Below are 108,123 nucleotides of genomic sequence, written 5' to 3' on the forward strand. Positions count from 1 at the left end.
TGACTCACCCTTGTATGTCATGGTTTGCCTTCTCTTTCTGCTTTTCAGAACCTTATAACTGCCTGGGGCTAGCCTACTTGATGAGGGACAACAAGGCCCTGTTATCCCTGTCCCCCTGGCCTGAGCTTGCTGACTACCAGACACGTCCATGCAGCTCCCCAAGATTCTCCAGTTGCACCCTGCACCACCAGCCTTCCACACAGGCGTGAGTGAGTCTGGCTGAGATAAGGCGAGTTGGTCCAGACCCAAAGCTGACCAACTGACCCACAAAATCAAGAGCCAACTAAATGGTTGATGTTTCAGGCTCCTACATGGTGGGGTGGTTTGCTAAACCAGCAAAAACTCAAGTGATAGAACCTATTTCTATGGATAAGGGAGGAGAAGGAGGGTTATGTGAGAAACTGAGTGATCAGTCTGTTGGCTTTGCTGGTTATAGCGAGGTCACCAGCAGCAGGGAAGTTAGGGACCTGAGTGAGGAATGGATGATGCCTGTGCTCCTCCTTCCCAGTCCTCTCTCCGGCTGAAGAGAGGGGCAGAGAAACAACCAGGGAGGCGAGCCCTGATGTTCTGGTGTGTCTACACGGTAGGAAGTAGCACATAAGAAACCTCATCAAGCCCAGGGTCAATCAGGATATTCTAACTCTCTTCCTCTTAGCTGCTAAGCTACGTCACAAGGAGAAGGTGCAGAGGGCCGAGAGAAATGAGAGAGCAGAGTAAATGAAGGCAAAATAAGAAATGTGGTAGAAAACATTTTGCTTTTGTGTAGATGGGGACTGACTGACAGGACAGGAGAGACCCAGCCTTCCTTCCCCAAGCCTGCCCTGCCCAGCCCTGAGCATCCTCTCACCGTGGCTAGTCATTGGTTCACTGGGGCATTGGGCTGCCATTGTAGTTTGAATTCCTGGAAAAAAAAGAAACATAACTATGTCATTATAGGGAATTGGAGAGTAACTGGAAACATCAGCCTCACGAAACCAGTAGTTTCTCTTTTTCTTAAACTTGCTACTCGATTTCACCTCCTCTATTTCCTAATAGTTCTCAATTCTCTGTTTTAGTCTCATTTTCAGATTGTTTTTCTTTACACAAATATAAGTGCCTTAAGTGCTTCCTTGGCACTGGTTCTGGGTGCCTTTCCTACTCTATTCAGTGAATTATTGCTTTGAGTGCCATTTATACATAGTCTGCAGCCCAGACCCTTCTCAGAGTTCCACGCTTTTATATCCATTCAACTTCTCCATCTGGCAATTTTATGGGCATGTTAAATAGAACTCACCCAAGTGGAACCCTTGACCTCCATCCCCAGTCTGGTCCCCATCTCTGTACATGGCATCACCAAATGGCTCATGCAGAATCTTGGGGTCATCCACAGCATTTCTTTCCTCACTTGCCTATCAGTCCATCACCAAACCCAATTGATTTTACTTCCAAAAAATGCAAAATTATCCATTTCTCCCCATCTCCATGTTAATCCAGCCCACCATCATTTGATTGTGATGTAGTAGGCTCCCAACTGATACTGCATCTTCAATCCCTCCTCTACTCAATAATCAGATGCCTTTTTAAAACTGGAATTTGATTTTTTTCTTGTTTAAATTCCCGAATAGATACCTTTTGCTTTTTATTTTTCAAATAGTTGAAAACCCTTGTAATGACCCAGAATGCCCTGTATGATCAATTACTATCTCTCTCTCTCAAAAGGCTTTAACCATACTGGCCTCCTCAATGTCCGCTGAATCCTCTAAGCTCCCTCCAGCTCCTAGACCCTTGAGTACCATTTCCCCCTCCCTGGAGCACTCTCACCCCCATCCAATGCCCAGCTCATTTCTGCTTTAGTCCAGAGGCCTCAGCGTTATATTATTTCTCCAGAGAGGGCTTCTCCACCCCCATCACCAACCAACAAGATAGCTTTGGTGTGTTTATTCTAACCATACCCGAAGGATTTCTATAGAATACATACCACTATAGGAATTTGTCTGATTTTTTTTTACTGTCTCCTCAGAGATTGTAACCTTTATGATGGTGAACTGTCTGTATACAAAACACATGTCCCTTTATTCCCTAGGGACAAGCACAAAATTGGACAAAGCATGGATCTCACTAACTATTTGTTAAATAAATGAATTGATAAAAAAAAAATACCCCTGATTCTTTCCTCCTCTCTGATTGAGCTTTATGTCCAGCCCACATCTGGCTTGTGAAAAAGATTATCCTTCCTTATTAACAACACCTAGTGTTCTTGAAACACAGTGTTATTTTTTAATTTTTTCTTTCATTGCTACCTACTAATGTTGGGCAATGGGGAAAGCCACCTGAAGAACTCTCAGTAGAGCAGATCTTAACTAGGACAGGCTGAAAATGCTAGTTGTTAAAGACAGCCTCATCCAAAAGGAAGCCGTCAAATACACATTAAAAACACTGTTAAAAAGAGGGATGCTTCTTTTGAAAGTAGATTAGGAATAAGAAGTAGGAAACAGCTTCTTGTAAACTGGGAAGACACATCACAGATTTTTAGAAAATTGGTTTTGGTCACAAAGTCCATGTTGGTGACTGATTTAGGAAAAGGAGTAAGATACCAGAAGTAGGAAAACACAGGTTTGGGGTGTGTCTTAAGGTCTTCCATCCAGTCTGTGGACTCTCTCTTCAGCATTCTTTAATGTTGCTCTGTTTATCTTAATTCAGATGTAAAACCAGAGGACTGAACTTCTCTACGTACTGACATTGGATGGCTGAATTCTCCTCCTATTGCCTAAGGAAGAAGCATCCATCGGTTCCCAGCTTCTCCTGAACTGTAGACAGTAGCATGGGTGGCACCTTTCTCCTATCTCCTAAAAGTTCCCCTTCTCCGACTCTGGGTGAAGCCCACAGAGGGCCTGTCCCTGAGGACGCAGGTCCAAAGGGCGCAGCTCTGAGCAGATAGTTAACTGGGTGACAGAGTCTCTGATCCTGACCTGTGTGCCATCTTCGGAACATGGGGCATGCTGAGCTGTGCCTCTTACATCTCCGAGTGCTCTTTTCACCCCCAGCTCCTCTCAGAGCTAATTCTGTCTGCTCAGCCAACGATAACCCTGAAAACTTCAACTTTACTTATAAATTGTATAAATGTGAAAGGAATCATTTATTTATACAAGTATCCTCTGAGCAGTGACTGCTGAAAGAGGCATCAATTTGTAGGGCTCAGCTTTCAAAACAGATTATAGTCTAAAATCAGCAAAGACAGGAAACAGAAACCAATGAGAAATGTATTCTGAGAACAAGTTTGCAGGGAGGTTTAAGATATAGATCCAGGGGGAAGTCCCTCCTCCACCAAATCACACATTTCCCTCCCTCCCATGTGCCCCCCCCCCCCCACAAACACCCCTATTCCCTTACCTAAAAAATCTGGGTCCTTCTCCCTTCTCTAACTTTGAAAGTAATGCTAAACCAGGAGGCGATACTAAGCTTTTAAGAGAGAGGAGGAAAGAGGAAGTGAGGGGAGGAGCTGTTCAAACTTACTCATGCAAGAGACCAGCCCACCTTATCACATAGCAGCCCTAGGCCTTTCTGCAGTGATGCGATTGCTTTGTGTGGTTCAATATGGTAGCCCTTAGCACATGGGCTATTGAGCTCATGAAATGTGATAACTGCAATTGAAGAACTGAGTTTTTAATTTTATTCCATTTTGACTAATGCTTAGCATCTGCCTAGCTGCTACCATATTAGATCATGCAAAGACTCTATAGGGAGGGAAGAAATATGGGTCATGTTATGAAATTCGAGAAAAAGCTATTGGGTCAAAACTAGAGATTTGTCACTCAGAGTGTGCCCAAGATAGGAGAGTAGGAAAACCCTGAGCTCACCTCTTCCTATGGGCACACTAAACTTACAACTATTTAGAAAGCAACTCTGACCTGAAAACTAGTAGAAAAGATTTTCCACAACTAAAGATGTAAAGAAGGAACCAGAACAAGACAGATGGAGGGGGTATCGTTAAGATCCACACCCCTAGGTAGGTGACACACAAATGGGAAGATAATCACACTTACCAAAATTACAGAGGTTCTCCCCAAGGAGCAAGGGGTTTGGGCCCCACTTCAGGCTCTCCAGCCTGAGGGGTCCTGCCCCAGATAGACAAGCCCCCAAAACATCTGATTCTGAAGGCCAGAGGGGCTTGCACATGGGAGAGTAGGAAGGCTGTAGGAAACAGAGACCCCATGCTTAAAGGGCACAAACAAAATCTCACAAGCTCTGAGACCAGTGTAGAAGCAGTCATTTGAAAGGAGCCTGTGGCAGACCCACTTGCTGATTCTGGAGAGCCTCCCAGAGAGGCAGGAGGCAAATAGCACCCCCTCCCCTCCATTGATATAGACTCTGGCAGCAGCCATTTGGGGGACTTCATTCTACTAGAAGGACACCTTTCCTGTCAAACATCATTTTGGAGTCTTCCCTCTAGCCTATTACTGCCAGGGGCTTACCTGCCCACCAACTGATTGGCACCAGTCCCAGAGCCTCCCAAGCCAAACAGGCAGCCACGAGAGGACTCAGCTCCACTCACTAGGAAACTGGTTCCAGGCCTGTACCCCCTGGACCCTGCAGACAGTCACTCCAGACCTGGAGGCACTCACAAGTGGGCCAGCACCAGCCCTGGAACACCATAGGCCCCACAGCCAGCTGCACTGAATCCCAGCCCCAACAACCAGTAGCCATTAGCCTCTGCATGAGGCAGAGCCTGGCAGCCAACTGGGCCAGAGGACAACCTCTACTATAAGTGGGCCTATAGTAGTCACCCAGTCACAAGAGAAGAGCCCATGAACCCATATAGGGGCACCCCTAGAGCATATAGCTCAGATGACAGAGGGAGTGTGCTGCTGAGTCCCATAGGAGGTCTCCCACAAAAGTCCACTTCTCCAAAAATGACCTACCTAATACATAGAAATAAAAACAGTAAACTAAAATAATATAATACCTAGGAATAAACCTACCTAAGGAGGCAAAAGATCTGTACTCAGAAAACTATAAGATACTGATGAAAGAAATCAAAGATGACACAAACAGATATAGTATGTTCTTGGATTGGAATAGTGTGAAAGTGACTATACTACCAAAAGCCATCTAGAGATTCAATGCAATCCCTATCAAATTACCAAGGGCATTTTTCCCAGAATTAGAACAAAAAATTTTACAATTTGTATGGAAACACAAAAGACCTGGAATAGCCAAAGCAATCTGGAGAAAGAAAAACAGAGCTGGAGGAATCAGGTTTCCTGACTTCAGACTATACTACAAAGCTACAATAATCAAGACAGTAGGTACTGGCACAGAAACAGAAATATAGATCAATGGAACAGGATAGAAACCCCAGAGATAAACTCATGCACTTACGGTCACCTAATCTATGACAAAGCAGGCAAGAATATACAGTGGAAAAGAGACAGTCTCTTCAATAAGCGGTGCTGGGAAAACTGGACAGTTACATGTAAAAGAATGAAATTAGAACACTCCCTAACACCACACACAAAAATAAACTCAAAATGGATTAAAGGCCTAAACTCCATACTGTTTTCCACAGTGGCTGCACCAATTTACATTCCCACCAACAGTGTAGGAGGATTCCTTTTTCTCCACATTCTCATCAACATCTGTTATTTGTGTTCTTTTTAATGATAGCCATTCTGACAGATGTGAGGTGATATCTCATTGTGGTTTTGATTGGCATTTTCCTAATAATTAAAGATGTTGAGCATCTTTTTGTGTGCCTGTTGGCTATCTGTTTCTCCACTTTAGAAACCTGTCTATTCAGGTCTTCCATTTTTAAATCAAGTTGTATGCTTTTTTGATGTTGAGTTGCATGAGCTGTTTATATATTTTGATTATTAACCCCTTAACTGTCATATCATTTGCAAATATTTTCTCCCATTCTGAGTGCTGTCTTTTCATTTTGTTGATGGTATCCTTTGCTGTGCAAAAGATTTTAAGTTTCATTAGGTCTCATTAGTTTTTTTGTTTGTTTGTTTTTATTTTCATTACTCTAGGAGGTGAATCAAAAAAGACCTTGCTGTGATTTATGTCGAAGAATATTCTGCCTGTGTTTTTCTCTAAGAGTTTTATGGTGTCCGGCCTTATATTTAGGTCTTTAACCCATGTATATATAATATATATATATACATGGGTTCCCATGATATATCACATAATATATCACATAATGGAATACTACTCCACCATAAAAAGAATGAAATTTGCCACTTGCAAGAACATGTATGGACTTGGAGGGTATTATCCACAGGAAATAAGTTGGAGAGAGAAAGACAAATACTGTGTAATATCACTTATATGTGGACTCTAAAAATACAACAAACTAGTGAATATAACAAAAAAGAAGTAGACTCACAGATGCAGAGAAAAACTAGTAGTTCCAGTGGGGAGATGGAAGGGGAGGAACAAGATAAGGGTAGGGAATTAAAGGTACAAAATAGTAGGTATAAAATAAGCTACAAGGATGTATTATACAACACAGGAAATATAGCAATTATGTTATAATAAGTATAAATGAAGTATAACTGTAAAAATTGTGAATCATTGCATTGTACACCTTTAACTTATATAATAGTATCCATCAACTATACTTTAATTAAAGAAAAGCACAATGAGATATGAACTTACACTTGTAGGGATGACCACATCAAAAAGGCAAGAAATAACAAGTGTTGTGAGGATGTGGAGGAAAGGGAACCTCATGCACAGTTGGGAGGAATATGTCAGTGCAGCCACTGCACAGAAGAGTATGGAGGTTCCTCAAAAAATTAAAAATAGAACTCCACATGATCCAGCAATCTCACATCTTGGTATGTATACAAAGGAAGTGAAAACACTAACTGGTAAAGATATTTGCACCCCCATGTTCATTGCAGCATTATTTACAACAGTCAAGATATGGAGACAACCTGGGTGTCCATTGATGGATGGATGGATAAGAAATTTTGATACACACACACACACACACACACACACACACACACACGAATAGTATTCAGTCATAAGAAAGAAGGACATGACAACATGGATGGACCTGGAGGGCATTATGCTAAGAGAAATAAATCACACAGAAAGACAGATACTGTACAAACTCATTTATATGTGGAATCTACACAAAACAAAATAAAGCCAAGCTCAATACACAGAGAACAGATTGGTGGTTGCCAATTAGGTGGGGGCTGAGGGAGGAAGTGAGACAAAAGGATGAAAGAGATCAAAAGGTAAAAATAATAAAATAAAATAAATAAAATAAGATAAAATGAGTACACGTTGCAACGTGTATACACATATATAAGCTAAAGGGAAATACCAAGATTTGGAAATATTTTAAATTGAGTATTGAATCCATGGAAAAAATGCATGCATTTTATTTTATTGAATTTTATTTTAATTAAAATTAAATTAAAATTCAATAAAGCTGAAAACTGCAGCCAGTTAGGTACAACCGGATGTGAGTAGGAGAGTCGATTGTAGTAGAGTGATTGTAAAACTGGCCCCAAGCTGTCACAAGACCTTGTTTCCAGGCGCTTTTATGATGTGAATTTGGATCTCTTCCCATGCAGAGTTGGAGTCTACCTTGCACCTCCTGAAGCTCAAAGCCTCAAAGGCTTTGCAGTTTTATTTTCAACTGTTTCTGGCCTTTTATGCATTTCTTGTTTTTGCTTCACAATTTGACACTCTTTTCTCAACCCAAATACTAACTTCTTATGAGTGGGTTGAATATCTCACCACTCTAGTAGAAATTCTATGGTAAAGAGATAAGTGGTTTTCACACACATCACAGCACAGTCCCCTGGAAATCTGTGGTTCACCCATTTCTCAGAATCTTCTCACAATAACAGGAGTGGCTGTTATGCATTCACCTGTGCGCAGCACCTCCTGCCTGCTTCAGCCACAACTGCTTCCTGCCTCATCTCCTGACCTTTGTCTTACCTGTCACACACAGCTGTGGTCACTTCAAAGGACAGAAAGGTTAAGACGCAAGGCTCACTTCGCCTCCTCTACGTGGGGTGGTTCTCACAGTGACCTCAGACCTGGGCAGGAGGCCTGATTGAGCACAGTCATGCTCTGTCTTGAGCTGAGTAATGGGACCAGTGCCATCAGTGGACACAGGTTGCTCTGCTTTCCTGTGCCTTCAAGAATCCTGATGTTAGAGCTTTAAAAGCCTTACCTTTGTGTAGAAGGCTTAACAAGTCAATTTTTTATCATTGCCTATTTTGAAGGAATAGCAACTTGACATTTGTATTAGAATTTCTCTATTTCCAAGTTGTAAATGGCCACCAATAATTCTGTGTAAATACAAATATGTAAAAGTAGTTTGCGCATTCTCTCTTATTATACTTTATTCCTACTTAACAGGAGATGAGGGATTTCAGTGTCAAGAGAGCAAACTGGCCCAATGACGACCATTCTGGAAAATGGATTGAGATACATTATAGACCACAGACATTCTTTCTGCAAACCCTAATAAAACCAGGATGTCAGAGAATTTAGGAGTTTAAGTATCAGAGACAAGAGGTTTCAGCACATTTCTGGAAGGATGCATTGGGGCAGCACATCCACAGCCAACGTGGCCCCAGAGAGGCTGTCGCTGAGGTGGCTGTGGATGGTGACAGAACCACATTGGTGAGATGGGCTTCAGAAATTTCAGCTCCAGCGGGATGGGGCTGTGGGGCTGAAAGTTGGGGATTTGTTGAAGATATGAATATGAGACCACAGGCCCAATGATCTCCTCACTTCCCCTTAATTCAGAACCTCACATGTCAAGGTCTCTCTTCCCGAGAGGGTAATTGAAGGATTCGAACATCTCCGGAGAAAAACCTTGGCACTCTGGCACTTTGGGTTCCCTTTATGTCAGGGGTCCCCAAGCCCCACGGGTACAGGCCCCAGTTCTGGTCCTCGGCCTGTTAGGAACGGGGCCGCACAGCAGGAGGGGAGGGGCAGGGGAGCCAGCAAAGCTTCATCGGCTTCTCCCCATCCCTCCCCATCGCTCACGTGACCTCCTGGACTATCCCCACCCCCAACACGCCTTCCATGGAAAAACTGTCTTCCACAAAACCCGGCCCTTGTGCCACATGGTTGGGGACCACTGCTCTATATAAGAGCCTGTCCTGCTCTCACCTCATGTGAAGCCTGCGGTCAGAACCCTCATTTACACGGGGGCCTTCCAGCTTTTCTAATGATTTATCCCAAACTACAATAAGGCAGTCAGGGAGAACTGCCCTTTGAAGATAAGCTGCAATATGAAAGAGAGATGAAAGAGACAAACAGAAAAGATAACCCTAAAGTGAGCCTTTAATGCAGAAACAAAAGCAGGAAAAAAACTAACCAAACAAATAAAAATAAACTTTTCTTTCAGATGTCTAGATTATTAATCCTCCCACTGAATCAACTAAAAGTGCTGAAAAATATTACATGTGTTTTCTTAAAAGCGTGGGTGAGCAGGCAGGAAAAGAAGCTTTCTCAGACACAGAGCTAAGTGAAGGTGGGCAAGTGGAGTACAGCGGCTAGCTGTCCCCTGAGGATGTTTTACCTCCCATGGAGAATTTAAACTTTGCTTCTCGAGGCCACATGGACATGAAAATGAGAGTCAAAGGCAATGGTGGATTCAAGGTGGGGGGGGTTATTTAATAGAGGACTTTTCCCACTAACTCCAAAGGGCCACTTGCTCAGTGAAGGGTGATATAGAGGCCAATGACTTCTAGTTAGCAAACTGAATGATAGATTTGAAAAAGAAAAGACCAGAATGCAATTTAAAGAGGCAAAAGATGCTTATAGAAGAAAAGAGAAAGAGAGAGAGAATAGGGTAGAGGAATTCTTTAAAGCGATAATGGTTGGATGTTTTTCTGAGCTGATGAAATTCACCAGTCAACACACTGAAGAAATCTAATACCAAAGAAGATCATTAAGAAACTTCATAACCTGAACAAGTAATAGTGAACCTGTGGGACATCAAAGTGAAGAGCATGTCTTAAAAAGTAATTAGAAAGATGACCTTTGAAGAAGAGATGGTTGAAACTATCAGAAAACAGTGGAAAACAGTGGGAGTAGGTTTTCAAAGTGCTGAAAGAAAGTGAGCCTATAATTCTACGCTCAAGGAAAATAGGTGTCAAAAATAAGAGCAAAAGAAACACATTTCAGGCAACATAGACTGAGAGTTCTTGCCACCAGCAAAACCTCACTAAAAGAATTTATAAGGAGTGTACTTGAGGCAAGAGGAAAGTAGTCCCAGATAGTAAACCAGAGGTTAAAAAGAAAAGAAAAGAAAAGAAAGAAAGAAGGAAGGAAGGAAGGAAGGAAGGAAGGAAGGAAGGAAGGAAGGAAGGAAGGAAGAAAGAAGAAAGAAAGAAAGAAAGAAAGAAAGAAAGAAAGAAAGAAAGAAAGAGAAAGAAAAGAAAGACAGACAGACAAGGAGAGGGAGAAAGTGAGAGAAGATAATGGTAATAACTTGTAGGGCTTAAAAAGGAAGAAAATAAGCAAATTAAAATACACAACAATACTGCATAGATAGAGGAGGACGGTGGGGAAGGAGTTTAAATGTTCTATAGTAATTTATTGTATAAGAGGAAGATTAAAGCATAGATTCCCTTTAGACTTTGTTAAGAATATGTGTTGTGTGGGCAATAAAGCCAATATTTTGTATTAACTGTAAATGGCATGTAACCTTTACAAATTGTATAAAATATTTAAAAATTTTGCAAAAAAGAATTGGCCACTAAGCAAATTAGAAAGAGTGTATATGATTTCCAACTGAGTAGAAAAAAAAATAGAATGTGAAAAAAATAACCAAGTAATCCCAATTAAGGCACAACGAAGAAAGAAAAAAGCAAATTATGAAACATGTTGGATAAGTAGAAAGCAAAAAATAAAGTGTTATATAGGTATCCAAATAGATCATACATTATAATTATAATACAGCAAAGATTTCATTTTAAAACATAAATATTTTTTGGAGTGGATTGCAAAAGAAATCCACATCTAAGACATGAAACTAGAGATAGGTTGGAAGCAGAAGTATAGGCAAATACAGCAATCCAATTCTAAATAAACAAGAGCAAAATCTCAAAGGAAATAGAATTTTCATTCAGTGTTTATTGCAAGCCTATTCTGTGCCAAGCACTCTTCTAGGCAATTGGATATATTAGCAAATAAGAGCAGGTATGTAAGGAAAAAAATCAGGGAGAATGGTAACAAGGACCAAGCGTGAGAAGGCAGGATAAACTTCAACAGCGTGGAAAGGGAATCCCTACACAGTCTATTCTGCAACATGTCAACGTGTTGATTGCAAATCCCAGAGAATGCAATCCAATCGAGAAAGAGTTTTAGATCATCAAGATGCTTTTGTAGCAAGAAGGAAGAACTTGGAAAACGATTGCCTTGCATATTCCATGTTTGTATTTGTTTATAAATATAGATGAGACTGATGTTTGAAAACATAAGCTGGTTTGCAACCTCCTCAGGATCCCCCCAGGTGTAATCTGAAACCCGATCAGTGGTGAGGCAGACCACTCCAGGTTGGTAGCTGGCAGGTTTAATAAGCAAGGGAACTTACTCACAAGGCTTGTCTTAGGTGGCCACAAGGAGAATGGTTTTCCGCACCTGTCTGCCAGAATCTTAAACATGTATACCCAGGCCTTAAGTGGGTTTGGTCTCTTATACCATGCAGATAGCATCAATGTCTACTCAAGGCTGTATCCTTGGGGCAGCTTCTGGGAGCGGGGAAGGCAAGCAGAATGCACATTCCAAGGACAGGGGAGTGGGTGGGGAGCCCTCAAGCGCATGGGTCCTGTTGGCTGGTCCAACTCTCAACCCCCGTGACCAGCTCTCATGATAACACAGGCTCCCCTCTCCCCCAGTGCACCCTGGCAGTCAGCAAGGGCTTTCATTAGCATGGAGGTGGCTCTGTTGGTGCTCCCTGGCTGCATGGGAAGCAGATGTCACAGCAACAATACAGCCACATGCAAGAGAAAACACAGGCTAAGACAATGATTCCCAAAATCAATGACAAATTTTTCTGCCAAGAACCCTATGATCCAAACCACTGATTTAGTAGGTTCCCCGGGTAGGGGGTCAGACCACTCAGGGTGTCCACTTGTGCCCTCGTGTCACTTAGTAAAGAGAATACATGAAGAGTCTCATCAGGGGGAACACACCACATTCAGTGTGGATGATAGCACGGGTGCCTCCGTGCGAGGCAGTGATCATGTCCAAGCCCATTCTATTTGGGGAGCCAGCTTTTCTCATTAGAGACATGTAGGGTTCAGTAAGGACAGGCTTTGGTGGCCACATTCAAGACTTGCTGGGTGAATTGATCAAGGGCTTCTATGTGTGTATGCCTTCCAGAAAGTATGCAATGTTGCATCTATATTCAACAAACTGCAATTCTAATGAACTTTTGGTTGTTCATGGATTAGGTGCAAAGCACTTTACAAATGACTCTGTGTCTCAAACGTGCCTGCTTTGACCTTGGGGCTCATTACTCTGGAACACCTCTGGGGAGTCATCTTTGCACTTCAAAGCCTCAGGGGAAAACAAGTCTCTGATTTGTAGCTTCTTTTGATTTTCAACCAGATGCATGCTTTCAAGTTTGGTCATTAACCCTTTTCACCAGATTGAGACTCTGTCCAAAAGTAAATCCATTCTCAATAGGTCAAGCTGTGGTCTCTAAGAGCGGTCAGGACTTTTGCCACCGTCATACCATAAACCTGCCGGGACGGTTCCCCATTCACAGCAGTGAGCTTTACTGCCTGGCCTCTCCTTGGCCATAAGGACGTGGAGACTCCATGACACACGCTTTTAGGCGGTCAAGGTTTGGCGCTGATTGACCTTGAGCGAGTAAGGCTCAGGGCTCCTAGGGACACTTCCCTCAATTCAGATATCGCAGGCCCTACTCCACCTCTTTGAATCTCTCGACTCTGCGGGATTTACACGTAGATACCCTTCTGTGGTAGGAATGTGATCATGTCAAATTTCTTTCCATGATCTGCACAAGCAGAGTGCTTCCCTCGACTCCTGCCACACCACTCACTGGAAGCACACCGCACCGCTGTTACAGGAACAGGATTGGCAGGATCTTGGGGTTCTTCTCTAGAGTGATCTCCTCCACAGCAAAGAAGGTGATCTATGTACGTCTAAGCCTGTGATTCAGTAAGACGGACTTCACAGGGAAGGAAGACATTTATTCTTGTCTCCTACTGGCCTGTCAAACTGGCTCCATTAATGCCTCACGAAGGAAATCTTGGACAGGTTCTACCCTAAGCGCAAACCCTCTCCAATCACTGTTAGTCCCATTTGTGTAATTACAACATCCAACCCAATAATCAAACTCTGAATTTCTTTGCAGGGTAAAGCCTCCTTCCCATGGCTTGTGCCTGCTTCCACTGGAGGACCAGCAGTGTGGACAGGGCTTCTTCCATCTCCCCCCACCCTGCCTTTCACCTCCAGTCACTCGCCTTGGTTCTGACTCCTCATGGGTTGGAGGAGAAGAGGAACAAACCATTGAAGACAGGTGTCATCTGGCCTTTGGGGGCAGACTTAGAGGCTCTTTTCCTCATGGGGCCGCATTAATGACTCCTCAGAGAGGCTCCCCTGGAAATCTGCAATGACAAGTCCAACGGATGGCCACTGTCTCCCCTCCAGCTGCTCACTACAACTCCAGTTCCTGGGATCCCTGGTGGACTTCGGGGCAAGTCCCCTTCAAGTTGGCTTTGGCTGGCTCCCTCCTGCGGGGCCTGCATTTGATTTATGGGGAGCACATACTTTGCCCCACAGCCAGTGAAAGTTATGGTTGCTTCCAATCAGCCTCCTCAAACTTTCCCCACTGGCACATAGCAACGTCCTTTCCTATTACATTTCCCACGGGAGTACCAGGCTCCGAAGCTAAACTCTAGAGGACACAGGTCACGTGCTCCCAGGAATCTCTTACCATACACCACTCATGCCCTCTGGCAGCATCCGAGCCCAAGGGACCACCTTACTTGCTGTGAGGTCGGAGGGAACCGTCATCCTGTTGGGTAAGGCACACAAAGTGGAGTCCTTGGGGACCCTCCCTTATGAAATCACAGAGTTACATATAGATCACCCTCTTGACTAGGGAGGCACTTATTCTAGAGATGAACCCCAAGAATTTGCCAATCCTAAAGGTTGTTGTCCTTGTAATCAAAATGTCCTCTTTTAAAAAGTCCTTTCCTCTTGTCCTCTTCAAACACCTATCAAATTAATTGAAGAACTAAACCTCACATAACTGGTTTCCAGCTCCTTCCTTTGCAAGTCCCACAGACCTTCTAGTATATAAGAATGGAATGTGGTGGTGTTGGCACGATTGAGGACTCAGCTGAAATTAATATTGATGTTAATATCCTGCCACATTCACCCCAGGTCCCTCCCACAACCTTCAGTCCCAAATTTCAATGTAGGAAATTGGACCTCCCTTTGACATCTGCTTCTCTGCTTCTCACAGACCTGAGTGCTGTCTCTCCTGAGTCTACCCTGATGATCTTCCCTGCAGAGCCAGCTTTCCTGTTTCTGAGAAGGGCATGATTCCCCTTCCCATCACCCACACGGACACATCCTACACATCCTTCGTAGGAGAGCTCGAGCCCTGAGTGCTTCCTCAAGTCTTCTCCTATGAATCCTACTTTAGTTCCCCAATTATGAGTCACGGCTGTCACATATTTCAACAACAGGAATAGCGCACACAAGAAATGCTGGAGTTGCCAGACACCTCAGAACTCAGAACCACCGTCAGAGAAAACTGGGATGTGAGGAATGTGAAGGTAATCGAGTGGGCAAGGATGCATTCCACGAGGGAGAAGATAATGCCGACATGATTTTCGTTCGATGTATTCATTTCTCCTCTGGGCGTGTCTTCCCTTCCAAAGTAGAATATAAGTTCCATCTTCCACAGGCCCTAACATACGCCTGGATATACACAAGTTAACTGAATTAACATTGTTTCTGCAAGTCTCTGAGAGAAAAATATCATGTAAATGGTACTTAAAGGAGAGATGTCAGGACAGTGCATGAATAGTTTGCTCTCTAGAGGTTTGACGAGTCACAAGGAACTACCTCTAAATATAAGGGTTGTGTTACAGTGAACAGCCATTGGGGCTAGCAGTGTTATTTCACATATATCATGAACGTCTTCTTACAATGTGCTTTTCTCCCATGTTGTCTTTAGGCCATTCATAATATTTGTGATGAACCTTAGAAGGAGCAGGTATTTGGGATCATATTTTCTGCAGATTTAATTGCTAATCCCTGTCTCACTAAATTTCACCGATGCAGTAAATACTCTCAGTCACACTCATGGACAAAACAAAGGGCAGGTGTAAACATTCCAATAATTTGAGTTTGGCTTATCTGCCATCAATATAAATGATGTAAAGTCCTTCCTCTAACTTTGAAGTTTTGCAATTATTTTAGCAAGACATAACCTTCTATCTGCTCACTACCAATGTCATAGTCCATGTGGGTAAACTTGTCCCAGCATTTCAACAGTCAGAAGAGATTTTCCTGCTGGCAGAAAACATTACAGGGAATTGAAAAAATAGTAACAAAAGTCAGGGAATGTTCTGAAAGAGAAAAGGTAGTAGGTATCATAATATGTATCAGTCAGGATTCCGGCAGTAAGAGGGGGCCTACCGTAAAGATGGCCTACTATAAAGAAGTACTTGGAGGAGAGTGCAGTGAAGGGGCTTCCTAGAAGCTGTGGATACAGGGTTTGGAAATGACAAGGGAGAGGGCTAGTAACAGTGAGGAAATGACATCCTTACCCTATGGGGTGAACGAAAGCTGGAACCCAGAAGGAGAGTTGGGTAGAGAGGCCTCCAGGGTAGAAGCTATGAGCTTCAGCTGAGGGTTGCAGCTCGTAGAGATGCCCCTGCAGGGAGAGAGGCAGGAGAACAGATACCCTGACCTTGCTTTTCTACCCACAAGAGATCTCCTGCTCAGATTTCCCATTGGCAGAAACCAAGCAGAAGGCAGAGAGCAAGAGATCCCACTCATGTTGTCCATATAGATCAGCCTCCCAGGTAAAAAGCTAGGGGGAAGAAGGGGGAAGTGTGGATCTGCAGAGGCAAATGAAAAATATTTGGCACAGAAGAGATTTTTAAGTTACATGAGTTAGGGACATTTTAAGTTAGGATGGTGCCTAAAAATAGAGAGAAAAACACTAAGAGAATTGATCAGCTTCCACATCTCCATGAACCACAGAATAATGGTGCCAGAAATGCCTGCTGCTTCACTAACGAAGTGCTCATAGATGTGGATTGAAATAACACACCAGTTATTACACCAGTGGTGCTAACACTTAATGGATGCAGGGTTTCTTATTTGAATTTTCTTCAACTGAGTCTTTGAACTCTCTGAAATAGATCATTGCCTGGTTATGTCAATTTCTTAAACTCTTACATTCACTAGTGTTGTGTGGAAGGACAGCTGGGAGCCAGGAATCTTGGGGAATGAGCTGGGGAGACAGTTAATTCTGGTTAGCTCTCACTGCATAACAAACCACCCCCAAACATAGTGGTTTGAAACAGCAACAATCATTTATTTTTCTCATGAATCTGGAATTTGGGCAGGCCCCTGTGGCGATGGCTCCTCTTTGCGCTTTGTGGCTTTGTCAGCAGGCAGCTGGAGAGTCCACATTGGTGTTGCCTCACTTGCATGGCTGGCAAGCTGGTTCTGGCCAGGAGATGAACCATCAGCCAAAGGAGAGGGCCAGTGACTTCAAGTCCTCTCCATGCGGCCGACTTGGGCTTCCTCACAACATGGTGGCCAAATTCCAAGGACAATCACCCAGGAGAGCTAGGAGGCCTTTTCCCTATCTAACCTCAGAAGTCATCTGGTATTGCTCCAACCACCTCCTATTCATCCCAGCAGTCACAGAGTCCAACCAATTTCAAGGTAAGGGACATAGACCTATAACACAATGGAGAGCGTAACAAGATCAGACTGTAAGTAGAATTAGTCAGAAAGAAGATATGGTTTTAGGCATCTTTGGAAACTACAAACTACAATATAAACAAGTTACAGTAAGTTGAGAAGTAAACATAAAATTTACACTACTTCCAAAACATTTGCCATATTTTTGAAAGCATATTTTTAATCTCCTTGAAAACAACTTGAAATATACTCTCCTCAGCTACTTCCCTTATATTTTTCATTTGTTCTTCATGTTTCTTCCTTAACCATTTTATTTCTTCCTCCATTTCTTCTGCAGTAAGGGCATTATGCTTTTCTACTCTTTTAATGTCTTTTTTTAACTGATCATCGTAGCTTTTCTTTAAGACTTCCTCCTGCTCTCTCAGCTTTTCTTCAGTGTCCTTGTATATTTTGTCAGCAAAGTAAGCCCCTTTGTTGTTCTGCACCATCTTGTCTACCAGCTCCACCAGCTCCTGCACCTGAACTTCATTTTCTGCCTGGTCTGTACTCCTGTTATTAAAGGCACAGCATCGGTCTCCACACTCCTTGATGAGGCTTTGCAGGTTTACACCCGCATCCTTCAGAAAGTCGCTTAGCCTCTGGTCGTCCAGCAAGTCTTTTCGAGTGAACAAGATGATCATGTGTTTCATGGCTGTTTCCCCAAACAGATTCTTGATCAATTCCACAGTTTTCTGCTCTTCCTCCGTGTAGCGGCCCAGCTGTATGACCAAGACGATGGCGTGGGGCCCCGGGCAGGAGAGGAGGACACATCGGCTGATTTCCTGGCACGTGGTGTCCAGGCTGTCCTCGGTGTCGAAGAGCCCTGGGGTGTCAACAACGAGAAGGTCTCTGCCCTTCCATTTCCGGGATGCTTTCTGGCAATGTTTGGTAACAGCCTCCGGGGCAATCTTAGATTCGAATACTTTTTGCCCAAAGATGGTGTTTGCCGTCCCACTTTTCCCACTTCCGGTTTTCCCGACCAGCACGATCCTCAGAGCGTCTTCCTGGGTGTCAGCCATGTTTGTATCAGAGACTGTGGAGCTTAGGTTCCCACAAGATCTTAAGGAAGGGAAGGGGAGAAAAAAGGGTCAGTTTGGGTAAGTGGGAACCATTCTCAACTCTCTCCTTTTTCTTTCTTTTCCACCCTGAAAATGTGTAATATTCTATTATCCATATTGATCCCAGTAGAGAGAGAAAATTCAAGCAGTTTAATTGCTATGGAAGAAATAACAAGGCAGTCAAAGAGTGTCCCCACAGAAGAGTCCCAGGTCCACATGGTTTCACAGGGAACTCATTGAAACCTTTAAGATCTGAGAATCTTAGTGCTACTTGAAATACTCCTGATCACATAAAAAGGAAGGCAAACATTCAGTTCTTTCTATGAAGCAAGTATAATGTTGATTCCAAAAACTAACAAAAGATTTCACCAGTAAATAAAGCTATAGCCATGTTTCATATGTAGTCATTGATACAAAAAATTGACACTAAAAAGCAATACACCATGATTAAGTATGATTGTTTCAAAAATACTAGGGTGGTCCAACATGAGGAAATTTATTGTTACAACACATCCAATTAATAGATTAAGAAGAAAAGTAACTAGATGCAGAAAAGACATTTGGCCAAATTCAACACTGATTCATATTTAAAGCAGTTCATAAAATTTAAATGAATAGATACTTTTTAAACATGATTTTACATAAATATAAATTTAAAGTTTTTAGTCATCACTTTTTTTAATGCTACTGAAATAGTTGATTATAAACTTCATTTGGATGAAGAAAAAAGAAAATTAGCCTAGGTAATCAGGAACAAACAAACAAACAAACAATAACAACCAAATGAGGGAAGAGTAGCTCTGCCAGATAGTAGAACATTATAGTTTCTATAATTAAAGCAGTATGATGTTCGTACATGAATAGAGAGAACAGTGAAACAAAAACAGAAAATACAGAAATAGACCAAATTGATCATACTATATTTATATTCAATTCAGTTGTATTATGTTACATTTATCTTCAAGGCAGCATCTCACATCAATGGGAAAAATGATGGACTAATAAGCAACACTGAGATAACCACATAGAAAAAGACAAAACTGCATCCATTTCCTGATACTATTCAAATTCCTAATAGATTAGAAATTTAAATGTAAAAACTTTTAATTCATATAAATAATAGACAAAACATGGATAATTTTTTGTAACCCAGTGGTGGGAAAATATTTCTGAGGTTTTAAATAGAGTAAGGAAAAAGAGTCCTAAATTTTATTACATAAAAATCAAAAAGATAATGTGAGGTATTAAAAAACAAACAAACCACCATACACAAATTAAAATACAATGTCAAACTAGCGGAACAATTTTTTTCCCAACTTACATAAAAGAGGGACGAGGGGCAATTTTCCTTTTATACAAAGAGTATCTATACAGATGGCCAACAAGCATGTGAAAAGATGTTCAACATCACTAATTATTCAAGAAATGCAAATCAAAACTACAATGATATATCACCTCACAGCGGTCAGAATGGCCATCATCAAAAAGTCTACACTGCTCATCTTATTTTACAAAATGTCACACTTCAATCTGTAAATGTTTTTCTATTTCAGCAGTTTCTTTGGGATTTAACTAGAAGGTGTACCTGGGCAGGAATCTGGTAGGAACAGAACCTTTATCTGGCCAGAAATAAACCTCAGAACTGGACAGCCAAGGACTTGAAGGGGGGCATTTCTTGTACATGAATTTGTCAGGCAAAGAGAAAGATCTGGGTGTGGACCCAGTCAGTCCAAACATTCCAAATAACGATTGGTCTTCTTCATCAAATTGAGTTGTTCTTAGACTCTCTTTGCTTGTCTGGTACAGCTGACACAACCCTTTCATTGTGGAGTTTCCCTTGGTTACCTGAGGGACATTCACACATTAGGTGTTTAGTATTAATTAATTATATTCCAGCCTGTGCTTCGGGACTGCATTTCAGCTCTGTCTCCTCCAGGTTCACCAGCTTTCCTATTTGGGAGCTTCTTTCAAGGATTCTTAAATTTGCCGTGACAACTTTCAGCACTCTTAACTCAGTGCTGCCAGCAGACAATTGATGTTAGAATTTCCTGGGAGTGCTTAGTAAAAATAAGATTCTTGGGATCTATCTACCCTATATCTCTCTAGTAAAGGATCATTGCAAGAGGGGTTCTGGAATCTGCATTTGTAGTAAGCCTCCTGGGGGACACTTTTGGCTGCAAAGACTGGATTTGCCATTGTAACAATTGCTGGCTTTTCTGGAAGCTCTTGGAGTTCTGGTGCATTGTCTTCCGGTCTGTAGTGCATATTTAGCTCAGCATGTTTCTTTTGGGGACATATTAGGCTGTCAGCTAAAGCATTTTGTCATTGAAATCAATTCACAAGTTAAAAAAAAAGTCTACAAATAATAAATGCTGGAGAGATTGTGGAGAAAAAGAACCCCCCTAGCCTGTTGGTGGGAGTGTAATTAGTGCAGCCACTATGGAGAATAATATGGGGGAGCCACAAAAAACTAAACATAGTGTTGCCATATGACCCAGCAATCCCACTCCTGAGCATATATCCAGACAAAACTCTAATTCAAAAAGATATGTGCATCCCTATGTTCTTTTTTTTTTTTTGAAGAACTTTTATTGAGATATGTGACATATAATAAACGGCATATATTTAAAGTGTACAATTTGATATTTTTTGTTCTTATTAGTACTGTATATATGACAATCTCAATGTTCTTATCAGTACTATTTACAACAGACAAGACGTAGAAACAACCTAAATGTCCATCGACAGGTGAATGGATAAAGAAGATGTGGTGCATATATACAATGGAATATTACTCAGCCATAAAAAAGGAATGAAATAACGCTCACTTGCAGCTACCTAGAGATTATCATATTGTGTGAAGTAAGTCAGAGAAAGACAAATATTATATATCACTTATATGTGGAATCTAAAAAAAATACAAATGAACTTATTTGCAAAGCAGAAACAGACTCACAGACATAGGAAACAAACTTCTGATTATCAAAGGGGAAAGTGGGGGAAGAGGGATAAATTAGGAGTATGGGTTTATGGATACATACCACTATATATCAAATACATAAGCAACAAGGATTTATATATATATATATAAAACAATCACTTTGCTGTACACCTGAAACTAACACAGTATTGTTAATCAATTATATCTCAATTAAAAAAAATTTTTTTAAATCTAAAAGTAGAGAAACAAAAGACCAACAACTAGATAAAAAATGGAATAAAAGATAAGAATAAACAGTTCAAAAAAAAAGATGTAAATATCCCTTGAATAATTTTTCACAGAACTAGAACAAGAAATCTTACAATTTGTATGGAAATGCAAAAGACCCCGAACAGCCAAAGCAATCTTGAAAAGGAAAGACGGAGTTGGTAGAATTAGGCTTCCTGACTTCAAACTATACTACAAGGCTACAAACAGTGCTCAAGACAGTATGGTACTGGCACAAAAACACAAATATAAATCAACGGAACAGGATAGAGAGCCCAGAGGTAAACCCATGCACATATGGGCACCTTATCTTTGACAAAGGAGGCAAGAATACACAATGGAGAAAAGACAGCCTCTTCAATAGGTGGTGCTGGGAAAATTGGATAGCTACATGTAAAAGAATGAAATTAGAACACTTCCTAACACCATACACAAAAATAAACGCAAAATGGATTAAGGACCTAAATGTAAGGCCAGACACTATAAAGTTCTTAGGGGAAAACATAGGCAGAACACGCTATGACATGAATCAAAGCAAGATTCTTTTTGACCCACCTCCTAGAATAATGGAAATAAAATCAAAAATAAACAAATGGGACCTAATGAAACTTAAAAGCTTTTGCACAGCAAAAGAAACCATAAACAAGACAAGAAGACAGCCCTCAGAATGGGAGAAAATATTTGCCAATGAAGCAACAGACAAAGGATTAATCTCCAAAATATACAAGCAGCACACGAAGCTTAATACTAAAAAAGTAAATAACCCAATCCACAAATGGGTGGAAGACCTAAATAGACATTTCTCCAAAGAAGACATGCAGATGGCTAACAAACACATGAAAAGATGTTCAACCTCACTAATCATTAGAGAAATGCAAGTCAAAGCCACAATGAGGTATCATGTCACACTGGTTAGAACAGCCATAATCAAAAATCTAGAAACAATAAATGCTGGAGAGGGTGTGGAAAAAAGGGAACTTTCCTGCACTGTTGGTGGGAATGTAAGTTGGTACAGCCACTATGGAAAACAGCATGGAGATTCCTTAAAAAACTAAAAATGGAACTACTGTATGATCCAGCAATCCCACTACTGGGCATATACCCAGAGAAAACCGCAATCCCAAAAGAAACATGTACCATAATGTTCATTGCAGCAGTATTTAAAATAACCAGGACATGGAAGCAACCTAAATGCCCATCAACAGATGAATGGATAGAGAAGATGTGGGACATATATACAAAGGAATATTACTCAACCATAAAAAGGAATGAAACTGAATTATTTGTAATGAGGTGGATAGACCTAGAGACTATCATACAGAGTGAAGTAAGCCAGAAAGAGAAAAACAAATACCGTATGCTAGCTCATATATATGGATTCTAAAAAAATGGTACTGATGAACCCAGTGACAGGGCAAGAATAAAGATGCAGATGTAGAGAATGGACTTGAGGACACGGGGTTGGGCAGGGGCAAAAGGGAGGCTGGGATGAAGTGAGAGAGTAGCATTGACATATATACACTACCAACTGTAAAATAGATAGCTAGTGGGAAGTTGCTGTGTAACAAAGGGAGATCAACTCGATGATGGGTGATGCCTTAGATGGCCAGGACAGGGAGGGTGGGAGGGAGTAGCAGGAGGGAGGGGATATGGGGATATATGTATAAATACAGCTGATTCACTTTGGTGTACCTCAAAAACTGGCACAACAGTGTAAAGCAATTACATTCCAATAAAGAGCTTAAGAAAAATCCCTTGAATATATAAAGAGATATTAACATTCACTCACAATAGAGAAAAATACATCAAAACATAGGAAAACTAAAATTAATTACTTAATATTACACTAAAATACTATTTCTCATCTATAGGTTTGGCAAAAATCTAAAAGTTTGCTGGCATAATCTTTGGTAAAAAGCATAGGGGAACCAGGTGCTGTCCTGCATGGCTAGTGGGAATGGAAAACCATCTAAAACATCTAGAGGAGAAGTTAGCAATATCTTGCAAAAGTACATATGCATTTACCATTTGATTATCAACCTCAGTTTTAGGATTTATCTCAAAGGAACGCTGAAAAAAGACAAAAAAATTATGCAGAAGGCTGTTCACTGCATCACTCTTTGAAATAGCAAAAGCCCTATCAAATGCCCATCAGAAGGGGCCTGGTTGAATAAACTAAGGTATATTCACACAGTGAAGTACTAGCCACCTGTAAAAAGGAATGAGATCTAGCCCTATATCCCAGTATGGAGACATCTCCAGGATATATCATTAAGCATAAAAACCAAAGTGAAGAAAATAATGTACAGTTTACTACCATTTCTCTAACAAGGAGGAATATGACCCACATATATAAAATGTAATATATGAAGTTTTCATTCACCTGTAAAAGTGATGTCAGGATAATCTGAAAACTAAACAGACAAAAAAGTTACTTATATGGGGATGGGAGAAACAGAGTGGAGGGAACAGGGATAGGAGCTGGGAACTAGACTTCTTTGCATATACTTAGATTTCATAGATTTGATCTTGAAACCGTATAAATAGTTTACATAATTAAACAGCAAAAAGTATATTCCAAAATACCAGTAAAAATCAAAAGCAAATGAAACAAACCATCCTAATTGTATTTTGTGTGGTGGATGAACCACACAAAATATTGGCCTTAGAGACCTGACAATGCAGTAATTTCTTTATCCATCCCCAGTGAGATATATTTAAGCCTGCCCCATCCTCCCCCCAAAAACAACTGCAAAAAATTGTTCTCAGTAATCCTATTCTTAATTGTGTGTGTATGTGTGTTTGAAATCTATTGAAAGGGCATAAAAACAATGATAAGCCCTGCAGCAATGAGCACCCTTAGTGCCAGACTCTAGTCTTCAAATGCGATTTCTCACCAAAAATTAGGGCTCTTAGGAGAAAGTATGGACTTCAGGTCTGGGTCAGGCAATGTACAAGTTGCCCCTAGACCATCTTGTCATGCTAGGCAGCATGGATGTTATAAAAAACTACCAGGGTCTCATCAAAAGAACTCAAGAGCCAACTTGAAGAGCCACCCCACCCCCCCAACAGGACAAAGATGAGATGGTTGAACCATCAGTAGGAATAATGATTCCGGGACTTCCCCGGTGGCGCAGTAGTTAAGAATCCACCTGCCGATGCAGGGGACACGGGTTCCATCCCGGGTCTGGGAAGATCCCACATGCCTCGGAGCAACTAAGCCTCAGAGCAGCTAAGCCTTGTGGTCCAAGGTGCGCCACAACTAGTGAGCCAGCGCTCTAGGGCCTGCGAGCCACAACTACTGAGCCCCCATGCCAAAACTACTGAAGACCTTGAGCCTTGCTCCGCAGCAAGAGAAGCCACCGCAATGACAAACCCGTGCAACACAATGAAGAGTAGCGCTCGCTCGCCGAGGCTAGAGAAAGCCCACTCGCAGCAACGAAGACCCAACACAGCCAAAAATAAATAAATTAATAAATACATTTTAAAAAAGTATAATGGTTCCAATGATTGAAATATAGCAAAGAAGTTAAAATCCATGTGTTCATAACAATGCCATCTTCCAACAAGAGTCACTTGTTCCCTTTGGCGTGTGCTGGGAGCATGTCTTTCTGAACATTGACAAATAAAGGGAAACAACCAAGCATTTATCTTGTCTTTCTTATATAACTGTGCCTCACGGAAATGAAACAATTGTTGAGGGGAAGTTTCTTTTTGTAGGAGTATTCCACCTGATAAATGAAGAAAGAATGATAGAAAGAATGTCATTATTTGTGAGCCTTAAGGAAACATACACTCTAGGAAATCATTAATATCTGAGCCAAGCAAACAGTACGTGCTCCCAACTGATGTTAACCACTGCACCTGTGACGCGCTCCCACCACAAACACAGCCAGACTTTAATCTAATCAAGCCTCTCCTAAACCTAATTGCACAGAAAACACTGGAACTAGACGAGCATGTGAAGTGATCTTTTGGGGATGTCATCAACAAAATGTACACTGTCCAATTCTGTTGGACAAAAGACTTCCCCTTTCTTAAAGAAATTGCACAGCAAGAAACAGGGAAGGTAGAAAGCTATGCGTTAAGTTAGATTTCAGAGGTATCAAACAATGGCAATTTGTGGACCTCACTTGGGAGCAACTTCAAACAATTTTTAAAATTCTGAGACAAGCGGGGCAATGTGACTATAACTGGTACCTTTTTAGAAATTCTAGCTGCTGTTTGAAGTCTGATTATGGTGATATTTTTTAAATGGTCTTGAGCTTTCAGCCCTACATACTCAAATATTTACTGATAAAGTGACACAAGGTCTGACATTTGGTTCAAAGTAATCTGAGGTGGCTGGGCAGTGGTGAGCATATAAATGAAACAAGACTAGCATAAATTGATAATTGTTGAAGCTTGGTATAGGTACATGGAAGTTCCTTGTATTACTCTCTTTAGCTTTGAATAAGTTAAAAAAATCCACAATAAAAAAAATTAACCTGTGTAGCCACTACTGAATATATACTGTATACCAACGGCCTAATAAACATGTGTCATGTGTTACAGTCATCCCTCCATGTCCATGGGGAGGTTGATTCCAATACCCCTGCATGTTCCAAATCTGCAGGTGCTCAAATCCCTCATATAAAATGGCTGTACAGTTGGCCTTCTATATCGGGGTTTTTGCGTTGGCAGCTTCAACCTACCTTGGATGGAAGTTTCCATCCTGGTTGGTTGAATCCACCAATGCAAAACCAGGGATATAGAGAAGTGAATGTGTATTTATTAAAAAAAAATCCATATGTAAGTGGACCGACAGAATTCAAATCCATGTTGTTCACGGGTCAGTTGTGTCTCTCTTACTCCCAAAAACAACCTGCAAAGAAGCTAGTTCTATTATCTGAGTTTTTTAAATGAGGAGACTGATGTGGCTCAAGAATTCTTTTTTTTTCTAATACATTTTTATCAGAGTGTAATTGTTTTACCATGTTGTGCTAGTTTGTGCTGTACAACAAAGTGGATCAGCTCTATGTATACATATACCCCGATATCTCCTCCCTCTTGGTGGCTCAAGAACTCTGAGACACTCGCCCAAGGTCACAGCGTTAATAGGTGTCGAGCAGAGGGGGATCCAATTCACAGTCAGTCTGACTACCACGCCCACTCTCAACCACTGCACACGACGCCCTTGCCTTGCTCCTTGCAGGCCCGTCATTCTGTAGTTTACATCAGGTCAGAGGTAGATCAGGGGAAAATAGTCCACACTCTTTCCTGAATGGTGAACCAGTAGCAAGCCTGTCATTAGGGAAGGCAAGGAGGAGGGTCTCACATACATTGTTTCCTTAGAAGAGCTAATCCTCTCCCCAAAGCACCCACTCCTCAGGTCACATGTCACCCTGTTAGGAGCACAGCATCCCTCTGTGGAATGTCGGAAAGAATTCAAAGTGAATTCTAGACTTCCTCTGTCATTCGTGACCTGGGTAATCCCTGGAGGGTCACCACGCTCTCAGGGGTTCCCATTCTTTTTCAGTAAAATCAGCAAGGACCTACTGCATAGCACAGGGGACTCTACTCAGTATTCTGTAACACCCTATATGGGGAAAGAATCTGAAGAAGAATGGGTACATGTATATGCATAACTGAATCACTTAGCTGTATACCTGAAAGTAACACAACATTGTAAATCAACTGAAATGCAATATAAAATAAAAATTAAAATAAAAAAAGAGGGATTTAGACTGGGTGGCCTCTGAATTGCCTTCCAGTCTAAAGACCTGTCGTGGGGACACTAATTTCCTATTAAGGGAAAACTCTGGGTTAGCAAGTGGCACTCAGTGTCTGTTAGAGCAGCAGCTAGATGGAAGGCGCAGTACCCGGCAAGCTGGTCATGTTACACATGAGCTGTGTGGACATGGTGCGAATGATCATCTCGACTCCCTCTCCCCCCGCCCCCCCACCACCACTCTGGTGGCACCCTCCTTGCTGTGTTGCTGGCAGACCACCTGGTCCCTTCTCAGGCCAGAATCCACCCCCCCGCAGACTCCCTCTACCCTACTACCCCTCACAGCTCTTTGGTTCCGGGGCCTCTTCTCAGCCCGGCTCACCTGCTTTTGAAGGTGTTGATGAGTTGTCAGGTTTTCTCCCAAGAAGCTGCTTGAGCCGGTGCTTTTGCTTTAACTGTGAGGGAGAAATGTATGCACCCTCTGAAACCTCTCTGCCAGGAAGCAGATTGGGTGGAGCCAGTGAAGGAACTCTTTGCCTTTAAAGAGACAGAAAGTTTACCCCAGCATCTGCTGGGTGCATCAGTTTTGCCCAGTTGAAAGCTTTTTCTCCATGTGCCTGGCATCACACCAAAATTTCCAAAGTTAAACTTGTTGTTTGGGGTTATAGGGATGGATTCAAAAGGCCCTCATTAAATGACCTAAATCTTACCCAGAAAGCCAGACATAGTGCCTGATCATCTTTCCTGGGTACAGTGGGAGACTGCAGGGTGCTTCAGGGAAGAAAGAAGTCACACACATGGTCTGATGTATCCTGGGGATACGCCAGGGTCTTCCTCGTGGAAAGTAGAACCTGTAAGTGATGAGCCTGAATATTTAGCTGAAGAGATTTCCAAGCAAAGTGTGGCAGGTGTAGCTGGTTTTCTCCTTGCTGCTTATAGTGAAATGCAAGAGGAAAGAGCTTGGAGTGATGTGTCTACAAGCCAAGGAATGCAGAGGATTGCTGGCAACCACCAGCAGCTAGGAAGATGCAAGGAAGGTTCCTCACCTAGAGCCTTCAGAGAGAGCATGACTCCACCAACATTTTGAGTTTGAACTCCCAGAACTATGAGGCCATAAATGTCTCTGCTCTATGTTTGAATGTCTATCACCTTTCCCCTTTCTTCCCTTTTCCTTTTCTCCTGCCTGCTTTCTGTTTCTCTTAATAACCTAAAGATTCCCCTCCTGCATCACATGGTCTGAGTGGTGCAAACTTACTGGAATGTGTTCTTCCACATTCCCTACTCACACGTCAGGTCAAGATGGGCCATGGAAGTCTCGGTGATGAGAGAATTTGTGGCTTTCTCAGGAGAGTTTAGCTTTTATTCTCTGGAGAATCTAGCTTTTGTCAACAGTTTATAAAAAACTGTTGACTGAAAAAAATGCACCACCTAATAGTTGAGAATTTTATTTTATTTAGCAGACTTCCTGAGGATACCTAAGCCTGGGAGGCAGCCTCTTACATAACTGTGAGGGACCGCTCCCAAGATGCAAGGCAGGAGCCATAATATATAGGAATTTTGCAATAAAAAACAGGTAGACTGGAACATCAAAATTCCTGTTAATTGAAGAAAACCAGACATCTCACGTTAATGAATTTAGTGCTTTTCTATGTAGGGGAAGATGCAAGAGTCTGGGCTCATTGAAATGATTCCTTTTATATGCACCTTAGCTGTGTAGGGCCAGCATCCTGCTCCTTCCCATCCAGAGCCCCCTCAGGGGGCACCGTTGGGAAGGGGGCGCTGCAGTGGCTGAGGGCTTGGCAGCAGGCAGCCTGCTTGTCTCCATCCTGAGTTCCCTCAGGCTCAGCACTGGGGGCGGTGATAGTGGCTGATGGCTCCCTGGCTTCAGCATCCTTTGCTTGCTGATATGGCTGGCAACCTTTTTCATCCACTACACCAAACCCAAAACCCCAAAAGTATTTCTTTTAAAGAGAGACAGAAGGAATTAAGGCCTGGAAGTGCATTTAGGGCCTCCTGAACTCTTAAGGGGAACAGGCTGAGGGCCAGGATAGTATGGGCTGTGTAGGTGATAAGACCACCTGCCTAAAAGCATGCCCCAGTTCCACCAGCAAGTACCCATCCCCGATGCTTACGGAATACCAAATCCACACAAAAGAATTATTATCTAAAGAAATAAGAAAAGGAGGACCTTATCCCTTAAAATAAGACAAAACAAGCTTTAATGCATTTAAATGTTTGGGAGACTGCTCCCTACGCTACAGTGGCCACACAGGATTACCAACTCTGTCTGAGTAGTTAACAGCACTTAGCCTCCTTCTGTAGCCCAATGACACTTGTCTTGTTCCAGGAGACTCAGTGCTAGACTCTCATATTAGCAGATCAGCACTGGGTCTCTCCACCAACATCTGAAATGCAGACAGTGGAAACGTGGGTGGGTCTTGATTCTGACACTAGCGAGACCCATGGCTTGGGGGAGGAAAACATAATCCTTCTGAGCCTCATTATCTTTACAGATAAAAGGTTAAGGAAGTATTAGATTATTGAAGCTTGATGCCTACTATGGAATTGTGTTGTACAATTGTATGTGAGCCTTGCCCAATGAGAAAAAAATCCCCTGACTCTCCCACTGGCAGGAATCATGAACCCTGGCCTGCTCACCCACACTGCTTCTCAGATGTTGGTTGCCTATAGTTATAAACCTCCAGCAGTGGTGCAGAGAACAGAGGTCCTAAAAGGGAGACCACCATGTGGGGGGACCATTCCTGGGCTCTCGACTTGAGGGGTCTGGGATGAGGGACCACTACTACTACAGGTCCTCCCCTCCCAGGGTTCTTGTGTCCCGAGGGTCATCAGAGCAATGGATGGTTACAGACCGTCACAGATATCAGCTTTATTTTCCGCTTGGCTCCAGTAGCCAAAAAAAGCAAGAAGCAAGGAAACGGGTTTTTCTCCCACAGTTTTCTATTACTCTCAGGAAACCCACAGTTCCCTTCCTATTTGCCTCCCTAGATTTCTTAGTCCCACACCCCCAAACCGCACAGTGTTTGCTTAGGGATGCCCTGGGTTCTTAGCCATCCCATGAGCCTAAGGGTGGAAGAAGAGGCCGATTAGGAGAACAGGAACTGGGGAGAGAAGTTAGAGGCTGCCATAGTCATCCGACAGCATTCAGTAACTTACACTCTTTCTGTGGTTTGCTATTTGTTTGCACAATTTCTGCTATTTTTTTCATTTCTTCCTTTTGGTTTCCATTTGACAATTTTTGTTGCTTCACTTCAATCCTTCCATGAAGGGAATGTGCTTCGGTGCTTTCTTATTAATGATGGATGCTAAAAATAAAACTTTAACAAGGGATAAAGGAACAACTGCAGTGTACACCTCAGCATATCACAGCACAAACTTCTTTTTGTTCCTGTAAACCCCTATATTTTCAAGAAATGGGCAACAGAGCGATTTTTGTAAATTCACTTGTGTGGAGAAAAATGTGCCTCCTACTTCAGCTGCGGCCATTTCCTGCTTGCACCTGCTCCCTGCTCTCTCTTGTCCATCGCTCGAGGTTGTGGTCATAGCACAGGCTCGAAAGGCTAGGTTACAGGCCCCAGGTCCCCTTGTTTGTACCTGCTGATGTCTTTAGAAGGGATGAGAGGAGAAAGGCTGGGCCCAGGAGAAATCTCACCATGGATATCGCACTGAACTGCCCTTAGGATCCCTTTCAGACCCCTCGTCGGGCTGACCTGGCTTGAGGATGAAGTGAAAGGGTTTTCCTGTGAGTCTCCAAACCCACTCACTCAGAGCAGGCACAGCAGTCAGCACTTTTGGCTTCAACAGGAATGAAACAAAATAAACTCTGCTGTAAACTGGAACAGGTGTGTATGGGCGTCACTATCTTTCAAAATCCTGACAATGCACTTCTCAAAGCCTAAGTAGCTAACAGACAGCGGGACAGCCTCATTGCTTTGGACTTGTTTATCGTGACAAAATATAATTTGAAAATGGTCCTTAAATGACTCATTTCTAAGCTTTGAAAGGCCACACATGACTATTTGGAAATATAAGGAGACACTAGCATTTCTCTTATCCTCTGCAGGTATAACATATTCACATTTAGTGGAAAGCCGAGGATTCCAGATAAAATAGCGATCCGGAAGACAATGGCAGCTGCCACCTAGGTCCCCGTCAGCTATATTTCTCTCAACTACAGTAAAGACCAACAAGAATGGGAAACTAAACTACATGAAACCCATGCACTCATCAGGAAGGAAAAAGAGGGGAGCTGCAATATGGCCAAAGTTTATTTAAAACTACTGACAGACTTTCCAGCTGCAGAAAGCATGTAGAGGAGCCTGCAAACTTGTCACTGGTGAACAACCATAGTGGTGAAAATTATTTTAAAACATTAAGTTCTCTAAACGTTGTCCTATGATCATGTAGCCAATTAAGAAACATTTATTTTTAAAAAAGCTACTGAACCTGAGTGAGAATAGTGAGAATTTGCATCGTACTTGAGCCATGACCTACTTCCTCCCCCTCCAACCCATCCTCAGCTCAGCTTGAAGGGAACTCTATTCTAGGCATGGGTGGCCAAGAAATTGAGGCTCCCTCTCCCCACAGCTACTCAGCAAGATTATAGTAGAATATAGTACCAACAGGGCCAGGCTGGCATCATTTCCCATCTCCTCCAACTCTGAGCTGCAGAGACTAAACTCCTGGTGAGTGCAGGCAGCAGTACCCTACCTACCTCTGTTCTTAGGACAGAGGCTCTACGCCAGGCATGACAGGACCCAACTGCCCACACTCTAGCTCCCTCTTATGACAGAGGTTCTGTGCTAGGAGAGGCAAGTTGAGAAGATCAGATGCTACCATCTCCTGCTCTGGATCTGGTACTGTGGCTCAAAGATTTTGTTCAGGAAGAAAAGAAGTTCATAATATCAGAAAGCTCCAAAGCCCTCCCCACAGGAACAATTATTTGAACAGCATGTGGGAAGTTCAAGTCAAAGGGTGCTTTTGAAAACAATAAAGATTTTAGATGTAAGCAATTTAAAGGAGACTGGTAACCCTCTGAGAGCCATAAGAGAAACCACAGGCCCACAAGTTTACCAGCAGGAAGCAGAAAAATAGACAGGTAAGGAGAATCCTTCTAGGGTCAAAGAAAACCTGAAAACCTGGCCATGAACACTACCCTTGCAAAGGAAACCAAATTTAATTAGATCAGACTCTGGAACAATGCATGCCCATGGGTCACTTTGGTGTACCTCAAAAGCTGGTACAAGAGTGTAAAGCAACTATATTCCAATAAAGAGCTAAAAAAACAGAAAACAGAACTAAAGTGCCATCAAATGGCAATTAGTCAGCCTAACAGCTGGGTGTAATGCCAACAGAGACACACACATTAGCAGAGAGATTAGGGGAAAAGACACTCCAAGAGAGCACTGCTGAAACTATTGTCATCCCAGGTGACTGTGTGAATGCCAAAGGCTGCACCCTCTCAGGGCCAGTGTCAGAGATTCCACTCTGCTGGGGAAATAGACTGCACTAGAAGAGCCTAGCCAGGTCACTAAACAAATAGGGAACAACAGCAAGTCAAGCCCTGGGAAAGCAGGAGGTGAATCAGTATCCAGAGTTGCTACACTGTTACCTAATATCCCTAGTTTTTAACAAAAACTTCGAGACATACAGAGAAAAATGAAAAAGTATGACCCATATACTGGAAAAGATCAGGCAAGAGAAACTGCCTGTGAGAGGGCTCAGATATTGGATTTGAAGATAGGGTTTCAAATTAGCAATTATGTTTAAAGAGCTGAAGGAATTACACTTAAAGAAGTAAAGGAAGCTATAATGACAGTATCTCCTCAAAAAGAGAATGTCAATAAAGAGATAGAATTTTTTTTTTAAATGGAATCTCTGAAGTTCAAAAGTTGAACTGAAATTTTAAAATTTACTATAGAGGCTTAATGACAAATTTGAACTGGCAGAAGAAAGAATCAATGAATTTGAAAATATGACAATTATAAACATGTGAACCTAACAATGTGTGTGTCACCCTGAAACACATGAAGTAGAAAATGACAGAAATATAGGAGAAATGGACTATTAAACAGTAATAGTTGTAGACTCTAATACCCCAGTAAGAATAATGCATAGATCAACTACTCAGAAGGTCAACAAAGAAATGGAAGATGTGCCCAACAGTATAAATCAACTAGGTTTAATACAAGAGACTCCATTCAGCCACAGCAGAAGACACATTCTTTCCAAGAACACAAGGAATATTCTCCTAAACAGACCATTTTTAAGGCCATAAAACAAGCCTCAGTGAATTTAAGAGGCTTGAAATCATACATGGTGTGTTCTCCAACTAAAATGGAGTAAAATTAGAAATCAATAACAAAAAATTGGGAAATTCAGTAATATGTGGATATTAAACAACACGATCTTAACCAATGAGTCAAAGAAGAAATCAAATGGGAAATTATAAATACTTTGAGATGAATGAAAATGAAGAAACAACATAGCAAAATTTATAGAGTGCAGCTAAAACAATGCTTAGAGGAAATTTTATAGTTGGAAATACTTATATTAAACAAAGAAAATCTTGAAACAATAACCTAATTTTTCATAATAAAGCAGAAAGAAATTAAGAGCAATCTAAATGTAAAACAATCAGAAGAGGGATATAATAAAGATTAGAGTGGAAATTAATGAACAAGAGAATAGACAATATAGAATAATAAAAATCAGCAAAGCGAAAACTTGGTTCTTCAAAAGGATCAGTAAATTGACAAATCTCTATGCAGTTTGGCCAAAAAAATATGGAGGAAAATTAAATTACTAAAGTCATGAATAAAAGAGGAAACATTATTACTGAGCCTACAGAAATGAAACAATTACAAGGAAATATTATAAACAATTTTATGCCCCCTAAATTAGATAACTTAGATAAGATGGACAAATTCATAAACTATACAAATTGAATCAAAAAGAAATAGAAAGTCTGAACTGACCTATAACATGTAAAGAGATTCAATTACTAATAAAAAAATATTACTATGAAAAACAAAACACCAAGGTTCAAATGGCTTCGCCGATTAATTCTACCAAACATCTAAGAAGAATTAATACCAATTCTTCACAATCTCTTCCAAAAAATGGAAGAAGATGAACACTTCTTAACTCATTCAATGATGCCAGTATTATACTGATACTAAACCATAAAAAGACACCACAATAAAAGAAATTATATACTAATATGTCTTATGAATATAGATGCAAAAATCCCAACAAAATGCAAGCAAAGAAAATCCAACAATATATCAAAAGGTGTATACAACATGAACAAGTGGAATTTTCCCAGAAATTCAATATTGGTTTAAGATCAATTAATGTAGTAAGCCATATCGATAGTATAAAGGAAAAAATGATCATTTCAGTAGATTTAGCAAAAGCATTTGAGAAAACTGAACACCAATTCATAGTAAAAACACTCAACAAACTATGAAGAGAAAGAAATTTGACAACCTGGTAAAAGATATCTGCGAAAATTCTGCAACTAGTACCATATTTAATAATGAGGGACTGAAAGCTTTCCTGCTAAGATTGGATATACGACAAGGATCTCTGCTCTTGTCACTTCATTTAAACTTTGTACCAAAGGTTCTAACTGGAGCAATTAGGTAAGAAAAGACAGTGTTCAAAAACAAGGTGAAGAGGGATGCAAAGATGGTTCAACATCCACAAATCAATCAATGTGATACACCACATTAACAAAATGAAGAATAAAAACCATATGATCATCTCAATAGATACAGAAAAAACATTTGAAAAAATTCAACACACTTTCATGATTAAAAACTCTCAACACACTGGGTTCTAAGGGAAAAAAACCTCTCATAATAAAGGTCATATACGACAAGCCCACAGCTATCATACTCAACAGTGAAAAGCTAAAAGCTTTTCCTATAAGATCATGAAAAATACAAGGATGCCCACTGTCACCACTTTCATTCAATATAGTACTGGAAGTCCCAGGCAGAGCAATTAGGCAAGAGAAAGAAATAAAAGACATCTAAATCAGAAAGGAAGAAGTAAAATTGTCTCTATTTTCAGAAGACTTGATCTTATACATAGAAAATTTTAAAGACTCCACCCTAAAAATGTGATAAGTAATAGGCAAATTCAATGAAGTTGTGGGATACAAAATCATATACAAAAATCAGTTGCATTTCTATACACTAATTATGATTTATCAGAAAGAGAAATTAAGAAAATAATTCCATTTACAATAGCATCAGAAAGAATAAAACACCTAGGAATAAATTTAAGCAAGGAAGTCAAAAATCTGTACATGAAAAGTGTAAGACATTGGCAAAAGAAAATGAAAGACACAAATGAAAATGTATCCCATGCTTATGGATTGAAAGAATTAATATCATTAAAATGTCCATACTGCCCAAAGATATCTCCAGATTGAATGCAATTACTATCAAAATTCCAGTGGTGTTTTTCAGAAACGGAAAGAAAAATCCTAAAATTTGTATGAAAACACAAAATATTTCAAATAGCCAAAGCAGGTTTAAGAAAGAAGAACAAAGCTGGAGGCATCACGCTTTCCAATTTCAAAGCATATTACAAAGCTACACTAATCAAAACAGTATAGTATTGGCACAAAAACAGGCACATGGAACAGAACACATACCTCATAAATAAACCCATGTATATATAATAATATATTATTCCACCACAAGAAAGAAGGGCTTCTTGCTGTTTGCAACAACATGGATGGAACTTGTGGGTATTAACTAAGTGAAATAAGTCAGACAGAGAATGACAAATATTGTATATGATATCAATTTTTAATGTGGAATTTAAAGCCCAATTCATAGAAATGGGGAGTAGAATGGTGGTAACCAGGGGCTGAGGAATGGGAGAAATGGGGAGATGTTAGTCAAAAAGCACAAACCTCCAGTTAGAAGATGAGTAGGTCTGGGGATTTAATGCACAGCACAGTGATTATAGTGTGATTCCGTATCATCTACTTGAAAGTTGCTAACAGAGTAGATCTTAAATGTTCTCACCACCCGAAAGAAATGGTAATTATGTGATGTGAGGCAGGTGTTAGCTAATGCTATGGTGGTATTCATTTTGCAATAAATAAGTGTCAAATCAATACATCGTGCACTTTAAACATATAAAATGTTATATGTATTGCAAATATATCTCAATAAAGCTGGAGCTTGGTGGGGAGGGGCAGAACCAGGTGCAGTTCAGTGGGAGCTGGGGTCCTCACTATAGATAATGAGTTGGCACGAATGGGTGAACATCAGACTCCAGCCCATCAGCTTCAGTTTAAGTTAATCCCCTCATTACATACATGGGAAGTCAACTCCAGAAAGTTGAAGTGAGTTTGGCAAGATCACATGTGTTGTTAATGATCTAACCATGTCCAGGGCCTGTGTCACCAAAATCCTTCTCTGCACACAATGATTGGCTATTTTACTCACCTTTCTCACGACCTTCCTGAGGGGAGAAACAGTAACTTGAGTTGGAGTTGTCCACGGAGGTTGCTAGACTAAGCCATGTATAAAAATTTCCCTCTTCTACTTGCTGTCCTATTTTTAATAGCTTGAAAGCCTTTCTGTTTTTTTTCAGAATGATGAGACTTTGCACATGATGTTCCTGGCAGATAGGACCGCTTTGGTGGCATTGTCCACACTGATTTCACTCAAAAATTCCTCTCAAATTAGCGTCCTGGGGATGGAGACCCTCAAGAGGCCATTTTATTTTTTTAAAAAATGCCTAAAAAGCAAAAGACAACCAGAGATAAGATTATTGGTCAAAGGTCAGAAATAAAAAGAGGCCTCAGAAACCTAAAATGCCCTTCCCTGTTGAGGTTATAGCCCCTGCTGGGAACAAGATGCTGCTGTCACAGGAACCTTTGGAAAACATGACTATAGCCCAAAGCATGGGGTGGGGTACGCAGTTACAACAGTGCATACCCACCAGCTCATTAGCCAATGTTTCTGTCTCTTTAAGTCATCACCACTGGGCCCTCCCTCCCTGAGCTTCCTGAGTTCTGAGGTCTGAGAGGCACAGAGACTTCCTCCATGTGTGGGGAGCAAACAGCCCACCGCACCCACCGTCCAAGGGCACGCAGTAGGTCAGGAGCTTCTCGGAGTCCACGTTAGAGCCTGTCACCAATTCTGCAGGAACGGTGAGCACAAGGGAAAGGGAGCCAGCCTGGGAGTAGGACCTGTGGGGAACAGGAAGAGCTCTGCTTGTGTGAAGCTCGCTGAGTGAGCAGCTGCTTTCTAGTAAGTATGAAAAAGGGGAGCAGGATCTAGAAACAGTAACTTCACACACCCAGGTTTGCAAGGATGTTCTGAGTGTCAAATAGAGTAAGTTGAGAAGAAGTGGTAAGCATCTTCTCCAGCTCTGGAGTGCATCTTCTCTTATGTGGGACTAAATTCTCTCTCCTTCCCTAGTCCCCTAACAAATAAGAAAGGTGATTGCTAGGACTACTGCAGGGAACAAAGCCCACTTTAGAAGGCAAGAAACACTCCCCAAGTGCATATTTAGCAAAGGCAAAAGGTATTCCTGGGGACATACAAAAGAAACTAACCTCAGAACCAGTTACAAAGTGAAAATTCTGTGCATATCTGAGTTGAACCCTCCTAACACCTCCACTCTCCTTAGTATTGCCCACGGTAGCGCAGGAGACAACTAAGGTTACGAACTTGGTCCTCACCCATTGCCCTACAGGATCCCTTGAACATCTGCTCCCCAAGCCAAGCTGGGCTCTGTGGGCTGCTGCACCATCTTAATTTCCTCATCTCATCTGTGTAAGGAAGGGGTGGAACTAGGGTAATTCGTTCAAAAACTCAGGTCATGGACTGAATGATTTAGAATCACTCGGCCTAGAGGGGAACTTAATATATTTAAGTAGAGATATAGGAATATAAACCTCTAAGAAATATGCATTTTTAATAATGTCCTAAATAATTCCAAAAGATGCCAGATTCAGAGGTTACTGGACTAGCTAAATAAACCTTGACCCCTTGGAATTTTAAGATAAAGGGTTTCACAAGTTTTACATTTTCCAATAACTATACACTTTTGTAACCCCAGATTTCAGCAGTTAAGAACTTCAGAAGAACTTTTCAAAGTCCGTTCCAAACTTTGTGAGAAGTTCCACAGGGCATACCCGAGAGTTCTGTGGATTCCCTATTGCACACCTCCTCATTTCCCCCTTTGACGAGGACATCTTGTTTTAGCTAAATTCTTCTTCTTGGCTCTGAATCTTGTGGCTGTTTCTTCATGTCTGCTCTGTTGCCAATTAAGAGAGTTTGTTGATTTCTACACACAAAATAACTCATCACATTGTGTGATTTGCCCACGGGGTAAACTTTACTGAAGCCTTTGGGTGGGAGGTCAGCAGGAGTGTTACTGCAGAAACGTGAGCAGCTTTGTATTGAGTTCCAGGCAAACCTGCCATCTGAGTCCTTTGGCAAGAGACAGGTTATTCAGCCAACATCTCCCTTTGCTGTTCCTTCATTGTTGGTGTCAATGGGGGAGAACACAGTTACCTGTAGGAACCAGGTGAACAACATAAAGAGGTAGAATTTGAAATGGATGTTGATGCAGGCAGAAATGTGGGGTGGGATGAATGGTCCTAGGAGTGAAAGCACAGGGTGAGTTGGAAAAGGCCCTGACATCTGCTGTTTGTAGAGGAGATGACTGGGGAGGGGATTAGTTGGAAATGAGGCTGGAGAAGTAGGCTGAGGAAAGACTGTGCTCTTGTGTTCAGGTGCTCATGTGATAGGGAAAACTTGACCACAGAATGCTTAGTTGTATTAAATGATGTTTGAGTCGGTATAATCACTTTACTTTGAGAAGCCTCAGGTTTGAGGCCAGAACATAAAGAGCTGGAAGGGAGCACCCCAGTCTCTCCAGCACACTTCTTTGTTTATTTACTTATTTACTCAAATATATGTCAATTAAAAATAAGTTTACTTATTTTTAATTGACATATATTTGACTTACAATATTATAATACTTTGGGGTGTACAACATTTTTTTATAGATTATGCTTCATATAAAGTCAACAAAAATATTAACTATATTTTCTGGGGTGTGTATTACAACATTCTATCTTTTTTTATTTTCCTGGCTGTGCCCTTCGGCTTGTGGGAACTAAGTTCCCTGACCAGAGATTGAACCGCGCACTTGGCAGTGAAAGGGCCAAGTCCCAACCACTGGACCCAGGGAATTCCTGTCTTATTTATTTTATACTTACTACTTTGTACCTCTTAATCCCCTTCTCCTATCTTGCCCCTCCCCGCAACCCTCTCCTCAGTGGTAACCACTAATTTATTCTCTGTATAGATGAGTTTGTTTCTATTTTGCTATTTTTGTCTTTTTTTTTTTTAGATTGTACACATAAGTGAAAACATACAACATTTGTCTTTCTCTGTACGACTTATTTCACTAAGCATAATACCCTCCAGGTCCATCCATGTTGTTACAAATGGAAAGATTTTATTCTTTTTTATGGCTGAGGAATATTCTGCTACATACACACACACACACACACACACACACCATCTTCTTTATCCATTCATCTGTTGTTAGACACTTAGGTTGCTTTTATATCTTGGTTATTACCAATAATGCTGCTATGGACATTGGGGTGCATACATCTTTTTGAATTAGTGTTTTCATTTTCTTTGGATATATACCCAGAAGTGAAATTGCTGGATCAAATGGAAGTTCTATTTTTAATTTTTTGAGGAACCTCCATATTGTTTTCCACTGTGGTTATACCAATTGACATTCCCACTATCAGTGCACTAGGGTTCCATTTTCTCTACATCCTGGCCAACACCTGTTATTTCTTGTTTTCTGATGACAGTCATTCTGACAGGGGTGCTCTGTGTTACCTGTACCTAGATATCTGTTTCCTTCTTCAGGTTAGGGAAGTTTTCAATTATAATTTCACCAAATACATTTTCTACCCCTTTCTCTCTCTTTGCTTTCTGGGACCCCTATAATGTGATTGTTAGTACACTTCACATTGTCCCAGAGGTTCCACAATCTATCCTCATTTTTTACAATGTCTTTTTCTTTTTGCTGTTCTGATTAGGTGGTTTCCACTATTACGTTTTATGTTTTCTTCTGTATCACTTAACCTGCTCTTAATTCCTTCTAGTGTATTTTTCATTTCAGTTATCATAATCTTAAGCTTTTACTGGTTTTTATGTTTTCTAGTTCTTCTCTGATGAAGTTCCCACTGTGTTTATCTATTGTTTTCCCAAGTTCAGTTAGCATTTGTATTACGATTGCTCTGGACTCTTTATCAGGTAAATTATTTATTTCTGTTTCATTAGGCATTTTCTATCTTGTTCTTTCGTTTAAAACATATCCCTCTGTTTTCTCATTTTGTTTGACTTTCTGTGTTTGTCTCTATGAAATCAGGTGAAACGGTTACCTGGTCTTAAACGCATGTCCTTGTGTAGGAGTGTCTCTTTGCAGTGTGCGTGTGCCCAATGGCTTTGGTAGCAGAGCTGGACTGGAAGTAAGCAGGAACTGCTTCTTCTCTCACGGTGTACTGGTGGCCACTGCCTTGGTGCGAGGCAGGGCTGGAGTTGAATGGGCTAGAGCTAGAGCCAGGTGCCAGCCAGGGCTTCTCCTAGGCTCCATGCCAGTTGCCACTCTACTGGGGAGGGGTCCAGGGCCAAGGGGCTAGAGCAGGAGTCCTAAGGGAGTTAGGCTTTCCTCAGATGTGATGACAGTCTGCACTTTGGTTGGGGCCATGGCCAGGGCCTGAGAGCTCGGGGCTGCATTTTTGAGCTGGTTCCACTTTTTCCTTTGTGCATACCCCTTGGTTAGGGGCAGGATGGGGAACCAGAGTGGTTGGAGTCACTACTGAGCTCTCTCTGCTCCTTCCCTGGTGCCCATGTAACCATTGGGAATGGCAGCCTCTGACTTTCTGGGGAGCAGGAGGGGCTTGAGCAGGAGGGGCTGAGGCAGGAGGGGCTGGAGCAGGAGCCCAGGGAGGGTTAGGGTTAGGAAGGTGCTCTGGGGCAGTCCTGGCAGGCAGTAGTTTTCAATCTGCTGCCTCTGCACTAGGACTGGGAGCCAGCAAGTTGTATGTGCTCTTCAAGACCAGAGTCTCAGTATCTTACAGCCCTCTAGTGAGCCCTGCTGATTTTCAAACCAGCTAAAGGGGCTCATCTTGACATGGTGTCACCAGCTCCTTGGACTTGGCCTGACACATTGTAGGTAGTTACACCTATTTAATGAATGAATGAATGAATGAACACATGGTGTTTGGACTCTTTCAGTTAATCATGAGAGGACGGAAGATGCCAAGAGACGAAGAAAATGCCTATGGTAAGAACATGTCTCACAGCGCATGTTTGCCCCCAGGTGTGAGCTCTGGGTAGTGAGGGGCATGGGCTAACTCAACACTGAGCAGAGAGGTGCCCCAGAGGTTTCTCGATGCTGGGATGAAACAGCAAGAGCCCTGGGACTGGCATGTGACCTTGATCTCTGCCCCTGCCCTGCTCTGAGATCTTGAGTTCTTTGACTAACCTGCACCTCCATTTCCAAAGTAAAATGAATAAACTTCCTCTGACCTCCACAGAAGGGGATGTAGAGGGCATCAAATCGTGTACTAGAGGGGACATGATTCACCAGGTAGAAGGTGTTAGGGAACAAGGAGGAGGGTTAACCAGGTATCTTATTAGGCAGCAGGTTTAAGAGAGCGGAGAAGAGGAAGAGGAGGGAAACAGGGAGGGAAGAAGAGATGGTCTCATCTTATCCTCCCAGCAGCCCCATGAGGGCAGCGCTGCATTATTGATCCCATTTGTGCAGGAGAGGCTTAATATTTAGATTAAGCAGCTTCCCAGGGTTACAGGGCTGGCAGGGGTTGGGGCTGTGATTCATACCTAGGGTGTGGGACTCCAGATGGCCCTCACGGCCAGGCCCACCTCCATCCTGCCTTTCTTGGATGGAGGATATTTGGAAAGGTATGGCTGAAGCCACTGAAGTTGTCAAATAGGGACCAGCCCTGCACAGCGTGGATGACAGATCATGTCAGAGGAAGTAATGGCCTGTGTTACAAAGGGGCGTCCTCTAGAGAAACATTCACCAGGTGCTGGAGCACCTACAAGTACATGTGTGACACCAAAGAGGGGAGAAGTAGACAGGTAAAGATCCCCCTGAGTTCGCAAACCTCGGACCAGGTCACTCAGTAAAGGTTTGGTCTGAAAAGCAAAAGTCCAAGCAGTCTGTTCTCCTTTGTTCAAAAGGCGTCCAGGAGACCCAGGGACCAGCATATATGACTTTCCGGTTCAGAAGCTTACAAATCATTGGTGCTCACAGGTTTAGAAGATGACAAGTCGGCCCTGCCGGAGCCCAGGCTGCGGATCCTCCTGGCCGGGAGGTCAGGGACAGGGAAGAGTGCCACGGGAAACAGCATCCTGGGCCAGAAGCGCTTCCTCTCCAGGCTCGGGGCTACATCGGTGACCAGGACCTGCGCCGTGGGGAGCTGCAGGTGGGCCAAGTGGGACGTGGAAATCACGGACACCCCGGACCTTTTCAGCTCCGAGGTCTCGCAGACAGACCCGGGCTGCGTGGAGAGAGCCCGCTGCTACCTGCTCTCGGCCCCGGGGCTCCACGCCCTGCTCCTGGTGTCCCAGCTGGGCCGCTTCACGGCCCAGGACCAGCAGGCCTGGAGGGGGGTGAAGGTGCTGTTCGGGGACGCCATCGTGGCGCGCACCATCGTGGTCTTCACCCGCAAGGAGGACTTGGACGGGGGCTCGTTGCAGCATTATGTGCGTGACACCGAGAACCGCGCGCTCGGGGAGCTGGTGGCCGAGTGTGGGGGCCGGGTCTGCGCCTTCGACAACCGAGCCACCGGTGCAGAGCGGGAGGCGCAGGTGATGGAGCTGATGGGGCTGGTGGAGGACCTGGTGAGGGACCACGGCGGCTCCCCCTACACCAACGACGTGTACAGCCTGGCGCAGGCCCCGGGCAGCGCGGACCCCGAGGAGAGGCTGCGCAGGGTGGCAGAGCTGGTGGCCGCGCGCGTGCAGAGGCGGCGGGAGCGCTGGCTGCTGGCCAGGCTGTGGTTGTGGTGCAAGGTGCCCGAGACCTGGCATAAGCTGGGCGTGTTCGCCCTGCTGGGCGCCGTGGTCCTGCTGTACGTGCAGATCTTCAGGCAGCAGCCTGACGCCTTTGGTGAGGTCGGTCCTGACAGATTGTAAATAACATGAAAATCACATTCATCCCTGGTGCTCTGCGCCTTCAGGGCCCACATTCTCTCCTTTCCTCCTTTCACCTGGCCTAATCTACCAGCTTCAAAGTTCTGCCAGGTCCCATCTCCCACCCGAAAGCTTCCGACGTGACCAGGGTCCCTGAGCTCCCCCTTCCCAAAGTCAAAAATCCTCTGGTAATTTTGCCTATTTTCCACTGACCTCAGACTGCCTTTGACTTTCTCCTGTCATTGAACTGTCTTCAGCCCTGAAAGCAGATGAGGAGAATTTGCCCTCTCACCCCGTGGACTCCCAGCAGAACCAAGGGCAGAACCACCATCGAGCAGAGCCTGAGTACATACTGGTTTGTTTGAATTGAACTGAATTGAAGAAATGTGTACTGGACAATCACATCATGTTAAAAGAAATCAACATTTGTAAATATTTGTTCACCTGCCTTACATGCCTATTGAACAAAGATGCTACTCTCTCATTCCTGACCCCACCTACAAAAACCATGCACCCAAACAGACACTCAGGTGTGTGATCGAAAGGAGAGAAGACACTGGTGCAGACCTGCCCCTTGGTACCGGCAGGCGAATATCTCCTGAGCATCCCCACCCATACCCCTCAGCAGCTTGAATGCAGATGCTTCTGCAGGTCCAAGGAGACTATCACTGGAGGGGCCATGGGAGTCCTGCAGAAAGCCTCCTTCCAAGGAGGAGTTTTCTCACAGGGTAAGCAAGGATATGGGTTTTCAATGCAGGGAAAAATTTAAAAATTTAAGTGGTTTGGAGATTTTTCTTTTATGTGAATCTCAAAATAAAAGGCAAACAGGTCTTCACGGGCTGAGAACTGGTGATGTGATGGTGGGGTAGAGAGTCATCTCTGTCCCATGCGTACCTGGGAGGATCAGCTCTCTGGTGCTGGTAAGGGAGCCAGGTTAGCCCTTGTGGTCAGTTCTAAATGTGCCTCCCTCTCTCTTCACCCACACTTGCTTTGTCCCCAGCACGACAGGTCTTACATAGGTGTGGGTAAGCAGAGCAGTAAAGGGGAATGCAGGCTGCCCCCACATCAGTCTCCTCTGAGGATGGCATGCTGGTGGCAGCAATGACCTAGGGAGGACATTGATCATGGAAGTCAGCTGCTGACCAGAACCAAATCGAGCTGAAGCTCAGTATAGAGCTGAGTGATCATGAAGTAGCTGATGTGCAAGAACAAACTCAGAAACACCAGGAGACTTTTACTCCCTAATCCTAAATACATAGTGGGATGGGGAGTGAGGTGCCTGGATCCTACTATTCTTTAGACAAGAGAGACAGAAGTGGCAGACTCTTGAGAGGCACATCATGCTCTGCCTCCTTGGTGGTGCAGGACCATCTCTAGACTTTTCATCAGAAATCACGGAGGTCAGAAGGAAGGGACACAGTATTTTTCAAGTGTTTAAAAAAAAGAGCTGTCAACCCAGAATTCTATAGCCAGAGAAAATATCCTTCAAGAATGAAAGGACAATCAAAGCATTCTCAGATGAAGGAATGTTAATTAAGGGAATTTGCCACCAGCAATCTACTCTAAAAGAATGACCAAGGGGAGTTCAGAAACAGTAAGGAAAGAATAACAGTGCCAGGAAGGAAGAAAGTAGCAAAAATGTAATAAGTAGACTTTTCTTCTCCTCCTGAGTTTCCTAAATTATGTTCAATGGTTGAAGAAAATATTATAACACTGACTGATGTGGTTCTAAATTTATGTAGAGGAAATAAATTTTAGAAAGTTATATTGTAAACAGGGAAAGTTAAAGGGATGTAAGGGGAAGTAAATTTGTACACTTCTCTCCAACCAGTAAAATAATAATATGGGTGGACTGTGATAAGTTATACAATACCCAGAACAGCCATTTAAAAAGTTATACAGAGGGATAAAATTTTTAAAACACTATCTATAAATCAAAATAGAATTCTAAAAGTTGTTCAATTAACCCACAGGAATGTAACAGGGATAACAGAGAAATGAAAAACAGAGAGAACAAAGGAAAAAAAATAAAATGGCAGACATGCTCTGACATCTCAATAACTATATTCAATGTAAGAGATCTAAATACACCAATTAAAAGCAGAGATTGGCAGAGTATATTAAAACACATGATCCAACTATATACTGCTTACATGAAAATCATTTCAAATATTATAGTAGAAACAGGTTGAAAATAAAAGGATAGAAAAAGTTAAATCCTGCAAATATTAATCATGCAGAGGAAAGAAGAAATGGCTAAATGAATATCAAGCACAATAGACTTTAGAACAAAGAAAATTACTAGCTGCAGAGACATCTTACATAGTGTTAAAAAAAAGTCAGTCCACCAAGAAGACAAAGCAATCCTAAATGTGTATTCCCCAAAAATAGAGATGCAAAATTTGTGAAGCAAAAACTGATAGAACTAAAAGGAGAATTAGACAAATCCAGAATTACAGTTAGAGACTTCCCACTCCTCTCTCTCAACAATTGATAGAACAACCACATAGAAAATGAGCAAGGATATAGAAAAGTTCAGTGACACTATCAATCAATAGGATCAAACTGATACTTAGAGAACACTCGACCATACTCTTTTCAAGTGTACCTGGAACGTGCGCCAAGATAGACCATAGCCTGGGCTATGTAATAAACCTCAACAAACTTAAAGTCATTGTGGTTCTCTGACCACAGTGGCATCAAGGTAGAAATTGATAACAGAAATGTCCTCTGTACTGCCCTATCAGCAGCATCATGACTTCCTAAACGATCATCAGAACCTGAGAAAAGGTCTTGTTGATGGCCCTCCTATGCCAAACCCTAAGTGACACTGTCAGTGAAGGATGGAAAAGTAAGGGGTAAATGGCCATTTCCCCTTTTTTCTACCCGTTGCTGAAGCCAATCACCTTTGTTGTTGAAGATAAGGGAGGATAAGATTTTCTCTTCCCTACATCTGTCTCCTCATCCCACTACTCACCCATTCCTTTTCCACTTTAAATGCAGATGACTTTGGTCAAGAATGAGCAAAATCAGTCTCTACTCACCAGCCTCTGCCCACCACTTACAGCACAGCTAGCCCTGTGGGCATCACTGGCTGCAACTAATGGTGAAAATTCTGAGAGCAGCTGTCTGGTCTGGGGTAGAGGCCAAGAATCGGCCTCACAGAACACTGGAAACACCATGGGTCGTAACTCTGAGGCACCGTTAACAGCATCCACCTCCGTCTGCTCAGAGTGATTTCAGGGGCTCTGGCTTTACTTTCAGGCAGAAAAGAGACTACTATCTTTTTTTGAAAAAAGAGGAAACTGAGGCCCAGAAATCTTAGATGGCATACACCAAGCCACCCCCTGTGCAGAATCTGGAATCATAATCTAAGTCTTTGAGTTCATCCTCCTTCTGTTCCTTCATGCACTTCTTCAGCCCCATCCCACTCGCTCAAGGATAAGATTGTGGGCAATGGGGAAATGAAACAAGTCAGTTTGATGGGAAGAAATCTAAATTATGAAACACAATTTCTCTTCCCTTATCTGTGTGCAATCTTTTTTTTAAAAAAATGTATGTATGTATGTATGTATGTATGTATGTATGTATTTTATTGGCTGTGTTGGGTCTTCATTGCTGCACACGGGCTTTCTCTAGCTGTGGCAAGCAGGGGCTACTCTTTATTGTGGTGCGCAGGCTTCTCATTGCAGTGGCCTCTCCTATTGCAGAGCACAGGCTGGCTCTAGGCGCATGGGCTTCAGTAGTTGCGGCACATGGGGTCAATAGTTGTGGCTCATGGGCTTAGTTGCTCTGCAGCATGTGGTATCCTCCTGGGGCAGGGCTCGAACCCGTGTCCCCTGCATTGGCAGGCAGATTCTTAACCACTGTGCAACCTAGGAAGTCACTCTGCGCTCAATCTTAAGGAAAAAAGGAAATAATAAACATAATTGATAAAGGACTGTTGTAATCTCCGACTCTGTGGATTTGTCTAATTCTCCATTTCTTTCTGTCAGTTTTTACTTCTTGAATTTTGAAGTTCTCTGGGTGTTTTGAAGTTCAGTTAATTACGAGGAGCATCACACTCAGCACTGTTGTGTCTTGTTGATGAATTGACCTACCTGCCATGATGAAGGGTCCTCCTTAATCCTTGATATAGAGATGGTATTGTTCTGAAGCCACTTTGTCTGATATTATAGCCATTGTAGGTTTCATATGCTTTATCTATGTATGATATGTCTTTTTCAACTCTTCTACTTTAACCTATCTGTGTCTTCATACTTAGGGTGGGATTTTCTTTAAACAGCATGCAGGTAGGTCTTGCTTTTTTACCCCATCTGTCTTATACTTGAAGAATTTAGATAATTTACCTCTGATATGATTATTGATAAGGTTGTGTTTAAATTCATCATCTTCCTGTTTGTCTCTATTTGTTCCATCTGTTCTTTTTTTTCCCCCTTTTTCTCTGCTGTTTTTCCTGGTGAATTTTTAAATTTTCATTTTATTTCCACTACTGCTTTATTAGCTATACCTCATTTTATTTTCTTAGTGGTTGCTCCACAATTTATAATAATGCACCTTTAACTTATCACATCCTACCTTCAGAGAGTATTACATCACTTCACATATACTGGAAGTTCTTTTTTTTAAATTAATTTTATTGGAGTTATATTTGCTTTACAATGTTGTATTAGTTACTGCTGTACAGCAAAGTAAATCAGCTATATGTATACATATATCCCCTCTTTTTTGGATTTCCTTCCCATTTAGGTCACCACAGAACATTGAGTTTCCTGTGCTATACAGTAGGTTCTCATTAGTTATCTATTTTATACATAGTAGTGTATATATGTCAATCCCAATCTCACAATTTATCCCATCACCCCCCCCACGCCGGTATCCATACATCTGTTCTCTATGTCTGTGTCTCTATTTCTGCTTTGCAAGTAAGTTCATCTGTATCATTTCTCTAGATTCCACATATAAGGAATATTATATATTTGTTCTATTCTTTCTGACTTACGTCACTCTGTATGACAGTCTCTAGGTCCATCCATGTCTCTACAAATGGCACAATTTTGCTCCTTATTATGGCTGAGTAATATTCCATTGTATATATGTACCACATCTTCTTTATCCTTTCTTCTGTTAATGGACATTTAAGTTGCTTTCATAGCGTGGCTATTGTAAATGGTGCTGCAGTGAACATCAGGGTCCATGTTATCTTTTTGAATTATGGTTTTCTCTAGGTATATGAAACTGCTGAGTCATATGGTAGTTCTATTTTTAGCTTTTTAAGGAACCTCCATACTGTTCTCCATAGTGGCTGCACCAATTTACATTCCCACCAACAGTGTAGGAGGATTCCCTTTTCTCCACACCCTCTCCAGCATTTATTGTTTGTAGATCTTTTGATGATGGCTATTCTTACTGGTGTGAAATGATACCTCATTGTAGTTTTGATTTGCATTTCTCTAATAATTAGTGATGTTGAGCATCTTTTCATGTGTTTGGTGGCTATCTGCATATCTTCTCTGGAGAAATGTCTATTTAGGTCTTCCACCCATTTTTTGACTGGGTTGTTTTCTTTTGTGATATTGAGCTGCATGAGCTCTTTGTACATTTTGGAGATTAATTCCTTGTCAGTTTCTTCATTTGCAAATATTTTCTTCCATTCTGATGGTTGTCTTTTCATCTTGTTGATGGTATTCTTTGCTGTGCAAAAGCTTTTGTTTCATTAGGTCCCATTTGTTTATTTTTATTTTTATTTTCATTACTCTGGGAGGTGGGTCAAAAAAGATCTTGCTGCAATTTGTCATAGAGTGTTCTGCCTATGTTTTCCTGTAAGAGTTTTATAGTGTCCAGTCTTATATATAGGTCTTTAATCTATTTTGAGTTTATTTTTGTGTATGGTGTTAGGAAGTGTTCTAATTCCATTCTTTTACGTGTAGTGATCCAGTTTTCCCAGCACCACTTATTAAAGAAGCTGTCTTTTCTCCATTGTATATCCTTGCCTCCTTTGTTGTAAATTAGGTGACCATAGGTCTGTGGGTTTATCTCTGGGCTTTCTATCCTGATCCATTGATCTATATTTCTGTTTTTGCACTAGTATCATACTGTCTTGATTACCGTGGCTTTGTTAGTATAGTCTGAAGTCAGGGACCCTGATTCCTCCAGCTCCATTTTTCTGTCTCAAGATGCTTTGGCTATTCAGGGTCTTTTGTGTTTCCATACAAATTATAAAAATTTCTGTTCTAATTCTGTGAAAAATGCCCTTGGTAATTTGATAGGGATTTCATTGAATCTGTAGATTTCTTTGGGTAGTATATTCTTTTTCATAGTATTGATTCTTCCAATCCAAAACATGGTATATCTCTCCATCTGTTTGTGTCATCATTGATTTCTTTCATCAGTATCTTATAGTTTACTGAGTACATGTCTTTTGCCTTTTTAGGTAAGTTTATTCCCAGGTATTTTATTCTTTTTGTTGCAGTGGTAACGGATTGTTTCCTTAATTTCTTTTTCTAATCTTCCATTGTTAGTGTATAGGAATGCAGCAGGTATCTGTGTATTAATTTTGTATCCTGTAAATTTACCAAGTTCATTCATTAGCTCTAGTAGTTTTCTGGTGGCATCTTTAGGATTTTCTATGTATAGTATCATGTCATCTACAAAGAGTGACAGTTTTACATCTTCTTTTCTAATTCGTATTCCTTTTATTTCTTTTTCTTCTCTGATTACTGTGGCTAGGACTTCCAAAATTATGTTGAATAAAAGTGGTAAGAGTGGACATCCTTGTCATGTTCATGATCTTAGAAGAAATGTTTTCAGTTTTTCACTGTTAAGAATGATGTTAGCAAAAAAAAAAAAAAAAAAAAAAAGAATGATGTTAGCTGTGTGTTTGTCATATGTGGCCTTCATTATGTTGAGGTATGTTCCCTCTATGTCCACTTTCTGGAGAGTTTTTGTCATAAATGGGTGTTGAATTGTGTCAAAAGCTTTTTCTGCATCTATTGAGCTGATCATATGGTTTTTATTCTTCAATTTGTTAATATGGTGTATCACATTGATTGATTTGCATATACTGAAGAATTCTTGCATCCCTGGAATAAATCCCACTTGACCATGGTGCCTTTTAATGTGTTGTTGCATTCTGTTTGTTAGTATTTTGTTGAGGATTTTTGCATCTATGTTCATCAGTGGTACTGGCCTGTGACTTTCTTTTTCTGTGATATCTTTGTCTGCTTTTGATATCAGTGTGATTGTGGCCTTGTAGAATGAGTTTGGGAGTATTCCTATCTCTGCAGTTTTGGGAAAGAGTTTGAGAAGGATAGGTGTTAGCTCTTCTCTAAATGTTTGATGGAATTCACTGTGAAGCCATCTGGTCCTGGACTTCTGTTTACTGGGAAGATTTTTTTCACAGTTTCAATTTCATTACTTGTGATTGGTCAGTTCATATTTTCTATTTCTTACTGGTTCAGTCTTGGAAGGTTGTACCTTTCTAAGAATTTGTCCATTTCTTCCATGTTGTCCATTTTATTGGCATTTTGTTGCTTGGGTAGTCTCTTATGATCCTTTGTATTTCTGCAGTGTCAGTTGTAACTTCTGTTTCATTTCTAATCTTATTGATTTGAGTCCTCTCCCTCTTTTTCTTGATAAGTCTGCTAAAGGTTTATCAATTTTGTTTATCTTCTCAAAGAAACAACTTTTAGTTTCATCGATCTTTGCTATTGTCTTCATTTCTATTTCATTTATTTCTGCTCTAATCTTTATGATTTCCTTCCTTCTACTAACTTTGGGCTTTGTTTGTTCTTCTTTCTCTGCTTGCTTTAGGTATAAGGTTAAGTTGTTTATTTGAGATTTTTCTTGTTTCTTGAGGTGGGATTGTATTACTATAATCTTCCCTCCTAGCACTGCTTTTGCTGCATCCCATAGGTTTTGGGTCATTGTGTTTCCATTATCATTTGTTTCCAGGTGTTTTTTAAATTTCCTCATTGATTTCTTCAGTGATACATTGGTTACTTACTAGCATATTGTTTAGCCTCCATGTGTTTGTGGTTTTTACAGGTTTTTTTTCTGTAATTGATTTTCAATCCCATACTGTTGTGGTCAGAAAAGGTGCATTATATGAGTTCAATTTTTTAATTTATTGAGGCTTGATTTGTGACCCAAGATATGATCTACCCTGGAGAATGTTCCATGTGCACTTGAGAAGAAAGTGTATTTTGCTCTTTCAGATGCAAAGTCTTATAAATACCAATTAAGTCTATCTGTTCTAATGTGTCATTTAAGGCTTTATTTCCTCATTAATTTTCTGTCTGGATGATCTGTCCATTGGTGTAAGTGGGGTGTTAAAGTCCCCCACTATTATTGTGTTACTGTTGATTTCCCCTTTCATGGCTGTTAGCATTTGCCTTACGTATTGAGGTGCTCCTATGTTGGGTGCATAAATATTTATAGTTGTTATATCCTCTTTTTGGATTGATCCCTTGACCATTATGTAGTGTCATTCCTTGTCTCTTGTAACAGTCTTTATTTTAAAGTCTAATTCGTCTGACATGAGTATTGCTACTCCAGCTTTCTTTTGATTTCTATTTGCATGGAATATCTTTTTCCACCCCTCACTTTCAGTCTGTATGTGTCCCTAGCTCTGAAGTGGGTTTCTTGTAGACAGCATATATGTGGGTCTTGTTTTTGTATCCACTCAGCCAGTCTGTATCTTTCGGTTTGGGCATTTGATCCACTTACATTTAAGGTAATTATCAATATGTATGTTTCTCTTACCATTCTCTTAATTGTTTTGTGTTTGTTTTTGTAGATCTTTTTCTTCTCTTGTGTTTCCTGCCTAGAGAAATCCCTTTAGCATTTGTTGTAAAGCTGGTTTGGTGGTGCTGAATTCTCTTAGCTTTTGCTTGTCAATAAAGCTTTTGATTTCTCCGTCAAATCTGAATGAGATCCTTGCTGGGTAGTGTAATCTTGGTTGTAGATTTTCCCCTTTCATCACTTTAAATATATCCTGCCATTGCCTGCTGAAAAATCAGCTGATAACCTTATGGGGATTCCCTTGTATGTTATTTGTTGCTTTTTTCTTGCTGCTTTTAATATTTTTTTTCTTTGAATTTAATTTTTGTTAGTTTGATTAATATGTGTCTTGGCATGTTTCTCCTTGGTTTATCCTGTATGGGACTCTCTGCAGTTCCTGGATATGGGTGGCTATTTTCTTTCCCATGTTAGGAGAGTTTGCAACTATAATGTCTTTGAATATTTTCTCAGAACCTTTTTTCTTCTCTTCTTCTGGGACCCCTACAATTCTAATGTTGGTGCATTTAACATTGTCCCAGAGGTCTCTGAGACTGTCCTCATTTCTTTTCATTCTTTTTTCTTTATTCTGCTCCTCAGCAGTTATTTCCACCTTTCTATCTTCCAGCTAATTTGTGCATTCTTTTGCCTCAGTTATTCTGCTATTGATTTTTTTCTAATGTATTTTTCATTTCTGTTATTGTTTTGTTCATCACTGTTTGTTCCTTAGTTCTTCTAGGTCCTTGTTCAACATTTCTTGTATTTTCTCAATCCATGCCTCCATTCTATTTCTGAGATCTTGGATCATCTTTACTATTATTGCTCTGAATTCTTTTTCAGGTAGATTGCCTATTTCCTCTTCATTTATTTGTTATTGTAGGTTTCTACCCTGTTCCTTTGTCTGTAACATATTCTCTGTTATCTCATTTTTGTTGATGGGTGGGACTGTGTTCCTGTCTTGCTGGTTGTTTGGCCTGAGGCATCCAGCACTGGAGTTTGCAGGCAGTTGGGTGGAGCCAGGTCTTGGTGTCAAGTTGAGGACCTCCAGGAGAGCTCACACCAATTAATATTACCTGGGGCCTGAAGTTCTCTGGTAGTCCAGTGGCTTGGACTCAGTGCTCCCACCATGGGCTTAGGCCCAACCCCTGGCCTGGGAACCAAGACCCCACAAGCCATGAAGTGCAGAAAAAAACAAAAAATAAAAAACAAACAAAGCCCAAGGAAAATAATAAAAATAAAGCTGAACAAACAAAAACAAACACACAGGGACTTCCCTGGTGGTGCAGTGGTTAAGTATCTGCCTACCAATGCAGGGAACACAGGTTTGAGCCCTGGTCCAGGAAGATCCCACATGCCTCAGAGCAACTAAGCCCATGTGCCACAACTACTGAGCCTGTGCTCTAGAGCCCAAGAGCCACAACTCCTGAAGCCCATGCACCTAGAGCCTATGCTCCTCAACAAGAGAAGCCACTGCACTGAGAAGCCTGTGCACTTCAAAGAAGGGTAACCCCCGCTTGCCACAACTAGAGAAAGCCCACATGCAGCAATGAAGACCCAACACAGCCAAATATAAATAAATAAAATAATAAATAAATCTTTTAAAAAACAAAAGAAAACAAATAAAGCCCAAGACAAATAACAAATCCAAGCAAACAAAAAACAAATCGACAAGCAAACAACCACAACAGAAAACAAGGAAAGCAAAAAACATGAAGACACTCAAACAAACAAGAGAGCCCAAAAATCAAAACCAGTAATAACTAACCTAAATGGAAAACAAAAAAATAAAACAAAATCAAAAAAACAAACTAAAAGAAAAGCTAAGGGAACAAACGACAAACACACAAAAATGACAAAACAAAAACAAAAAGAAAAAAGAAAAGAAAAAAGATAAAAAACCAAAACAAAACAACACAAAAATATCAAAAGAAGAAACCAAAAAAAAGAAAAAAAAAAGACAGCAAACAAAAAAGAGCATAACAATAACAGAGAATAAAAAATAAAATAAAATTAGAAAAAATATATTAGAATAAATAAAACAAAAATGAGGCAACAAAACAAAACACAACTTCAAAAAAATTTGTAATAAATAATTAAAAATAAAAATTCCTAGTTGTCTCCACTATCAGTGCCCTTGCCCCTATGGTGAGCTACATCCAACCCTTGTCTGTCCAGGAGGCCCTCCAAGACCTCAAGGTAGTTTTCTGGACCTGCTGTGTCAGCCCCACCTCTGTGCATGTTCCTTTCACCAGTGTCTGCTCCTGAAGCTGGCCTGGATCATATGTGCACGTGCAGGCCAGCTGAGGTGCAGGCTTCCATGGGCATGTCCACAGGGACCAGTGTAGCCAGAGCGGGCTTTGTCAGGGGTGGCAAGCAGGCTGCCAGGACACATGTGGCCCACAGAGGCTTTGAGGGGGATGGTGCCCAGGCTTGCAGGGACCCACTCGGCTGGAGGAGGCCCTGGTGGGGGCAGGGCTCAGACCAGGACACTATCAGGCTTGATGGGCCTGAGTGGGCAGGGGAGACCCTGGCTTGAGGGGCGGGCAAGCCTGCTCAAGTGTATGCCCCTGCCACTGCCCAAGGAGGCCCAGCTGGAGGGTGGGGAAGAGCACTGCAATGGCAGCCCCACCCTTTGTGCATCACTCAACAAGCCCCCCACTTCCCTGGTGACCCAGGCTTCCCCTGCCAACATTTCTGTCAGGGAATATGATAAGTACCTCTTCCCACATGACCCCACACTCAGCATCGTTGATGTAGTGAACCTCATCAAAGATGACCCACTCCATGTCTTAGATGACATCTGAGCCACTGTACAGCATGAAGCAAAGGATCTCTGTTGTTGTAATGAGACAAGAGGCCTCTGGGTGCAGCTGCAAGTCCCCAGTGAGCAGTCCCACACCCCCAAATGTGTTTTGGAAGTCCTGGAACTTCTGGTTGCTCAGAGGCTTGATGGGTGAAGTATAGATGGTGTGCGCAATGTGTTTCTTGGCAAGGGAAATGGCATATTCAGCCACAACCATCTTCCCCACAGATGTGTGAGCTGTGACAATGACTGAGCCATGCCATTCCAAGTGCAGGGTGGCCTGTTTCTGAAACACGTCTGGCTCTAATGCGCACTGAATGGCTGGCTGGGGAATGAGGTGGTAGAAATCACAAACAAGGGAGGTGACATCCACAGGAGTGGCCCACTTGTCCTGAGGTGGGAGCTTGGGAAGCTCTTGGGGGGCTACAGCTGTAGATGCTTCCTTTAACAGTAGGTCCTCCAAGCTGCTTGCTTGGGCCAGGGGAGAACTTCAGGGAGAGGCTAAAACGGTGTCTGTCTGGGACCACCTGGCTGTCCATCTGCCTCACTCTCATCCTCATCCCCTTAACCCAAATCCAGAGGCTCCAGCAGACGGCTGCGGCTGAGCAACCCGGAAGCTGGGGTTGGGTGACCCTTTGTTAAGTCCATGGCTCTCTTAAAGCCAGGTGGAACAGTAAGAAGATCTTTCTCAAAGTCTATCTCCTTCTCAGCCTCCTCCCAAGTGCTCAGATGTGTTATGGTGGGCTCATCCATTCCACCTGGCCAGAAAGGGTACTGTGTTGGATTCTCCCACAGGGACTGGGAGATGTGCCCTGGTGGCCAGCCAAAAAAAGAAGGCCATGGCCACCAGGTTTATATTCTCTAGCAAGAACTCCTTGTAGCCTAGTATCTGGCCTGTGGTTGGGTGTCTTTGGGCCTGTAGGTCAGAGGGGACTGGGGCCCCCAGTGTGGCCAGGAGAGACCTGGGATCCATCTTCCTCTGCCATTTTCAGGCTGAGTGCTCCACACCATGCAGAGGCAGCCAGGCTGGAGATGATAGAAAAAACTACCCTGCTTCTTGTTGCAGATCTGGGACACAGGAGGTTGGCTGTGGGGAAGGGTGCTCTCTGGAGCCCTAGGCACATTCAGCCGCTCCCAGTGCCCTATGCATCCCAGCTCTATGGCCCAAAGGGGCAGGGCCATGGGGTCTGGGTGAGGTAGCACGAGTTGTTATGCCTCCATCTTCCTGGACATCTTGACCTTTCTATTTCTTCTTGATTCAATTTTGATAGCTTATAAATTTGTTCATTTGATCTAAGTTATCTAACTTGGGGGTCATAAAACTGTTCATAATATTTCCTTTAATTGTTTTATTTCTGTAAGCTCAGTAATAATGTTTCCTCTTGCATTCATGATTTTAGTGATTTAATTCTCCATATTTTTTGGCAAAACTACCTAGAGATGTGTGAATTTGTTGATCTTTTAAAGAAAACAAGTTTTGGTTTTGTTGATTTCTATATTATTTGTCTATTCTCTAGTTCATTAATTTCCACTCTAATCTTTATTGTATCCTTCTTCTGAATGTTTTAGGTTTAATTTTCTCTTAATTTCTTACTTTAATGTGAAATATCAGGTTATTGGCTTGAGATCTTCTTTGTTTAATATAGGTATTTCCAACTATAAAATTTCCTCTAAACATTGCTTTAGCTGCACTCTGTAAGTTTTCTTATGTTGTTCCTTCTTTTACATTCATCTCAAAGTATTTATAATTTCCTATTTGATTTCTTCTTTGGCTCACTTGTTATTTAGAATTGTGTTGTTTAATATCCTCATATTATTGAATTCCACACTTTTTTCTGTTATTGATTTTTAATTTTACTCCAATTTGGCTGGAGAACATACTATGTATGATTTCAAGCCTCTTAAATTTATTGAAGCTTCTTTTATGGCCTTATAAATGGTCTCCTTAGGAGAATATTCCTTATGTACTTGAAAAGAATGTGTATTATATTGATGCTGGATGGAGTATCTTGTATTAGACCTAGTTGATTTATACTGTTGGCACACCTTCTATTTCTTTGTTGACCTTCTGATTAGTTGATCTATGCATTATTCTTACTGGAGTATTGTAATCTACAACTGTTATTGTTAAATAGTTTTTTTGCTTTGATTTCTGTATTTTCTGCTTCATGTGTTTTCAGGGCTCACTTGTTAAGTTCATATGCATATAATTGTTATATTTACATATTCCTTTATTCTTTCTTCTGCTCATTCAAATTTGTCATTAAGCCCCTGTAGTAAGTCTTAAAATTTCAGTTATGCTTTTCAACTCCAGAATTCCTATTTTTTAAAATAATTTCTATCTCTTTGTTGATATTCTCTATTTAAGGAGATACTGTCATCATAGCTTCCTTTACTTCTTTAAGTGTGATTCCCTCAGCTCTTTAAATGTATTTATAATTGCTACTTGGAAACCCTGTCTTCAAATCGAATATCTGGGCCCTCTCACAGGTAGGTTCTGTTGCCTGATCTTATCCAGTATATGGGTCATACTTTCATTTTTCTCTGTATGTCTTGAAGTTTTTGTTAAAAACTAGGGATTTTAGGTAATAGTGTAGCAACTCTGGATACTGATTCACCTCCTGCTTTCCCAGGGCTGGATTTGCTGTTGTTCCCTATTTGTTTAGTGACCTGGCTAGGCTCTTCTAGTGCAGTCTATTTCTCCAGCAGAGTGGAATCTCTGACATTGGTCCTGAGAGGGTGCAGCCTTTGGCATTCACACAGTCACCTGGGATGACAATAGTTTCAGCAGTGCTCTCTTGGAGTGTCTTTTCCCCTAATCTCTCTGCTAATGTGTGTGTCTCTGTTGGCATTACACCCAGCTGTTAGGCTGACTAATTGCCATTTGATGGCACTTTAGTTCTGTTTTCTGTTTTTTTAGCTCTTTATTGGAATATAGTTGCTTTACACTCTTGTACCTGCTTTTGAGGTACACCAAAGTGACCCATGGACATGCATTGTTCCAGAGTCTGATCTAATTAAATTTGGTTTCCTTTGCAGGGGTAGTGTTCATGGCCAGGTTTTCAGGTTTTCTTTGACCCTAGAAGGATTCTCCTTACCTGTCTATTTTTCTGCTTCCTGCTGGTAAACTTGTGGGCCTGTGGTTTCTCTTATGGCTCTCAGAGGGTTACCAGTCTCCTTCAAATTGCTTACATCTAAAATCTTTATTGTTTTCAAAAGCACCCTTTGACTTGAACTTCCCACATGCTGTTCAAATAATTGTTCCTGTGGGGAGGGCTTTGGAGCTTTCTGATATTATGAACTTCTTTTCTTCCTGAACAAAATCTTTGAGCCACAGTACCAGATCCAGAGCAGGAGATGGTAGCATCTGATCTTCTCAACTTGCCTCTCCTAGCACAGAACCTCTGTCATAAGAGGGAGCTAGAGTGTGGGCAGTTGGGGCCTGTCATGCCTGGCGTAGAGCCTCTGTCCTAAGAACAGAGGTAGGTAGGGTACTGCTGCCTGCACTCACCAGGAGTTTAGTCTCTGCAGCTCAGAGTTGGAGGAGATGGGAAATGATGCCAGCCTGGCCCTGTTGGTACTATATTCTACTATAATCTTGCTGAGTAGCTGTGGGGAGAGGGAGCCTCAATTTCTTGGCCACCCATGCCTAGAATAGAGTTCCTTTCAAGCTGAGGTGAGGGTGGGTTGGAGGGGGAGGAAGTAGGTCATGGTTCAAGTACGATGCAAATTCTCACTATTCTCACTCAGGTTCAGTAGACTTTTTAAAAATAAATGTTTCTTAATTGGCTACATGATCATAGGACAACGTTTAGAGAACTTAATGTTTTAAAATAATTTTCACCACTATGGTTGTTCACCAGTGACAAGTTTGCAGGCTCCTCTACATGCTTTCTGCAGCTGGAAAGTCTGTCAGTAGTTTTAAATAAACTTTGGCCATATTGCAGCTCCCCTCTTTGTCCTTCCTGATGAGTGCATGGGTTTCGTGTAGTTTAGTTTCCCATTCTTGTTGGTCTTTACTGTAGTTGAGAGAAATATAGCTGACGGGGACCTAGGTGGCAGCTGCCATTGTCTTCCGGATCGCTATTTTATCTGGAATCCTCGGCTTTCCACTAAATGTGAATATGTTATACCTGCAGAGGATAAGAGAAATGCTAGTGTCTCCTTATATTTCCAAATAGTCATGTGTGGCCTTTCAAAGCTTAGAAATGAGTCATTTAAGGACCATTTTCAAATTATATTTTGTCACGATAAACAAGTCAAAAGCAATGAGGCTGTCCCGCTGTCTGTTAGCTACTTAGGCTTTGAGAAGTGCATTGTCAGGATTTTGAAAGATAGTGACGCCCATACACACCTGTTCCAGTTTACAGCAGAGTTTATTTTGTTTCATTCCTGTTGAAGCCAAAAGTGCTGACTGCTGTGCCTGCTCTGAGTGAGGCCCTGATGTAGGTTTGGAGACTCACAGGGAAACCCTTTCACTTCACCCTCAGGCCAGGTCAGCCCGACGAGGGGTCTGAAAGGGATCCTAAGGGCAGTTCAGTGCGATATCCATGGTGAGATTTCTCCTGGGCCCAGCCTTTCTCCTCTCATCCCTTCTAAAGACATCAGCAGGTACAAACAAGGGGACCTGGGGCCTGTAACCTAGCCTTTCGAGCCTGTGCTATGACCACAACCTCGAGTGATGGAGAAGAGAGAGCAGGGAGCAGGTGCAAGCAGGAAATGGCTGCAGCTGAGGTAGGAGGCACAATTTTCTCCACACAAGTGAATTTACAAAAATCGCTCTGTTGCCCATTTCTTGAAAATATAGGGGTTTACAGGAACAAAAAGAAGTTTGTGCTGTGATATGCTGAGGTGTACACTGCAGTTGTTCCTTTATCCCTTGTTATTAAAGTTTTATTTTTAGCATCCATCATTAATAAGAAAGCACCGAAGCACATTCCCTTCATGGAAGGATTGAAGTGAAGCAACAAAAATTGTCAAATGGAAACCAAAAGGAAGAAATGAAAAAAATAGCAGAAATTGTGCAAACAAATAGCAAACCACAGAAAGAGTGCAAGTTACTGAATGCTGTCGGATGATTATGACAGCCTTTAAATCTTTCTTTATCCAATTATCTTTTGAGGGGCATTTAGGTTGCTTCCAGGTCCTGGCTATTGTACATAGTGCTGCAATGAACATTATGGTACACGTTTCCTTTTGGATCATGGTTTTCTCTGGGTATATGCCCAGTAGTGGGATTACTGGGTCATATGGTAGTTCTATTTTTATTTTTTTAAGGAACTTCCAAACTGTTTTCCATAGTGGCTGTACCAACTTACATCCCCACCAACAGTGCAGGAGAGTTCCCTTTTTTCTGCACCCTCTCCAACATTTATTGTTTCTAGATTTTTGGATGATGGCCATTGTGACTGGTGTGAGGTGATACCTCATTGGGGCTTTGACTTGGATTTCTCTGATGATTAGTGATGGTGAGCATCTTTTCATGTGTTTGTTGGCCATCTGTATGTCTTCTTTGGAGGTCTATTTAGATCTCCTGCCAATTTGTGGATTGGGTTATTTGCTTTTTTGGTATTAAGCTGCATGAGCTGCTTGTATATTTGGGAGATTAATCCTTTGTCCATTGCTTCGTTGGCAAGTATTTTCTCCCATTCTGAGGGTTGTCTTCTTGTCATGTTTATGGCTTCTTTCACTGTGGAAAAGCTTTTAAGTTTCATTAGGTCCCGTTTGTTTATTTTTGATTTTATTTCCATGATTCTAGGAGGTGGGTCAAAAAGGATCTTGATTTGATGGATGTCATAGAGTGTTCTGCCTATGTTTTCCTCTAGGAGTTTTATAGTGTCTGGCCTTCCATGTAGGTCTTTAATCCATTTTGAGTTTATTTTTGTGTATGGTGTTAGGAAGTGTTCTAATTTCATTCTTTTACATGTAGCTGTACAATGTTCCCAGCACCACTTATTGAAGAGGCTGTCTTTTTTCCATTGTGTATTCTTGCCTCCATTGTCAAAGATAAGGTGCCCACATGTACTTGGGTTTACCTTTGAGTTCTCTATTCTGTTCCATTGATCTACCTTTCTATTTTTGTGCCAGTACCATACTGTCTTGATCACTGTGGCCTTGTAGTATAGCTTGAAGTCAAGAAGCCTAATTCCACCAACTCCATCTTTCCTTCTCAAGTTTGCTTTGGCTATTTGGGCTCTTTTGTGTTTCCATACAAATCGTAAGATTTCTTGTTCTAGTTCTGTAAAAAATGCCATTGGTAATTTGATAAGGATTGCGTTTAATCTGTAAATTGCTTTGGGTAGTACAGTCATTTTCACAATGTTGATTCTTTCAATCCAAGAACATGGTATGTCCCTCCATCTGTTTGTATCATCTTTGATTTCTTTCATCAGTGTCTTATAATTTTCTGCATACAGGTCTTTTGCCTCCTTAGGCAGGCTTATTCCTAAGTATTTTATTCTTTTTGTTGCAATGGTAAATGAGAGAGTTTCCTTAATTTCTCTTTCTGCTTTTTCATTGTTAGTGTATAGGAATGCAAGAGATTTCTGTGCATTCATTTTGTATCCTGCTACTTTACTAAATTCACCAATTAGTGTTAGCAATTTTCTGGTAGAATCTTTAGGGTTTTCTATGTATAATATCATGTCATCTGCAAGGAGTGACAATTTTACTTCTTTTCCAATTTGGATTCCTGTTATTTCATTTTCTTCTCTGATTGCTGTGGCTAACACTTCCAAAACTATGTTGAATAATAATGGTGAGAGTGGACATCCCTGTCTTGTTCCTATTCTTATAGGGAATACTTTCAATTTTTCACCATTTAAACAAAGTTGGCTGTTAGTTTGTCATATATGGCTTTTATTATGTTGAGGTAATTTCCTTCTATGCCCATTTTCTGGAGAGTTTTTATCATAAATGGGTGTTGAATTTTGTCAAAGCTTTTTCTGCATCTATTGAGATTATCATATGGTTTTTCTCCTTCAATTTGTTAATATGGTGTTTCACATTGTTTGATTTTTGTATATTGACGAATCCTTGCATTCCAGGGATAAATCCCACTTGATCATGGTGTATAATCTTTTTCACATGCTGTTGGATTCTGTTAGCTAGTATTTTGTTGAGGACTTTTGCATCTGTATTCATCAGTGATATTGGCATGTAATTTTCTTTTTTTGTGACATCTTTGCCTGGTTTTGGTATCAGGGTAATGGTGGCCTTGTAGAATGAGTTTGGCAGTGTTCCCCCGTATGCTATATTTTGGAAGAGTTTGAGAAGGATAGGTGTTAGCTCTTCTCTAAATGTTTGATAGAATTCACCTGTGAATCCATCTGGCCCTGGGCTTTTGTTTGTTGGGAGATTTTTAATCACAGTCTCAGTTTCCATACTTGTGATTGGTCTGTTCATATTTTCTATTTCTTCCTGGTTCAGTCTTGGGAGATTGTCCTTTTCTAAGAATTTATCCATTTCTTTCAGGTTATCCGATTTATTGGCATATACTTGCTTTTAATAGTCTCTCATGATCTTTTGTATTTCTGTGGTGTCCATTGTTACTTCTCCTTTTTCTATTCTAATTCTGTTGATTTGCATCTTCTCCCTTTCTTTCCTGATAAGTTTGGCTAATGGTTTATCAATTTTGTTTATCTTCTCAGAGAACCAGCTTTTAGTTTTATTGATCTTTGCTATTGTTTCCTTCATTTCTTTTTCATTTATTTCTGATCTTTATGATTTCTTTCCTTCTGCTCACTTTGAGGTTATTTTGTTCTTCTTTCTCTAATTGTTTTAGGTGTAAGGTTAGGTTGTTTATTTGATATTTTTCTTGTTTCTTGAGATAGGACTGTATTGCTATAAGCTTCCCTCTTAGAACTGCTTTTGCTGCATCCCATAGGTTTTGGGTTGTCATGTTTTCATTGTCATTTGTTTCTGGGTATTTTTTAATTTCCTCTTTGATTTCTTTAGTGATTTCTTGGTTATTTAATAGCATGTTGTTTAGTCTATATGTGGTTGTATTTTTTACAGTTTTTTTCCTGTAATTGATATCTAGTCTCATGGCATTTTGGTCAGAGAAAATGCTTGATATGATTTCAATTTTCTTGAATTTACTGAGGATTGATTTGTGACCCAAGATGTGCTCTATCCTGGAGAATGTTTCGTGTGCACTTGAGAAGAAAGTGTATTCTGTAGTTTTTGGGTGGAATGTCCTATAAATATCAATTAAGATGAGACAGTCTAATGTGTCATTTAAAGCTTCTGTGTCCTTATTTGTTTCCTGTATGGATGATCTGTCCATTGATGTAAGTGGAGTGTTAAAGTCTCCTACTATTATTGTGTTCCTGTCACTTTCCCCTTTTATGGCTGTTAGCATTTGCCTTATGTATTGAGGTGCTCCTATGTTGGGTGCATAGATTTTTACAATTGTTATATCTTCTTCTTGGATTGATCCCTTGATCATTGTGTAGTGTCCTTCCTTGTCTCTTGTAATAGTCTTTACTTTAAAGTCTAATTTTTCTGATATGAGTATTGCTACTCCAGCTTTCTTTTGACTTCCATTTGCATGGAATATCTTTTTCCATCCCTTTTCTTTCAGTCTATATGTTTCCCTTGGTCTGAAGTGGTTTTCTTTTAGACAGCATATGTAAGGGTCTTGTTTTTGTATCCATTCAACCAGTCTGTTTTTTGGTTGGAGCATTTAATCCATTTACATTTAAGGTGATTATTGACATGTATGTTCCTATTACCATTTTCTTAATTGTTTTGAGTTTGTTTTTGTAGGTCTTTTCCTTCTCTTGTGTTTCCTACTTAGAAATGTTCCTTTAGCAATTGTTGTAAGGCTGGTTTGGTGGTGCTGAATTCTCTTAACCTTTGCTTGTCTGTAAATCTTTTGATTTCTCCATTGAATCTGCATGAGATTCTTGCAGGGTAGAGTATTCTTGGCTGTAGATTTTTCTCTTTCAGGACTTTCAGTATATCCTGCCTCTCCCTTCTGGCCTGCAGAGTTTCTGCAGAGAGATCAGCTGTTATCCTTATGGGTTTTCCCTTATATGTTATTTGTTGCTTTTCTCTTGCTGCTTTTAATATTTTTTCTTTGTGTTTAATTTTTGTTAGTTTGATTAATATGTGCCTCAGTGTATTTCTCTTTGGGTTTATTCTGTATGGGACTCTCTGTGCTTCGTGGACTTGATTAATTATTTCCTTTTCCATGTTGGGGAAGTTTTCCACTATAACCTCCTCAAATATTTTCTCAGACCCTTTTTTCTTCTTCTTCTTCTTCTGGGATGCCTATTATTTGAATGTTGGTGCACTTAATGTTGTCACCAAGGTCTCCGAGACTGTCTTCCATTCTTTTTCTTCTTTTTTCTTTTTCCTGCTCTGTGGCAGTTATTTCCCCCATTGTATCTTCCAACTCACTTATTCATTCTTCTGCCTCAGTTATTCTGTTTTTTATAGCATCTAGAGTATTTTTAATTTCCATTATTTTGTTATCTATTACTGTTTGTTTGCTCTTTAGTTCTTCTAGGTCCTTATTAACTGTTTCTTGTATTTTCTCTATTTTGTTATTGAGATTTTGGATCATCTTTGCTATCATTACTCTGAATTCTTTTTCAGCCAATTTTCCTATTTCCTCTTCATTTATTTGGTCTTGTGTATTTTTACCTTGTTCCTTCATCTGTGACATATTTTTTTGTCATCTCATTTTCTCCCGCTTTGGATGGGCAGGATTGTGTTCCTGTCCCACTGGGTGTTTGGCCTGAGGTTTCAAACACTGGAGTTTGTAGGCTGTTGAGTATGGCTGGGTCTTGGTGTTGAGGTGAGAACTTCTGAGAGACCTCATGCTGATGAATATTCCCTGGGAACTGGGGTTCCCTGTTAGTCCAATGTTTTGGACTCAGAGCTCCCACCTCAGGAGTTCAGGCCTGACCCTGGGCTTGTGAATCAAGATCCTACAAGCTGTGTGGAGCAGAAAAACAAAAAAAAATTTTTTAAAAAGTAGGAGTACAGCAGGACAATAGCAAGATAAAAATTATGATAACAGGAAACTAACAGATGTGCTAGAAAAAATTTAAAAAAAAAGATAGAGCAACAACTGGAAGGTAAAACAACTGCAATAGCCTAAGTGAGGAGGTGGGAAGAAAGAAAAGGGAAAAGAAAAAAAAAGAAAAAAAACAGAAAAGGCCTTGGCTGTGTGGGCAGGGCTCAGGCAAGTGGTGGGGTCGGGGGGGAGGTTAGGCAATGAGCAGGGCCTATGCTTACAAAAGTCCCTGGGGGTGGTGGGGAATGGTGCTTAGGCCCAATGAGGCAGAGGAGCCCAGGAATGCCTCTGGTCTTGGGGGCAAAGGACCAGGTCCAGGTACCCAGCAGGCTCCCTGGGTATGAGTTGATGGGAGAAATGCTAGGCACCTCCCCTAGTCCTCCATTCTTGGAGGGTCCCTCCCCCTTGGGTTCTCTTCTTCCTCACACCCTCTCTCCTATTCCCCTAGGACCTTCACAGCTGCAGGGGGCACTGGAAGGCAGGAGATCAGACTCTGACACCCAACAGGTTTCCCAGGGCCAACTGGGCTAGGGATACTCCTGCAGCACTTCCCCAGATTTCCCAGTCTCACAGAGTCCCTGTCTGCCTCTCTTCCTCTCCCCCATCCCCCACTCTTCTAGGTCCCAAGCAGCTGGAGGGGGCCCTGGAGTGTGAAAGACCAGGTCTGTGAGCCTAGCAGGCTTCCCAGAGCTAGTGGGCAGGGGAAATACCTCTTCCGCCTCCCTTGATCCTCCAATCCCAGAAAGCCCCCCTCTGCTTCCCGCATCTCCTCTTCTCCCCTGCTTTCCTTCTACACCCCTAGGACCAGTGAGACCTAGAGGGGCCCCTGGGGGACCGAAGACCAGGCCTGGGGGCGCGACAGGTCTTCTGGTGCCAAGTGGGTAGGGAGATTTCCCACAGTGTCTCCTCTGATCCTCTGGTCCTACAAGGTCCCCCCCACCACAGTCTGCCTCTCTTCCTCTTCTCCTCTCCTCCCTCCCTCCCATGCCTGTACAATCCACTCAGCCAGAGAGACTGAGGCACCAGACTCGGGAGCCCAGCAGGCCCACCAGGCCCAAGTGGGTAGGGGAAAGGTCCTCCGCACCTCATCTGGTCCTCTGCTCCTGGAATGTCCCACCACCAGTCTGCCTCTCTTCCTCTTCCCTGCCATGCTCCAATGTCCCTGGGACCAACGTGTCTGGGAGGGGACCCTGGAGAGTTGGAGACCGGGCCCAGGAGCCCAGCAGCCTTCCAGGGCCAGTGGGCAGCGGAAATGCCTTCTGCTCCTCCCTCCATCCTCTGATCCCAGAGGGCCCATCCCCTCTTCCACCTCTCTTCTATTCCCCTCACTGCTTCCTTCCTGTACTTCTAGGACCAACAGCCAAGAGGAGCCTTGGAAGTTGGAGGACCCACCCAGAAGAAATACCTGGCAGTGCTGCTCCTATTCTTCTGACCTGGAGAGATCCCTTCCCACCCCCACTGCCTGCCTCTCTCCCTCCCCCCCATGCCCCCAGGACTCTCAAGCTGGAGGGGGCCCAGAGAGTGAAGGACCAGGCCCAGGAGCCCAGTCAGCCTCTCTGGCCAAGAAGCCAGTCGAAATGCCCTCTAGCCTCCCCATCCCCCAATCTTAAAGCCCCAACCCCACTTGTCGACCTCTCCACCTCCTTGCCCCTCCTCCCTCCTTCCCACACCCCCAGGATCCAGGCAGCACAGAGGGGGCCTTGGAGGGTGGAGGACACCGCTGGGGAGCCCTGCAGGTCCCCAAGCCAGGGAGCTCAGCAGGTCTCCTGGCCTCCTGGTCAGAATAAACCCAGTTGTGGTTTCCCCGATCTCCCCAGCCCCCAAAGGTCCTTCCAGGTGGGAACCTCCCCCCTCACCCAGCCAACCCCCAGGGTTGCCACACCTGTCCGGCTTCCTCTTCCCCGCCACCCTGACTTCCCCCAGGTCCTACACTGTTGCTCCGGGGTTCCTGCAGTCTGCTTGGGCCTCAGGTCCCCCACCGGACTCCAGCAACTGATCTATTGGTGGGGAGACGTGATCTCCACATTTTCTCATGCCACCATCTTGACTCCGCCCCACCCCCCGTTTTGTCTTATTTTAAGGGATAAGGTCCTCCTCTTCTTATTTCTTTAGATAATAATTCTTTCGTGTGGATTTGGTATTCTGTACGTGTGTGGGGTGGGTGCTTGCTGGTGGATCTGGGGCATGCTTTTAGGCAGGTGGTCTTATTACCTACTCAGTCCATAGTGTCCTGGCACTCAGCCTGCTCCCCTTAAGAGTTCAGGAGGCCCTAAATGCACTTCCAGGCCTTAATTCCTTCTGTCTCTCTTTAAAAGAAATACTTTTGGGGTTTTGGATTTGGTGTAGTGGATGAAAAAGGTTGCCAGCCATATCAGCAAGCAAAGGATGCTGAAGCCAGGGAGCCATCAGCCACTATCACCGCCCCCAGTGCTGAGCCTGAGGGAACTCAGGATGGAGACAAGCAGGCCGCCTGCTGCCAAGCCCTCAGCCACTGCAGCCCCCCCTTCCCAACGGTGCCCCCTGAGGGGACTCTGGATGGGAAGGAGCAGGATGCTGGCCCTACACAGCTAAGGTGCATATAAAAGGAATCATTTCAATGAGCCCAGACTCTTGCATCTTCCCCTACATAGAAAAGCACTAAATTCATTAACATGAGATGTCTGGTTTTCTTCAATTAACAGGAATTTTGATGTTCCAGTCTACCTGTTTTTTATCGCAAAACTCCTATATATTATGGCTCCTGCCTTGCATCTTGGGAGCGGTCCCTCACAGTTATGTAAGAGGCTGCCTCCCAGGCTTAGGTATCCTCAGGAAGTCTGCTAAATAAAATAAAATTCTCAACTATTAGGTGGTGCATTTTTTTCAGTCAACAGTTTTTTATAAACTGTTGACAAAAGCTAGATTCTCCAGAGAATAAAAGCTAAACTCTCCCGAGAAAGCCACAAATTCTCTCATCACTGAGACTTTCATGGCCCATCTGGGCCTGACGTGTGGGTAAGGAATGTGGAAGAACACATTCCAGTAAGTTTGCACCACTCAGACCATGTGATGCAGGAGGGGAATCGTTAGGTTATTAAGAGAAACAGAAAGCAGGCAGGAGAAAAGGAAAAGAGAGGAAAAGGGAAAGGTGATAGACATTCAAACATAGAGCAGAGACATTTATGGCCTCATAGTTCTGGGAGTTCAAACTCAAAATGTTGGTGGAGTCATGCTCTCTCTGAAGGCTCTAGGTGAGGAACCTTCCTTGCATCTTCCTAGCTGCTGGTGGTTGCCAGCAATCCTCTGCATTCCTTGGCTTGTAGACACATCACTCCAAGCTCTTTCCTCTTGCATTTCACTATAAGCAGCAAGGAGAAAACCAGCTACACCTGCCACACTTTGCTTGGAAATCTCTTCAGCTAAATATTCAGGCTCATCGCTTACAGGTTCTACTTTCCACCAAGAAGACACTGACGTATCCCCAGGATACATTGGACCATGTGTGTGACTTCTTTCTTCCCTGAAGCACCCTGCAGTCTCCCCCTGTACCCAGGAAAGATGATCAGGCACTATGTCTGGCTTTCTGGGTAAGATTTAGGTCATTTAATGAGGGCCTTTTGAATCCATCCCTATAACCCCAAACAACAAGTATAACTTTGGAAATTTTGGTGTGATGCCAGGCACATGGAGAAAAAGCTTTCAACTGGGCAAAACTGAAGCACCCAGCAGATGCTGGGGTAACCTTTCTGTCTCTTTAAAGGCAAAGAGTTCCTTCACTGGCTCCACCCAATCTGCTTCCTGGCAGAGAGGTTTCAGAGGGTGCATACATTTCTCCCTCACAGTTAAAGCAAAAGCACCGGCTCAAGCAGCTTCTTGGGAGAAAACCTGACAACTCATCAACACCTTCAAAAGCAGGTGAGCCGGGCTGAGAAGAGGCCCCGGAACCAAAGAGCTGTGAGGGGCAGTAGGGTAGAGGGAGTCTGCGGGGGGGTGGATTCTGGCCTGAGAAGGGACCAGGTGGTCTGCCAGCGACACAGCAAGGAGGATGCCGCCAGAGTGGTGGTGGTGGTGGGGGGGGGGGGGCGGGGGGAGAGGGAGTCGAGATGATCATTCGCACTGTGTCCACACAGCTCATGTGTAACATGACCAGCTTGCCAGGTACTGCACCTTCCATCCAGCTGCTGCTCTAACAGACACTGAGTGCCACTTGCTAACCCAGAGTTTTCCCTTAATAGGAAATTAGTGTCCCCACGGCAGGTCTTTAGACTGGAAGGCAATTCAGAGGCCACCCAGTCTAAATCCCTCTTTTTTTATTTTAATTTTATTTTATATTGCATTTCAGTTGATTTACAATGTTGTGTTACTTTCAGGTATACAGCTAAGTGATTCAGTTATGCATATACATGTACCCATTCTTCTTCAGATTCTTTCCCCATATAGGGTGTTACAGAATACTGAGTAGAGTCCCCTGTGCTATGCAGTAGGTCCTTGCTGATTTTACTGAAAAAGAATGGGAACCCCTGAGAGCGTGGTGACCCTCCAGGGATTACCCAGGTCACGAATGACAGAAGAAGTCTAGAATTCACTTTGAATTCTTTCCGACATTCCACAGAGGGATGCTGTGCTCCTAACAGGGTGACATGTGACCTGAGGAGTGGGTGCTTTGGGGAGAGGATTAGCTCTTCTAAGGAAACAATGTATGTGAAACCCTCCTCCTTGCCTTCCCTAATGACAGGCTTGCTACTGGTTCACCATTCAGGAAAGAGTGTGGACTATTTTCCCCTGATCTACCTCTGACCTGATGTAAACTACAGAATGATGGGCCTGCAAGGAGCAAGGCAAGGGCGTCGTGTGCAGTGGTTGAGAGTGGGCGTGGTAGTCAGACTGACTGTGAATTGGATCCCCCTCTGCTCGACACCTATTAACGCTGTAACCTTGGACGAGTGTCTCAGAGTTCTTGAGCCACCAAGAGGGAGGAGATATCGGGGTATATGTATTCATAGAGCTGATCCACTTTGTTGTACAGCACAAACTAGCACAACATGGTAAAACAATTACACTCTGATAAAGATGTATTAGAAAAAAAAGAAATCTTGAGCCACATCAGTCTCCTCATTTAAAATACTCAGATAATAGAACTAGCTTCTTTGCAGGTTGTTTTTGGGAGTAAGAGAGACACAACTGACCCATGAACAACATGGATTTGAATTCTGTCGGTCCACTTACATATGGATTTTTTTTTAATAAATTCACATTCACTTCTCTATATCCCTGGTTTTGCATTGGTGGATTCAACCAACCAGGATGGAAACTTCCATCCAAGGTAGGTTGAAGCTGCCAACGCAAAAACCCCGATATGGAAGGCCAACTGTACAGCCATTTTATATGAGGGGTTTGAGCACCTGCAGATTTGGAACATGCAGGGGTCTTGGAATCAATCTCCCCATGGACATGGAGGGATGACTGTAACACACGACACATATTTATTAGGCCGTTGGTATACAGTATATATTCAGCAGTGGCTACACAGGTTAATTTTTTTTATTGTGGATTTTTTTAACTTATTCAAAGCTAAAGAGAGTAATACAAGGAACTTCCATGAACCTATACCAAGCTTCAACAATTATCAATTTATGCCAGTCTTGTTTCATTTATATGCTCACCACTGCCCAGCCACCTCAGATTACTTTGAACTAAATGTCAGACCTTGTGTCACTTTATCAGTAAATATTTGAGTATGTAGGGCTGAAAGCTCAAGACCATTTAAAAAATATCACCATAATCAGACTTCAAACAGCAGCTAGAATTTCTAAAAAGGTACCAGTTATAGTCACATTGCCCCGCTTGTCTCAGAATTTTAAAAATTGTTTGAAGTTGCTCCCAAGTGAGGTCCACAAATTGCCATTGTTTGATACCTCTGAAATCTAACTTAACGCATAGCTTTCTACCTTCCCTGTTTCTTGCTGTGCAATTTCTTTAAGAAAGGGGAAGTCTTTTGTCCAACAGAATTGAACGGTGTACATTTTGTTGATGACATCCCCAAAAGATCACTTCACATGCTCGTCTAGTTCCAGCATCTTCTGTGCAATTAGGTTTAGGAGAGCCTTGATTAGATTAAAGTCTGGCTGTGTTTGTGGTGGGAGCGCGTCACAGGCGCAGTGGTTAACATCAGTTGGGAGCACGTACTGTTTGCTTGGCTCAGATATTAATGATTTCCTAGAGTGTATGTTTCCTTAAGGCTCACAAATAATGACATTCTTTCTATCATTCTTTCTTCATTTATCAGGTGGAATACTCCTACAAAAAGAAACTTCCCCTCAACAATTGTTTCATTTCCGTGAGGCACAGTTATATAAGAAAGACAAGATAAATGCTTGGTTGTTTCCCTTTATTTGTCAATGTTCAGAAAGACATGCTCCCAGCACACGCCAAAGGGAACAAGTGACTCTTGTTGGAAGATGGCATTGTTGTGAACACATGGATTTTAACTTCTTTGCCATACTTCAATCATTGGAACCATTATACTTTTTAAAAATGTATTTATTAATTTATTTATTTTTGGCTGTGTTGGGTCTTCGTTGCTGTGAGTGGGCTTTGTCTAGCCGGCGAGCGAGCGCTACTCTTCATTGTGTTGCACGGGTTTGTCATTGCGGTGGCTTCTCTTTTTGCAGAGCAAGGCACAAGGTTTTCAGTAGTTTTGGTATGGGGGCTCAGTAGTTGTGGCTCACAGGCCCTAGAGCGCTGGCTCACTAGTTGTGGCGTACCTTGGACCACAAGGCTTAGCTGCTCTGAGGCTTAGTTGCTCCGAGGCATGTGGGATCTTCCCAGACCAGGGATGGAACCCACGTCCCCTGCATTGGCAGGTGGATTCTTAACTACTGTGCCACCGGGGAAGTCCCAGAATCATTATTCCTACTGATGGTTCAACCATCTCATCTTTGTCCTGTTGGGGGGGTGGGGTGGCTCTTCAAGTTGGCTCTTGAGTTCTTTTGATGAGACCCTAGTAGTTTTTTATAGCATCCATGCTGCCTAGCATGACAAGATGGTCTAGGGGCAACTTGTACATTGCCTGACCCAGACCTGAAGTCCATACTTTCTCCTAAGAGCCCTAATTTTTGGTGAGAAATCGCATTTGAAGACTAGAGTCTGGCACTAAGGGTGCTCATTGCTGCTGGGCTTATCATTGTTTTTATGCCCTTTCAATAGACTTCAAACACACATACACACACAATTAAGAATAGGATTACTGAGAACAATTTTTTGCAGTTGTTTTTGGGGGGAGGATGGGGCAGGCTTACATATATCTCACTGGGGATGGATAAAGAAATTACTGCATTGTCAGGTCTCTAAGGCCAATATTTTGTGTGGTTCATCCACCACACAAAATACAATTAGGATGGTTTGTTTCATTTGCTTTTGATTTTTACTGGTATTTTGGAATATACTTTTTGCTGTTTAATTATGTAAACTATTTATACGGTTTCAAGATCAAATCTATGAAATCTAAGTATATGCAAAGAAGTCTTGTTCCCAGCTCCTATCCCTGTTCCCTCCACTCTGTTTCTCCCATCCCCATATAAGTAACTTTTTTGTCTGTTTAGTTTTCAGATTATCCTGCCATCGCTTTTACAGGTGAATGAAAACTTCATATATTACATTTTATATATGTGGGTCATATTCCTCCTTGTTAGAGAAATGGTAGTAAACTGTACATTATTTTCTTCACTTTGGTTTTTATGCTTAATGATATATCCTGGAGATGTCTCCATACTGGGATATAGGGCTAGATCTCATTCCTTTTTACAGGTGGCTAGTACTTCACTGTGTGAATATACCTTAGTTTATTCAACCAGGCCCCTTCTGATGGGCATTTGATAGGGCTTTTGCTATTTCAAAGAGTGATGCAGTGAACAGCCTTCTGCATGATTTTTTTTGTCTTTTTTCAGCGTTCCTTTGAGATAAATCCTAAAACTGAGGTTGATAATCAAATGGTAAATGCATATGTACTTTTGCAAGATATTGCTAACTTCTCCTCTAGATGTTTTAGATGGTTTTCCATTCCCACTAGCCATGCAGGACAGCACCTGGTTCCCCTATGCTTTTTACCAAAGATTATGCCAGCAAACTTTTAGATTTTTGCCAAACCTATAGATGAGAAATAGTATTTTAGTGTAATATTAAGTAATTAATTTTAGTTTTCCTATGTTTTGATGTATTTTTCTCTATTGTGAGTGAATGTTAATATCTCTTTATATATTCATGGGATTTTTCTTAAGCTCTTTATTGGAATGTAATTGCTTTACACTGTTGTGCCAGTTTTTGAGGTACACCAAAGTGAATCAGCTGTATTTATACATATATCCCCATATCCCCTCCCTCCTGCTACTCCCTCCCACCCTCCCTGTCCTGGCCATCTAAGGCATCACCCATCATCGAGTTGATCTCCCTTTGTTACACAGCAACTTCCCACTAGCTATCTATTTTACAGTTGGTAGTGTATATATGTCAATGCTACTCTCTCACTTCATCCCAGCCTCCCTTTTGCCCCTGCCCAACCCCGTGTCCTCAAGTCCATTCTCTACATCTGCATCTTTATTCTTGCCCTGTCACTGGGTTCATCAGTACCATTTTTTTAGAATCCATATATATGAGCTAGCATACGGGATTTGTTTTTCTCTTTCTGGCTTACTTCACTCTGTATGATAGTCTCTAGGTCTATCCACCTCGTTACAAATAATTCAGTTTCATTCCTTTTTATGGTTGAGTAATATTCCTTTGTATATATGTCCTACATCTTCTCTATCCATCCATTCATCTGTTGATGGGCATTTAGGTTGCTTCCATGTCCTGGTTATTTTAAATACTGCTGCAATGAACATTATGGTACATGTTTCTTTTGGGATTGCGGTTTTCTCTGGGTATATGCCCAGTAGTGGGATTGCTGGATCATACAGTAGTTCCATTTTTAGTTTTTTAAGGAATCTCCATGCTGTTTTCCATAGTGGCTGTACCAACTTACATTCCCACCAACAGTGCAGGAAAGTTCCCTTTTTTCCACACCCTCTCCAGCATTTATTGTTTCTAGATTTTTGATTATGGCTGTTCTAACCAGTGTGACATGATACCTCATTGTGGCTTTGACTTGCATTTCTCTAATGATTAGTGAGGTTGAACATCTTTTCATGTGTTTGTTAGCCATCTGCATGTCTTCTTTGGAGAAATGTCTATTTAGGTCTTCCACCCATTTGTGGATTGGGTTATTTACTTTTTTAGTATTAAGCTGCGTGTGCTGCTTGTATATTTTGGAGATTAATCCTTTGTCCGTTGCTTCATTGGCAAATATTTTCTCCCATTCTGAGGGCTGTCTTCTTGTCTTGTTTATGGTTTCTTTTGCTGTGCAAAAGCTTTTAAGTTTCATTAGGTCCCATTTGTTTATTTTTGATTTTATTTCCATTATTCTAGGAGGTGGGTCAAAAAGAATCTTGCTTTGATTCATGTCATAGAGTGTTCTGCCTATGTTTTCCCCTAAGAACTTTATAGTGTCTGGCCTTACATTTAGGTCCTTAATCCATTTTGCATTTATTTTTGTGTATGGTGTTAGGAAGTATTCTAATTTCATTCTTTTACATGTAGCTATCCAATTTTCCCAGCACCACCTATTGAAGAGGCTGTCTTTTCTCCATTGTGTATTCTTGCCTCCTTTGTCAAAGATAAGGTGCCCATATGTGCGTGGGTTTACCTCTGGGCTCTCTATCCTGTTCCATTGATTTATATTTGTGTTTTTGTGCCAGTACCATACTGTCTTGAGCACTGTTTGCAGCCTTGTAGTATAGTTTGAAGTCAGGAAGCCTAATTCTACCAACTCCGTCTTTCCTTTTCAAGATTGCTTTGGCTGTTCGGGGTCTTTTGCATTTCTATACAAATTGTAAGATTTCTTGTTCTAGTTCTGTGAAAAATTATTCAAGGGATATTTACATCTTTTTCTTTGAACTGTTTATTCTTATCTCTTATTCCATTTTTTATCTAGTTGTTGGTCTTTTGTTTCTCTACTTTTAGATTTAAAAAAAATTTTTTTAATTGAGATATAATTGATTAACAATACTGTGTTAGTTTCAGGTGTACAGCAAAGTGATTGTTTTATATATATGTATATATAAATCCTTGTTGCTTATGTATTTGATATATAGTGGTATGTATCCATAAACCCCATACTCCTAATTTATCCCTCTTCCCCCACTTTCCCCTTTGATAATCAGAAGTTTGTTTCCTATGTCTGTGAGTCTGTTTCTGCTTTGCAAATAAGTTCATTTGTATTTTTTTTAGATTCCACATATAAGTGATATATAATATTTGTCTTTCTCTGACTTACTTCACACAATATGATAATCTCTAGGTAGCTGCAAGTGAGCGTTATTTCATTCCTTTTTTATGGCTGAGTAATATTCCATTGTATATATGCACCACATCTTCTTTATCCATTCACCTGTCGATGGACATTTAGGTTGTTTCTACGTCTTGTCTGTTGTAAATAGTACTGATAAGAACATTGAGATTGTCATATATATAGTACTAATAAGAACAAAAAATATCAAATTGTACACTTTAAATATATGCCGTTTACTATATGTCACATATCTCAATAAAAGTTCTTCAAAAAAAAAAAGAACATAGGGATGCACATATCTTTTTGAATTAGAGTTTTGTCTGGATATATGCTCAGGAGTGGGATTGCTGGGTCATATGGCAACACTATGTTTAGTTTTTTGTGGCTCCCCCATATTATTCTCCATAGTGGCTGCACTAATTATACTCCCACCAACAGGCTAGGGGGGTTCTTTTTCTCCACAATCTCTCCAGCATTTATTATTTGTAGACTTTTTTTTTAACTTGTGAATTGATTTCAATGACAAAATGCTTTAGCTGACAGCCTAATATGTCCCCAAAAGAAACATGCTGAGCTAAATATGCACTACAGACCGGAAGACAATGCACCAGAACGCCAAGAGCTTCCAGAAAAGCCAGCAATTGTTACAATGGCAAATCCAGTCTTTGCAGCCAAAAGTGTCCCCCAGGAGGCTTACTACAAATGCAGATTCCAGAACCCCTCTTGCAATGATCCTTTACTAGAGAGATATAGGGTAGATAGATCCCAAGAATCTTATTTTTACTAAGCACTCCCAGGAAATTCTAACATCAATTGTCTGCTGGCAGCACTGAGTTAAGAGTGCTGAAAGTTGTCACGGCAAATTTAAGAATCCTTGAAAGAAGCTCCCAAATAGGAAAGCTGGTGAACCTGGAGGAGACAGAGCTGAAATGCAGTCCTGAAGCACAGGCTGGAATATAATTAATTAATACTAAACACCTAATGTGTGAATGTCCCTCAGGTAACCAAGGGAAACTCCACAATGAAAGGGTTGTGTCAGCTGTACCAGACAAGCAAAGAGAGTCTAAGAACAACTCAATTTGATGAAGAAGACCAATCCTTATTTGGAATGTTTGGACTGACTGGGTCCACACCCAGATCTTTCTCTTTGCCTGACAAATTCATGTACAAGAAATGCCCCCCTTCAAGTCCTTGGCTGTCCAGTTCTGAGGTTTATCTCTGGCCAGATAAAGGTTCTGTTCCTACCAGATTCCTGCCCAGGTACACCTTCTAGTTAAATCCCAAAGAAACTGCTGAAATAGAAAAACATTTACAGATTGAAGTGTGACATTTTGTAAAATAAGATGAGCAGTGTAGACTTTTTGATGATGGCCATTCTGACCGCTGTGAGGTGATATATCATTGTAGTTTTGATTTGCATTTCTTGAATAATTAGTGATGTTGAACATCTTTTCACATGCTTGTTGGCCATCTGTATAGATACTCTTTGTATAAAAGGAAAATTGCCCCTCGCCCCTCTTTTATGTAAGTTGGGAAAAAAATTGTTCCGCTAGTTTGACATTGTATTTTAATTTGTGTATGGTGGTTTGTTTGTTTTTTAATACCTCACATTATCTTTTTGATTTTTATGTAATAAAATTTAGGACTCTTTTTCCTTACTCTATTTAAAACCTCAGAAATATTTTCCCACCACTGGGTTACAAAAAATTATCCATGTTTTGTCTATTATTTATATGAATTAAAAGTTTTTACATTTAAATTTCTAATCTATTAGGAATTTGAATAGTATCAGGAAATGGATGCAGTTTTGTCTTTTTCTATGTGGTTATCTCAGTGTTGCTTATTAGTCCATCATTTTTCCCATTGATGTGAGATGCTGCCTTGAAGATAAATGTAACATAATACAACTGAATTGAATATAAATATAGTATGATCAATTTGGTCTATTTCTGTATTTTCTGTTTTTGTTTCACTGTTCTCTCTATTCATGTACGAACATCATACTGCTTTAATTATAGAAACTATAATGTTCTACTATCTGGCAGAGCTACTCTTCCCTCATTTTGTTGTTATTGTTTGTTTGTTTGTTTGTTCCTGATTACCTAGGCTAATTTTCTTTTTTCTTCATCCAAATGAAGTTTATAATCAACTATTTCAGTAGCATTAAAAAAAGTGATGACTAAAAACTTTAAATTTATATTTATGTAAAATCATGTTTAAAAAGTATCTATTCATTTAAATTTTATGAACTGCTTTAAATATGAATCAGTGTTGAATTTGGCCAAATGTCTTTTCTGCATCTAGTTACTTTTCTTCTTAATCTATTAATTGGATGTGTTGTAACAATAAATTTCCTCATGTTGGACCACCCTGGTATTTTTGAAACAATCATACTTAATCATGGTGTATTGCTTTTTAGTGTCAATTTTTTGTATCAATGACTACATATGAAACATGGCTATAGCTTTATTTACTGGTGAAATCTTTTGTTAGTTTTTGGAATCAACATTATACTTGCTTCATAGAAAGAACTGAATGTTTGCCTTCCTTTTTATGTGATCAGGAGTATTTCAAGTAGCACTAAGATTCTCAGATCTTAATTTAAAGGTTTCAATGAGTTCCCTGTGAAACCATGTGGACCTGGGACTCTTCTGTGGGGACACTCTTTGACTGCCTTGTTATTTCTTCCATAGCAATTGAACTGCTTGAATTTTCTCTCTCTACTGGGATCAATATGGATAATAGAATATTACACATTTTCAGGGTGGAAAAAAAAGAAAAAGGAGAGAGTTGAGAATGGTTCCCACTTACCCAAACTGACCCTTTTTTCTCCCCTTCCCTTCCTTAAGATCTTGTGGGAACCTAAGCTCCACAGTCTCTGATACAAACATGGCTGACACCCAGGACGACGCTCTGAGGATCGTGCTGGTCGGGAAAACCGGAAGTGGGAAAAGTGGGACGGCAAACACCATCCTCGGGGAAAAGGTATTCGAATCTAAGATTGCTGCCAAGGCTGTTACCAAAACTTGTCAGACAACATCCCGGAAATGGAAGGGCAGAGACCTTCTCGTTGTTGACACCCCAGGGCTCTTCGATACCAAGGACAGCCTGGACACCACGTGCAAGGAAGTCAGCCGATGTGTCCTCCTCTCCTGCCCGGGGCCCCACGCCATCATCTTGGTCATACAGCTGGGCCGCTACACGGAGGAAGAGCAGAAAACTGTGGTATTGATCAAGAATCTGTTTGGGGAAACAGCCATGAAACACATGATCATCTTGTTCACTCGAAAAGACTTGCTGGACGACCAGAGGCTAAGCGACTTTCTGAAGGATGCGGGTGTAAACCTGCAAAGCCTCATCAAGGAGTGTGGAGACCGATGCTGTGCCTTTAATAACAAGAGTGCAGACCAGGCAGAAAATGAAGTTCAGGTGCAGGAGCTGGTGGAGCTGGTAGACAAGATGGTGCAGAACAACAAAGGGGCTTACTTTGCTGACAAAATATACAAGGACACTGAAGAAAAGCTGAGAGAGCAGGAGGAAGTCTTAAAGAAAAGCTACGATGATCAGTTAAAAAAAGACATTAAAAGAGTAGAAAAGGATAATGCCCTTACTGCAGAAGAAATGGAGGAAGAAATAAAACGGTTAAGGAACAAACATGAAGAACAAATGAAAAATATAAGGAAAGTAGCTGAGGAGAGTATATTTCAAGTTGTTTTCAAGGAGATTAAAAATATGCTTTCAAAAATATGGCAAATGTTTTGGAAGTAGTGTAAATTTTGTTTACTTCTCAATTTACTGTAACTTGTTTATATTGTAGTTTGTAGTTTCCAAAGATGCCTAAAACCATATCTTCTTTCTGACTAATTCTACTTACAGTCTGATCTTGTTACGCTCTCCATTGTGTTATAGGTCTATGTCCCTTACCTTGAAATTGGTTGGACTCTGTGACTGCTGGGATGAATAGGAGGTGGTTGGAGCAATACCAGATGACTTCTGAGGTTAGATAGGGTAAAGGCCTCCTAGCTCTCCTGGGTGATTGTCCTTGGAATTTGGCCACCATGTTGTGAGGAAGCCCAAGTCGGCCGCATGGAGAGGACTTGAAGTCACTGGCCCTCTCCTTTGGCTGATGGTTCATCTCCTGGCCAGAACCAGCTTGCCAGCCATGCAAGTGAGGCAACACCAATGTGGACTCTCCAGCTGCCTGCTGACAAAGCCACAAAGCGCAAAGAGGAGCCATCGCCACAGGGGCCTGCCCAAATTGCAGATTCATGAGAAAAATAAATGATTGTTGCTATTTCAAACCACTACGTTTGGGGGTGGTTTGTTATGCAGTGAGAGCTAACCAGAATTAACTGTCTCCCCAGCTCATTCCCCAAGATTCCTGGCTCCCAGCTGTCCTTCCACACAACACTAGTGAATGTAAGAGTTTAAGAAATTGACATAACCAGGCAATGATCTATTTCAGAGAGTTCAAAGACTCAGTTGAAGAAAATTCAAATAAGAAACCCTGCATCCATTAAGTGTTAGCACCACTGGTGTAATAACTGGTGTGTTATTTCAATCCACATCTATGAGCACTTCGTTAGTGAAGCAGCAGGCATTTCTGGCACCATTATTCTGTGGTTCATGGAGATGTGGAAGCTGATCAATTCTCTCAGTGTTTTTCTCTCTATTTTTAGGCACCATCCTAACTTAAAATGTCCCTAACTCATGTAACTTAAAAATCTCTTCTGTGCCAAATATTTTTCATTTGCCTCTGCAGATCCACACTTCCCCCTTCTTCCCCCTAGCTTTTTACCTGGGAGGCTGATCTATATGGACAACATGAGTGGGATCTCTTGCTCTCTGCCTCCTGCTTGGTTTCTGCCAATGGGAAATCTGAGCAGGAGATCTCTTGTGGGTAGAAAAGCAAGGTCAGGGTATCTGTTCTCCTGCCTCTCTCCCTGCAGGGGCATCTCTACGAGCTGCAACCCTCAGCTGAAGCTCATAGCTTCTACCCTGGAGGCCTCTCTACCCAACTCTCCTTCTGGGTTCCAGCTTTCGTTCACCCCATAGGGTAAGGATGTCATTTCCTCACTGTTACTAGCCCTCTCCCTTGTCATTTCCAAACCCTGTATCCACAGCTTCTAGGAAGCCCTTTCACTGCACTCTCCTCCAAGTACTTCTTTATAGTAGGCCATCTTTACAGTAGGCCCCCTCTTTCTGCCGGAATCCTGACTGATACATATTATGATACCTACTACCTTTTCTCTTTCAGAACATTCCCTGACTTTTGTTACTATTTTTTCAATTCCCTGTAATGTTTTCTGCCAGCAGGAAAATCTCTTCTGACTGTTGAAATGCTGGGACAAGTTTACCCCCGTGGACTATGACATTGGTAGTGAGCAGATAGAAGGTTATGTCTTGCTAAAATAATTGCAAAACTTCAAAGTTAGAGGAAGGACTTTACATCATTTATATTGATGGCAGATAAGCCAAACTCAAATTATTGGAATGTTTACACCTGCCCTTTGTTTTGTCCATGAGTGTGACAGAGTATTTACTGCATCGCTGAAATTTAGTGAGACAGGGATTAGCGATTAAATCTGCAGAAAATTCGATCCCAAATACCTGCTCCTTCTAAGGTTCATCACAAATATTATGAATGGCCTAAAGACAACATGGGAGAAAAGCACATTGTAAGAAGACGTTCATGATATATGTGGAATAACACTGCTAGCCCCAATGGCTGTTCACTGTAACACAACCCTTATATTTAGAGGTAGTTCCTTGTGACTCGCCGAACCTCTAGAGAGCAAACTATTCATGCACTGTCCTGACATCTCTCCTTTAAGTACCATTTACATGATATTTTTCTCTCAGAGACTTGCAGAAACATTGTTAATTCAGTTAACTTGTGTATATCCAGGCGTCTGTTAGGGCCTGTGGAAGATGGAACTTATATTCTACTTTGGAAGGGAAGACACGCCCAGAGGAGAAATGAATACATCGAGCGAAAATCATATTGGCATTATCTTCTCCCTCGTGGAATGCATCCTTGCCCACTCAATTACCTTCACATTCCTCACATCCCAGTTTTCTCTGGCGGTGGTTCTGAGTTCTGAGGTGTCTGGCAACTCCAGCATTTCTTGTGTGCGCTATTCCTGTTGTTGAAATATGTGACAGCCGTGACCCCTAATGGGGGAACTAAAGTAGGATTCATAGGAGAAGACTTGAGGAAGCACTCAGGGCTCGAGCTCTCCTTCGAAGGATGTGTAGGATGTGTCCGTGTGGGTGATGGGAAGGGGAATCATGCCCTTCTCAGAAACAGGAAAGCTGGCTCTGCAGGGAAGATCATCAGGGTAGACTCAGGAGAGACAGCACTCAGGTCTGTGAGAAGCAGAGTAGCAGATGTCAAAGGGAGGTCCAATTTCCTACATTGAAATTTGGGACTGAGGGTTGTGGGAGAGGCCTGGGGTGAATGTGGCAGGATATTAACATCAATATTAATTTCAGCTGAGTCCTCAATCGTGCCAACACCACCACATTCCGTTCTTATATACTAGAAGGTCTGTGGGACTTGCAAAGGAAGGAGCTAGAAACCAGTTATGTGAGGTTTAGTTCTTCAACTAATTTGGTAGGTATTTGAAGAGGACAAGAGGAAAGGGCTTTTTAAAAGAGGACATTTTGATTACAAGGACAACAACCTTTAGGATTGGCAAATTCTTGGGGTTCATCTCTAGAATAAGTGCCTCCCTAGTCAAGAGGGTGATCTATATGTAACTCTGTGATTTCATAAGGGTGGGTCCCCAGGGAATCCACTTTGTGTGCCTTACCCAACAGGATGACAGTTCCCTCCGACCTCACAGCAAGTAAGGTGGTCCCTTGGGCTCGGATGCTGCCAGAGGGCATGAGTGGTGTATGGTAAGAGATTCCTGGGAGCACGTGACCTGTGTCCTCTAGAGTTTAGCTTCGGAGCCTGGTACTCCCGTGGGAAATGTAATAGGAAAGGACGTTGCTATGTGCCAGTGGGGAAAGTTTGAGGAGGCTGATTGGAAGCAACCATAACTTTCACTGGCTGTGGGGCAAAGTATGTGCTCCCCATAAATCAAATGCAGGCCCCGCAGGAGGGAGCCAGCCAAAGCCAACTTGAAGGGGACTTGCCCCGAAGTCCACCAGGGATCCCAGGAACTGGAGTTGTAGTGAGCAGCTGGAGGGGAGACAGTGGCCATCAGTTGGACTTGTCATTGCAGATTTCCAGGGGAGCCTCTCTGAGGAGTCATTAATGCGGCCCCATGAGGAAAAGAGCCTCTAAGTCTGCCCCCAAAGGCCAGATGACACCTGTCTTCAATGGTTTGTTCCTCTTCTCCTCCAACCCATGAGGAGTCAGAACCAAGGCGAGTGACTGGAGGTGAAAGGCAGGGTGGGGGGAGATGGAAGAAGCCCTGTCCACACTGCTGGTCCTCCAGTGGAAGCAGGCACAAGCCATGGGAAGGAGGCTTTACCCTGCAAAGAAATTCAGAGTTTGATTATTGGGTTGGATGTTGTAATTACACAAATGGGACTAACAGTGATTGGAGAGGGTTTGTGCTTAGGGTAGAACCTGTCCAAGATTTCCTTCGTGAGGCATTAATGGAGCCAGTTTGACAGGCCAGTAGGAGACAAGAATAAATGTCTTCCTTCCCTGTGAAGTCCGTCTTACTGAATCACAGGCTTAGACGTACATAGATCACCTTCTTTGCTGTGGAGGAGATCACTCTAGAGAAGAACCCCAAGATCCTGCCAATCCTGTTCCTGTAAGAGCGGCGCGGTGTGCTTCCAGTGAGTGGTGTGGCAGGAGTCGAGGGAAGCACTCTGCTTGTGCAGATCATGGAAAGAAATTTGACATGATCACATTCCTACCACAGAAGGGTATCTACGTGTAAATCCCGCAGAGTCGAGAGATTCAAAGAGGTGGAGTAGGGCCTGCGATATCTGAATTGAGGGAAGTGTCCCTAGGAGCCCTGAGCCTTACTCGCTCAAGGTCAATCAGCGCCAAACCTTGACCGCCTAAAAGCGTGTGTCATGGAGTCTCCACGTCCTTATGGCCAAGGAGAGGCCAGGCAGTAAAGCTCACTGCTGTGAATGGGGAACCGTCCCGGCAGGTTTATGGTATGACGGTGGCAAAAGTCCTGACCGCTCTTAGAGACCACAGCTTGACCTATTGAGAATGGATTTACTTTTGGACAGAGTCTCAATCTGGTGAAAAGGGTTAATGACCAAACTTGAAAGCATGCATCTGGTTGAAAATCAAAAGAAGCTACAAATCAGAGACTTGTTTTCCCCTGAGGCTTTCAAGTGCAAAGATGACTCCCCAGAGGTGTTCCAGAGTAATGAGCCCCAAGGTCAAAGCAGGCACGTTTGAGACACAGAGTCATTTGTAAAGTGCTTTGCACCTAATCCATGAACAACCAAAAGTTCATTAGAATTGCAGTTTGTTGAATATAGATGCAACATTGCATACTTTCTGGAAGGCATACACACATAGAAGCCCTTGATCAATTCACCCAGCAAGTCTTGAATGTGGCCACCAAAGCCTGTCCTTACTGAACCCTACATGTCTCTAATGAGAAAAGCTGGCTCCCCAAATAGAATGGGCTTGGACATGATCACTGCCTCGCAAGGAGGCACCCGTGCTATCATCCACACTGAATGTAGTGTGTTCCCCCTGATGAGACGGTTCATGTATTCTCTTTACTAAGTGACACGAGGGCACAAGTGGACACCCTGAGTGGTCCGACCCCCTACCCGGGGAACCTACTAAATCAGTGGTTTGGATCATAGGGTTCTTGGCAGAAAAATTTGTCATTGATTTTGGGAATCATTGTCTTAGCCTGTGTTTTCTCTTGCATGTGGCTGTATTGTTGCTGTGACATCTGCTTCCTATGCAGCCAGGGAGCACCAGAGGAGCCACCTCCATGCTAATGAAAGCCCTTGCTGACTGCCAGGGTGCACTGGGGGAGAGGGGAGCCTGTGTTATCATGAGAGCTGGTCACGGGGGTTGAGAGTTGGACCAGCCAACAGGACCCATGCGCTTGAGGGCTCCCCACCCACTCCCCTGTCCTTGGAATGTGCATTCTGCTTGCCTTCCCCGCTCCCAGAAGCTGCCCCAAGGATACAGCCTTGAGTAGACATTGACGCTATCTGCATGGTATAAGAGACCAAACCCACTTAAGGCCTGGGTATACATGTTTAAGATTCTGGCAGACAGGTGCGGAAAACCATTCTCCTTGTGGCCGCCTAAGACAAGCCTTGTGAGTAAGTTCCCTTGCTTCTTAAACCTGCCAGCTACCAACCTGGAGTGGTCTGCCTCACCACTGATCGGGTTTCAGATTACACCTGGGGGGATCCTGAGGAGGTTGCAAACCAGCTTATGTTTTCAAACATCAGTCTCATCTATATTTATAAACAAATACAAACATGGAATATGCAAGGCAATCGTTTTCCAAGTTCTTCCTTCTTGCTACAAAAGCATCTTGATGATCTAAAACTCTTTCTCGATTGGATTGCATTCTCTGGGATTTGCAATCAACACGTTGACATGTTGCAGAATAGACTGTGTAGGGATTCCCTTTCCACGCTGTTGAAGTTTATCCTGCCTTCTCACGCTTGGTCCTTGTTACCATTCTCCCTGATTTTTTTCCTTACATACCTGCTCTTATTTGCTAATATATCCAATTGCCTAGAAGAGTGCTTGGCACAGAATAGGCTTGCAATAAACACTGAATGAAAATTCTATTTCCTTTGAGATTTTGCTCTTGTTTATTTAGAATTGGATTGCTGTATTTGCCTATACTTCTGCTTCCAACCTATCTCTAGTTTCATGTTTTAGATGTGGATTTCTTTTGCAATCCACTCCAAAAAATATTTATGTTTTAAAATGAAATCTTTGCTGTATTATAATTATAATGTATGATCTATTTGGATACCTATATAACACTTTATTTTTTGCTTTCTACTTATCTAACATATTTCATAATTTGCTTTTTTCTTTCTTCGTTGTGCCTTAATTGGGACTACTTGGTTATTTTTTTCACATTCTATTTTTTTTTCTACTTGGTTGGAAATCATATACACTCTTTCTAATTTGCTTAGTGGCCACAACACATATTCTTTTTTGCAAAATTTTTAAATATTTTATACAATTTGTAAAGGTTACATGCCATTTACAGTTAATACAAAATATTGGCTTTATTGCCCACACAACACATATTCTTAACAAAGTCTAAAGGGAATCTATGCTTTAATCTTCCTCTTATACAATAAATTACTATAGAACATTTAAACTCCTTCCCCACCGTCCTCCTCTATCTATGCAGTATTGTTGTGTATTTTAATTTGCTTATTTTCTTCCTTTTTGAGCCCTAGAAGTTATTACCATTATCTTCTCTCACTTTCTCCCTCTCCTTGTCTGTCTGTCTTTCTTTTCTTTCTCTTTCTTTCTTTTTCTTTCTTTCTTTCTTTCTTTCTTTCTTTCTTTCTTTCTTTCTTCTTTCTTCCTTCCTTCCTTCCTTCCTTCCTTCCTTCCTTCCTTCCTTCTTTCTTTCTTTCTTTCTTTCTTTCTTTCTTTCTTTCTTTCTTTCTTTCTTTCTTCTTTCTTCCTTCCTTCCTTCCTTCCTTCCTTCCTTCCTTCCTTCCTTCCTTCCTTCTTTCTTTTCTTTTCTTTTCTTTTCTTTTCTTTTCTTTCTAACCTCTGGTTTACTATCTGGGACTACTTTCCTCTTGCCTCAAGTACACTCCTTATAAATTCTTTTAGTGAGGTTTTGCTGGTGGCAAGAACTCTCAGTCTATGTTGCCTGAAATGTGTTTCTTTTGCTCTTATTTTTGACACCTATTTTCCTTGAGCGTAGAATTATAGGCTCACTTTCTTTCAGCACTTTGAAAACCTACTCCCACTGTTTTCCACTGTTTTCTGATAGTTTCAACCATCTCTTCTTCAAAGGTCATCTTTCTAATTACTTTTTAAGACATGCTCTTCACTTTGATGTCCCACAGTTTCACTATTACTTGTTCAGGTTATGAAGTTTCTTAATGATCTTCTTTGGTATTAGATTTCTTCAGTGTGTTGACTGGTGAATTTCATCAGCTCAGAAAAACATCCAACCATTATCGCTTTAAAGAATTCCTCTACCCTATTCTCTCTCTCTTTCTCTTTTCTTCTATAAGCATCTTTTGCCTCTTTAAATTGCATTCTGGTCTTTTCTTTTTCAAATCTATCATTCAGTTTGCTAACTAGAAGTCATTGGCCTCTATATCACCCTTCACTGAGCAAGTGGCCCTTTGGAGTTAGTGGGAAAAGTCCTCTATTAAATAACCCCCCCCACCTTGAATCCACCATTGCCTTTGACTCTCATTTTCATGTCCATGTGGCCTCGAGAAGCAAAGTTTAAATTCTCCATGGGAGGTAAAAGATCCTCAGGGGACAGCTAGCCGCTGTACTCCACTTGCCCACCTTCACTTAGCTCCGTGTCTGAGAAAGCTTCTTTTCCTGCCTGCTCACCCACGCTTTTAAGAAAACACATGTAATATTTTTCAGCACTTTTAGTTGATTCAGTGGGAGCATTAATAATCTAGACATCTGAAAGAAAAGTTTATTTTTATTTGTTTGGTTAGTTTTTTTCCTGCTTTTGTTTCTGCATTAAAGGCTCACTTTAGGGTTATCTTTTCTGTTTGTCTCTTTCATCTCTCTTTCATATTGCAGCTTATCTTCAAAGGGCAGTTCTCCCTGACTGCCTTATTGTAGTTTGGGATAAATCATTAGAAAAGCTGGAAGGCCCCCGTGTAAATGAGGGTTCTGACTGCAGGCTTCACATGAGGTGAGAGCAGGACAGGCTCTTATATAGAGCAGTGGTCCCCAACCATGTGGCACAAGGGCCGGGTTTTGTGGAAGACAGTTTTTCCATGGAAGGCGTGTTGGGGGTGGGGATAGTCCAGGAGGTCACGTGAGCGATGGGGAGGGATGGGGAGAAGCCGATGAAGCTTTGCTGGCTCCCCTGCCCCTCCCCTCCTGCTGTGCGGCCCCGTTCCTAACAGGCCGAGGACCAGAACTGGGGCCTGTACCCATGGGGCTTGGGGATCCCTGACATAAAGGGAACCCAAAGTGCCAGAGTGCTAAGGTTTTTCTCCGGAGATGTTCGAATCCTTCAATTACCCTCTCGGGAAGAGAGACCTTGACATGTGAGGTTCTGAATTAAGGGGAAGTGAGGAGATCATTGGGCCTGTGGTCTCATATTCATATCTTCAACAAATCCCCAACTTTCAGCCCCACAGCCCCATCCCGCTGGAGCTGAAATTTCTGAAGCCCATCTCGCCAATGTGCTTCTGTCACCATCCACAGCCACCTCAGCGACAGCCTCTCTGGGGCCACGTTGGCTGTGGATGTGCTGCCCCAATGCATCCTTCCAGAAATGTGCTGAAACCTCTTGTCTCTGATACTTAAACTCCTAAATTCTCTGACATCCTGGTTTTATTAGGGTTTGCAGAAAGAATGTCTGTGGTCTATAATGTATCTCAATCCATTTTCCAGAATGGTTGTCATTGGGCCAGTTTGCTCTCTTGACACTGAAATCCCTCATCTCCTGTTAAGTAGGAATAAAGTATAATAAGAGAGAATGCGCAAACTACTTTTACATATTTGTATTTACACAGAATTATTGGTGGCCATTTACAACTTGGAAATAGAGAAATTCTAATACAAATGTCAAGTTGCTATTCCTTCAAAATAGGCAATGATAAAAAATTGACTTGTTAAGCCTTCTACATAAAGGTAAGGCTTTTAAAGCTCTAACATCAGGATTCTCGAAGGCACAGGAAAGCAGAGCAACCTGTGTCCACTGATGGCACTGGTCCCATTACTCAGCTCAAGACAGAGCATGACTGTGCTCAATCAGGCCTCCTGCCCAGCTCTGAGGTCACTGTGAGAATCACCCCACGTAGAGGAGGCGAAGTGAGCCTTGCGTCTTAACCTTTCTGTCCTTTGAAGTGACCACAGCTGTGTGTGACAGGTAAGACAAAGGTCAGGAGATGAGGCAGGAAGCAGTTGTGGCTGAGGCAGGCAGGAGGTGCTGCGCACAGGTGAATGCATAACAGCCACTCCTGTTATTGTGAGAAGATTCTGAGAAATGGGTGAACCACAGATTTCCAGGGGACTGTGCTGTGATGTGTGTGAAAACCACTTATCTCTTTACCATAGAATTTCTACTAGAGTGGTGAGATATTCAACCCACTCATAAGAAGTTAGTATTTGGGTTGAGAAAAGAGTGTCAAATTGTGAAGCAAAAACAAGAAATGCATAAAAGGCCAGAAACAGTTGAAAATAAAACTGCAAAGCCTTTGAGGCTTTGAGCTTCAGGAGGTGCAAGGTAGACTCCAACTCTGCATGGGAAGAGATCCAAATTCACATCATAAAAGCGCCTGGAAACAAGGTCTTGTGACAGCTTGGGGCCAGTTTTACAATCACTCTACTACAATCGACTCTCCTACTCACATCCGGTTGTACCTAACTGGCTGCAGTTTTCAGCTTTATTGAATTTTAATTAAAATAAAATTCAATAAAATAAAATGCATGCATTTTTTCCATGGATTCAATACTCAATTTAAAATATTTCCAAATCTTGGTATTTCCCTTTAGCTTATATATGTGTATACACGTTGCAACGTGTACTCATTTTATCTTATTTTATTTATTTTATTTTATTATTTTTACCTTTTGATCTCTTTCATCCTTTTGTCTCACTTCCTCCCTCAGCCCCCACCTAATTGGCAACCACCAATCTGTTCTCTGTGTATTGAGCTTGGCTTTATTTTGTTTTGTGTAGATTCCACATATAAATGAGTTTGCACAGTATCTGTCTTTCTGTGTGATTTATTTCTCTTAGCATAATGCCCTCCAGGTCCATCCATGTTGTCATGTCCTTCTTTCTTATGACTGAATACTATTCGTGTGTGTGTGTGTGTGTGTGTGTGTGTGTGTGTGTATCAAAATTTCTTATCCATCCATCCATCAATGGACACCCAGGTTGTCTCTATATCTTGACTGTTGTAAATAATGCTGCAATGAACATGGGGGTGCAAATATCTTTACCAGTTAGTGTTTTCACTTCCTTTGTATACATACCAAGATGTGAGATTGCTGGATCATGTGGAGTTCTATTTTTAATTTTTTGAGGAACCTCCATACTCTTCTGTGCAGTGGCTGCACTGACATATTCCTCCCAACTGTGCATGAGGTTCCCTTTCCTCCACATCCTCACAACACTTGTTATTTCTTGCCTTTTTGATGTGGTCATCCCTACAAGTGTAAGTTCATATCTCATTGTGCTTTTCTTTAATTAAAGTATAGTTGATGGATACTATTATATAAGTTAAAGGTGTACAATGCAATGATTCACAATTTTTACAGTTATACTTCATTTATACTTATTATAACATAATTGCTATATTTCCTGTGTTGTATAATACATCCTTGTAGCTTATTTTATACCTACTATTTTGTACCTTTAATTCCCTACCCTTATCTTGTTCCTCCCCTTCCATCTCCCCACTGGTAACTACTAGTTTTTCTCTGCATCTGTGAGTCTACTTCTTTTTTGTTATATTCACTAGTTTGTTGTATTTTTAGAGTCCACATATAAGTGATATTACACAGTATTTGTCTTTCTCTCTCCAACTTATTTCCTGTGGATAATACCCTCCAAGTCCATACATGTTCTTGCAAGTGGCAAATTTCATTCTTTTTATGGTGGAGTAGTATTCCATTATGTGATATATTATGTGATATATCATGGGAACCCATGTATTTATATATACATGGGTTAAAGACCTAAATATAAGGCCGGACACTATAAAACTCTTAGAGAAAAACACAGGCAGAATATTCTTCGACATAAATCACAGCAAGGTCTTTTTTGATTCACCTCCTAGAGTAATGAAAATAAAAACAAACAAACAAAAAAACTAATGAGACCTAATGAAACTTAAAATCTTTTGCACAGCAAAGGATACCATCAACAAAATGAAAAGACAGCACTCAGAATGGGAGAAAATATTTGCAAATGATATGACAGTTAAGGGGTTAATAATCAAAATATATAAACAGCTCATGCAACTCAACATCAAAAAAGCATACAACTTGATTTAAAAATGGAAGACCTGAATAGACAGGTTTCTAAAGTGGAGAAACAGATAGCCAACAGGCACACAAAAAGATGCTCAACATCTTTAATTATTAGGAAAATGCCAATCAAAACCACAATGAGATATCACCTCACATCTGTCAGAATGGCTATCATTAAAAAGAACACAAATAACAGATGTTGATGAGAATGTGGAGAAAAAGGAATCCTCCTACACTGTTGGTGAGAATGTAAATTGGTGCAGCCACTGTGGAAAACAGTATGGAGTTTAGGCCTTTAATCCATTTTGAGTTTATTTTTGTGTATGGTGTTAGGGAGTGTTCTAATTTCATTCTTTTACATGTAACTGTCCAGTTTTCCCAGCACCGCTTATTGAAGAGACTGTCTCTTTTCCACTGTATATTCTTGCCTGTTTTGTCATAGATTAGGTGACCGTAAGTGCATGAGTTTATCTCTGGGGTTTCTATCCTGTTCCATTGATCTATATTTCTGTTTCTGTGCCAGTACCTACTGTCTTGATTATTGTAGCTTTGTAGTATAGTCTGAAGTCAGGAAACCTGATTCCTCCAGCTCTGTTTTTCTTTCTCCAGATTGCTTTGGCTATTCCAGGTCTTTTGTGTTTCCATACAAATTGTAAAATTTTTTGTTCTAATTCTGGGAAAAATGCCCTTGGTAATTTGATAGGGATTGCATTGAATCTCTAGATGGCTTTTGGTAGTATAGTCACTTTCACACTATTCCAATCCAAGAACATACTATATCTGTTTGTGTCATCTTTGATTTCTTTCATCAGTATCTTATAGTTTTCTGAGTACAGATCTTTTGCCTCCTTAGGTAGGTTTATTCCTAGGTATTATATTATTCTAGTTTACTGTTTTTATTTCTATGTATTAGGTAGGTCATTTTTGGAGAAGTGGACTTTTGTGGGAGACCTCCTATGGGACTCAGCAGCACACTCCCTCTGTCATCTGAGCTATATGCTCTAGGGGTGCCCCTATATGGGTTCATGGGCTCTTCTCTTGTGACTGGGTGACTACTATAGGCCCACTTATAGTAGAGGTTGTCCTCTGGCCCAGTTGGCTGCCAGGCTCTGCCTCATGCAGAGGCTAATGGCTACTGGTTGTTGGGGCTGGGATTCAGTGCAGCTGGCTGTGGGGCCTATGGTGTTCCAGGGCTGGTGCTGGCCCACTTGTGAGTGCCTCCAGGTCTGGAGTGACTGTCTGCAGGGTCCAGGGGGTACAGGCCTGGAACCAGTTTCCTAGTGAGTGGAGCTGAGTCCTCTCGTGGCTGCCTGTTTGGCTTGGGAGGCTCTGGGACTGGTGCCAATCAGTTGGTGGGCAGGTAAGCCCCTGGCAGTAATAGGCTAGAGGGAAGACTCCAAAATGGTGTTTGACAGGAAAGGTGTCCTTCTAGTAGAATGAAGTCCCCAAAACGGCTGCTGCCAGAGTCTATATCAATGGAGGGGAGGGGGTCCTATTTGCCTCCTGCCTCTCTGGGAGGCTCTCCAGAATCAGCAAGTGGGTCTGCCACAGGCTCCTTTCAAATGACTGCTTCTACACTGGTCTCAGAGCTTGTGAGATTTTGTTTGTGCCCTTTAAGCATGGGGTCTCTGTTTCCTACAGCCTTCCTACTCTCCCATGTGCAAGCCCCTCTGGCCTTCAGAATCAGATGTTTTGGGGGCTTGTCTATCTGGGGCAGGACCCCTCAGGCTGGAGAGCCTGAAGTGGGGCCCAAACCCCTTGCTCCTTGGGGAGAACCTCTGTAATTTTTGTAAGTGTGATTATCTTCCCATTTGTGAGTCACCTACCTAGGGGTGTGGATCTTAACGATACCCCCTCCATCTGTCTTGTTCTGGTTCCTTCTTTACATCTTTAGTTGTGGAAAATCTTTTCTACTAGTTTTCAGGTCAGAGTTGCTTTCTAAATAGTTGTAAGTTTAGTGTGCCCATAGGAAGAGGTGAGCTCAGGGTCTTCCAACTCTCCTATCTTGACCACACTCTGAGTGACAAATCTCTAGCTTTGACCCAATAGCTTTTTCTCGAATTTCATAACATGACCCATATTTCTTCCCTCCCTATAGAGTCTTTGCATGGTAGCAGCTAGGCAGATGCTAAGCATTAGTCAAAATGGAATAAAATTAAAAACTCAGTTCTTCAGTCACAGCCATCACATTTCATGAGCTCAATAGCCCATGTGCTAAGGGCTACCATATTGAACCACACAAAGCAATCGCATCACTGCAGAAAGGCCTAGGGCTGCTATGTGATAAGGTGGGCTGGTCTCTTGTGTGAGTAAGTTTGGGCAGCTCCTCCCCTCACTTCCTCTTTCCTCCTCTTTCTTAAAAGCTTAGTATCGCCTCCTGGTTTAGCATTGCCTTCAAAGTTAGAGAAGGGAGCAGGACCCAGATTTTTTAGGTAAGGGAATAGGGGTGTGGGGGGGCTTGGGGAGGTGTGGGAGGGAGGGAAATGTGTGATTTGGTGGAGGGAGGACCTCCCCCCTGGATCTATGTCTTAAACCTCCCTGCAAACTTGTTCTCAGAATACATTTCTCATTGGTTTCTGTTTCCTGTCTTTGCTGATTTTAGACTATAATCTGTTTCGAAAGCTGAGCCCTACAAATTGATGCCTCTTTCAGCAGTCACTGCTCAGAGGATACTTGTATAAATAAATGATTCCTTTCACATTTATACAATTTATAAGTAAAGTTGAAGTTTTCAGGGTTATCGTTGGCTGAGCAGACAGAATTAGCTCTGAGAGGAGCTGGGGGTGAAAAGAGCACTCGGAGATGTAAGAGGCACAGCTCAGCATGCCCCATGTTCCGAAGATGGCACACAGGTCAGGATCAGAGACTCTGTCACCCAGTTAACGATCTGCTCAGAGCTGCCCCCTTTGGACCTGCGTCCTCAGGGACAGGCCCTCTGTGGGCTTCACCCAGAGTCGGAGAAGGGGAACTTTTAGGAGATAGGAGAAAGGTGCCACCCATGCTACTGTCTACAGTTCAGGAGAAGCTGGGAACCGATGGATGCTTCTTCCTTAGGCAATAGGAGGAGAATTCAGCCATCCAATGTCAGTACGTAGAGAAGTTCAGTCCTCTGGTTTTACATCTGAATTAAGATAAACAGAACTGCATTAAAGAATGCTGAAGAGAGAGTCCACAGACTGAATGGAAGACCTTAAGACACACCCCAAACCTTTTGTTTTCTAATTTCTGGTATCTTATTCCTTCTCCTAACATCAATCACCAACATCAGATTTGCGACAAAAGCTGTTTTTTGAAATTCTGTGACATATCTTCCCAGTTTACAAGAAGCTGTTTCTTACTTCTTATTCCTAATCTACTTTCAAAAGAAGCTCCCGTCTTTCTAACAGGGTTTCTAATGTGTATTTGATGGCTTCTTTTTGGATGAGGGTCTCTTTAACAACTAGCATTTTCAGCCTGTCCTAGTTAAGATCTACTCTACTGAGAGTTCTTCAGGTGGCTGTCCCCATTGCCCAACATTAGTAGGTAGCAATGAAAGAAAACATTTAAAAAGTAATACCGTGTTTCAAGAACACTAGGTATAGTTAATAAGGAAAGGATAATCTTTTTCACAAGCCAGATGTGGGCTGGACATAAAGCTCAATCAGAGAGTAGGCAAGAATTGGGGGATGTTTTTATCGATTCATTTATTTAACAAATAGTTAGTGAGATCCATGCTTTGTCCAATATTGTAAGTGTCCCTGGGGAATAAAGAGGCATGGAAGACACAGACGGTTCACCATCACAGGGCTTACAGTCTATGAGGAGACAGTAAAAAAAAGTCAGATGCACAATTTCCTATAATGGTGTGTATTGTATAGAAACTCCTGGTGTGTTTGTTTAGAACAAACTCCACACCAAAGCTATCTTGTTAATTGGTGATGGGGGTGGAGAAGACTTCTCTGGAGAAATAACAGAACGCTGAAGCCTCAGGGCTAAGCAGAAATGAGCTGGGCATTGGATGGGGGTGAGAGTGCTCCAGGGAGGGGGAAATGGTACTCAAAGGTCTAGGAGCTGGAGGGAGCTTATAGGATTCAGGGGACATTGACGAGTCCAGTAAGGTTAAACCCATTTGAGAGAGAGAGAGAGAGAATAATTGATCATGCAGGGCCTTCTGGACCATTCCAAGGGTTTTCAACTATTTGAAAAATAAAAAACAAAAGAAATCCATTAGGGAATTTAAGCAAGAAAAGAAAATCAAATTCCAGTTTTAAAAAGGCATCTGATTATTGAGTAGAGGAGGGATTGAAGATGCAGTATCAGTTGGGAGCCTACTACATCACAATCAAATGATAGCGAGTTGGATTAACATGGAGATGGAGAGATGGATAATTTCGCATTTTTTGCAAGTAAAATCAATTGGATTTGGTCATGGGCCAATGAGCAAATGAGGAAAGAAGTGCTGTGGATGACCCCAAGATTCTGCATGAGCCATTTCGTGGTGCCATGTACGGAGATGGGGACCAGACTGGGGTTGGAGGCCAAGGGTTCCATTTTGACGAGTTCTGTTTAACATGCCCATAAAATTGCCAGATGGAGAAATTGAATGGATATAAAAGTGTGGAACTCTGAGAAGGGTCTGGGCTGCAGACTATGTATAAATGGCACTCAAAGCAATAATTCACTAAATAGAGTGGGAAAGGTACCCAGAACCAGTGCCAAGGAAGCACTTAAGGCACTTACATTTGTGTAAAGAAAAACAGTCTGGATATAAGATTAAAACAGAGAATTGAGAAGTATTGGGAAATAGAAGAGGTGAAATTGAGTAACAAGTTTAAGAAAAAAAGAAACTATTGGTTTCATGAGACTGATGTTTCCACTTACTCTCCAATTCCCTGAAATGATATAGTTATGTTTCTTTTTTTTCCAGGAATTCAAACTACAATGGCAGCCCGATACCTCAGTGAACCAGGGACCAGGCACGGTGAGAGGATGCTCAGGGCTGGGCAGGGCAGGCTTGGGGAAGGAAGGCTGGGTCTCTCCTGTCCTGTCAGTCAGTCCCCATCTACACAAAAGCAAAATGTTTTCTACCACATTTCTTATTTTGCCTTCATTTACTCTGCTCTCTCATTTCTCTCAGCCCTCTGCACCTTCTCCTTGTGACGTAGCTTAGCAGCTAAGAGGAAGAGAGTTAGAATATCCTGATTGACCCTGGGCTTGATGAGGTTTCTTATGTGCTACTTCCTACCGTGTAGACACACCAGAACATCAGGGCTCGCCTCCCTGGTTGTTTCTCTGCCCCTCTCTTCAGCCGGAGAGAGGACTGGGAAGGAGGAGCACAGGCATCATCCATTCCTCACTCAGGTCCCTAACTTCCCTGCTGCTGGTGACCTCGCTACAACCAGCAAAGCCAACAGACTGATCACTCAGTTTCTCACATAACCCTCCTTCTCCTCCCTTATCCATAGAAATAGGTTCTATCACTTGAGTTTTTGCTGGTTTAGCAAACCACCCCACCACGTAGGAGCCTGAAACATCAACCATTTAGTTGGCTCTTGATTTTGTGGGTCAGTTGGTCAGCTTCGGGTCTGGACCAACTCGCCTCATCTCAGCCAGACTCACTCACGCCTGTGTGGAAGGCTGGTGGTGCAGGGTGCAACTGGAGAATCTTGGGGAGCTGCATGGATGTGTCTGGTAGTCAGCAAGCTCTTGGGCAGGCCAGGGGGACAGGGATAACAGGGCCTTGTTGTCCCTCATTAAGTAGGCTAGCCCTGGGCAGTTGTAAGGTTCTGAAAAGCAGAAAGAGAAGGCAAATCACAATGTGTAAGCACTTTTGGAGTCTCTGCTTGATCATGTTTTCACAATCCTACAAAGCAAGTCACATGACCCAGGCAGATTCAAGGGTTGGAGAACAGACTCAGCATCTTGATGAGAGGAGATGCAATGCACATTCCCAGGAAGCATGTGTACAGAGATAGAATCATTCATGGCTGTGTCAGCCATTGATCATAGATGGCCATCCATTTGCTATCAACATTGGCCAATTGTTGCAGTGTTGCCCCTGGCCTTTGGTACCTTTTTATCTCACTGGCCATGATTTTCCTACTCCCTCTCTCTAAGGCAAACCAATGCCCTCAGATAACCTTGGGCTGGAGTCTTCCATTGTGATGTTAACTAAATAATAGTCTGGAGTCCCACCCACATTTTTGCTTAGACAATCTTAGCCATGCAGGATCCAGTGTTCTCAGCTTTGGGAAAATTACTTCTTTCATCCCAGGATTCTGGTTATCAAATGTGGGAACTCTGCCTTAGGGAGCCAGGGATCAGCAAAAGCTTCACCATAAAGTGTGTGGGAGATGGGGGCTAACTACAGATTTTGTGGAAGCCAGACTGGGAGGTTCTGCAATTTCCCTCTTCCCTTTGATTGATGTTTTTAAAAGATTATTCCCCTTTACAGAACACACTGAAAGGGACAAAGCGCAAATAGAGAGAGCAGTGAGGAGACTACTGAGGCGTGGATAGGGCTGTAACTTGGGCTAGTATGATGATCTTCAAAATAGAGAGAAGCAAACAGATTTGGAGCCAAGAGAATGTGCTGATGGGTTGGATGTGGAAAGTGGGAGAAAGAGAGGAATCAAGGGTGACTCCTAGATTTTAAGTCTGAGGAACTGAGTCAATAGTGATGATAGCTCTGAAGACAGACTGGAATTCATAATGGTGCCTATAATGTTGTAAGTGTTGTAATGTATGCAGTGTCTCAAAGCAGAAATAGGTATTATAACACAGGATTCCTCATGCAGGAGCCAGTCTTATATTCAAGGGCTGGCTGGCAGGCTCTGCCTTCTTGGGAAAACAGTCTCTCAAGTGTGAGTGCCAGTTGTCTTCCCTCTGGTCCCGGGTCTTTGCTAACAAATCTGAAGGACTTCAACTTTATAGACGCATTAAAGAGATATGCAGAGGCTTGCTGAATAGAAACACAGAAAGAGATATTAGATGACTTGGTGTTTAACTTCAGGTTTCCGTTGCTGTGCTCTGCTGTTCTGATATTAACTTTCAACTTTCCTAGGAAGTAAAATATGCAACGACACTTTTGTGTTACTTCCTATATTATGAAGAACAGCTACCAGAGTCCTCCTCTTAACCATTTTGTTTCCTCCTCTATGGGCCACTTACCTATACAAGGCCAACGTAAGAAGCACAGGGGGATCCTGAAAGTCCCTGGGCAGTCCCCAGATACTGCGAGAAGAATATGAGCCCCAAGGGCTTTCTATAGACATCCCGTGAGTGCAGAGAACCCTAGCAGGCAACAGAGAAAGGCACCAGTGGGAGGGAGCCATGCAGGGGAGACAGTTGAAGTTCATTTTAACACTGCAACTTCTGTTTCCTGATGTCCCAGGGTTTGGAAACCAAAAGCGCAGAGATTCACAGCTGAGACTTGTCTTACTGGGTAAGACTGGGGCAGGAAAAAGTGCAACAGGAAACAGCATCCTCGGAAAGAAAGTGTTTCCTTTCGGCCTTTTAGCAGTATCCATCACCAAGTCCTGTAAGAAAGGAAACAGCACCTGGAAGGGGAGAAAACTTATCGTTGTGGATACGCCTGGCGTGTTTGACACCGAGGTACCGAATGCTGACACTCTCAGGGAGATTGCTCGCTGCATGGTCCTGACCTCCCCAGGGCCTCACGCTCTGCTCCTGGTCATCCCACTGGGCCGTTACACACCAGAAGACCACAGAGCCACAGAAACGATCCTGAAAATGTTTGGAGAGAGAGCTAGGAGACACATGATTCTCTTATTCACCCGGAAAGATGACTTGGAAGGCACCGATTTCCATGATTACTTAAAGCAGGCTCCAAAAGTCATTCAAGAGCTGATGGGCAAGTTCAGAGATCGCTACTGTCTGTTCAACAACAGGGCGACAGGAGCTGAGCAGGAGGCCCAGAGGGAGCAGCTGCTGGCCCTGGTCCAGTGCGTGGTTGAGGAGTGCAAAGGAAAATGCTTCACGAATGACATGTATCAAAAGGCAGAGAACGAGATCCAGAGACAGGTCCAAGTGATACAAGAAAATTACAGAGCAGAGTTAGAGAGAGAGAAAGCACAGATAAGACAGGAGTATGAAGAAAAAATCAGATTCCTGGAGGATGAACTAGAAAAGCAAAAGCAAATGGAGCAAATGAGGATGAAATTGGCACAAAAGGAGGATCTCTATGTTTCAAGGCAGCAAAACGCCAGAGATGAAGTTGAGAATCAGAATGACATAGTTGAAATCATCTTAGGCCTGTTGAAGATTGCTTCCTTTGTTTTCTCTTTGTTTCATGACTAATCACTAAGATTAAATGTGATGAAAATGTGTCTATGACAAAGGAGGCAAGGATATATAATGGAGAAAAGACAGCCTCTTCAATAAGTGGTGCTGGAAAAACTGGACAGCTACATGTCAAAGAATGAAATTAGAAGACTCCCTAACACCATACACAAAAATAAAGTCAAAATGGATTAAAGAGCTAAATGTAAGGCCAGACACTATGAAACTCTTAGAGGAAAAATGAGGATGGAATTGGCAGAAAAGGAGGCTCTCTATGTTTCAAGGCAGCAAAATGCCAGAGTTGAAGCTGAGAATCAGAATGGGATACTTGAATTCATCTTCAGCATGTTGAATGTTGCTTCCCATGTTTTCTCTCTGTTTAAGGATTAAACGTTCAGATTAAACTTCATGAAAACATGTCTATACTTCCTGCATATTTTCAGGTGGCCCTGCCCCATATAAGTCAGAGTATTCTCATTTTTCTGTCTCTCAGGACTAAGAAAAGTTCACTGTTGGCAATTGGTATAAGTTTGATTGGTTTAACAGGGGAGGGGCAAATTCTCAATTTGTGAAACTCCAGAGCAGAATGTATTGATGCTCCCTATCTTGTGAATGCTTTCTCAGAGACACAGAGAAAAGGAATGCAGGAGACCAAGAAGATGACCCCAAGTTTTCTGTATTTATCCCTAGTAAAATTTCCTCTTCTAAATTCTCTCTAGATTAGTAAGTATTCTCCCCCCTGTGGCTTCTTCTTACTTATTTTGCCCTTAGGACCACAGTGATCATCTTACCCATATAGTTCATAAGACAGATAAGTTCTTTGCATTAGTTAAGCTTATAGATGAAGATGCTTATAGATTTCTTTGTAGATGAATGGAAAGTTAATTACAATTTTACAGGAGGGCTCAAATTGTCCTTATCATGTGCTCATTGGTGAACAAAGAATTGTCTGGAAGTTACATCTTTCAGAACTCAACCATGTGAAATGCCAGAAAGAGTGAAAGATAGAGATTCAGCATATAAGAGATCAATGTTTGGTGTATTCAGACGTATCTGTAGAAACTCTTTGACTAACACCAACCAATTTGCTCAACAACCAGTTCTCTCCTTTTCTTGTGAAACTAACAGCTGCCCCAGCCAGCTGAATTACTTGCTTATTGTTATTATAATAAAAATTTTCTGTTCTCTCATATTTGTGCAAAATGGAGTCTGTTGGTTTGTTTGGGTTTTTTTGTTTTTGTTTTTCTTTTCTTTTTAGAAAATACCACCACTACTTCTAAGAACACAAGGATGAATTTCAGTTTTTTGTAAAAGTTCAAGATGATTTTGGAGGTATTCTTGGCCTACTCTCTAGACTTCTCCCCTTCTCCTTTTCTCTGGAAGGTTTGAGCCACTTTCTCAACCCCTCTGTCAGTCAGAGACCACATTATCCTTGGATTCATTCATTATGTGTTGATAGAAATTACATGTAACCAAGGTTTCTGAGATCTTTGTGGCTTTCCTGTTGCAAAAATTCTTTTTAATATATGGATAAAAATAGCTAAGTCCTGGGACTTCCTGGTGTTCCAGTGGTTAAGAATCCACCTTTCAATGCAGGGGATGTAGGTTCGATCCCTGGTCAGGGAACTAAGATCCCACATGCCTCAGGGGAACTAAGCCCATGTGCCATAACTACTGAGCATGCAAGCCACAACTAGAGAGCCTGTGTGCCAAAACTAGAGAGAAGCCCACATGCCACAATGAAAGATCCCACATGCACAGCAAATATCCTGCATGTGGCAACTAAGACACAACGCAGCCAAAAACTAACTAACTAACTAACTAACTAACTAAATAAATAAATAAATAAATGTTTTTTAAAAATAGATAAGTCCCTACCCCTTTTCTACACTTCTACTGAGTACTCTTAACCTAATAATTTCTAGGCTTTCCCAATACACTTTAGCATGTTCTACAACATGTTCTGGAGGTCATATGTGACCTATGCCAACTCTCCTTCCTCTGTCATCTTAAGATTGTCTTCTCCATGGCCTAACACATTTTGCTCAAAATAGAACATATGTCTCTCCATGATTTCCCCCAAATGCAAAGGAGTTTAGACTGTACATTTAACAAAAGTTAGCAAAGGCTCAAGGCTATGAGAAGCACCATGCAAAGAAGCACATGACTCCTTTAGAGGTAGTCACTCTGAGGAGACAGATTTGGTTTCACTCTGCAGAATGTGGGAGAGCTCTGTCTCTACTGTTTTTTTTTCTTCTTTTTAAAATTTATTTATTTATTTATTGGCTGCATTGGGTCTTCATTGCTGCACCTAGGCTTTCTCTAGTTGCGGCAAGCGGGGGCTACTCTTCGTTGCGATGCACGGGCTTCTCATGGCGGTGGCTTTTCTTGTTGTGGAGCACAGGCTCTAGGTTCGCAGGCTTCAGTAGTTGTGGCATATGGTCTCAATAGTTGTGGCTCTCAAGCTCTAGATTGCAGGCTCAGTAGTTGTGGCACACGGGCTTAGTTGCTCCGAGGAATGTGGGATTGAAACTGTGTCCCCAGCATTGGGAGGCAGATTCTTAACCACTGCACCACCAGGGAGGTCCCTGTCTCTACTGTTTCATCATTGATGTTTTAGTTAAAATTCTGAGATAGGAATTTAACATGTTATTGTATGGACTTCCCTGGTGGTGCAGTGGTTAGGACTCTGCACTCCCAATGCAGAGGGCCTGGGTTCGATCCTTGGTCAGGGAACTAGATCCCACATGTATGTCGCAACTAAAAGTTCACATGCCACAACTAAGGAGCTAACATGTTGCAACTAAGGAGGCAGGGAGCTGCAACTAACACCCAGCATAACTAACTAAATATTTTTTTTAAAGTGGTGGAATAACTGGAATCCATAAAAAAAAAAAGCATGCTCTTGTATTACAATCTTCTATTAGCAAATATTTAACCTGAGAACCACACATACCTCCCAAGAAAAAGTAAATACAGGTTTAATATGAAGAAGAGTCTAACTCCAGTGATTATTTTCTGTGTAAATACATTCAATTATTCTTATCCTTGCATTCAGGTTAATGCTGTAGATGAGACAAAGAAAACGGTTCTACTCTCGAGTAGCAATGAGGAGATGAGAAGCCCACATGACATATCCTCAGAGCAGTATGGCCCATGTGCCTCCCAGGGCAGACAGCAGATAGATTAATAACATGCGTTGTGATTAGTACAAGAGAAGAATGAAGCATGTTCCTTTCTCTCATGAGTTTTGGGAGTTCATACCTATTCATCTATTTATTAAATTAATTGGTTGTTTATACTTGGTGGTAGGTCTTATACTAGACACTGAGAATCTAGAGATAAGTAAGACAAATTCCCTTTTGAGACTGGCTTCGTTCACTCAGCATAATGGTTTTGAGAATTATTCAAGTCGTATGTACCAAGAGCTTCTTCTCCCTTATTGCTGGGTAGTATTCTATTTTATGATGTACCACAGTTTATCACTTCTCCTTTATTTATTCTTATGCCCCTAGTTGATTGCTCTTGTCAAATTGCATTGGCTAAAACCTCCATTATAATGTTGAGTAGTAGTGGGTGGGCATGCTTGCTTTTTCCTGGATATGCCTTCAGTGTTTCCCAATTAGGCGAGTGAGATAGCTGCTGAACTATAACAGTGTATTACAGGTGTGTGTGTGTGTGTGTGTGTGTGTGTGTGATCATATTAAGCAAGTATCCCCCAATTACTATTTTCTTGAGGGTTTTTTATCATGAATGGCTATTGAATTTTATTAAAGCCTTTTAAAAACTCATCCATAAGAATTATCAAAGTGAATGATATGAATAGATTTCCCAATATTGAACCAATTTTTCATTTCTGTTTTCTGTCCCTCTTGGTCACCATGTGTCACATTCTTAATGTGGTATTGGCACCTACTTGCTAATATTTTATTTAGTATTTTTGTGTTGATATTCACAAGAGAAATTAGTCTATACTTTTATCTTTTTCTATTGTCATTATCAGACTTAGGTATCAATGTTATATTTGTTTTGAAAAAGCAATTAGGAACTTTCCCTTCATTTTCAATGCTCTGGAACAATTTAAAGAGCACTGAAACTATCTGGACTTTGAAAGTTTAGAAGAATTTCCATGCAAAACATTCTGTCCCTGGTGCTTACTTTGTGCTGTGGTTCCCTAATAGCTCTAATTCTTTCATGTACATTGGTCTGTTTAAATTTTCTCTCCCTAGGGATCTCCCTGACTGTCCAGTTGTTGAGACTTCACCTTCCAGTGCAAGGGGTGAGGGTTCAATCCCTGGTCGGGGAGTTAAGATCCCACATGCCTTGGGGCCAAAAAACCAAAACCTAAAACAGAAGCAATATTGTAACAAATTCAATAAAGACTTTAAAAATTGTCCACATTGAATAATCTTCAAAAAAATTTAAAAAAATAAATTTTCTCTCTCTGATGAAAGTAAGTTTGGTAATCTCCATTTCCCTAGGAAATAATCCATTTCATCTAGGTCTGCAAATTTACTTGCAAAAAGGTTTTAAGTTTTAAAATTGTCTTTAATTTCAATGGTAACTCATCCTGTCTTCCCTTTTGGAATTTTCATTTGTGCCCTTTTCTCTTTTTCCCCTGAACAAGTTAATGAGTAATTTGTTCATTTTAATTTTTTTTTCTTTTAAACTAGGATTTTGATTTATTAGTTAGGTCTATTTTTTTCTCTAGTGTATTAATTTTTGCTTTTCAAACTTGTGCTTTCTTTTGGTTTACCATATTGTAATTTTCCTAGTTTTTTTGGAAGTGTGAATTTAATTTATTTTGATTCTTTTATTTTTGTTAAAAAAAGTTTTGCTGCAATGATTTTTATTCTGATCCCTTCTTTAAATTAAGTTTATAGCTTCTGATATTTAGTGTTTTCATTACTATGATCTTTAAGAAATTCTTAAAGCCTCAGTTTGTATTTTTCTTTTCAACAAGAGTCCCTTAATACTAGGTGTTTCCATTTACAGATGGAAGGACTTTTTTCCTAATGTAATGTCTGGTTTTATCTCACTGTGATCAGAAACTGTTGTTTCTAATATTTATACTGTACGGAGCTGACTGATGTTTGCTAACATTTCTTAAAATATGATCAATATTTGTGAATGTTCCATGAGCATCTGAAAAAGGGCGTATTCTCCATTATCATGAGAAGAGAACTTGCCTCCCTTTATGTCCATATGTTTGATCTCTACATCTGTGTCTCTATTTCTACTTTATTCATTATGTTTATTCTTCTATCTCCTTATTTTTTTATTTTTTATTTTTTTTGGGGGGTACACCAGGTTCAATCATCTGTTTTTATACACATATCCCCGTATTATCTCCTTATTTTTTGTCAACTTGATTTGTCTTTTCTGACAATGGTATACAAAAGTCTTATGTTATTAGGTCCTGTTAATCCATATCTCCTTACATTTTCATAGGTTTTGCTTCGTAAACACAATGGCTATGTTATGTGGTGCATACATTTTCTTAAGCATTATATCTCTGATGTAGGGTTTGTGAGAAAGGCTAATGAGATAGGGAAATTTTAACTCTATTTTTAATTCCTCATGAGGTAATAGTTGCCTTTGCAGACAAAGTGCTTTAAACAGGCGTGTGGAAATGAGTCCTCTGAGACTCTGAGTCAATCACTTCTTGTGGAACAATTTGGAATTCACTGGAAACAGCCTTCATGGCAAAATTAAACATATACTACATGTAGGCCATAAAGAGAAAATGTACATGTTTAATTTGTCTATAATTTTATCATCTTTCCTGAATCCCATCCATTACTTCTAGGGAAAATATGTAACTAAAAGTTTACTCTTGTTCTAAAAGCAGCCCAATCTGATCTGTTAAAGAGCCCCTTTAAGTAGTGTTCAGTCTCCACTTAGGTGACTTAGAGACTCCTGGCAACCATCGTATTTCTTTTCTTCAGTGGGGGATGGATGCATTACATGACATTGTGATTTGTGGAGAAAGATGGGGTCTCCAAGCTTCAGCCCCTGTCTCCTCTACTTGTTGGGTGACATCCCATGTCTGTCAAGCTTCTGAAGCCCTGCTGGTCCCCGACAAGAAAGTCTACAAGCTGGGATAAAGGTACCAAGTGAGTTAATTTCTCACTCCAGTCAGTGCCCTTTGTGGGGTGAGGGGGGGGGTTCCTTGGCTGACTTCACCACAGCTCCTGATGGTGTAAATTCTCTATGGCTGGTCCAGCAGTGACTCTCATTCAGCCCTGGAACATCAGCTTGAGGGTATGTCTGGTTGCATGAAAGAGAACTTCACCAAAGTAGCGTAACAAAGGGCTCCACAGTGATACAACAAGGAGTTTACCGCTGGTAAGTGCAGAGCTGATGTAACTATCCAAAGAACTTGATGTTTCTCTCCACCATTCCTTACAAGTAACTTTTGAACTCAAAGTGGCAAGATGGCTGCTTCACCTTCAGCCTCATGTCTGAATTGCAGGTGGAAAGAACATGGACACAAGAAGGAAGACAGAATGGCACTTCTGTTACAAAAGCAAAGCCAACCCAGAAATGTCTGCAGGGCTTATGCTATACCTCTTGGTCATATGGTTACCCCAGCTGTAAGAAACACTGTTCAGTTCAGTATTTCACATGGGTACCTTGCAGTTATAAGCAAAATTGCAGATTTGTTGGTAAAGAGGAGGGGCAAATACCAGTAACACGTGCCACATGCAGCTGGAGTGAGTTTGCTCTACACCTGCTCTACAGTGACCTCACTCTCACCCCCGTGGTGAATTCCTTTGACAGTTCCCAACCAAACTTCCCTATAATCCTAAACTCTTGTTCATTCTACACACCAACAAAGGAAAGGACAAGAAAATAAAACCTCAGAGCCTAAGTTTGGTTCCAAAAAGAGCAGAGGCTTGTAACATGCTAAATATCCTACACATAAACTTTGATAAATTATGAAGAATCAAATACTAGAAAGTACTGGGGAGCAGCCAAACCAGAAAGAAACAGAAAGTGTTTGCATCCTTGAAACAAGCACCACATAGGGTGACTCCATGTGTAAAAGGCTTTTCCCAGAAGGCGCTCCCCAGATCACAGGTCAAGAAGTGACCAGAACTTAACCATCTAATATACCTCTTGTTTCCTCAACCTAGAGAGAAAAGTTTAGGACCCACATCTGATTGCTTGATCGCTCTGCCATCCTGTTTCCTTTCCCCTACAAGAGGAGGGACTGTTCTCATCTCTTGTTATCTGGATTTCTACTGTGTGAAATGTTATTCCCTAGTGACTCTACCTTTTTATGTAAATTGGAGAAGTGATAGAATATAGGCAATCCATTCTAAAGAAAACACCCAGGTTGACAAGGTTGTCATCTTTCAACAAAATTCTATTAATACTTTTAAAAATATTAAAACCTGATTGTTCAGGGGATTTTCATATTTTGTGAGGCATTAGCATGCATCTGAGTCACCTGGAAGACTTGTTCACATAAGAAGTTTCTGAGTCAGTAGACCTGAGAGTTTGCATTCCTAACAAGTTCCCAGGCATTGCCAATGCCATTGATCCAGGACTATACTTTGAGAGTGATTACTCTGGAGCTAATATCCTGTGTATGGGGGGAAAAAAGGGAAAGTCACTTCAATAATTTTCAAGGCATTTTCCCCTGCTCCAAATGTTACTAGCTAGATCCAGGGAGCCAAAGACCCTTCTCCCATCCAGGATTCTGAAGGAAAAGTATACACACAAAGAACTGAATCAAATAAAGCAAAGTACCATATTGTTCCCAAAATTCTAGGACTCCCTAGTAAAGATGAAGTGGAGACCAGAGCAGAGACCAGAAACCAAAGTTAGGAGTCTTCCTTCTTTTCCGTGAAATGGAAGAGAGCTAGTTTCACATAATGGGGCCACCCGACAACCAAAGAGTCATAGTCCGAGAAGATGAAACCCAAAAAGTAAGACTCCTCTGGAGTCCCAAAAAGAGAACTTCTTTGGTCTGTTTATAGGATGATACAAGGAACCAAAAGAGTGTTGGCCATATGTGATCACAACAGGTCAAAAGGGAGAGAGGGCAGTTTGTTTCCTGTTTTTAAAAAGTAAAAATCATAGCAGGAAGTGGTCTAATGGGTAAGTGTCAGGCTCTCCTAGCATTGCAACATCCCCAAACAGATCAATGCCTCTGACTTTTGTGAGAGGGAGATTATTTATGAAGTGTCGCCCCAGAGTTTCTCCTTCCTGGGTTGTGGAGGGACTGATATTTCCTCTTTCCAAGCCAGAGGGAGGACAGTCAACTTGGTGTAATAATGCCCAGTGCTGCCTGTGGGACCCCTCCCCATGACTTTCAAAATCACTAGGAAAGATGCTAAAGCCTACATAATGCTTAGTATACATGGTTATTGTAGAAACCAGCTAAAGAAGTGAACTTTGAATCTTTATGAAATTGGGTCAGGTAGAAGACACTGGTACATGACTGGGAAAGTAGAGGGAAGCATAAAGAAGTGAGCTCAGGAAATTTCCAAAGAGAACAAGAAGGATTTGGGGCTCTCCATGCTGTAGAAATGTAGCTTGAGCCAAGTTTCACCAACTCTCCAAGGGGTAGGGTGAAAAAATATTTAGTGAGGGCCTCATGTATGCCAGCAATTTGGTACACAAGAGGAAGGAAGTTAGCTGCCACCCACTACTGTGGCAGTATATGTTGGAGTGAAAATTCAACATAATATATTCATACTTTGTCCCAGGTGTAACCAGCATCAAATAGGTGTAACTCCTATTTGATGTCATGGATGAGATAGAAAAGTTTTGCGTAAGGTCAGACGTAAGGTGAATCCTTCCATCTGAATTATTCAGCTGTGCTGAATGTTGTAAATTTGGCACCATTGATTCTTCTTTTGTTCTCTGCATCTCAAGGACGAGCCTGGACCAACGTTCTTCATCATCCCTTTCCCGACAGGTCCAGGTTAGAGTCCGCCAATGAGAAACCCTCCTGCGAGATTTGGAACTTGCAGGAGAAGGAGTACCTTGGCAACCACTGCAAATAGACTAAGGGGAGACAGCAGCAAGTTTCACAGCTGATGGCTGCTGAAAATCGCCCAGTTCAGCACACCACCTAGTGCTCCAGGCCTGGGCCAGCCTCTCCTTCTTTGGATTAAAAGTTCATCCTAATTTTAAAACCTAGATTGCCTTCAGTTTTCCTAATCAAATACTCTGTATAAGTGGATAGAGATGAAACGTTTCTGTAAAGAGTCAAGGCAAAATAAAGGCCAGGTCCGGAAGTGGAGAAGAGCATGGTCCAGGAATTCTGAGGCGCAGAGTATGAGTGTGAGACTGGAGATTATCGTATGTGCTTCCATCATGAGGAATTTGTGCCAAATATCTATTAAAATTCTCCTCTGACAGCTTTAAAAGATTTAAAAATATCTATACCAATAATTTGATTTGATTTTTTTTTCTTTTTCCAGAGTTTACAACATCTTTTCATAGACTTGGGACAACTTTATGACATCCTCAAAGTATTGTTCTGGTTGTGTCTTAAGTCACACTTCTCATAAAGCTCTAAAGAAAAAGACTTGTAATTTTTCAAACCTTACATCAAT

General features: G+C 41.7%; 4 protein-coding genes and 1 pseudogene across 9 annotated transcripts; 3 read left to right on the forward strand and 2 right to left on the reverse strand.

The window, feature by feature from the left end:
- Nucleotides 1-16,539: 16,539 nt before the first annotated feature.
- LOC130852214 (GTPase IMAP family member 7-like) lies at nt 16,540-27,655 on the reverse strand. 3 transcript variants are annotated; one of them, XM_057733041.1, is made up of 3 exons: nt 27,619-27,655; nt 27,291-27,445; nt 16,540-17,991 (listed from the first exon to the last, which is right to left on the reverse strand). In XM_057733041.1, the coding sequence occupies exon 3, from the start codon at nt 17,949-17,951 to the stop codon at nt 17,073-17,075; it is 879 nt and encodes a 292-aa protein (XP_057589024.1). In that variant the 5' UTR covers nt 17,952-17,991; nt 27,291-27,445; nt 27,619-27,655; the 3' UTR covers nt 16,540-17,072. The 3 variants fall into 3 exon arrangements, 2 of the variants coding, with proteins under 2 accessions (XP_057589024.1, XP_057589025.1); XR_009053315.1 differs by lacking the exon at nt 16,540-17,991 and adding an exon at nt 24,796-24,929; XM_057733042.1 differs by lacking the exons at nt 27,291-27,445; nt 27,619-27,655 and adding an exon at nt 23,582-23,657.
- A 9,366-nt stretch (nt 27,656-37,021) lies between these two features.
- Nucleotides 37,022-66,176, forward strand: LOC130850827 (GTPase IMAP family member 1-like). 2 transcript variants are annotated; one of them, XR_009053027.1, is made up of 4 exons: nt 37,022-37,112; nt 41,242-41,290; nt 42,284-43,892; nt 66,124-66,176. XR_009053027.1 is itself a non-coding variant. In XM_057730208.1 (3 exons), exons 2-3 carry the CDS (start codon nt 41,248-41,250, stop codon nt 43,165-43,167), a joined length of 927 nt encoding a protein of 308 aa, XP_057586191.1. In that variant the 5' UTR covers nt 37,022-37,112; nt 41,242-41,247; the 3' UTR covers nt 43,168-43,984. The 2 variants fall into 2 exon arrangements, 1 of the variants encoding a protein (XP_057586191.1); XM_057730208.1 differs by lacking the exon at nt 66,124-66,176 and having other exon boundaries at nt 42,284-43,984.
- Nucleotides 54,582-55,954, reverse strand: LOC130851201 (SKI2 subunit of superkiller complex protein-like; annotated as a pseudogene).
- A 1,494-nt stretch (nt 66,177-67,670) lies between the features above and the next one.
- Nucleotides 67,671-79,434, forward strand: LOC130850828 (GTPase IMAP family member 7-like). Of its 2 annotated transcripts, none has more exons than XM_057730209.1 (3): nt 67,671-68,338; nt 68,512-68,666; nt 77,985-79,434. In XM_057730209.1, the coding sequence occupies exon 3, from the start codon at nt 78,025-78,027 to the stop codon at nt 78,901-78,903; it is 879 nt and encodes a 292-aa protein (XP_057586192.1). In that variant the 5' UTR covers nt 67,671-68,338; nt 68,512-68,666; nt 77,985-78,024; the 3' UTR covers nt 78,904-79,434. The 2 variants fall into 2 exon arrangements, with proteins under 2 accessions (XP_057586192.1, XP_057586193.1); XM_057730210.1 differs by having other exon boundaries at nt 68,594-68,666.
- Nucleotides 79,435-84,371: 4,937 nt separating this feature from the next.
- On the forward strand, nt 84,372-99,212 carry GIMAP4 (GTPase, IMAP family member 4). 2 transcript variants are annotated; one of them, XM_057733126.1, is made up of 3 exons: nt 84,372-84,411; nt 95,175-95,228; nt 97,641-99,212. In XM_057733126.1, the coding sequence occupies exons 2-3, from the start codon at nt 95,189-95,191 to the stop codon at nt 98,564-98,566; spliced, it is 966 nt and encodes a 321-aa protein (XP_057589109.1). In that variant the 5' UTR covers nt 84,372-84,411; nt 95,175-95,188; the 3' UTR covers nt 98,567-99,212. The 2 variants fall into 2 exon arrangements, with proteins under 2 accessions (XP_057589109.1, XP_057589108.1); XM_057733125.1 differs by lacking the exon at nt 84,372-84,411 and adding an exon at nt 92,680-92,700.
- The last annotated feature ends 8,911 nt before the right edge of the window (nt 99,213-108,123 follow it).

Source organism: Hippopotamus amphibius, chromosome 4 (genome assembly GCF_030028045.1).
Source record: "Hippopotamus amphibius kiboko isolate mHipAmp2 chromosome 4, mHipAmp2.hap2, whole genome shotgun sequence".
NCBI lineage: Eukaryota > Metazoa > Chordata > Mammalia > Artiodactyla > Hippopotamidae > Hippopotamus > Hippopotamus amphibius.

What these genes read in the sequence shown, in the direction of transcription:
- LOC130852214 (XM_057733041.1), bottom strand. Translation starts at nt 17,951, where the DNA reads ATGGCTGACACCCAGGAAGACGCTCTGAGGATCGTGCTGGTCGGGAAA.
- LOC130850827 (XM_057730208.1), top strand. Translation starts at nt 41,248, where the DNA reads ATGAGAGGACGGAAGATGCCAAGAGACGAAGAAAATGCCTATG. An exon ending in AGACGAAGAAAATGCCTATG is followed by an intron (nt 41,291 to 42,283) that starts GTAAGAACATGT and finishes TGGTGCTCACAG; the next exon opens with GTTTAGAAGATGACAAGTCG.
- LOC130850828 (XM_057730209.1), top strand. Translation starts at nt 78,025, where the DNA reads ATGGCTGACACCCAGGACGACGCTCTGAGGATCGTGCTGGTCGGGAAA.
- GIMAP4 (XM_057733126.1), top strand. Translation starts at nt 95,189, where the DNA reads ATGGCAGCCCGATACCTCAGTGAACCAGGGACCAGGCACG. An exon ending in TGAACCAGGGACCAGGCACG is followed by an intron (nt 95,229 to 97,640) that starts GTGAGAGGATGC and finishes CTGATGTCCCAG; the next exon opens with GGTTTGGAAACCAAAAGCGC.